Source organism: Rhinatrema bivittatum, chromosome 5, assembly GCF_901001135.1.
Source record: "Rhinatrema bivittatum chromosome 5, aRhiBiv1.1, whole genome shotgun sequence".
Classification (NCBI taxonomy): domain Eukaryota; kingdom Metazoa; phylum Chordata; class Amphibia; order Gymnophiona; family Rhinatrematidae; genus Rhinatrema; species Rhinatrema bivittatum.
In genome coordinates this window covers 177,853,789-177,997,967 of record NC_042619.1, presented here as the reverse complement: position 1 = coordinate 177,997,967, position 144,179 = coordinate 177,853,789, and the positions used below count along the sequence as shown (strand labels likewise).

General features: G+C 42.9%; 1 protein-coding gene across 1 annotated transcript; it reads left to right on the top strand.

Moving 5' to 3' along the window:
- The first annotated feature begins 82,126 nt into the window (after positions 1-82,126).
- EDNRB (endothelin receptor type B) lies at positions 82,127-143,300 on the top strand. Its single transcript, XM_029603043.1, has 8 exons — positions 82,127-82,351; positions 83,361-83,946; positions 113,961-114,073; positions 115,117-115,321; positions 136,774-136,923; positions 137,573-137,706; positions 137,944-138,052; positions 140,841-143,300. Exons 2-8 carry the CDS (start codon positions 83,470-83,472, stop codon positions 140,970-140,972), a joined length of 1,320 nt encoding a protein of 439 aa, XP_029458903.1. The 5' UTR covers positions 82,127-82,351; positions 83,361-83,469; the 3' UTR covers positions 140,973-143,300.
- Positions 143,301-144,179: the final 879 nt, after the last annotated feature.

Here is a 144,179-nt window from a genome sequence, read left to right as displayed (position 1 = left end):
TCCAGCTAGCCTCTGTCTCCTAGTGTGCTCTGCCTTATGGTGGCAGGCGCTCTCTGGGTCCGACCAGAGGGTCGTACCAATCCTGCACCAGGCCATGGGTCCACCTCCAGTGCAACAGATATTATAGGCAGGGATATTGCTGAGAAAAAAAATATTTATATATGTATTCCATAGGCAGATTATTAGGAATGTTCCAGTAGTTTTAAAACATAATTACAAATAAAAGATTCTGTTGGGTAGATGATGGGAATACAGTGATTGGCTAAAGGTCACCAAAAGCCAGCAGGGGATTCCTTTCTGTGTTACACAGTTTATGATATGAGTAGTCTATCATTCCACCACCCCTTCTCTTTTCACAATAAAAATATGAGAAAATAGGAAAATGCTCGATAAATGTATTTTCACCACATACATATGCACACACACACACACATATATATATATATTTTTTTTTTATTTTTTTTTTTGTGTCTATGACATTGCACCAGGATTAAAATTGCCCAGACTGGATGGGACATATGATTCTTATATGTATTCTTTGATTCCATGATTCTATGATATCAGCATAACCTTGGGGCAAAAAGCCCAAAACATCTCCTTATATTTCTTTTTTATTTGAATTGGGCAGTTTTCTCCTGCTCTCTTGTACTTCCAGCTCAGTTGTAGCCAGAGAAAGGATCTGGTGCCATGAGCCTTCATTCGCAAGTACCCAGAGATTTTTTGCCTGTTTAATATCCCCTTCACCCAACACACCTAGTCACGTCATTGCAGTGATGGTCCTAGACTGGGGGTGGGGGGGGGGGGTGTCATGCACCAAGGCTCCTCCAGCACCCTGCAATTATAGGTTCTGAATCTGACCACTAGGTGTAACCCTTAAACAATGACCATGACTCAAGAGACTATGAATGCTGCATCTGTAGCATCCGCAGCCCCAGCTGATCCAGGAGCAAACCTGACTCAGAAACTGAGTGGAAGCCTTCTGCATGGAGTACAAAGCACTTAACATCTGATCCATTAGGCCAGCCCTCCAGCCTACATTTCAATCCCAATATCACTTCATACATACAGTACACTCATTGAAATATATAACCGGGGGTACCAAGATGGTTGAAATCTGAGAAGCTGGGTTGAGCTCTCTCCATTTTCTGCTTTCCCTTTCTTTTCCTAAAATGCCACATACCAAGAGGAAAGCCAAATTGAGGGAATCTGTTCAGGCTTCTCCCTTGATCGGCTAACTTCAGCCTTGGATTGAGGGCTTCTTCACCCCAACATCTGTAATTACACTGGACATAGCCCTTATGGACGCTGAAGGGAAGTGAACGCCAACGTCATGGGCAGAAGAAATATCTTCGAGTCCCGGCACTCCTACCATGCTTTCTTCCCCCTTCACCAAGCCACCCGTGGAAGCAGAGCCGAAGCTGGAAAGCAACACACTCGATCGGGTGATTCCAGTGCCCCGAGGCACTGCTACAGTGGTAGCTGCAGACTTCAGTTTTGTGGCTTCATCAGAGGGGTTAGATGAAGGCGTTTTTTCCACCCCTGTTCAGGGAATCATACCCAATACTCCCTCTATGCAGACTTAACCATTGGTATTTGGAGGGGATTCGGCTGTTAACAACTTTTTATCAAGAGAAAGTGACATGGATACCAGGATATATTTGACTCCAAAAGCAACTTTAATTAAACTCCCAGTCATTACACTGGATGCTGTTTTGGAATGCTTCTTTAGAAGCTTCTATTGCATCTTTAACTAAAATTTCTTTGGACACCATCCAGCATGTGTCAGCTACTGATAAATTGGTCTCCTTACATGGGGGAAAAATTGATATTTTGGAGTCACGAGTGTCTGCAGTTCAGAAGGTACAAAATGGTTTGGTTCAGTCTGATTTAATCTACTGTAAGAAATTAGAGAACATTGAAAATGCCATGAGAAGTTTGAATTTGAGAGTTCTTAATTTTCCAGTTACTAAATTGGTTTCACCACTGGAATTTTTCAAGAACTATATTTCACAAGATCTTAAGATTTCCCAGGAGGCAATACCTGTTATTACCAAAGCGTATTATTTGCCACAGTAGGGTATTTGTCAAGAGCAAGAACAAGATTCTTCTTTGAACTTAATGGATTTTCTTGAATCATCATCACAAGAAACCCTTACATTTAAAAGGGGAATTTTATTGGTTTCTTTTGCTTTTTTGAATGCTAGAAATACGGTTCTCAGATTTTTCTTTCGTAACAGGTCATTGCAATTATATGGTTAGAAGATATGGATATATCCTGATATAACTAGAATAACCCAAGATCTCAGGAGGAAATCTCTCTCCATGTGATCTGAGGTTCTGTCATTAGGTGCACAGTTTACTTTGAGATATCCATGTAAAAGTTATGTGAGACATCTTAATGTTAATTATCTATATTTCGAACTTTCTCAACTGAGATTGTTCTTGGATTTGCATGCCCAAGAAGCTCTTTAAGATGGTATGGCAATTTAGAAATGTTGATGTTTTGGTATGCTTTTCCATTTCCTTTTACTCATTTCAAGTGTTACATATAAGAACATAAGAAATTGCCATACTGAGTCAGACCAAGGGTCCATCAAGCCCAGCAGCCTGTTTCCAATCACTCTTTTCTTCTCTTGGTCTCCCCCTTTTTCTTATAAACACCTTGAGAAATGTGTGGAAATATTTACTTTTGTTCTCTTTATGTCATATGTTGTTAATTATTATGATATGGCATATTTCTCTTTTTTTTTTTCTTGTACAAGTATTCTTGTGTTTAACATTGTAAAATGTATAAATCAACGGGGAAAGATCCTGTTACGGCTTTGGCTGCTGTGCAACCGCCTCACCACCAGGGGTCCCTCTAGTGCTGGCTCTCCTGACAGGCCCAGTCCATCTCCCTTCTCCTCTCTATGTTCTGGACTGTCCCTTATAACCCTGCCTGACAGTTCCCTCAGTGCTTCGGCATCAAGCTCGCCTGGGCTCCCTGCTCTAGCCTTCCTTGCTTGCTGTGCATTTGGTCCCTGGACCTTCCCTTGCCTTGCGCGGCCTTCGGGCCTTATTCCTTGCCTTGCCTTGCCTTGCGCGGCCTTCGGGCCTTATTCCTTGCCTTGCCTTGCGCGGCCTTCGGGCCTTATTCCTTGCCTTGCCTTGCGTGGCCTTTGGGCCTTATTCCTTGCCTTGTCTTGCCTTGCCTTGCGTGGCCTTCGGGCCTTATTCCTTGCCTTGCCTTGCCTTGCCTTGCCTTGCGTGGCCTTCGGGCCTTATTCCTTGCCTTGCCTTGCCTTGCGTGGCCTACAGGCCTTCTGTGTGTGTGTGGCCTACGGGCCTTCTGATCTGCCTTGCCCTGCTTACTGTGTGTGGCCTACGGGCCTTCTGTGTGTGTGTGGCCTACGGGCCTTCTGATCTGCCTTGCCCTGCTTACTGTGTGTGGCCTACGGGCCTTCTGTGTGTGTGTGGCCTACGGGCCTTCTGATCTGCCTTGCCCTGCTTACTGTGTGTGGCCTACGGGCCTTCTGTGTGTGTGTGGCCTACGGGCCTTCTGACCTGCCTTGCCCTGCTTACTGAGTGTGGTCTACGGGCCTTCTGTGTGTGTGTGGCCTACGGGCCTTCTGACCTGCCTTGCCCTGCTTACGGTGTGTGGCCTACGGGCCTTCTGTGTGTGTGTGTGGCCTACGGGCCTTCTGACCTGCCTTGCCCTGACCCAGCCTGGACCCAGACACTGCTACTTGCCGCCTGCCCTGACCCAGCCTGGACCCAGACACTGCTACTAGCCGCCTGCCCTGACCCAGCCTGGACCCAGACACTGTTACTTGCCGCCTGCCCTGACCCAGCCTGGACCCAGACACTGTTTATAGCCTTTCCTGTCTCTCTCCACCTGGAGCCACCCTGCTGGGTGGTGTTCACGACTCCTGACCGGAGCCCAAGCGTAACAGATCCAGCACTTACATACCAGACAAGTAATTTGTTATAGTCACAAAATGAAGTATTGTGGTTGCTATATTAGTCCACTTAGATATATAAAAATTAAAGTTAGGTAATACCATTTTATTGAACTAATGATACATTTGTGACTAATTGTTTTAGAGCTAAGATGCTTCAACGCAAAATGGGGTAAGTATAATGTTTCCTGAATATACAAGTAAATTAAATGTTGTATGTAATATTTAAATCTCTTTATTTTCAACAAAGGACATCAGAATTGTCATTTAAAGTTGCAGCCCTTGCTATACGCTAAAGAACCAACCTCAAATAAAATGATATTCTGTACACAAAACATTTTTTTCATCTTTTAAAATTTTCAAGCATTTATTCTTTAAAAAATGAAAGAAATTCTTATGAATAGTTCTGAAACTGGTGATTCTCAAGACAGTTAAAACTCTTATAAACAGAGATGTCTAGACATAGCTGCAGAGATTGTCCTGGGTTTTATAAGACCTGAACAAAATCATTTATGAGACCACTGCCAGCTCTCCAGGAGATAATGACCAATCTTTGACCCCTGACAATCAAAGCTCTTGTCATCCTACAGAGCAAAGGGTCAGTTTGGGCTTTAATTACATTGCAGACAAGAGCCTGCAATTAAACATCCAAGACCCAGAATCTATTAGTGACAGAGGATGTCAGAGAGTCATGAGACAATCCCCTGTTTGATGATTTTCACTAAAGAAATGAGACTTACAAAGCAAGCTTTATGTACTGGAAAGCATAGAGATGTTTACAAAGAGTGCATACAGAAGGTTAAATGATTAATACCGTTTTTTCAATAAGCAACAATTCAAAAACTACACATTGCATAGTTATGAGAAATAGGAGGGCAGCTTTGCGTAAGCGGTTGACATACTATATTAGTGTACTACCCTTTAGAAGGCTATAAACCTCAAACATTAGTCATTTTCACCATTCTACCCTATTCTCATAAACAATCTTGCGGGACTCATAAACAATCTTGCAGGACTGAAAGAAGACACAGACTTAAAGTTTCTCCTCTCTGTGAGGCCCCTAATCCCTGTTTTCTTTCAAAGGAAAAGAAGGGCCCCAGAGCCCTAAAACAAGCCAAATTTTTACTGAATCTCCTCTAAAAAAAATTATTCCACAATGCCTCAGGTGTCACTCTGTTCTACATGTCTCCTCTGGTAAAATATAAAGAGACTGATAAACAAGAATAACAAAAATGTTAACAAATAACGAATACTATGTACAGTTCTGGTGACTAGCCCTTCAAAAGGTTATAAACCATTTGGAGTTGATAAAGAGTGTAGCTACTAAAATGGTCAGTGGTCTTCATGCTAAAGCAGGGGTCAGGAACCTATGGCTCGGAAGCCAGATATGGCTCTTTTGATGGCTGCATCTGGCTCGCAGACAAATCTTTAATAAAAAAGTAAAAATCTAACAAAATCCCCCACCCTCCTGACCCCCCCAAGACCTGTCAAAAGTCCCTAGTGGTCCAGCGGGGGTCCAGGAGCGGTCCGGGAGTGATCTCCTGGATTTGGGCTGTCGGCTGCCAGTAGTCAAAATGGCGCTGACGGCCCTTTGCCCTCACTATGTCACTGGGGTCGACCAATGGCGGCGGTAGCCCCTGTGACATAGTAAGGGCAAAGAGCCGTCGGCTGCCAGTAATCAAAATGGCGGCGATGGCCCTTTGCCCTTACTATGTCACAGGGGCTACCGCCGCCATTGGTCGACCCCAGTGACATAGTGAGGGCAAAGGGCCGTCTGCGCCATTTTGACTACTGGCAGCCGACAGCCCAAGTCCAGAAGATCGCTCCCGGACCCCCACTGGACCACCAGGGACTTTTGGAAGGTCTTGGGGGGGTCAGGAGGGTGAGGATTGTAGTAAATTAATTTTGGAGGTCTTGGGGGCGTCAGGAGGGTGGGGGGTTTTGTTAGATTTTTACTTTTTTATTAAAGATTTGTCTGTGAGCCCTAGACCCCCGCTGGATCACCAGGGACTTTTGGCAGGTCTTGGGGGGGGGGGGGGGTAGGAGGATGGGGATTATAGTAAATTAATTTGGCAGGTCCTGGGAGTGTCAGGAGAGTAGGGGGTTGTAGTAAATTAATTTGGTAGGTCTTGGGGGAGTCAGGAGGGTGGGGGGTTGTAGTTAGTATGGCTCTCACGGAATTACATTTTAAAATATGTGGCGTTCATGGCTCTTTCAGCCAAAAAGGTTCCTGACCCCTGTGCTAAAGCATATGGTGATAGACTGAAAGAGCTAAACATGTATACCCTAAAGGAAAGGTGAGATAGGGGAGATATGATAAAGACATTTAAATATCTCCAAGGTTTCCATGGACTGGAGGCGAGGCTCAATTAACCTAAAGGAGGCTCTAGAACATGAGATTATGGGATGAGGGTGAAAGGGAGCAGACACTGGACTTAGGAAATATTTCTTTACAGAGAGGGTGGTGATTATATGTGGAACAGCCTCCCAGTGGAGGTGTTGGAGACAAAAACAGTATCTGAATTCAAGAAAGCATGGTATAAATACATGGGCATCTCTTAGGGAATGACTGGAATTCTAAAGCTAAATTAATTGGTTAGATGGGCAGACTAAATGGGCCTTATGATCTTTTTCTGCATTCATGTTTCTATGTTTCAAAAATTATTTGAGTAGTCTAATGCTGTTGGGTCCCTTCTTTCTTTCCTAGCAAAGTAGAGAGAGCGAGAGAGAGAGATGCTTTATTAATTTGTATCTAGTGTCTGCATGCTATAGACTATGGGGTAGATTTTCAAAGGATTACGTGCTTAGGTTACGTGCTTAACCCCCGAAAACCTACCCCAAAACCCCCTTGCACGTGCCGAGCCTATCTTGCATAGGCTGCCGGCGCGCAAAGCCCCAGGACGCGCATAAGTCCTGGGGCTTTCCTGGGGGAGCATGTCGGGGGCGAGTCGCGGCGGCGCAGCATCAGGGGCATTCCAGGGGCGTGGCTGTGGCCTCCGGACTGGACCATGGTGCGCCGGCAGCCGGCCCGGCACGCGCAAGTTATGTCTGCCTCGGTCAGGCGTAACTTGTTCAATAAAGGTAGGGGGGGTTTAGATAGGGCCGGGGGGATGGGTTAGGTTGGGGAAGGGAGGGGAAGGTGTGGGGGGGTGGAAGGAAAGTACCCTCCGAGTTTGGCTGCGAGGCTCGACACGCGCCGGCTGCCGATTTTGGGCAGCCTTACGCGTGCCGACCCCGGATTTCAGCGGCTACGCGCGTATCTATTGAAATCCGGTGTACTTTTGTTTGCGCCTGGTGTTTTGGAGTTCTAGACTTTGATTGAAGCCTATGGAAAAAACAATTTTTTATAATAATGCGTATTTTTATTTAGATGTGGAACATTTTCGTTTAAGCTGAATTCATCCAGGTTTGGGAATTAGCTAAAAACTCTGGCAGAAAGACATTCACTGATCGATTACAAAAAAATCCAAACCTGAATAAAAGAATTGAAGCATAGGTAGCGTGCATATCTCTGAAGAGCTGAATAGATCCCCTTTATGCATCCTTCTAGAGTTACCCCTGTGTACATGACTTTGCAATATGACTTTTTCCTCAATAATGACCTGCAAATCTAGAATAGAGAAGGAGGACCATGGACAATAAAATACTTACCCATACATCAACTCTCATATTCCCTTATATAGAAGATTTTTAAATGTTTTTCCAGTTGTGTAACTCCCCAGGATTTAATACCATTATTCACTAAAGATGTTTTGCAAAGGCACAAAATGTGAAAATGTCAGTTGTGAATAAGGGCCTAAGGACCCTATTTCTTAAACTATGTTTGCATGTTTGCACACAATAAACAGCATTTACCACACAGTACAACACACTACTGCAGGAATGTGGAACTTGCAGATTTTGCACATTATTTCTGTTCACTCAAACCCGGTGCAACACATGTATGCAAATGAGCTGCAAAACATGCCCCTCCAGAGCTATCTTTAAAAATGGCACTGAATCTGACATCATTTTGGAATATGGTGCTGGCAAGGTGGGGGTGATTTGAGTATTGAATCTGCCCCCATAAGACCTCCAGGGATTGAATAGTAAAATTAGAGGGATCCAGTGGGTAAGGGATGGGTTTGCTTATTGGGTACAGGGCTTTCCTAATGGGAGCAGAGCTTAATCAGAGGATAGTTATTTTCACTAAATGAAGGGCCCAAGTGAGGGTGCAGGGGACTTCTAGGCACCCAGGGATTTTTGGACAAAGGGTTTGGGGGTATTTTAGTTGGCCTTGTGATCCCATTAGAAGAAGGCAACCACAGGATCCTAGGATGGGAGGACTGCCATCCCACACCGTTGTGGCCAGGTATGCATGAAGTTCTCAATCATGGCAATGTGTGGAAAACTATGACAAGATGTGCTAAATTCCACAGTAGTTTTCCTATGGTACACATACTGCACTTTAGTAAATAGGCCCAAGTGAAAAATACATAAAATGCTTTTAAATTATAAATATACTGGAGATGCTAAATAAGAATATAAGAAAGGACCAAGGTCCATTAAGCCCAGAATCCTACCTCCAACAGTGGCCAGTCTGGGTCACAAATACCCAACAGATCTCAAATAGTTTATCTATTTCACTCCCAGGGATAAGCAATGGCTTTCCCATGTCTGGCTAATAACTGTTTATGGGCTTTTCTTTCAGGAACTTGTCCAATCTTCTTATGAACTCTGCTATGTTAGTTGCCTTGACCATGTCCTCTGGCAACAGGTTCTGTAATTTGATTGTGTATTCAGTTTAAAAAATACTTGTTACAATTTGTTTTAAATCTACCAGCCGCTAGTTTTATGGTGTGACCTCCAGTTCTAGTGTTGTTTGAAAAAGTAAATAACTGTTCTCTATTTTACCCATGCCACTGAACGCATGATTTTTTTAAAATCTCAATCATAATCCCTTTTCAGTTATCTCTTCTCCAAGCTAAAGAGCCCGAATCTATTTAGCCTCTCTCTATGAATACCACAAGGTACCTAAAGAGGAGCAAAGGACCTCAACAATAGCAGTATGAACACTACAAGGTACTTACAGGAGGGCAAAGGGCACCAAGAAGAGTGGCATGAAAACCCCCACTGAATATCCCCGAGTGAAGTTATCCAGTTAACCATTGCTGGATTACTTTAAAACTAACCAGCTATTTTTGAATATCACTGATCAGATGTAAAGCTATCTGGCTATAACTTTAGCCTTTACCAGCTATATTCAAAAGGATATAACTGATTTAGTGCTGAGATGCAGGGTGTAAAAAATATTGCAGGCCTGATGCCCTATCACAACTCCCTCCTCTCTCCACCCTCCCCCATAAAAAAAAAAGAACCAGTGCTGGAAGCCCACCTGCTTCCTCCCAGACCAAGCAAATTCTTGATAAAATGTAGCCTCCAGGATCCTCTCCCTCTTGCTTCCATTCCCCATCCCATCCCATCTCTAACCACCCCACCCTTTCGGGACCTTCAAGCACAAGGTTTTTCAGCTCAGATTACAGTAGAAGCACAATGTGACCCAAGCCTGACACTTTTGCCATTGTTAGGGGAAACCTGCTTCCAGTGTATTTCCCATAGTGTTGGCAAAGCACCAGTTAGATCAGCACTTAAATCGGTTACATTGCACTCTTCAGTTAGCTGAATAACTCCTCCAACTAACTCCAAATATCCAAATAACCCCACCCTCATCGCACCCCTTTCTTATTTGACTAAATCTTAGCTGGATGATGTCTTATCTAGCTAAGTTTTAGTTTAGCAAGGCAAATATTCCAAACTTGCCATTTAGACAGATAACTTGTGCGTTATCTATCTAACTGGCTTTGAAGATGGACTTCCTTGGGGTTTTGATGTTTCTGTGCCATAACCTGCATGCTCCCTCTTGGGGGGAGGAGTAGCCTAGTGGTTAGAGCAGCAGGCTATAGACCAAGCTTTAAATCCCACTGTCGCTCCTTGTGACCATAGGCAAGTCACTTTACCCTCCATTGTCTCAGGTACAAATTTAGGGGGTCATTTATCAAAATGTGCTAAGGTGTTTTTGCATGCGTTAAGGGCTTACCGCATGTGAAAACGTCTTTAATGCATGCGATAGCACCATATCCTATGGCGCGATGCAAATTTGAAAAAGAGGAGGAGTGGGCTGGGTTTGCAAAGTGCTATTGCACAGACTTAATGCTGATTTTAACTACACCTTTTTCAGTAGTGTTAAGCTGTATGATAGCTTGTGTTACAGGGCAGTAAGGTTTTAGTGCATTTTGCAATGTCTCCTGAAAGGCCTGTTTTAGTAGATTTGAAGCTCCTGCCTAGCCACCTTGGGGAGGGAGAGAGAGAGAGAGAGAGAGAGAGAGAGACCTAAACCTCACCTCGAGTTACTAGGTGGGCCACCCATAGGGATACAAATACCTATATAGGGAATCAATCTCTCTCTCTCTCCTTCCCTCCCTCCCAGAAATACAGCAGGCATGGCACTTATTGCAAAGTCTCAAAATGTTATTGCAATTTGTGCTAACTTAGCTCTTCACATAGGTAATTAGCACAAATTGCAATAAACTGTATATTAGCATAAAACACACCCTTTTTACTATCAAATGCGATACTTATTGCATTTTGATAAATCCAGGCCTTAGATTGTAAGCCCTCTAGGGATAGGAAAATACCTACAGTACCTGAATGTAATCCACTTTGAAGTGCTGAAAAAAAGTGTGAAAAGTGGAATATAAAATTCTAAAAAAATAAACTAAACTAGTGCACTATTTGCCATATCCATAATCTATGCCTTGGAGCTTTGATGTCATTCTGCTGTTTGCCATATCCACATCTACCTCTTGGGTGTTCATGCTACTCTTGCTGTTGCTTTCCCTCTTTCACTGTGCTTTGTGATGTTCACGCTATTGTTGCTGCTTCTTTTTTCTCTTTACATAACTTGTGATACTCATGTCAATATTGTTGGTGCCTTTGCCCCTCTGCAGGTGCTTTGTGATGTTCATGCCACAGTTATTGCTGCCCTATACTCCTCTTGAAGTGCTTTGTGATGTTCGTGACACTGCTGCTGCTGTTTCATCCCTCTCACTGTGCCATGGAGTATTCATGCAACTGCTGCTGCTGCTTTTCCTCTCTTATGGTGCTTTGGATTATTCGTACCACTGTTGTTGGTGCCCTTTGTGCCTCTTTGCAGCCTTGGGCTATTCTTAGTGCTGCTTTGCTGTTCTCACTGTGCCTGGGGCTGTTGCTGCCTCTTTGGGGGCTATTTTGTTCTGTCATGGTGCTTTGGTGCTATGTTGTTCCACTTTTGCAGGCCTATGTAATACCGACACGCTAAAAACGTGCAAACAAACTGGACGCACCTTTTTTTAACGCACGCAGAATCATCTCTCCCGGGCACTCAATCAATAGGCAAATGAGCAGATGCTCTCAAACATACCTGCTAGGGATAAATTGTCTGTCCCCAGCACATCCATTGCATCAGGCACCCAAAAGAAGTGGCTGTGAATGGGTTAAGAAAACAGACGCTTGAGAAACTGAGCATCCGTTTTCCTAACCTGACCACCAGCAAGGCATTTTTTTTTCATGTTGCTGCTTTCTGTGCTTTCTGTGGTTCCTCTGACTTAATATCGCCACAATATTAAGTTGGAGAAACCATAGAAAAGCAATATTTTCTGCTTCACTGTAAAGTTTTGGGGATCGTCAAACTTAACCCCAGCTCGAGGGCTGGTGTTCATTTTTGAGGGTAAAAATGTGCACGTCAGCACACATTTATTTTTTACATAAGGGGGTACTAGCTAATAGCCTCATCAACATGGCCTTGACGTGTAAATCTCCTTATTGCATAAGGGGTTATGGACGTGCGTCCAAAACACGCATCCAACCATGGGTTAACCTGTATGCTAGCCAGAGCTCACGGTATTGCATGGACCTGTTGGTGTCTTGGAGTACCTTTCTCTCAGCTGCTTGCAAGTTTCATTAAGTTTGAATAGATAACCCCAATTTTGGAGCTCAGAATGGTATGCATTGCTTGCCCCATTGACTTAAATGGGAAATGAATGAACAAATGACACAAATGAATTTTTTTGTTTGAAATTAACAAAACAAATTATGGAGGCATACAAAACAAATTAATGAGCCAAAATGACTTTTTTTTCCGTGTACTTCCTTATTAGACCAAACACAGATTAGAATGTAAATTACAGGAAAATAGAGACACAAAAGATTGGTGTTTAAGATATAAACTACCCACCATCATAAAAGAGAATAAACTAAAATTACTTATACAAATATGGGAAGTTGCCTGGTGGGTGCAAGTGAAAAAAGTGGGAGGACTTTTATTACCCAAAAATTGACTGTGATAAGAAAACAAGTAGATCAACATGTTTTTAAATCTGCCCAATGATAGCTTCTTCTTTCAGTGTGAATATTTGCCGTCCTTTCTCCACCTTTTTAGAAAAGCTTTCATCAGGGAAGATCAGGTGGGGAGATATTTGGGGGAAAAAAAGATAAAGCTAGTCATGCATAAAAGGGAGGCAATGGATATTAAATATTTGATTTGAAGTCTGTACAATATCTGAAGATGTGATGTATGTGATCCCAAAATACCATACTCATCATCAACTTTGAATATGCTTATGACACCCCAGTAAAAGGCATCACAGCCTGGCGACAAAAATTGCAATATTCTTCTTTGATATGCTATGTATTAGAGTAAATAGTTCCTGTGCAACATTAACTAACATGAACTTTCCTGATTGATTTCTGAAGCTCAGCACACACTTCAGGTAGCCATATTGCTTTGTCCTGTGACATAATAAATGTACTGTAATACCAACATACAGCATTCATTGTTCAAACAGCATGGGATCTACAGTTTGTTTCACTTTAAGTTCTATATTTATTTACGTTGAGAGATATTGTAAAGAGGATCTGGTTTCTAGTACAAGGTGATTGACCTTACAGAGGGATTTCTGGCTCAAACAGATACCCTTTGAAGATAATATCTTTGAAAATGTCCAGAACAAATGTTTATCTTTTGAAGATAAAATGTACATTATGTACAGAAGAGATGATGCAGTCTTTTTCCCTTTTAAAGTTTAGGACTTTCTACATGTAAGATGGCATTTTTTAAAGTTGACTTTATCCTGTATGTTAACAGTTGATTCTCTATATCTCATCTTAAAGTAGTAATAGCAACTCAAAAAATGTATTAAATATTTTGTATATGTTGTATGGCAGACAAAACAAAATCATTAAGATATACTTTTCTATTTAGTGTTTATTTAGCATTTAGTGTTCTATTTAGTGTTTATTTAGCGTAAAAATAAGCATTTTTTTTAAAGTTTCTCTTATTGCATTAAAAAGATTTTATACAGCAAACTTATAGGGGTGATATTGAAACAGCCCATATTGCTGCGAAGTCCACTTGTTCCACAGGCTAATTACTGGGCAGTCTCATAAGAAGCACATCACCCCACAGTTAATTAAACTTCACTGGTTGCCCTTGATGTATAGAGCCAATTTCAAGGTCACACTTGTTACAAGGCTTTGTTGTAAATACTAGGGGCCCAGTATTTAAAAGATGTTTTCTTGTCATATAACCCTATTCATGTACTGAGGTCCGCAGTCAAGAAGTTGCTAGTAGCTCCTTCTCCTGCTGATGTTCGTTTGTTTTCAACCAGGCAGCGAGCTTTTTCTGTAATCAGACCAATCTTGTGGAATGCTGTACCCATTGTGAAATTGATGATTACCATGCTTTTAGGAAGCAGCATTTAACATTTTATTTTACCCAAGCCTTTGGAGGTTGAAACAGATTTGTTTTTATAGTTTTATTTCAAGGTTATCAGTTTTAGTTTATGATTTATGTTTTTGTTTATGTGGCACACCACTAGTAATGTCTCTGTCCTTGGAGTGAACTCCATTTATCACTACCCTTTGTTGCCTCTCACTCAACCATTTTCCAGCCAGTTACTTCAAGGCCCATAACAAGGGTGCTCAATCTATTAGATAAATGAGGCTTGACCGATGTGCCGCAAATGCGCAGTTGAGAGAAGCTCTACTGCACATGTGCGGGCGAACACGTCGGTCAGAGCAGAGCGTCAGCTCTTTGAAAATATGGCAGCCACAGCGAGGAGCGGTAGCGGCGGCAAGGAGTGGTGGCGGTGGCGGCGGCAAGGAGCGGCGGCGACACGCGCGAGGGAAGGAGGGACCTCCCCCAGAGATCTTCCATTTGTGCCATCCGAAGGGGTTGTGAATGAGCTGAGAGAGGGGGAGTGACGGAGGGGGGAGTGACTGAGGGGAGGGAAGAGGGAGTGACTTAGGGGAGGGGGGAGAGACTGAGGGGGGGAGAGGGGAGGGAGTGACTGACGGGAGGAGGGAGGAGGGAGTGACTGAGGGGAGGGGGGAGGAGAGAGGGAGGGAGACTAGAGGGGGAGGTGGGAGGGAGGGGGAGGGGGAAGGAAATGGACCGAAAATTTTTTTTAATGTAGCCCGTTGTTACGGGCTTAACAGCTAGTTTATTTATGTCACCTATGTAGGACTGTGTCAAGGTCCTTACTGAAATCCAAATACACTACATAGCAGTCTCCTCTGATCCAACTCTCTGGCAATCCAATCAAAAAACAAACTATCAGATTCATCTGACAAGATTTATCTCTGGTAAAACCATGCTTTCTCAGATCTTTCAAGTCAGTGGATTCCAGAAACTACACTATCTTCTCTCTTACAGAGATTCCATTAATTTGCTCATGTAACCAGTCCTCAAGTTGGGTATGTTATCCCTCACTTTGGGTTGGTACAGGTCCAGGTTCAGTCTGGACAGGGAAGATAATCTCCCAGGGCCCTTGGCATGTTTATCCACTCTTTACTCTCAATGTCCGTACTAAAGGTTTGGCACCTCCAACAGGTGCCAAACTGTTCAGAGAAAGAGCATTGAAGGCAATAACCACAACAAAGCCAGAAAGATCAGGAAAAACACTCTCAGGAGTCCAAAAATGGTGTTCAAATAAAATAGTCTTTACTGCAACTTAAATAAAATAATCCAAACCACAATGTCAATAATACAGAGCAGCATCAAAAATATAATAGTAATGAAGTTGATTGTTAATTTGTCCATCTTAAATGTAACCTTCCTTCTCATTTCTCTTGTACCATTCTCCATGGAGAAAAACTGCTCCTCTTGCAATGTAGGAAAACTGGAATGGGGTTCCAGCAGGAAGTCAATCAGCAAGTAGAAGAAAATCCCCAAGCACAAAAACTGCAGGACAACTGTCCTCACATACAAAAACATCCAACTGAAATTGGTCTAAGTTTAACTTTTCTTCAAACTGGAAAAAACTGTGGGGTAGATTTTAAAACATTGCGTGCGCGCATCCATGTGCGCACATGACCTGGCGCGCACACATGGGCGTGCAATTTTATAACATGCATGCATTGGCGTGCGCATGTTATAAAATGCCGGGTCGGCGCTTGCAAAGGGGGGAAGATTTTTCCATTTTTGGGCGGCGACGCATCAGGGCCTTTCCCAGTTCCCTCCCAGTCCACTCCAATTAAGGAGTGGACTGGGAGGGAATTTCCCAACCACCTAGCCTGACCTCCCTTTCCCTTCCCCTATCCTGCCCTCCCCCTATCCCTATCCTAACCCCCCCCCCCCCAAATCATTAACTCACCTTTTGCGCCTGCTTCTGAGCCAGGTGCCTCTAGCCCCGTCTGCCTCTGTGCCAGGTGCCTCTAGCCCCTCCATGTCCCTGGACCACCCTGCTCCACCCCGCAGACCGCCCTTTTCACTAACCCCGGGACTTACATGCATCCTGGCGGTTTATGTGCATGGCCGGGCCTTTGAATATTGGCCTGGCATGAGTAAGGCCCATCTACGTGCGTAAAACCCTGGGTTTTACGCACGTAGGTGATTTAAAATCTGGCCCTGTATCACTAGCTCAATTGGATGAGGCCCTTTGAGTCCTTGTATCAAACATTTCTTACCCTTGCTTCTTCAGGTCACTCAAGGATTCAGACTCTTGTCACAGATCTCTGGGATATCGGGAGTATGCCTTTCCCTTTAAACTAGTCAAGACAAAAATCCAAAAATCCATTAATATAAAATCTTTCAGTTTTCAAATACAAGCATGATGAGCAAAGACCCAGCCATAAAGTACTCAACTATTTTCCTTCGAGACCCTGTAGAAAGTCCCAAACTCCTGAGTTCTCTTTATAGAGCCTGAAGAGATCCGCAATTCTCCAATATAGTTGAGATCCTAAATGGATCACCAGCTCTCCATTCTAGTTCTCCACTTCACTCTGTAGGAATCCCTGGCTTCCTCCTTCCCTCTGAAGTTCTGAACATGTTCCTGTCATACCCACAAAAAGGCAGGGTTATCACAGAGAGAGGAATCAAAAATATAAAACCCTTCCTACAACCACTAAATATCCAAATAAGGGAAATATTAGTGACAGCTTGGACTGCCCATCACACTTACCACAGAGGTCAGACTAATCAGTCTAATGCCCAGTTTCTTCCTTACTTCTACTTCTGTGAATAGGAGCCACATCCATCCATCTCCAGTCTTCTGGAACTACTCCCAACTCTAAAAAGGCATTGAAAAGGTCAGCCAGTGGAGCTTCCAGAACTTCTCTAAGTTCACTTAATACCCTTGGATGTATCCCATCCAGCCCCATTGCTTTATTGACTGTAAGTTTAGTTTATTCCTCATGAACACAGTTTTCTGAAAATCAGTTGAGGTTTATCTCACATCCAATCTTTTTTATATTTGTTTTATGTGATCTTCCTCCTGACCCTTTGACAGTTAATTCCAAACAGAAATATTTGTTAGGCAATTTCACATTTTCATCATCTGTCTCTACATATTCCTCCCTTTCACTTCTGAGTCTCACAATGCCAATTTTTAGGGATGTGCAATCGTTTCTGCCAAATTGGAACATTTCAAAGAAATAGTCCAATTTGGCATGGGTCGGAGGACTTGAAATTCGTTGTTTGGGTTAGCGTGAGGGGAGGGGCACATTTATTTAAAACAAAAACACAAACCCACCCCAACCCTTCAAATTTAGTTAATGTCAAAGATTTTTATTGGTTTTGAATATACATTACACCAAACTTGGGGCCAGAAGAGTTTGGACTCTGAACCTCCTCCAGCCCTCCTGTAATACATAATTTAATCAGCCAGAAATGCAACATACCCCTCCTTCCCCCCCTCCTTTCTCCCCCATTATATTCTCCCCTCCTACCTCTCCACCCCCTGCAAAACAACCCATCAAGAAACAAGATTAACCAACAAATCCATGCTGTGCATCGTAACGTAGACAGGACTCCCGTTCTGATCTCCGCATCCATGTATCACGAACAAACTCAGCAAGTGAATCGTTAAGAATTAAACTTCTGGATCGGTGCGGCAGAGCCTGAATATAAGAGTCCCAGACCACCAGAAACCGCCTTCTCCTCTGTGGTGCAGCACAGGACCCCAAATCCTCCATTCGCAGCATTTGATGCAGATGGTTCCGCCATGTCCAAAATGAGGGATGCTCTGTACTTCTCCAGTGCAACAAAATCACCTTCTTCCCCACCAAGCATGCCTTCAGGATAAAAAGACGGGGGCCTTCCCCTCTTAAGGGCAATTTTGGTAAACAACCAAATAGAAACGAGAGAGGGGTAACCGGGAACGTGAAGCCAAGCATTGCCATAAGATTGCGTGCTATGTGCCCCCAAAACTGTCTGATGGGCGGGCATGCCCAAAAAGAATGAGATATCGTGCTCGGGGTATGCCTACATCTATCGCAAGTTTCAGACACTGAAATACGAGATTGGTATGCGACCTGCACAGACACGTATTCTCTCCGCAAAAATTTGTACTGCATTTCTCGGTAGTACATACTCACTGTGAGGTGGGATACTCGCTGAAAGTATGCTCGGAGGATGGAAACATTCACCACAAACACGCCATCCTTGTTCCAATGATCCACCAATACCGAATAAGTCTCCTGCTTGGTGAGGTTCACTAGATTTTTATAATAGAGAGACATGGAAGGAGATTGATTGCCATCCAGCCTAAGTAGCTTATCCAATGAGTGGAAGACCATTGGGGTCAAGGTGTTCAAGGGCAGAGATCTGATATAATGCTGGATTTGTAGATATGTGAATACCTGGTTAGGACTCAAGTGGTATAAATTTTTTATCTCCGAGAAAGGCAACAACTGCCCCTCCCCATTAAGCAAGTGACATAATTGAGTTATTCCACTTCTTTTCCAATACCGGAATCCCTCTATCTGAGAACCTGGGTTAAAATCTAAATTCCCCTGTATCGGTAATAGGTATGCACATACCCGAGGGATTTTTAAGAGTTTAGTCACCGCTATACAAGTCTTTCTAATGGGCGCTATCGATGGGAATTGGACCAATAAGGATGGTAGGGAAGGCGAGGCTGCCTGCAAGATATAGTTTAGATCCAGTGGGGCCACCAGAGCCTGCTCGGCGGAAACCTTGACATAGGAGGATTGCTCTAAAAGCCAATCTCGTATGATACAAAGATTACCTGCCAAATTATATAACCCTAAGTCAGGTACCCCTAACCCTCCCTCACCCCAGCGGACTCTCAATGTAGCTAACGAAATGCGAGATTTACCACCTCGCCACAAAAAGGCCTGTAGTGCCTTATCTAGGTACAGCAAATCTTTATGCTTTAGAGATAAGGGAAAATTTGAAAGGACATAAAACCACTTTGGTAAAAGAATCATCTTAAACATGTTAACTCTTTAACTTAAAGAGAGCGGCAATCTCCGCCATGTACGTAATTTCTCCGTAGTGTAGGATACCAAGGGGGAATATTAATGTGATAGAGATTGCTAGGGGAGTGAGGCAGGAGTACCCCCAAGTACCGAACTGGCCCTGAAGCCCATTGCAAAGGAAAGGAGCCAGACCACCGCTCTTTAAGAGCATCTGGGAAGGCCAGCACCACAGACTTATTAGCGTTAAGCCTCAGCCCCTCAAAAACCCCAAAATCACCAATTAACTGTAAAAGCGTTGGGAGGGAACAGAAAATATCATCAGCAAAGGCTGCATGCTTGAAGATATCCATCTGCAGCCTAATCCCTCGCACCCTCATCGCTTGCTGAATCACCAGAAGTAGGGGTTCAAGTTGCAAAATGAACAAAAGGGGGGATAGAGGACACCCCTGCCTCATGCCATGGGCAACTGGGAACAACTCAGAATATGAACGATTTGCTATTATTAGTGCAGTGGGATCCTGATACAGCAAGAGTATGGCAATAAGGAACAAGCCATTGAACCCCATGTCCCATAGTATATGAAAGAGGTAACCCCATTCCATCCTATCGAATGTTTTTTCTGGTTCCATGTCCAAAATGAGGGGGTCAGGAGGCCCCCCCCAAGCTGGCCAAAAGTTCCGGTTGGGTCCAACGGGGGTCCGGGAGCGGAGGCGTGGAGGAGCACGTGACGTCCGCGTCACTCCGACGTGACGCCGACGTCACGTGCTCCTCGCAAAGGAATACAGGGATGGCTTCCTGACTCCCCGCTGGACCACCCGGGAGTTTTGGTAAGTCTTGGGGGGGGATTAAGGAGGGTGAGGGGTTTAAATTTTTATTTAGGGAACCGGTGAACGTATGGACAGACCCTCAACTTATGGAATTCTCCATATGTCCATATTGAACGAAATCGACCCTCAACTTCAACTTATCAACGCAAACTTTTTGTCTGCACATCCCTACCCCATCCACGTATATGACATGGCTAACAAACCAGATTTAAGCTTCCCAAAACCAGCATCCAATATCATGAAACATAAAAACATAGAAACATAGAAATGACGGCAGAAAAAGACCAAACGGCCCATCCAGTCTGTCCAGCAAGCTTCACACTTTTTTTTTCTCATACTTATACTTATCTGTTACTCTTGACTCTTAGAAACCTTTTGGTTCTATTTCTCTTCCACCCCCACCATTAATGTAGAAAACATTGTTGGAAATGCATCTAAATGAAATATTTAGCTTAATTAGTTAGGGGTAGTAACCGCTGTAATAAGCAAGCTACACCCATGCTTATTTGTTTACCCAGACTATGTAATTCAGTCCTTGTTGATTGTTGTCTGTATATAGATCCACTTTTCTTCATTCCCTCCTGCCGTTGAAGCAGAGAGTTATGCTGGATATGCATTGAAAGTGAAATATCAGACATTCTCCCCTGCCGTTGAAGCAGAGAGCTATGCTGGATATGCGTGAAGTATCAGACTTTCTCCCCTGCCATTGAAGCAGAGAGCTATGCTGGATATGCGTGAAGTATCAGTCTTTCTCCTCTGCCGTTGAAGCAGAGAGCTATGCTGGATATGCGTGAAGTATCAATCTTTCCCCCTGCCGTTAAAGCTGAGAGCTATTCTGGATATGCATTGAAAGTGAAGTATCAGGCTTATTTGGGGTAGTAACCGCCATAACAAGCAAGCTACTCCCCGCTTTTTGTGAATGCAAATCCTTTTTTCCACATTTCCTCTTGCCATTGAACCTTAGAGCAATGTTCGAGTCGCATTAACCGTGTGTATGTTTATTGAATAAGGGTATTATCTCCAGGTAGTAGCCGTCATTCCCGTGAGCCACCCACTCTTCATTCAAGTCCTCTAGACTTTATGGATCCACAGTGTTTATCCCATGCCCCTTTGAAGTCCTTCACAGTTCTGGTCTTCACCACTTCCTCCGGAAGGGCATTCCAGGCATCCACCACCCTCTCCGTGAAGAAATACTTCCTGACATTGGTTCTGAGTCTTCCTCCCTGGAGCTTCAAATCGTGACCCCTGGTTCTGTTGATTTTTTTCCGAAGGAAAAGGTTTGTCGTTGTCTTTGGATCATTAAAACCTTTCAAGTATCTGAAAGTCTGTATCATATCACCTCTGCTCCTCCTTTCCTCCAGGGTGTACATATTTAGATTCTTCAATCTCTCCTCATAAGTCATTCAATGAAGACCCTCCACCTTTTTGGTCGACCTTCTCTGGACCGCCTTCATCTTGTCTCTGTCTCTTTGGAGATACGGTCTCCAGAACTGAACACAGTACTCGAAGTGAGGCCTCACCAAGGACCTGTACAAGGGGATAATCACTTCCCTTTTCTTACTCGATATTCCTCTCTCTATGCAACCCAGAATTCTTCTGGCTTTAGCTATCTCCTTGTCACATTGTTTTGCCGACTTCAGATCATTAGACACTATCACCCCAAGGTCTCTCTCCTGCTCCGTGCACATCAGCCTTTCTCCCCGCATCGAATACAGTTCATTCGGATTTCCACTCCCCATATGCATGACTCTGCACTTCTTGGCATTGAATCTCAGCTGCCATATCTTCGACCACTTTTCCAGCTTCCTTAAATCCCATCTCATTCTCTCCACTCCTTCCGGTGTGTCCACTCTGTTGCAGATCTTAGTATCATCCTCAAAAAGACAAACCTTACCTTCTATCCCGTCCGCAATGCCGCTCACAAAGATATTGAACAGGACCGGTCCCAACACCGATCCTTGCGATACACCGCTTAAAACTGCTCTCTCTTCAGAGAGAGTTCCATTTACCATCACACATTGTCTTCTGTCCATCAACCAGTTTGCAATCCAGGCCACCACCTCGGCACTCACTCCTAAGCTTCTCATTTTATTCACCAGTCTCATGTGCGGGACCATATCAAAAACTTTGCTGAAATCCAAGTAGATGACATCAAGCGTTCTTCATTGATCCAATTCCTTGGTTACCCAGTCAAAAAAGTCAATCAGATTTGTCTGACAGGATCTTCCTCTGGTGAATCCATGCTGCCTCTGGTCCAGCAATTCTCCCAACTGTAGATAGTTCACTATTCTCTCTTTCAACAGTGACTCCATTACTTTTCCCACCACCGAAGTGAGGCTAACTGGTCTGTAGTTACCAGCCTCTTCTCTGTTCCCACTCTTGTGAAGCGGGACCACCACCGCTCTTCTCCAATCACTCGGCACCACTCCTGTTTCTAGGGATCTATTGAACAGGTCACACAGCAGACCCACCAGCACATCTCTGAGCTCCCTCAGTATCCTGGGGTGAACTTCATCAGGCCCCATGGCTTTGTCCACTTTCAGTTTCCCCAGCTCTTCCCATACATTCTCTACTGTAAATGGAGTTACATCTACTCCACTCCCCTCCACTTTCTTGTTAACTAGTGATGGTCCTTCTCCAGGGTCCTCTTTAGTGAACACAGAATTGAAGTATTCGTTTAATATTTCTGCCATTTCTTCGTCTCTCTCCACACATTGGTCCTTTCCACGTTTCAATTTCACTATACCACTTTGAACTTTTCTCTTTTCACTGATGTATCTGAAAAATGTTTTGTCACCTCTCTACCTCCTTGGCAATCCTTTCTTCCACTTGACTTTTTGATGTCTTGATTAATTTCTTCGTCTCCCTCAGTTCTACCAGATATTCTTCTTTGTGCTCCTCCCTTTGGATCTTTTATATTTCTTGAATGCTGTTCTTTTAGCCTTTATTTTGTCAGCCACCTCTTTTGAGAACCAGATAGGTTTCATTTTTCTTTTGCTTTTCTTTACTTTTCTAACATATAGATTAGTTGCCTTGGTAACTGCTCCTTTTAGATTGGTCCACTGTTGATCCACATCTCTCTTGTTCTCCCAGCCTTTTAGTTCTTCCTCCAGGTACTTCCCCATTTCATCAAAGTCCCTGTTTTTGAACTGGAAAGCTCGGGTCTTTGTGCTTCTTTTTCGTATCCTTTTTGTGATATTAAACCATACCGTTTGATGATCACTGGTGCTGAGGCGGGCGTCCACCTGGACATCAGAGATATTATCTCCATTAGTGAGCACTAAGTCAAGTATTGCTCCTTCTCTCGTGGGTTCCATTACCATTTGTTTGAACAAAGCTACTTGCAGGGCATCCACTATTTCTCTACTATTATTAGATTCTGCAGATGGGATTCTCCAGTCTACATCTGGCATATTAAAGTCTCCAACGATCACCACTTCTCCCTTCTTTCCTATCTTTTGGATGTCTTCAACCAGATCTCTGTCCAGCTCTTCCTTTTGGTTTGGAGGCCTGTAAATCACTCCAATAAAAATGGATGCCCCATCTTTTTTTAGGTTAGCCCATAGTGCTTCTTCATTGCCCCATCTTCCTGTAAACAGTACAATAGCCGGAACCAAATATGAGAATAAACTAGGGGAGCCACGGAATCACAAGTAAGGGCTCACCACTTCCCTTTTCTGCATAAAAAAAGAATTAGTCCTGCATTTTGAACTGGCAGTAGCCAACTTGTAAAACACAGTCCCAAGTTCAGGATAACACTTTCAGACCACAGATCAAAGAGTCGCCCATGCAGTCAACTCCGGCAGCTCAGCCCATAGCAGACCTGACCTTCTCCACACTGCTTGGGCTAGTAGAAAGCTGAGTATGTAGAAAAGTTTGAGCATCCTCCACGTCGGTAAACCACATGACTCCTTTCGTCATGACCTGTAGCCGTGCAGGATACACCAGAGTGGCTCTCAAACCCTCAGATATGAGTTTGTTGCAAATCAGGGCCATAAGGCAACGTTTAGCAGCTAGATTTGCCGAAAAGTCTTGAAATATTAATATTTTTTGATTCTCGTAACACAATGTTTTTCCGGCACGGGTTGCCTGTAAAATTTCATTTTTGTGGGCAAAGTTAAAGATTTTAGCCAGGACTACCCTGGGCCTCATATCTGTTGCTCTCCTGACTCCGAAGCGGTGTGCTCATTCAATATGGAGCGGGCCATGTGCTTTAGATATATTCAGCTCTTTGCTTAACCAGCCTTCCAGGAATGTGGACAGCCCCCTCTCATCCAGAGTCACCGGGAGCCCTAAAAAGTGAAGGTTGGACCTCCTGGAGTGATTCTCGAGGTCCTCGAGCCGTTCAGAATGCTTCTCCAGCAGGGCTTTGGGCGCCTTTATTTCAGCTTGGGCCGCATGTCCGCCATCTTGGATGGCGGACACACATTGCTCCATCTCCGGAAACCGAAATTCATAGCCCGCGACTGTGTCGGTCAGCTCAGTAATTTTCCCAGAGATATATTTTAATTCTGGCCCCATCAATTCAGAAATTGCAATTTTGATTTTTGAAATCGCTGCTTTAGATGGCGATACAGGGGGTTCCGGCGCCATACCTGTTGGCACTTCCGGGTATCGGGGCCACTCCTTCTCCTTATCGTTTTTGGCCAAACGAGATGTCATCACTGGACCTGGAGCGATATCCTAACTCAGGAGAGCCTGCAAAGACTAGAAAGCTCTAAAAAGGCCCTGTCACATGGTAGGAGCAAAGGATGGCCGGCGCCATCTTAGAAAATGGTGCAGGCCATCCACTGCTCCTTCCATGTGGCAGGGGCCAGTCAATGGCACCGGTAGCCCCTGTCACATGGTAAGGGCAAAGGGCCACTGGTGCCATTTTGTTTACTGGCAGCCGACGGCCTGAAAGCGTGAGATCGCTCCCAGGACCCCCACTGGACCACCAGGGACTTTAGGCAAGTTTTGGGGGAGGTTGGGAGGGTTGTAATTAACTAAAGGGGTCATTTATCAAACTTCTATATGGCGTTTTTGCATGCAAAAAATGCCTTTAATGTGATGCAAATTTAAAAAGGGGGAGGAGTTTGTGGCCAAGCTTTATGAAGCCTTATCACATGGCTTTAATGTGTATTTTAACTACACATTTTTCATTTGCATAAAGCCATGTAATAGGGCTTTATTAAGCTCCTGGAGAGCCAGCCTGGCTATCAGGGCCCTCCTACAACCACTGGGGGGGGGGGGGCGGGGAAGGAAGGAAGGAGAGAGAGGGTGAGAGAGAGAGAAGGGGAGAGAGACTAGCCATAATGCTCTCATACTAGGTAAATATTTATACCTCTATATGAGGCCCACCTAGTCACACGAGGTGAGGTTTAGGTTAGGGATGTGAATCGTTTTAGGACGATTAAAATTATCGTCCGATAATTTTAATATCGTCTTAAACCGTTATGGAACACAATACAATACAGATTCTAACGATTTATCGTTATAAATCGTTAGAATCGTGAGCCGGCACACTAAAACCCCCTAAAACTCACCCCCGACCCTTTAAATTAAATCCCCCACCCTCACGAACCCCCCCCCAAATAACTTAAATAACCTGCGGGTCCAGCGGCGGTCCGGAACGGCAGCGGTCCGGAACGGGCTCCTGCTCCTGAATCTTGTCGTCTTCAGCCGGCGCCATTTTCCAAAATGGCGCCGAAAAATGGCGGCGGCCATAGACGAAAAAGATTGGACAGCAGGAGGTCCTTCTGGACCCCCGCTGGACTTTTGGCAAGTCTCGTGGGGGTCAGGAGGCCCCCCACAAGCTGGCCAAAAGTTCCTGGAGGTCCAGCGGGGGTCAGGGAGCGATTTCCCGCCGCGAATCGTTTTCGTACGGAAAATAGCGCCGGCAGGAGATCGACTGCAGGAGGTCGTTCAGCGAGGGTTCCGGCGCCTCGCTGAACGACCTCCTGCAGTCGATCTCCTGCCGGCGCCATTTTCCGTACGAAAACGATTCGCGGCGGGAAATCGCTCCCTGACCCCCGCTGGACCTCCAGGAACTTTTGGCCAGCTTGTGGGGGGCCTCCTGACCCCCACGAGACTTGCCAAAAGTCCAGCGGGGGTCCGGAAGGACCTCCTGCCGTCCAATCTTTTTCGTCTATGGCCGCCGCCATTTTTCGGCGCCATTTTGGAAAATGGCGCCGGCTGAAGACGACAAGATTGAGGAGCAGGAGCCCGTTCCGGACCGCCGCTGGACCCGCAGGTTATTTAAGTTATTTGGGGGGGGGTTCGGGAGGGTGGGGGATTTAATTTAAAGGGTCGGGGGTGGGTTTTAGGGGGTTTTAGTGTGCCGGTTTTTTCGATTTTTCGATTTTTTCGATTTTTAACGATGTTCCGGCGAGGGATGGGGTTCGGGAGGGTGGGGGATTTAATTTAAAGGGTCGGGGGTGGGTTTTAGGGGGTTTTAATGTGCCGGTTTTTCGATTTTTCGATTTTTAACGCTTTTTAACGATTTTTCACGATATTTTACCCCCCCAAACGGCAACAATACGATTCCCTCCCCCTCCCAGCCGAAATCGATCGTTAAGACGATCGAGGACACGATTCACATCCCTAGTTTAGGTATTAGTGCAGGGGTTAGGGGCCACTTTGATATTCAAAGTGAGACATACGAACAGAACAGTGCTCTCTTGTGAAGATTTGATGACCTTCAGAGTGAGGAAACTCACACAAAGATGAGATTTGTGCAAGGTTCTCTCAACCTAGCTTGATGGAGATTTGTGCAAGGCTCTCTCAACCTAGCTTGATGGATTCTCTATCTGGGTAACATCAAGCTAGGTTGAGAGAACCTTGCACAAATCTCATCTTTGTGTGAGTTTCCTCACTCCGAAGATCATCAAATCTTCACAAGAGCACTGTTCTGTTCTGAATGAGTGAGAAGCCCTTTTATAGGGCTGGAAGAAGGAAGACACCCAGGGAGGAGTCCAGGTTGGACTGCTCCCTGCTGGCCCTTTAAATCTGGTGAGGAGACGTGGGCCCGCCCCTAGGAGGAAGCTGGGCAGGACCCTGGACAGCGGCCATGCTGCCTCTGTGGAGCAGGAGCTGAGCTGGACCGAAGGAAGGCCCTGGCACTGGCAGGCTGCTTCCAAGCTGCTGAAGAGGTAGTTGATGGCATCTCCATGCCGCAGGAAAGTCTGGGGGCTGCGGCCTCCAGGCTGCGGAGCGACAGGCGTCATTGGTGGCCTCCTGCCGTGTAGGTGAACCCCGGTGTGGCACCAGGCCTCCTGGCCTGCCGGGAGGTAGCAATGGTGGCGGTCCGGGCCGTGAAGCGGTGAGGGTGTCAGCTGCTCCCTACCGCAGGAAAAGCGAGGTGAGAAGCGGCTCATGGCGCCGGCCACGGGCCAGATCGTAACAATCTAGGTACATGTTCATGTACCTAGATAATATTAACTTTAAATGGATATATTCAAACATATCTGGTTAAGTGGCAGAATAAAGAAAAAAAAAAACTAGCAGATCCAATCCCATTACTCCCACCTCCTAAATAGCATATGAAATTAAAAAGTGACTGGATAGGCACTTGCAATTCTGCATCCTTTTCATGAAAACTTAGATCCCAGTGTACTAGGACAGAGGTGGCAAACTCTGGTGCTCAAGAGCCACAAACAGGTCTGAATTTCACGATATCTACAATAAATATGCATGAGATACATTTCCATACAATGAAGGAGGTGCGTACAAATTTCATTCCAGATATCCTGAAAACCAGGATTGTTTGTGGCTCTTGAGGACCAGAGTAAGCCTCCCCTGTACTAAGAAGTTCATAGTTTCAGGGAAAGTCATGATTTTATGGAGCGGATTTTAAAAGCCCTGCGCGCGTAAATTCTTTCGGATTTACGCGCGCAGGGCCCTCGCACGCCGGCGCACCAATTTTGCATAGGCCGCCGGCGCGTGTAAAGCCCCGGGATGCGCGTAAGTCCCGGGGCTTTCGAAAAGGGGTGGGAAGGGGTGTGTCCGGGGGCGTTTCCGAAATGACACTGTTTCGGGGGCGTGCCACGGCGTTTCGGGGGCAGGCCCGGGGGCTAAAATGACCTTGCTTAGTCCTCCCAAGGACTCCTCATCTCCAGCTCCTGCCTGGCATCTCTGATCTTCATCCATGGATCTTTTTGTATGCTCTGTTCCAGTCCTGATGTTCCGTTCCAGTCCTGATGTTCTGATGTCTCGTCCTGGTCCTGATGCTCCAGGTCCTGAACTACCCATGCCTCCTGAGGTTCCTTGCTTTTAATCCGAATCCAAGTTCCACGTTTTATCTGCTTCTGAATCCAGTCCTGACTCCGGAGGATCCAAGGGGTTGCTTCCCTCCTGTGCTATGAGACCTCCTGAGCCTGTCCCGCTCCCCATGTGATCCGCGACCAGCCATCGGGCTGTGTAGGGCACGTTGGGGACAGCATAGTCCACGACCAGCCTCTGGGCTGTGTAGGGCACCTGAGGGCCTTGCTCGCCCCCTCTGTGACTTATCCAAGTCTTGAAGGACTTTCCTCATCTGTTCCAAGTCTTCACGCCTGCTCCAAGTCGTGAAGGACTTTCCCTGCCTGTGCTAGCCTCCCAGACTTGGACTGGTTTCACCACAAGGGCACACACTCTCCTCATCCTGCGCTGGAGAGCTCCCAGTAGCACTCCATTCCATCGCAGCACAACATAGATAACTTTAAACTTCAAATATAGCCACATAGGTTTGAAAGGTATCTGGGTAACATTACCCGGATAACCTTAGGTGAGTATAGTGACTGAAACATTTATCCTACTGAATATCTTTGATAATGTCTGTGGCCAATTTTAGTCAGTTACTGTAAATCATTTTTTCGACACTTTTTTGCCCTTATAGTTGTTGGCTCTGGCACTTCTATCAGCAATGTCATTCTTATGTTTTTCTCCTCTACCACAATGTCTGGTTTTCTAACATCAAGTTTTTTATCAGTTAGAATTTTGCTGCCACAGCAAAATTCTAACTGAGAAAATTCTAATTCGTCATTCTTTGAAATTATGTCAGGGTCATGATCATAGTGATTTTTATTTTTATATAGTGATATTATAATATTTATACAGTTTCTAGTGGATGAGCCATGCTACTTTATTGTAATTTTCTGTAAACAAGCCATCTGACATCAGAACATCACATCTAGCAATGAGATGAGCAATCTTTTCCAGTTCTGTTTTACAAAATCTTCATTTGTCTGCTTTACTATTTTTTTATGTTGGCTGTGAAACATCTTGTTAAATTAAAAAAGAAAAAGAACATCAAATTGGCACCAGTCTTAGGGCTGACCAGCACCATTTTTAAAGGGAGTCCAGTGGGGCAGGAACAACTGGGATTCATTCCTGCCTCTTTCATCCTGCTAGACTCCACAGAAGCAGTAAGTGGGAGCTGGGGAGGTCACCAGCCCTGATGGATTTATGGAGGTAGAAATGGAATTAGAGAGGCCTGGGGAGATACTGGCTGGACTTAGATCAGCCTAGTCAGGTAGGCGCTGGTCCCAGCTTTTGTCAGGGGTGGGAAGTGGGGAGAATCGTAGTGAGAAGGATCAGAGAGGAGGTCCTAGGTGAATCCAGAAGTGGTGTTGGGGGCCCAAGGAGGCCATGCTTTGGGTTTTTTTGTTATTTTGGTTCAGCCAATGAACAAATCAAAATAAACATTAAAACAAATTGAAAAAATGCATAAACCTGCTGTCTCCATAATGAAAAAATGAATCAGAACTAAACTTTTGTGGCTGTACACCTCTAGATTTTTATGATTATTATTTTTTTTTTTTTTGCTTTTATTGGTATATTTACGTTATACAGAGAGTAAAAGATACTGAGCTTCAGCATGTTGTGGATGCTAGTAAACACTGAATAGCAACAACCAGTAAGAGAAAAATCTTTAGTCTTATTATAAGATATATTATAATAGAAACAGTGCTTACCAAACAATGAGAGTAAATACCGGCTTAGAATTCCCAAACTGTTCCATTCAGCTAATTATGTAACCACATCTAACTTATACACCAAAGAGTTTGTTTATATAACATTTTCCAAATTGGTTGGCATTATAATTTTTATCTCATATTTGCTAATAAGGCTGGATTCTTGTAAGTAGTATGATTTCTTGTAAAAAGAGCCCAGATGGCAGAAATAAAATTCACTGCTGACCGTTAACATACTTTTGAGCATTTCAGCGGCCTTGGTTATTCCTACAGATCTGATTAAGGCAATTTATTCTTATAAGCCTGATCAGTGCACTCTCATTGCTGTAATCTTTATTTTATCATCGCCACCAGACTAGTCTGACCACAGAAAAACATTTTCATATATGCACAAGATCCATAAATGTTGGCCTTTCATCCTATTGTGCACAACTATTTTATATAACAACCTTTAAAAACAAAAATATATGGACTGGGTTGATGGATCAGTGGCAGTGCTGTAGAGGAGCTGGGTTCAAGTCCTTGGGGCAAACCAGGACTGGGGGTATCGTGGAAGAAGCATTCATAGCCCCTGGGGGAAGAAATCTCAGTCATTTAGGGCCAATGATCACAGGGTTCTAGAAGGAATTTTGGTCTATGACCCTGGTCAAGATCTGTCACAGCAATAACTGGAGGGAATTAAAATAGAAGAAAACACTTCAAGTATTTGCAAATGAAACTTGATAATGTCCAGATCCCAGCCCCAGTTCCAATTGAACTGGAAAGCCAAAATGGATAGTAAGAAACTGTCAGCCCTTTTCCACTATTCATAGAATATAAATAAATATTGGAACATCCCTACCTGATCATCTCGTAGAATAGGCAAAATCTTTCACTTCAATACCCTTTTCTTCTTTCCATGTGCAGCTAGTCATCCCATTCTAAGAGTTGTTTTGAACATCTGGTCTTCATGAAGCTACTTTTATGTACTGAATAACATGCAATAAAATTGTCCTAAATATCTGAACTGTTTGTTTTTATCTTTTATGTATGCCATGAGCTTTTCCATTTTTATTTTAAATCATGCAGTCTGAAGCCAGTTGTCAGATGATGAAAGAGACTTCAGCTTCTAATTTCTCATTATTGCTAGCCTGCCCTCAAGCTACAGGTGATTGCTCAATATAGTGGTATTTTAGTTTCTTGTCTTGAGACATCCCTACCAGGAGAATAAATTCCTGCATCATATGAAAATTAAAACAGAGAGGAGAGGGAGAGAGAGAGAGAAAGAAACAATCTGACAATATATATCTCACACAGTAAGAGGGGCACTTTCAACTTAGAGTGGGTTTGGGGGGGAGGGTGGTGTTGTCTGCCTAGGACGCAAGGGTCTGTGGACCCTTGTAACACCCCCCCCCCCCCCGAAAGCCCACCCTGAATTGAAAGTGCCTCTCTTACAGTGGGAGATATATAGACTGTCAGATTGTCCTCTCTAACAGTGACAGGTACTCTTTCTCTCTCTTTCTCAATCAGTCACTTGTGCAAGCATGTTATGCAAGCATGTTATTAGCCTTTGCAGCTAATCCCTTAGCTGTCATCTGCTGTATTTGCCTGCCTCAATTACCACCGGAGGAAACCGCTACGGGACCTGCTTTCCATCAGCTCCGCCTCGTTTCCTGGCTAAACGCCGCGCTTGTTCCCTCCCCGAATCGTTGCTCCGCCCCTGAGGCGTTCCCACCAGAGCGCGGGGAGGCCATAAAGCGCAGGCCTGGGAACCCGGCGTTGTAGCCTTTGCAGCTAATCCCTTAGCTGTCATCTGCTGTGTTTGCCTGCCTCAATTATCACCGGAGGAAACCACTACGGGACCTGCTTTCCATCAGCTCCGCCTCGTTTCCTGGCTAAACGCCGCGCTTGTTCCCTCCCCGAATCGTTGCTCCGCCCCTGAGGTGTTCCCACCAGAGCGCGGGGAGGCCATAAAGCGCAGGCCCGGGAACCCGGCGTCGCGCGATGAAGGAGCGTGACAAAGGGGCACGCCCCTTTGCAAGCCCCTTCGCAGAGCCCCATCGCAGAATCGCAATTACTCTGCTTGCCTTGATTCGTAAGTTTTATCTGTTATACTTTTCAGTTGTCTTTTACGATAGCTACAACATGGCTGACAATAATCAATGTCAACAACCAATTCCGGTTCGTATTACCCAACGTCGGAGCACAAAGCCAAATAGGATGTCTTTTAAAGGATCTACTCATTGCCTAAGTCACAGGTTTGTACGAACACTATATAACATTCCACGAGAAAATAATCATCCTAATCTATCTAATCTTATTTTTCTTACATTCTTTTTGATTAATATACAAGCTATAAGTAAGAAGACTCCAATTATTATGGATTTATTAAACGAAAAAAACCCAGACTTTTTCGTTATCACTGAGACTTGGTTTAAAGCCACCGACAATGTCATCATTAATCAGATAGTTGATATTAAATATGATATTTTCTCAATTCCCAGAACTCATCGTAAAGGTGGCGGGATTATGCTGATCATTAAAAAATCTTTTAGAGCTAAAATTACACCATCTTCTATTGCTTATCCATATGAATTAACCTTATTTGATTCCGATTCTTTGCAGTTATGTGTTCTCTATTGTCCTCCTGGTTTACTAGCTCGCAATATATCTCCCCTTATTGAATGCTTAACATTAAACTTGAATCCAGACAAACCTTCTATAATTTTAGGAGACTTTAATGTACATGTTGATGATGCTATTCTTGATTCGCCTAGTATGATTTTATGTGATTCGTTAGCTGCGCTTGGTTATAACATTGCTTCTCGTGCCCCTACTCATAAGGCTGGTCATGCCTTAGATTTAGTCTTTGTGAATGATAAATTATGTATGGATATTGCTTTGAATGTATCACCTGTTCCGTGGTCTGACCACTTTTTAATTCAGGCAGAAGCCAAATTCAAAACTCTACCCTTATACCTATTACTTATCAACCTAAACCTAATATCGAAGACTTAACCATAGAATTTCAAAACATTAGTGTTAACTCTAAAATTCACGACTGTCCTACTTTAACCTCTACATGGTTAACAAATTGTTCTAATATCGCACAAAAAATATGTCCACAAAAAACTAAAGTAATTAAACCCAATCAAATCACGAATCCATGGTACAACAAGGAAATTAAAACCCAGAAGCAAAATTCAAAACTCTACCCTTATACCTATTACTTATCAACCTAAGCCTAATATCGAAGACTTAACCATAGAATTTCAAAACATTAGTGTTAACTCTAAAATTCACGACTGTCCTACTTTAACCTCTACATGGTTAACAAATTGTTCTAATATCGCACAAAAAATATGTCCACAAAAAACTAAAGTAATTAAACCCAATCAAATCACGAATCCATGGTACAACAAGGAAATTAAAACCCAGAAGCAAAATCTAAAAAAGTTTATGGATTATGGAGAAAGAAGAAATCAGTCCAGACCTTAGCAGTTTATAGATCCTCCCTCCATCGATACAAAAAGATTATCGAAAAAGCAAAAAAATATTTTTTTTAAAAAAAGTTGGAGGCTTCAATGCATAATCCCAGAGAATTGTTTAGTATTGTAAAAAATTTAACAAAATTACCCACTACTGTTGAAGGTATGTCCGAGAATAAATGCAACGAAGTTGCAACCTATTTTAAAGAAAAAATTGTACTGTTAATTCAGAACAACAATATCTGCTCTATTCAAGAAGTCTCCATGCCAACAAAACCAGATATCAATTGGTCCCAATCTGAACTTGTCTCTAGTCTCGAGATTGAATGTTACATCAAAAAACTAAATGTTGCAAAACATCCTTTGGACCCAATCCAAGTCTCTTACCTTAAATCAGTATCTGAAACCATAGCACCTATAGTTACCAATATTGTCAATTCATCATTAAATGAAGGCAATATTCCTGATATATTAAAAAATGCAATACTCAAACGCATATTAAAAAACCCAACACTAGATAACACACAACTAAACAATTATAGACACATTTCAAATTTATCTTTCTTAGCAAAAATCCTAGAAAAAGTTGCCCAAAAACAACTAGACTATTATTTAGAATCCAATCATTTTGTTTCCCAATCAATTCGGATTTCGTAAAAATTTTAATACTGAGACGTTGCTTATTGCTCTTATGGATACCGTACTGAGAGGTTTCGACACTGGAAAAAGTTACTTTTTAGTTTTATTAGATTTGTCGTCGGCATTCGATACTGTTGATCATAGCATTTTATTGAAACATCTATCTGAGATTGGTTTAAAGGACACTGTTTTTAAATGGTTTTCTTCTTTTCTTTTTAACCGTTCATATCAAGTGAAAATCAATCATATGGTCTCAGAAAAGGTGATTTTAACTACAGGTGTTCCACAGGGGTCAACATTGTCTGCTACACTTTTTAATATTTATGTTTTACCGATCTGCCACTTTTTAAACGGTTTAGGATTGAAATTTTATGTGTATGCAGATGATATCCAATTTTTAATACCTATTGAATCTTCTATTCCAGATACGCTAGCATTAATTAAAATATACATGTTATCTTTAAAAAAAACTACTTCATCACCTTCATCTTATTTTAAATACAAACAAAACAGAAATTCTGTTCCTTGAACGAAAATGTCACTTTACTAGTATTCCTGCGTTGTCCTTTTCTGATACTATAATGATAAATCCCTGTTTTAACACTCGTAACTAGGCATTATTATTGATACCGAGTTCTCTTTTAAAAAACACATTTCTTTGAAGTTAAGAGACGGTTATTTTAAATTACTTACACTACGGAGATTAAAACCGTTTTTAGAATTTAATGATTTTAGATCTGTTTTACAGTGTCTTATATTTGCAAATCTCGATTATTGCAATGCTTTACTTCTTGGACTGCCACAATCTAGTATTTGTCCTTTACAGGTGCTGCAGAATGCTGCAGCACATATTTTGACTGGACAGAGAAAATGTGACCACATCACACCAACTTTGATTAAACTGCACTGGCTTCCTGTCCAATACCGGATTCAGTATAAAGCAGCCTGCATAATCCATAATGTTATCTATGGCGAAAACACCGAGTGGCTGAACACCTCAATTCGTCTCCACGTACCTCAAAGAGACTTGTGATCGGCAGACAAAGGCCTCCTATCAATACCAACTATCAAATCAGCTAGATTATCCCATGTAAGGGATCGTATTATATCTATTGCAGGAACAAAACTATGGAATGCTTTACCAACAGCACTGAGATTAACAACTGAAAAAAAGCAATTTAAAGCTGATTTAAAAACTTGGCTGTTTAAATGCGCATTTGCAGAATATGAATTAGCTAACCAGCCTGACCAGAAATAAGCAAACCACCCGGATGAGCTATTCCTTGTATATTTTTAGCTTAATTTCTATTTTAATGTTTTATGATTATGCTATTTAATTAATCTATGATTTTATCTCTCTTAACAGCTAATTTATTCTTTTACCCTATATAGTTTTTTAGCTGTTACTATTTATAATCATTGAATTTCTAATCTTTTTATCATATGTAAACTGATGTGAAGGCTTGTCTGATGTGTCGGTATATAAAAAACCAATAAATTAAACTAAACTAAACTATTAAATATGCACATAAAGGCTGCACACATACATGGAGCAGGGATATTTTAAATGATATGCATGTACTTGCGTGCACAATATAAAAATAAGTGTATCTCTTCTCACATGCCAATACGCACGTTTATGGGTGCTCGTGCATTCCTTTTCAAGTTAGCCAGTAAGGGCCTCATATATACATTTTGTCAAACAATTACACATTCATTATCTGTTAGTGGGAATATATTTAATTTGCCCATTTCTTTTCATATATAGAGACATTCATATCAAAGTTCCATTTGTGCACTTTGTGGGCTATCCATATTTAACTATAATAACTTTTGTAAGACATGGCAGGTGATGTACCAAAATTATCATGTGATAAAAATGGCCACTTTTTGCCCTCCACACTAGGATAATTTATGCAAAAATGCACGCTAAATTTGTACAGGTGATTGTAATTACCATGTGAGATCATCAACAAATTATAGAACCCTCTTCCTCTACTCTGAACTCCCCCCAACAAAATTACAAAATATAAATCTTCACAACAACTCTTTGTAGTACTCCAAGAATGATAAGAAGAGACACTGGACTCAAGTGATAAGGATTAGTTTTGTCAGAGAGAGTTCTGAGAGTAGTGCCTACTTGTTTCTGTCAACTTTTTGTTTTCATTATTTGGCTTAATCTTTATCTGGTTGAGTACAAGAATTTGTGAAAGTTTCTGTTGGTTTGTTTTGCTTTGTCCATCTTCCTTGTCTTTTTTTTTTTTTGTCTGTGGCATCTGAGCGATGTGAATAATGTATGGAATGAATGGGGTCAGGCATCTGTACATGAGAATGGGCATGAAAAATGAATGTAGCAGTGGAGAAGGGAGTGCTGGAAGCAGTGGTGGAAGAACAGGAAAGAGGAAGCGGAGGAGACAGTGGAGGGAAAGGGACGAGAAAGTAGGAAATGAGGTAACCCCTTCACAATATAAACTTGCTGACATTAAAGTACTTCTGTGGAAGATCAGTGTTTTGACCCATCACAACCTAGGCCTAGAAGAAGGAACATCTGCTTTGTTCCCGAAGAAAACAAGCTCCTCCTATAGGAAGCCATAGAGTGCTATGAAGTCCATTTTGTCAAGATGTCCTGCTGTGTGTTGGACCCAAAAAACAACAAGGTAGGCGATCCAGTGAAGCCGTGAGGAAAATAACAAAATGGTGGATGCCACAAGAGAGTCTTTTTCAATTTTTAATCATGGAGACGTAAAATATCATGTACAAGTGCCCGACTCTGGCCGAGTTTCACCAGGTGATGGTTCGTCTCCTCTCATTGACAAGTAAAGGCCTTTACTTGTCAATGAGAGGAGACGAACCGTGTCAGTGCATAAGTAATAGATAGATATATACAGTGGATTTTATTCGGACCATCACCTGAACACTTTTCTTTGATTCATAAGCCCCTGAGGCAGCCACCATTGGTGGCAAAACTCGGCCAGAGTCGGGCACTTGTACATGATATTTTACGTCTCCATGATTAAAAATTGAAAAAGACTCTCTTGTGGCATCCACCATTTTGTTATTTCCTCACTGCTGTGTGTTGGGCCCTACCACACACTGCAGAAGGAGACTATTATAAGATGCAAAATTGAAATGTGCTGCGTAGCACATTTATTTAAACAGTTCAAGGTGAAGCCATTCCTATTTATTTATATATTTATTTACAATTTTTTTTTTTATATACTGCTTTTCAGGCCAAAACAAGCTACTTAAAACGACGTAAAATAATTAATAGCAATAAACATCAAAATTAATCAATACAAAAAAAAGATTAAAAAAAGAGCCTTAGATTATCTACAACACAAATTAAATCATAAATTAAGCTAAAACAAAATATAATAATTAAAGGAGCAGAAAACCAATATTACATAACTCCCAAGGAACTAAGGGTGACAGCCTCATCTGAGGCTAAAACATCCAACCTGCTATTTATATAGGGCCGGATTTTAAAAGCCCTGCATGCGCCGGCGTGCCTATTTTGCATAGGCCGCTGGTGCGTGCACAGCCCCGGGAAGCGCGTAAGTCCCGGGGCTTCGTAAAAGGGGCAGGGGAGGGGGCGTGTCCGGGGTCAGGGGGCAGTTCGGGGCGGGACCGGGGGCATGGCGCCGGCCCAGGGGCGTGGTCGATGCCTCCGGACCAGCCCCTGGGTCGGGTGATGGCGCGCCAGCAGCCCGCTGGCGGGCGCAGATTTACACCTGCTTTCGGCAGACGTAAATATGCCAACAAAGGTAGGGGGGTTTAGATAGGGCCGGGGGGGTGGGTTAGGTAGGGGAAAGGAGGGGAAGGTGCGGGGGGGGGGTGGAATGAAAGTTCCCTCTGAGGCCACTCCAATTTCGGAGCGGACTCGGAGGGAACAGGCAGCGCGCACTGGGCTCGGCGCACGCAAGTTGCACAAATGTGCACCCCCTTGCGCGCGCTGACCCCGGATTTTATAAGATACGCGTGGCTACGCGCGTATCTTATAAAATCCAGCGTACTTTTGTTCGTGCCTAGTGCGCGAACAAAAGTACGCGCTCGTGTAAATGTATAAAATCTACCCGATAGTGATAATACTATCTTTTCATTAAGTATAATGCTTAGCATACAGTCCAAGGAAACATCTACGGTATTTTAAGAAAAATTGTATCCTGCACTATCTACTGTTTTAGGAGCCTAACTATCTCATTCATTAATAAACATAGACATTAGCTTATGAACACAATTCAAAACACACAAACAATCATAATATCTGAATAGTGGCAGAGCAATTAATTGGCTGTTCCAAGGTTATAGGTCTCAGCATCTTTGGCACCTTTGTTTTACAGTTCTTGCCTTGGCTAAGTTTCCATCCAGTCATTTCTGGCTTTCCAAGGCTACAGCCAACAAAAGTCATCTTCTCTCTTCACTGCATCTAGTAAGCTTTCTATACATAAAACCTTCTTCTGTAGGGCCATGTCCTCAACCTCTCAGGCTATCTTTTAAATCTCTTTAATTAAGCACTGTACGTGGCTACTGGAGACTCATTCTTTTTTCCTGAAATTTATTTCAAGAACCCAAAAATACACACATAGAAACATAGAAATGATGGCAGAAAAGGACAAAATGGCCCATCCAGTCTGCCCAGCAAGCATATGATAGTATCTGGTGCACCGTGCAGATTACCCCCATGCTTATCAGTTTTCCAGACAATAAAATTCAGGGCCCTTGTTGTTTGCAGTTTGAATCCAATTCCCCTGTTGCACTCACCGGCCTCATCACGCGTCCCGACGCGGCTCCACCAGCCTTGCTGCCTCCCAGGTCTTTGCCGACATGCAGTCAGCCGACTCTCCTCCACCCTGGCCCTCCTCCGGTGTGCTAGACGCCGAGCTTAGCCTCAGAAGGCTGGCCCCTTCCTTACACGCACATGCATCTGGCCCCGCTTCTTAAAGGGCCAGCAGCAGGAACTTCTGGGACCTCCCTTGATGACATCATTAGCTCAGGCCTATTTAGGCCTGCTTCTTCGACCCTTCTATGACTTGGCAACAAGTCTGCTTCGCTCTGTGGAGTTCCTTCAGCTGCGTTTGGTACCTTCTTCCTGTTCCTGCCATCCGAGTCCTGTTCTCGCTCCAGTTCCCCTCCTTCAGTTCCTGAGGACGGATCTTCTGGCTTCTGACCTCAGACTGGCTTTCAGTGATTCCTCTGGCTTCAACTCTAGATGGGCTATCGGCAACTCTCTGGCTTCTGACTCTGGACTGGCTATCGGCGACCCTCTGACTTCTGACTCTGGACTGGCTATCGGCGACCCTCTGGCGTCTGATTTTGAACTGAATTTGGATGACTCTTCCGGCTGCGACTCTACCATCTTCACAGGGGTCCACCTAAAACCAGCCGGCCCCCACACCCAAGTGCTCAACCTGTGGAGAACGGGCCCTTCCTTACACGCACATGCATCTGGCCCCGCTTCTTAAAGGGCCAGCAGCAGGAACTTCTGGGACCTCCCTTGATGACATCATTAGCTCAGGTCTATTTAGGCCTGCTTCTTCGACCCTTCTATGACTTGGCAACAAGTCTGCTTCGCTCTGTGGAGTTTCTTCAGCTGCGTTTGGTACCTTCTTCCTGTTCCTGCCATCCGAGTCCTGTTCTCGCTCCAGTTCCCCTCCTTCAGTTCCTGAGGACGGATCTTCTGGCTTCTGACCTCAGACTGGCTTTCAGTGATTCCTCTGGCTTCGACTCTAGATGGGCTATCGGCAACTCTTTGGCTTCTGACTCTGGACTGGCTATCGGCGACCCTCTGGCGTCTGATTTTGAACTGAATTTGGATGACTCTTCCGGCTGCGACTCTACCGTCTTCACAGGGGTCCACCTAAAACCAGCCGGCCCCCGCACCCAAGGGCTCAACCTGTGGAGAACGGGGTTGGTATTGGTGAAGCTCCAGCCAGCCCCTGTAACAGCCCAGCCTCAACTTACAATGATGGGGACCCGTTAGGGTTCGCCCTCTCAGGTTGCACCAACTCCACCTAGGGCAAGGGGTCCACATTCTTGTCCATCTTCGCAACAGTTTACTAAGTCCATGGACCCGGTAGAGGCTTCTGCTCAACAGGCCATACCTGGAACAGCACAGCCTCCTTGAGTTCCTTGCTTTGGCGGTGGACCACATCAGCCATCATCTGGACTCTACAGTACAAGTCTGGGCTTCCTCTTCCCCAGCTGGGGCTCTCGCTCCTCCTGAGCCTGCCGCATGACCTGCCTTACCGCTTCCGGCCCCCTCACACTTTGCCAGGGAGCCCCAGCTGTGTCACTGCTTTATTAATCAGTACCACATGCACTTTTGTTTGCAGTCTGCCCTCTTTCCCACCAACATCACCAAGACGACTTATATCCTCTCCCTTTTGGACGGGAAGGCTCTGGCTTGAGCCTCACTGCTGTGGGAATGGGCAGATCCAGTCCTGCAGGATCTCCCAGCATTTTTGTTGTTATTTCATACTGTCTTTGTCGATCCCAGGCGACAGGCGATCTCCCGTTCCACCTTGCTTCACTTGCGACAGGGAGCCCGATGACCTCTGACAGACTATGTAATCCAATTTCGTACCTTGGCCTCCAAGCTTCATTTGGGCGAGGACTGCTTACTAGAGATGTGAATCAGAACCGGAATCAGTTCTGATTCCGGTTCCGATTCACATCGTGTTTTTTTTTTCGTCCGGCCCGATCGCGGTTTTGTTTGGCCGCCGCCTTCGTAAAGATGGCCGCCGCCGTATTTAAAGATGGCCGCCGCCATCGTAAAGATGGCCACCACCATCTTTAAAGATGGCGCCGGCCATCCAGTGCTCCAACCATGTGACAGGAGCCGGCCAATGGCACGGATACCCTGTCATATGGTAAGGGCAAAGGGCCATCGGCGCCATCTTTATGAGTGGCAGCCGACGGCCTGAGAACGGGAGATCGCTCCCGGGACCACCACTAGACCACCAGGTATGTTTTGGGGGGCTCGAGAGGGTGGGGGAAGCTAAGGGGTCATTTTTAAAAGGTCGGGTGGGTTTTTTTTTTATCGGGCCATCGGCGCCATTTTTGAGTGGCAGCCAAAATAGCACCGATGGCCCGAGAGCGGGAGATCGGTCCCCGCGCCCCCACTGGGCCACCAGGTAATCGTAAAATGTTTTGGGGGGGTTCGGGAGGGTGGGGGAAGGTAAGGGGTTAATTTTAAAGGGTCGGGCCTCACTACAAAAAAAATAACGATGTGAATCAGAACCAATTCCGATTCACATCACCCACATCACCTACGATCAGATTTTCCCCCCCTCTAGCCGAACCCGATCGTTAAGATGATCGGGCACACGATTCACATCTCTATTACCTAATTTTAACTATGATACCATCTGTTAAAGAACCCTAATGTTACTTTGTCCTCATATTTTTTTCATGTAAACCGTTGTGATGGCAAAACCGAATGACGGTATACAAAACATGTTAAATAAAAAAATAAAAATAAATAAATAAATAGTCAGCCTCCAGAAGCCACATTTATTTGCTTGGACATTTGATTAATACAGTCATACAATACATCTGTCAATTTCCAATTCAGGTAACACACATAGTCCTAGTCCACAAGGGTAGGAATGAAGAGAAAGAAGAAAATTAAAGATTTGTTAGTTTAACATCAGTGGTAGGTAAGGTAATATAAGCACTCCTGAAGGACAGAATAATGCAGTAGGTTCATAGGCAAGATAGATTCACAAGAGAAAATCTTGCCAAACAAACTTGAAGTATTTAATAACGTGACCAGAGATCTGGGCATAGGAGCCAACTATTCTAACTGAATGGAGGTGCTAAACCCAACACACATAATTCTTCCCTGGGCACAGTGAAGGCATTTGCTCAAAATTGGAGGTACTCAAGCACACACTGCAGCCACAGAGCTGGCAGCTATGGATCAGGGGAGGGAAATCCAGAAGATGTAGCCCATCTGAATTTCAGTAAAGTCATTTACACTGTCATACATGGAAGGGTGAGGAGCAGGCAAGCCAATCTACAAAACTGAAGAAAAATTATAAATGGATTAAAAGTTGGTTAACCAACTGAAATCAGAGAGTAGTAGTCAATGGCTTAGGCTCCATCTTCTGCAAAAGACCGAGAATGCTAAACTCAACACAAATTAAAACTTTCCAGTCACAGTGAAGGAAGTTTTTCAATATTAAGTAATCAGTGAGGTATCGCAGTGATCAGTCCTATTCCCAGTCCTATTCAATGTTTTTATAAATGACATTGGGGAGGGTTAAAAGGGAAAGTATACCTATTTGCAGATGGTATGAAAATTTGTGACAGAAAAGACATGTCAGAGGGAATAGATGAGATGAAAAATGAATTTAAAAGCTTGGAAAAATGATCAAGAGTAACATGCTTTAATAAAAGCAAAATTATGCATTTCGGATGCATAAATCAAAAGGCCACATACATTATTTGGAAGTAAAAACTAACAGTCACCAAACAGGAAAAAGATCTGATGGTCATCATCTCTGATGACCTCAGGGTAGCCAGTCAATGTGATAAAGCAGTTAGAAAAGATAATAATATACTTGAGTATGTAAAGAGAGTAGAAAGAGGGGAGTAATATTACCTCAATACAGATCTCTGCTTAGTTCTTGAAACCACATAAATAAAAGGATATTGACCTGGTAAATGCAATTCAAAATGATGCATGTGTGTGTCTGTGTGACAGCCTGTGTGTGTGTGACTGAACAACAGCCTGTGTGAATGTGTATATGTGTGTGCCTGAGAAAGCCCCTTTTAACTGGCCCAACACTTCTGAGTGTATCGGGGGTTACGCGCGTGACTGGGCCTTTTCAAAAATGCATGCGGCGTGCACAGACCCTAGCCACGCGCAAACCCCCCAAATTTTATGCATGCAGGGCTTTTATAATTCGGGTGTTTGAGAATAGCCACTGTTATTACTGGCATCAGTAGCATTAGATCTACTTAGTGTTTGGGTACTTGCCAGGTTCTTATGGCCTGGATTGGCCACTGTTGGAAACAGGATGCTGGGCTTGATGGACCCTTGGTCTGACCCAGTATGGCATGTTCTTATGTTCTTATGTCCTATACTGTGAGTCATACATAGAGAACCTGGAAGAGCCTTGTATGTATTCTCTAGATCAGCGGTTCTCAACCGGTGCGTCGCGACACACCAGTGTGTCGCCAAGCACCGGCAGGTGTGTCGCGTGGCTCCCGGTCCCTCCCGCTGCTCTTTCTTCCCTGCTGCCGTTGCCGCCGGGCTATCAGCACGTTCAAGCCCAGCGGGAACGGCAGCGGTGCAAAAAACAACTGTGGCATCCGCAGCTGGCATTTTCTTCTTCCCGCGCCTGCATTCCACCCCCCGACCCGGAACAGGAAGTGATACGCGGTGCGCGGGAAGAAGAAAGGCCGTGCCGCGGGAATTCTTCCTTCTTGGCCGCCGGCGGCCGAAGAGTGAAGAGGACTGTGCGCCGCCGCCGGCGACCGAAGAGTGGAGAGGCCCGTGCGCTGCCGCCGAAGAATGGAGAGACCCGTGCACCGCCGGCGGGACTGAAGTCAAGAACGAAGAGACCTGTGCGCCGCTGCTGGAGGCTAAGCCGGAGGGACTGAAGAGCGGAGATTCCCTGCGCACCCCCGGAAGTCAGGTCAGCGGCAGCTGATAAGCGGAGGCCAGGCTTATTGGGGAAAACAATGAGAAGAAACTCCGTGTGTGGTAGAATGTGTGCCTGGGTGCAACTTTGTGTGTGTGTGGTAGAATGGGGGTGTGTGTGTGTGTGGTAGAATGGGGGTTGTGAGTGCAGCTTTGTGTGTGTGTGTGGTAGAATGGGGGTGTGAGTGCAGCTTTGTGTGTGTGTGTGTGTGGTAGAATGGGTGCCTGAGTGGCAGCTTTGTGTGTGTGTATGGTAGAATGGGTGCCTGGGTGCATGAGTGAGAGCTTGTGTGTGTGTGGTACAATGGGTGCATGAGTGGCAGCTTTGTGGGTTGTGGTAGAATGGGTGCCAGGGTGCGTGAGTGGCAGTGCTTTGTGGGTTGTGGTAGAATGGGTGCCAGGGTGCATGAGTGGCAGCTTTTTGTGTGTGTGGTAGAATGGGTGCCTGGGTGCGTGAGTGGCAGTTTTTTGTGTGTGAGGTAGAATTGGTGCCTGGGTGCGTGAGTGGCAGCTTTGTGGGTTGTGGTAGAATGGGAGCAAGAACATTTGTATGTGATTGAGAGAGAGACTGGTCAGAGGTGGTGTGTTTCTATGAGAGAGAGACAGACTGGTCAGGAAGATGACTGGTGTGTGTGTGTGTGAGAGAGAGAGAGACAGACTGGTCAGTGAGGTGACTGGTGTGAGTGTGAGGAAGAGATACTAGTTAGGGAGATACTGGTCTATGTGAGACAGAGACTGGTTGTGACTGGTTGTGGGCCCTAAGGAAGAGGACTGTGAGGACAGAGCTTCAGCAGCCCTTGCTGCTTCTGGTGAGTGCTATTGGTCTGCAAGGGAAAGGAGTAGGAGAGTTGCTGGAGAGGGTAAGTAAAGGCGGCTTTTTAAGTTTATTTTTCTTGATTGACTGCCATTTTAATTATTGGGTATTATGTGATGTGTCTGCTGTTTTGAAATATTTTATTGATATTTGGACAATTTTTAATAATTTTTATGAGTTTTTAATTGTTGGATGTTATTCTGTTCATCAGTTGTTTTGTAACATTTATTAGTATAGTTTTACAATTATTTCTAAGTAGGTATCTATCTATAGCAGCTTGGCTTACTCTGTTTTCCTAATAGGAGGTGTATTAGTGTTTAGGGCCTGGTTAAATATTTGTAGTGGTAAATTACTGTCTTTTCATAAGGAGGGGTATTGTGCCTGCCAGTAAAGAGAGTTTGTTTTGCTTTTACTGAGATGTCATCAGAACCAGAATATATTTTTTTGTATGGCGAGTTGTACAGGGTAATGCCCTAGATCTGCTTTGCACCCATTTTTGGGGGTGGAGGGGATTCCTGAGGATGCAGAATGTATATTTACATTTTGCCCCTTGACGGTCACATGTTCAGTGTGTCACGCATATGAGAACCATCTGTCAGGTGTGTCCCGGCCGAAAAAAGGTTGAGAACCACTGCTCTAGATAAAAGAAAGGAAAAGGGAGATATGGTAGGAACATTCAAATACAGAATCATTCAGGCTTCAATAAAGTACCGTAATCAGAAGGTAGCATTTCTCCATAGAATGAAAAGTCCAAGGACAAGGCATTATCATATGAAGCTAAATGGAGGAAAGCTCAAAAGAATGTGAAAAAATACTTTCACTGAGAGAGTAGTAGAATCCCAAAACAGACTTCCAATGAGATTGGAGGAGTCAAAGCAGTGACATAATTCAAGCATGCATAGGATAGGCACAAAGGGACTATACTGACAGAGGGAGAGAGAAAACCACAGATCAAGTAAGCTTGTGTCAGCACAGCTGGATGACCAATTTGTTGGGGTTTTTTTTTTATATATTTAACTCATGCCTTTTCATTGGTAGCTCAAGATGAGTTGCATACAGGTACAATAGGTATGTCCCTGTCCCCAGATAGCTTACAATCTAAAGAGTACATTATCAAAAAGCTTTCATGCATAAAAATAGCATATACATTCATAAGTAGCATGCACTCATGAATATGCTATTTTATAAACATTGAAAGTACGCATATATTTTCCATTTCAAGTTCACATGTGTAAGATTTGCGGAACCTTGTTGCTGTGGTGAGGTTGGCACAATCTACAGGGAAGGCCCTGTAAGCCCCCACTGACAGCCGGTGGACCTAGGCTAGGAAGAGACGGATCTGGAGCTTCACCTATACCAACCCCTTTCCCTTTGGGTTGAGCCCTCAGGTTCTGGGGGCCAGCAGGTCTTAGGCAAAAGTCTCAGGAGATAGAGGGAGCATAGTTCCTGAGTCAGGCCTGGATCAGTGACAGGCAGCAGACAAGAATGATCAACGTCCAGGCTAGGGTTGTATCCAGAAGTCGGTCCGAGGGCAGATGAAAGGAACATGAAGAAGGACTGATATGGCAGGGCAGGAAGGAAGGCCAGGGCTGGATAAGATGAGGCAGACTGGGCTGGAGAGACAGGGCAACCTGAGCTGGAGAAACAAGGCACAGGAGAGGCAGCAAATCACACTACACAGGAAGCTAAGCAACCCAGAGCTGAAGCAAAGTAAGGAGCTCTGAGAAGCCCTATATGGGGCTGGAGTCCTTATGTCTCTGGGAGGTGCAACAGGCAAGTTCCCACTGTGGGCTCTTTAAATGTGGCAGCGTCCAGCAACGTGCAAATAGAGGAACAGAGGAAGGGAGTGACAGTTGCCCCAACCTCTGACCATCTGCTTTCCACCACTGGGGATGGAGAGCGGCGGCCAGTCAGTGGCATCAGGTGAGTGCAGTGGCTCGTGGGTAGACCCCCGTGAGCCATGAAACATAACAACATTTTATCGCAGAAAAAAGGGGCAGGCTAGAGGCATTCCAGGGAAGGGTTCAGAAGTTCACATGGTAATTGGTATTTTGTAAGAGATATATGCATATACATTACCCAGCGTATTCATACACTTTTACATCTTCTAATTGACTCATCCAAGTGAAATCAGATTTGTCCAGTTTTTGAGTGGGAAGTCTGGATGAACTGGTGGGAGTTTCAGGGTGAAGATATTGAGGGTCTGGATAATGTTACGATTCCTCCCATAGCTGGAGCTATGGAAGTCCTCTCACCTTTCTCTGGAGGCCGCTACGAAGCCAGGGCCTCGCCTGATCTGGTTGCCCAGGTTTTGCACCATGGCCTGGGAGGCCTTCGACGTCCTCAGGGCCTGCCTGAGGCCTGCTTCAGTCTTCGCCTGGACTTCCTGGTTTGGGCCACGCCTTTCTCCCTAGGGGTTGGCCCGCAGCTCTTCTCTCCAGTTATAGGGCCAGCCAGGTGTGGCCCATCTGAACTCCTCCCAGGGAGTTGCTTGTTCCTGTCCTATAAAGGGACTTCCTCTTCACTCAGTCCTTGCTTCGGCAATGGGGCTAGTCTCCCTAGGCTGTGTCTCCCTTGGACTTCCTGATGTTCCAGTCCTGATGTTCCTGCTTGCTCCTGATGTTCTAGTCCTGATGCTCCAGGATGTGGAACCCATGCCTCCGAGAGTTCCTGCTTCTGTTCCGAGTTCCTAGACTCTTGCTTCTGATTCCTAGTTCCAACTCTGGAGGACCCGAGGGGTTTCCATTACCCTGTGCTGAGTGACTTCCCAAGCTTCTCCCGCTCTTCTTGTGGCCCGCAACCAGCCTCCTGACTGTGTAGGATGCGAAAGAGACAGTGTAGTCCGCGACCGTTCATTAGGGCCGCCCATTGGCAATGGATTGGTAGGGTGCCTGAGTGTCCTGCTCATCCCTCTTGTTCCTGTCTTCATCCTGAACTCCTCTGTGCTTTGCTCCAAGTTCCAAGGCCTTGCTTTCTCCGCTTCAGTCCTGTGCCAACCTGATCTCCGTCCAGCCTGCCGCCTCTGCTGCTCCCTGCGGCAGGTCCAAAAGGGCTGGGAATGGTCGGAGGACTGTTCAGAGACCACCATAATAGTATGGTCTCCCGGGGCATGTAGGTCGGCGGAGTGGCCGGGACTTGGACCGTCTTCACCACTGCAAGGGCACACCTCACTTCTCTTCCACCTAGTGAGCCTTAGTATGCCAAGCCTCTAGTGCTTGCTCGAGACTGATGCTAGCCATAACAGATAAACAGTATATTTTGTTTTTAATTCACAGAAAAGGTGATTTTGACCCAAGCTGAAGACAGCATTCTGCTGTGGAAACACTGGCCGTGTTGGGCATAAGATACCAGGTTGTAATGAAGGGTGCAAGGCACTGGCTATAAGTTAAGTACAATTTATAGTAGTTTTCCACCTAGTAGCTAGTACTTAAAGAGAACCATTTCTTGGTTCGGTATATGACGTGACTACTGAGTGCTAGTGTCTGACAACTGTTTGAGGTCTTTTGAGGGCAAGAGACAGTAGATTACACTGTTTCAGCACACATTAATATCTGCTACTGTTCCTTAATACAATAAAAAAAATGTTTGTATAGTGATAATTTTCATTTGACACTTGTCCAGATTATTTTTCTAGAATAAACTTTAAAATGTCAGTCTACAAAATATAATTGGTTTGGAACCACTGCATCACTACTTATGACAAATTTGAAATGCATGTTAACTTACGTACATGGGGGCCGATGCAATAATTTTCACAGAAAGCGGGGGCTGACTTTTCAGCGCCCGCTTTCTTAATGCACGCATGGCGCCCGCAAGGGGGGCGCCATGCAATATCCAAATCAGGGGGTCACGCTAGGAAGGAGGCGCTAGGGTCACTTGCGCAACTTTAGCGCCTCCTTGCTAATGCGACCCCCGCGGCGGCTGCCGGTTATGAAGACTGACGCCGGTAAACTCGGCATCGGTGTTCATAACCGGCCGTCTGCCAGGAATGAAAACGGACGCCTGCTCCACGTCAGGCACGCGTTCAATAGGCGCTAATCCCCCTATTGCATTAGGAGGTGGATTAGCGCCTATTTAACCCGCGTCCGACTGCAGGTTATACAGGGCGCTCGGCTGAGTGCAGTGTACTGCATCGGCCCCATGGTGATAATTTAGTTTAATTCTTACTTTAAAGAAAGTATTTAGCAGGTGAGGCTTGTATTCAGCCTGCTTCTTGCAAGTAGCTGTTAGTTTAATAAATGGTTTAACATTTTATAGTGTGTCTTCTTGTCTGCAAATCACATTTACTGAATGAAATGTCTAAACTATAAATCAATGGTGTGTAATAATGCTCATCATATAATGCTTATTCTTCAAGGGATGTTTTGACCTGTGTGGTTGGCCTCTGTTAGTGAGAGATCTTCAGTGTCCCTTCAGGGCTCAGAACTATTTCTGACTGTTTAATACTGCTGGTTCTTTGAGTCATCTGATTGTAGTTATAATGAGTAACATTCCTAGGCTACAAGAAACTGTGCTCTGAGGACTCACGTAGAGAAAGGGAAATAAACATTACTTCTATTGCCAAGCAGGATCTTTTGGAAAATATACAGTTTTAACCTACAAAAACCTTAAGTGGAAATCTTCCACTATTACGTTTTCCTCTTTAAGTTACTTTGCAAAGGATATGCCATTTAGAGATATAGAACTTGTGCCAAAGATATAGATGTCAAACAAAAAAAAATCACTTTTGAAAAAAAAAACAACTCACCAGGCAGTAATAATTTAGGGGTCAGTCCATCTACACTGAAGCCAGAAAGGAAGTGAATAGTTATTTAGGAAGATCAGCAATTAAAAATATTTGCTATTCACAACCTGAGTAAAGGTTGAGCAAATATGTTTCTGGCCAGGTATTTAAGGTCAGAAAAGGAAGGTGTTTTATGTGTACCCTCCAAAAGAGAGTATTAGTTGGCCAAAGCTCCTGCTCAGGCTTTCTGGCTCTCTGGCACTCCTTGCTGAAGGAATTGAGATGAAAAAAAACAATATTTGAAGTTCAAATAGCACTTTAAAGCACATTTGTTTTAGCTGGCTTAATCTTAATTGACAGTGATGGGTTTTGTTTTGTCATGGAAAAGAAGGTTCAACTGAAGCACAACTTAAAGGGAGAAAAATAGCATTTTCACTGTTTTATTTATTTTATTGTTTTATGAGTTACCATTTTGTACGCCAGATGTATTGTTCTAAGAACTGGAAGTTTATTCTAAATTGTTAGATTAATTGCTCATTGCCTGGAGCAATAGAACAAGTGATTAAGAAATACAGTTACAGTAAATAAGTAAATAAATACCAGATAAGAATGAATAGGGCAAAAATGAGTTTTAAATTAAGTATTTTTACCCATCCCAGCTCCAAGCTATGGAATGCATTAGCTGTTTTATTTTCCTGTGCATTTATGCCATTATCCTTTTTGGACAGACAAAGTCATGCTAGTGATGTCAGTCCCCAAAAGAAAAAGTCATGAAAACCACACGGTGATGTCAATGTGATCTAATATCAAGAAGTAAAAAATTATGACCCACACCCCAATACCTATACAGTCTTATCTGCAAACTCTCTGAAACACATTAACCCCAGTTTCATCTGATTCAAGAGAGAAAACTCCACCACTCACACAAATGAAAAATGAAACACTTGGTAAAATTCAATTTTTCAATTTAGTTTTCCAAATGGAGAAAGGTCATCAGTGGAATGCCACAGGAATCAGTAATGGGACCTGTGCTGTTTAACGTATTCATGAATGATCTGGAAAAAGGAATGATGAGTGAAGTGATCATATCTGCAGCTAACGCAAACTTATTCAAAGTTGTTAAAATAGTGGGGGATTGTGAGAAACTGAGAAGGACCTTGTGAGACTAGGAGACTGGGTATCTGGATAACAGATGAAATTTAATGTGGAAAAGTGCAAAGGGATGCTCAAATGGAAAAATAATCCCAAATACAAGAACACAATGCTGGTTTCTGTATTGGGAGTCACCATCCTGGTAAAGGACCTTGGAGTCCTTGTGATAGTACATTAAAATCCTCTGCTCAATGTGTGTCAGAGGTCAAAAAAGAAAATAGACTGTCAGGAATAAGCTTTTTACCAGTTATCAATCCACAGTAAAACATCACCTCTTATCCCATTACTTTTTAGTTTCCTGAAGAGTATCTCATGAGGGACTTTATCAAACACCTTCTGAAAATCCAAATACACTAGCTCAATCATCTCACCTTTTTTCCAAGTGTTTATTAATACCTTCAAATAATTCTAATAGGTTATTAAGGCATGACCTCGCATTTCTAAATCCTTTCTGACTCTTCTCCAGTAAGCCATATTTATCCCTATGACCATTAATTTTGTTCTTAACAATAGCTTCCACCCTTTTACCCAATGCTGATATCAGGCTCACTGGTCTGCAGTTTTTTAGTCACCCTGGAGCAATTTTTGAAAAGTGGATTTACATGTGCTAGTTTGCTCAGGAATAGAGGCAGATTTGAATAATAGCTTACAGATTAACTGTAGCAGGTCTGAAATTTCTTGTTGAGTACCTTTAGAACTCTGGGGTGAATATGATCAGGTGCCAGTGATTTGCTACTATTTATTCTATCAATTTGCTCTAGCGCCTCTTCCACATTTACACTGATTTGATAAACTTCCTCTGAAACATCACCTACAAAGAATGATTTAGATGTAGGTATCTCCTCATTCTCCTCAGTTAAGACCAAAGCACAGAATTCATTTAGTTTTCTACTATGGCCTTAACCTAGGATCATTGGAGATGGGTGAACAAATCCCTAAGGTAAGTGAAAGTCCTCAGGTAATTAAAATATTAAGCACTAGCATGGAAATGGGAAAAAGGGCAACATCTGTAAAGCTATATACACAAATCCTCATAGTTCAGAAAATAACATCACAGATTTAGAGGCAGTCATGGAAGATGCTGAATTGAATGCAGTGACTGTCATGGAGATGTGGAACATAGAAAACCATGATTGGGATATAGTTATTAGGGATGTGAATCGTTTTTTGACGATTTAAAATATCGTCCGATATATTTTAAATCGTCAAAAATCGTTAGGGCCACGATACAATACCAATTCCCCCGATTTATCGTTAAAAATCGTAAATCGGGGGAAGGGGGAGGGCAGGAAAACCGGCACACTAAACCCCCTAAAACCCACCCCCGACCCTTTAAATTAAATCCCCCACCCTCCCGAACCCCCCCCCCCCCCAAATGCTTTAAATAACCTGGGAATCCAGCGGTGGTCCAGAACGGTGGTGGTCCGGAACGGCCCCCTCAATTGAATCCTGTTGTCTTCAGCCGGCGCCATTTTGCAAAATGGCCGCCGCAAAATGGCGGCGGCCATAGACAAAAACGATTCGACGCAGGAGGTCGTTCCGGACCCCCGCTGGACTTTTGGCAAGTCTTGTGGGGGTCAGGAGGCCCCCCCAAGCTGGCCAAAAGTTCCTGGGAGTCCAGCGGGGTTCAGGAAGCGATTTCTTGCCGCGAATCGTTTTCCGTACGGAAAATGGCGCCGGCAGGAGATCGACTGCAGGAGGTCATTCAGCGGCGGTCCGGAACCCCCGCTGAACGACCTCCTGCAGTCGATCTCCTGCCGGCGCCATTTTCCGTACGGAAAACGATTTGCGGCAAGAAATCGCTTCCTGAACACCGCTGGACTCCCAGGAACTTTTGGCCAGCTTGGGGGGGCCTCCTGACCCCCCCAAGACTTGCCAAAAGTCCAGCGGGGGTCCAGAACGACCTCCTGTGTCGAATCGTTTTTGTCTATGGCCACCGCCATTTTGCGGCGGCCATTTTGCAAAATGGCGCCGGCTGAAGACAACAGGATTCAATTGAGGGGGCCGTTCCGGACCGCCGCCGTTCTGGACCACCGCTGGATCCCCAGGTTATTTAAAGCATTTGGGGGGGGTTCGGGAGGGTGGGGGATTTAATTTAAAGGGTCGGGGGTGGGTTTTAGGGGGTTTTAGTGTGTCGGCTCACGATTTTAACGATTTTCACGATAGTTTACACACCCAAACGGCAACAATACGATTCCCTCCCCCTCCCAGCCGAAATCGATCGTTAAGACGATCGAGGACACGATTCACATCTCTAATAGTTATTCTGGGCTACAATCTATTCAGGAAGGATCAGGTAGAAAGAAAGGGAGAAGGAGTGGCATTATATGTAAAAAAAATAATAGGAATGTGAAGAGGCAACATTTTTGTTTCAGTTTACTTATTTGTTTCGTAGGTCCCCTCCATTTGTTTCATTAGTTTCAAATGAAAAAAAAATTAATTTCTTCATTTCATTTGTTTTTGCATTTCCCATTAAAGACAATGGGGGAAGCAACACAGCCTATTTTGAGCTTCATAATTGGAATTTTTCTAGTCAATTCTAATATAATTTATGGGTCGGCAACATCAGAAGGGGGAAGAGAACTCCAATGTATCTAGACTGTGGCAAAGAGGTATCAAATGGGCATGATTAGCCTTAGGCACCATAAAAGGGCAAAAAAGTACCAGCAGTGGCAGGAATTCTCCACGGCATCATCAAGAACATCCTACAACTTCAAAAGAGAGCTCCAATAACAGTGGCATGAAGCCCCAAAGGCAACACAAGAGGGGAAAATTGGCACCAAGAATGGCATGAATATCCAAAGACACCAGGAAGGGGAAACAAAGCAGAAAAGGTGGAAGAAATAAAACTCAAGCACTGATAGAGGAACAACGCAGCACTATGAATGGTATGAAGACTCCAAAACACTATGAGATGTGCAAAGCAGCCACCCACAGTGACAACGACACCCCAAAGTGAAGAGTCTAGAGTATGGAAGCACAGTAGAGTGGCAGCAAGACTCAGATTTTAAAACTTATGCGCGGGCGTAGATTTGTTCGTGCAACCCGGCGCGAACAAATCTACGCCCGATTTTATAACATGCCATGAGCTGCAGCGCACATGTTATAAAATCCGGGCTTGGCACGCGCAAGGGGGTGCGCACATGTGCACCTTGCGTGTGCCGAGCCTGAGGGGAGCCCCAATGACTGTCCCCGTTTCCTCCAAGGTCGCTCCAAAATCGGAACGGCCTTGGAGGGAACTTTTTTCCGGCCACCCCCACCCTCCCCTCCCTTCTCCTATCTAACCCACCCCCCAGCCCTACCTATATCCCCCCCCTACCTTATTTTATTTCTTTGCACGCGCCGGCAGGCTGCCGGCCCGTGAACCTCCGACAAAGCCGAAACGGAGGAGGGCTCAGGATATGCCCCCGGACCACCGTCACACTCCCAGACCTGCCCCTGGACCACCCCATGACCCAGGACATGCCCCCAGACCACCATCATGCCTCCAGGCCCGCCCCTGGACCGCCCACTTTTGAAAGCCCCGGGACTTACGCACGTCCCAGGGCTTGCACACGCCGCCGAGCCTATGCAAAATAGGCTCGGCGCGCGCAGGGGCATATTTTCTCAGGTTATGCGCATATGTTACACGTGTAGCCTTTGAAAATCTGCCCCTAAATGTTCTTGCTATCTTGTAGAAATGTATATAGTTGCGTGGCCTGTAGATATGTGTGCTGTTTGACATCCTATTAGTTAAAATTTGTATCCTATCATTAAAATCATCCCTTGTACCTGAAGACTGAAGGGTCGCCAATCAAACTCCAATATTTAAAAAGGGATCCACGGCCGATCCGGGAAACTATAGACCAGTGAGCCAGAATTCAGTGCCGTGAAAAATAGTGGAAACTATTCTAAAGATCAAAATCACAGAGCATATAGAAAGGCTTGGTTTAGTGGAACACAGTCAACATGGATTTACCCAAGGGAAGTCTTGCCTCACAAATATGATTCATTTTTTTGAAGAGGTTAATAAACTTGAGGATAAAGGTGAACTGGTAGATGTAGTGTATTTGGATTTTCAGAAGGTATTTGTTGCGTTTGTGCCTGCTTTCGCCCTCACTCCGCCCTCTCTACCTGTGTGGCAACTCCCTCCATGCCTGATGGACGGCTTGATGCCATGGCGTCTCCATGCCGCTTCTCCCCGGCGTCCCCGGGCCGGCTCGACGCTGCGGATCCGCCATGTTCCTGATGACGTAGGGTGCGCACGCTCGCTCTGAAGTATGTACCAGCAAGGGCACGAACCTCAGGGGCGTCCCCCTGTATTGACATCATCCATGTGCAGTTTTTAACACAGTTCCTATCAATTTCTCTCTCTCCTAGCACTTCACTACCTTTCTCCTTCCCGCAACTTCTGCGCTTGCTGTCACCTGGCCCCCATCCTCTCCTTTTTCCTTTCCTGCTCCACCTCCCCCCTCCCTGTTATTTGTAATTTCCTCTTCCGCCTTTCCAATGTTGATTGTGAACCGGCATGATATGTCCTATGAATGTCGGTATATTTTAAAAGCATTTAAATAAATAAATAAAATAAATAAATGTCCAACATAAAAGGTCTTTACTTTTGCTAACAGATTGAGTTAGCAAGGACTCCGTTTGGACTAGCTTCGGCTGTCCAAGACTACTTGCACCCAAAGGATTGCTTGCGGGATTTCCTTCGGACCCACTTCACTCTTGCAACATTGCCTCTCCGGACCTACCAGAAGTACCCGCTGCTCGGGGGCCTCATTCTCTTTCTCTATTTCAGATTACAGAAAGGAACTGGTACTTGCTCCTCGAGGGCCCATGTTCCTAAACTCTCTGAAGACTCTCCATTGCCTGGAAGCGATCGCAAGAGATGGACATTGTGAGTTATTTTTTCAGACTACCAATAGGAACCGGTACTCACTCCTCGAGGGCCTATATTCCTGAATGCTCTGAAGATTCTCCTTGCCCAGAAGCTATCGCAGGTACAGTCATTTGTGAGTTACTGTTTCTTTTTTTTTTTTTTTATTATTCATTTTCATCTACATTTAAGTAATCACTCTTACTTCCAACAAAAATTAGAGATACATAAGCATATGTTAAAGCACAGTTGCAACACAAGAAATCTTCAACAATATCCACAAGGAAATAGCCTAATAATAATCTTTAAGCATATAATCTATATTAATCATATACTCATCACCCCCACAATAAAGGAAATAAGGAAACAGATGGAGGGGGGGTGAAGAAATCCTGGGAGTATAATAAAGAAAATATAATAGAAACAGGCTGTGTATCCAACACTATATAACATGTACTTTCAGGGACTAGATTGTTACTAAGGATTGGGTAGTTATGGTCCTAGCGTTTATAAAGGATTTCAGTTGTTCTGGAATAAAGAAAATGAAGGACTCATCATTCACTTTTACGAGACATTTACAGGGATATCTTAATGTAAAATTATAACCAAGAGCTGTTACTTGGGATTTTAAGGCCAGAAATTCACGGCGCCTCTCCTGTGTGACACGAGTAAGGTCAGGATAAATTCTGACCTGCTGTGCTGAGTAAAGAAACTAGTTGACAAATTTTTAAAATATCTTTGCATTATTTGACTTAAATCAGCCTCGTTAAAGAAAGTCACTATCAGGGTTCCCCGTTCATATACTTCTTCCACAGAACTTTCCAAGAACTGCGTTAAATTCTCTAGTATCTCAGGCTGTTTTTGGTTATTTCTTACACTAGGAGTTATTGGTACAAAAGACAGCTTATTCACTACAGGTAAATATTGTTCTTCAAATCTTAACACATCCACCATAAACTTTTTCAAAGTTATAAGCAAATCTTGGCCTAAAATTCTAGCAAAATTCAAAAAACGTAGGTTTAATCTTCTATTAAAATTTTCCAGTTGTTCTAATCTCCTGTTATGATAGTTTATATCCTTGATTAATTTAACCACACAGTCTGAGTTCTTAGAGGTTAATAATTCTGCTTTTCCAATCTGTTCTTTAAATCCAGAAGTCTGCTCCTCCATTTTCCCTTCCAGCACTTCCATCTTTTTCTTTACACGCCTCAATTCTGACCCTTGTTCCTTGTGACACTGGCCTAAAGTGGCCATTAAATCCCATAACGCTTCCAGCGTTACAACCTCAGGTTTAGGTGGAATATGGCAAGACTCACCCATATCTTCCAGATGGGTTGAGTCATTTTCCTCCCTTGCTGTCCCGGGCATTCCTGTCGCTCCAGCCGAGGTTCCAGATTCTCTGTCCGGCGTTGAGGTCAGAAAACACGCCCCAGCTCCAACGCTATTCAGGTCCTCTGACCGCGACTGTGCTAAGCTCTGCCCAGGTGAGACCGCTCTCAAGCTCCCACCATCTGGAGTCACACATTCGACGTCATCCAACGGTGCCCCGGGCTTGGGAGAGGAGCCAGACAATCTCGGGACCTGAGGAGGTTGAAGGTACGGAGGGCTCAGAGTCACCTCCCCTGGTGGTTCCCTCGCTCCCTCGAGGTTACTCACAGCGAGGAATTCACCCTCCTTCTCGATGGTTGGAGTGGAACGGAAAGATGTTATCAGTCTCTGTGAAGAGGGCATAGCAGCTTCGGTGGGATACAAGCGGACTTTGCCCTTTCTTTTATGAGGCATCTTAAGAAGAAACATAAGCACACAGAGAGAGCGTTCCTCCGATCCAGCTTACACAGCCGCCATCTTGCCTGTGGTCAGTGCCACAGCAGCGATATGAACTTTTCACAATCGCGCATTCCGAGAGAGGAAGAAGCACTTTGACCCAGAAAATCTGCATTGCTACAATTTCAGCATAAGCACAACATTCAAATGAAAGAAGCAGATTTGCTATCATTTATTGAGTGTATTTTCACAGCTAAGACATATGGATACCGTCCATGCTTAAAAGTCACTCCCTGATGAAGAGAACTCACTCGAAACATTGCAGTGTCGGGATTAAAAGACTTATTGCATGAAGCTTTGAATATAGCATCTTTGCGTCAGAACTGTGAGTTGTAAGTGGTATAACATCAGTTTGTTGTATACCACCAAAGTTACACTGGACTGCTGGAGTTATCCAATGATTATAACCTTTTTCCAACAACCACTATATTGGAGTTGGATTAAGTAGCCACAGAGGCATTTTCATATAGCCCATTATTGGCACTTTATGAGGTTTCTCCAGTAAAACACATACAATCATCTTATTCTCTAGCTGGACTTTTCTATAATTTGGTATATAGGAGCCGGCATTCGCTCCTTGAGGGCCTATGTTCCTAAACACTCTGAAGATTCTCTATTGACTAGAAGCTATTCCAGATACAGATTATTGTGAGTGACCACCGCTTTCACAGAGCTTTCTCTGGAACCGGGTACTCGCTCCTCGAGGGCCTAACCCTTTCCAGCTACTGAGCCATCTCAAGACCTTATGTGAGTTATCATCTAATACTGGCTATGTATATCTGCATACAGTCTATTCACTATCTACAGTCTCTTTGCAGCTCAGCAACCTTGGAATCACAGTTCCAGTATCTGAGGGACTTCAGCCCTGCCGGGCATACCAGCTCACTACTGCCACCTCTGGTGGTTATACTACCTATCTAATAAAAAGAACTATCTGTGGCTGTCTCCATACTCCAGCCTAGCTGGTGGTCCTCTAAGGACTCCCTCCTGGGGGCGCTGTCATCTGCCATCGGCCCAAGGATTCACCTATCTACTTTCCGTCCAGCTGAGCACCATTTCTATTACTCCGCTGGTACAGATTGCCAACTCTGCAGTCTACATCATAACATATTGCCATTCCTTAATAGACCCATAGGAGGCAGTTCACTACAGATTGCTATTTCTCCCCTTTGGGGAGGGGATTCTATCAGACTGCTATTCTCATCTGCTGGCTCCTCCCATCCACATAGCAAATCCCAACAGATTGCTAACCCGCTAGCAGATCCCACAACAAATTGCTATCTACTCCCTTCCGCAGGAGCCAAAGCTCAACAGATTGCTAACTCCTCCCTTCTTGAGGAGTAGAGCACAACAGTATTTGACAAAGTCCCTCATGAGAGGCTTCTAAGAAAACTAAAAAGTCATGGGATAGGAGGCAATATCCTTTCATGGTTTACAAACTGGTTAAAAGACAGGAAACAGAGAGTAGGATTAAATGGTCAATTTTGTCAGTGGAAAAGGGTAAACAGTGGAATGCCTCAGGGATCTGTATTTTGACCGGTGATTTTCAAAATATTCATAAATGATCTGGAAAGGAATACAACGAATGAGGTTACCAAATTTGCAGATGATACAAAATGATTCAGAGTAGTTATTTCACAAGCGGATTATGATAAATTGCAGAAGAACCTTGCGAGACTGGAAGATTTGGCATCCAAATGGCAGATAAAATTTAATGTGGACAAGTGCAAGGTGTTGCATATAGGAAAAAATAATCGATGCTGTAGTTACACAATGTTAGGTTACATATTAGGAGTTACCACCCAGGAAAAAGATCCAGCCAGCTCAGTGGATAATACATTGAAATCATCAGCTCAGTGTGCTGCGGCAGTCAATAAAGCAAACAGAATGTTAGGAATTATTAGTAAGGGAATGGTGAATAAAACGGAAAATGTCATAATGCCTCTGTATCACTCCATGGTGAGACCACACCTTGAGTACTGTGTAGATTTCTGGTCACCGCATCTCAAAAAAGATATAGTTGCACTGGAGAAGATACATAGAAGGGTGACAAAAATGATAAAGGGGATGGAACAGCTCCCCTATGTGGAAAGGCTAAAGAGGTTAAGGCTGTTCAGCTTTGAGAAGAGACGGCTGAGGGGGGATATGATAGAGGTCTTTAAAATCATGAGAGATCTAGAATGGATAGATGTGAATCGGTTATTTACTCTTTCAGATAATAGAAGGACTACGGGGGCACTCCATGAAATTAGCAAGTAGTACACTTAAAACTAATCTGAGAAAATTATTTTTCACTCAACGCACAATTAAGCTCTGGAATTTGTTGCCAGAGTATGTGGTTAGTGCAGTTAGTGTAGCTGGGTTTAAAAAAGGTTTGGATACGTTCTTGGAGAAGTCCATTAACTGCTATTAATCAAGTTGACTTAGGGAATAGCCTCTGCCATTACTGGCATCAGTAGCATGGGATCTTCTTAGTGTTTGGGTACTTTCCAGGTAATTATAGTCTGGTTTGGCCACTGTTGGAAACAGGATGCTGGGCTTGATGGACCCTTGGTCTGGCCCAGTATGGCAATTTCTCAAGTTCTTATGTTCTTATGTAGAAATATATATACTTATATAGTCTAATAAACCTGAATATATTTGTATGTACTGCCAGCCTTGTTCACAGTCCCATTTGTTTTCTTGGGGTGGAGGGAAATCCCACTCACTAACACCTTCTTCCCCAGGTAGAGGCACCAAGTGCCAAGGATGTGAGGACCGACAGAGTCTACCATGGGGGGGGGGGGGGGGTCCCAACTGGTTCACCTGATTCACCCAGGAATGCAAGGTAAGCAGTCAAGCGAGCATTACATAAGGCTTAGGGATAACTACAGAAAACAGCAGTTTCTATCCTTAAGAGAAACATGGGGTAACCTGCTTGGTGCAGTGAATACTCTCATGGGAGGCTTGCTGGGCAAAATGGATGGACCATTTTGGTACTTTTCTGCAGTCATTTCTATGTTTCTATATGTTTCTATGTTTCACTACCTTTTCCATGGTGAAAATATTTCTTCACAGAAGAGGTAACAGATGTATGAAATGGTCTCCCAGCGGAGGTGGTGGATAATACAGTAATGAAATACAAGAAAGCATAGGATAAGCACAAAGGATTAGCTGTGAAGAAGAGAGGTAAAAGCCAGAGATCAGCTGGGTTCTATGGCATTGCACCAGGATTAAAACTGGGCAGGCTAGATGGACCTAACGGGTGTTATATGCTGGTTACATTCTGTGGCAGTAATAGGAACAGGATTAGGAGGTTGCAGTACTAAAACACTCCCCACTACCACCCTCCCTTTCCTCAGAAGCAGAAGGAGAAATGTGATAAGGCCCAAACAAAGGGAGGAGAAAGGAAGCAGAATCGAGTGATACTGAAGGCCATGGCATAGCAAGGCTGATACCAGCAGGCTGTATCACCTCAGAAACCAACTGGGCAGGATCACATTAAGCTTCACTAAGTTCCTGCACCCAATTAATTGGAACTGTCTTAGTATGTCAGAGGAAGAGTGTAAAACAGAACTTAAGTCTTTGCATATTATTCTAAATAGAAAATTTCAGTATGATACTAAATATGGCATTTTGTGTGTGTGTGTGTGTGTGTGTGTGTGTAGGAATATTGATATGCTTGCTGGTTTTCTTTCTTTTTTTTTTTTTTAATTTATTTTTGGTGCGGGAGGTAGTTCAAACAATACAACCGTGGGTGTAAGCAGGAGCTGATATAAATACAGTATTAACGTCATCCGATTTCCCTTGACTGCCACATTAGTATCTCCAGGGAAATAAAAACTCTTGTTAGCTGCTAACTGGAATTCCTGTAATTGTGCTTTGGAAATCATTTGCTCAAGCTCTAAATGCAAGACAGAAAAGACAAATGCCTGAGGTTATCATTCTTAGGCTCGCTAGCACTAGCACAGAGTTCAAATTAATGGCTTTTTTAAAGAACTTTTACTAAACCATGCTATACAGATTGACTATCAGTGGAAATCCCCATAGAAAATGAGTGCATCTTTTTTGAGAATTCCCCAAAAACTTGTAGTAAACATAGACACACATATATTTTGATAACTGCAATTGCTTCTTATACCTTTGAAGAAGTGCCAAATTCATCTCCTCATTTCTGCATTGATAAAGCTGATGAGGACAAAATCATTGAACTAAATTAATTAATCTTTCCACCAAGCAGATGCCAACAGCGGCTTAAGTGTTTCATTTTACTACAGCCGAAGCAGTCCATGCAAAGAGGCGAGTAACTGATATATGGCAATACAGAATTTTTTTTCCCATCTAATTACTGTACAGCCAGCCATTCATGTTTTTGTCCACAAAGCACAATTTGCAGTAGGATCATTGTTAAGTCACACAGTGGCATACAACATAGAGTGCTGCCTCTGCTCTGAAATATGGAATTTCACCCTTAAGCGAGGTAATCAGTCTGGGAAAGAAAATTAGTGAAAAGATTTTGCTGCATGAAATTTTATTGTTTAAACCAAGATGTTTTACATGCTTTTCAAAAGACTCCATTATCTACTACCCATGTATTTATTTATCACTCTGGCCATAAGACTTGTTGACCATTCACTTTCAAGTTATAAAAACATTTCTATTAAGTATAAGAACATAAGAAAATGCCATACTGGGTCAGATCAAGGGTCCATCAAGCCCAGCATCCTGCTTCCAACAGTGGCCAATCCAGGCCATAAGAACCTGGCAAGTACCCAAAAACTAAGTCTATTCCATGCTACCATTGCTAATGGCAGTGGCTATTCTCTAGGTGAACTTAATAGCAGGTAATGGACTTCTCCTCCAAGAACTTATCCAATCCTTTTTTAAACACAGCCATACTAACTGCACTAACCACATCCTCTGGCAACAAATTCCAGAGTTTAATTGTGCGTTGAGTTAAAAAGAACTTTCTCCGATTAGTTTTAAATGTGCCCCATGCTAACTTCATGGAGTGCTCCCTAGTCTTTCTACTATCCAAAAGAGTAAATAACCAATTCACATCTACCCATTCTAGACCTCTCATGATTTTAAACACCTCTATCATATCCCCCCTCAGTCGTCTCTTCTCCTGCGATATCACCCAGTTCCACGTCATGGCCTCATCTTTCATTGCCCTTGGGGATGCCTCCTGTAGTGCTCAGAATGCTAGCTGGGTTTATGTCTGAGTCTTGCGCTTCATTAAAGATTTTAATTTAAAGAGACTAAGGGCCTGATTTACTAAGCTATTTTTTTCCTTAGACACAGAAAGGGGGGTAGGGGGAAATCTTTGCAAATCCAGCCTTAAGAGGTAGAGCCTACAAACTTTGAGTTCATGTTTCTGAAAGTTTGAACAAGTTATGTATATACATAGATTTGGAGCATGTCTCAACTTTAACCACTTTGAAAATTACCTCACCCTTATTAGATCAAGGTTATTTTCAATAGGGAAATTGTTCCACTCTTCCATATTTGATTCTTCTCAGTCCAAGGGAATAGGATTTAAAATGCTTCTGTATGGATGGATAACCTAATTTAACTAGAGCAGAAGGCCCCATACTATGGCCTGCAGGCTAGATCCAGCCCACAGTCATTGGTTTTCCAGCTCGCTATGCTTTTTATTTCATTGGCCAGATCTGGCCCACAGAAGAAGGTATTTGTTTCTTCACCTTCATCTTTAGATATGGTGGCAGCAGTAACAGAAAAGCTGACAGTGATTCCCAAGCCCCACCAGCAGTAGGACTGCCAGACCATAACCATTAAAACAGCTGCTGATGGAGAAGCCAAGCCCTACCAGTGGTGGAAGGATTGCCAGACTGTAGCGTTTGAAGAACCACTGATAGGGAGGCCAGGCCCTTCCAGCAGTAGAAGAAGAGCCCCCAAGACCTTGGCATTTGAAAGGGCTGCAGGCAGGGAGCACAGGCCCTGTCAGTGGAAGATCAAGAGGGTGGGAAGGGGAAGTGTGAAAGAGAAGGAAGGGAGATGGTGAATGAGAGACAGGGAAGAGGTGAGGGTGAAGGGAAGGAGAGCAGAAGAAGGGTGTGAGAGAGAGAGGAGGAAAGGGAAAGGAAGGGGTATTGAAAAACAAGAGGATGAAAGCAATAGTGAAGGGAGGAGAAGAAGGTATGTGTGAAAGAGGTGAGTAGAAGGAGGATTTCTAGTAGGAAAGGCACACTGGAATAAAACACAGAGTCCAATGGTGGTGTTCAACTGAAAAAAGTTGACTGTAATTTAAAAAGGATACACCAGGATAAGGTAGCAAAAAGCATAAATAACAAGATGAAAATCATAACAACAAATCTCTGGTTTCTTCTCCATGGAGCCATATCTTTTCTCTCTCTCTCAAAACATCCTTCCCTTTGAGGGGTAGAATATCTCTTATAAGTTTCAGCATTAACCAGGGTGCGGATGATAGGGAAAAAATCCTTTGCTCTCCTCTGTTGTTTTCTCTCCTATGTTGTTTTCTGGGCATAAAGACAAGAAAACCTCAAGAACTCAGCTCTTCAAGAGTGTGTGTTGGGGGTGGGGGGAGGGTGAGGGGAGTGCCCTTCTCTCAGGAACTGATCCAAAGTCCAACAATAGCAACACCTCTTCACTTCTCCAAAATCTTCCAGTTTTCTTCATGATCTTCAAAATCCTCCTAACATACTCTAGAAATATCCCAGCACTCACCTCTTGTTGTTAACTGGGTGAAAGGGTGAAAGTCAGGAATTCAGCCCTTCAAGATTAGAGGATTTGCCCTTCTTTCAGGAACTGATCAAAAGTCCAAACAGCAGAATCTCTCAAAACTCCAAAAAAAACGAACTCCTCTTGAGATCCAGTGATGATCTCTGGCTCCTCCAAACATAAGAACATAAGAACATAAGAAATTGCCATGCTGGGACAGACCAAGGGTCCATCAAGCCCAGCATCCTGTTTCCAACAGAGGCCAAAAACCAGGCCACAAGAACCTGGCAATTACCCAAACACTAAGAAGAACTCATGCTACTGATGCAATTAATAGCAGTGACTATTCCCTAAGTATAATTGATTAATAGGCATTAATGGACTTCTCCTCCAAGAACTTATCCAAACCTTTTTTAAACCCAGCTACACTAACTGCACTAACTACCTTCTCTGGCAACAAATTCCAGAGCTTTATTGTGCGTTGAGTGAAAAAGAATTTTCTCCGATTAGTCTTAAATGTGTTACTTGCTAACTTCATGGAATACCCCCTTGTCCTTCTATTATTCGAAAGTGTAAATAACCGAGTCACATCTACTCGTTCAAGACCTCTAATGATCTTAGAGACCTCTATCATATCCCCCCTCAGCCGTCTCTTCTCCAAGCTGAACAGCCCTAACCTCTTCAGCCTTTCCTCATAGGGGAGCTGTTCTCCTCCCTTTGCGATCCACGGTTGATCTCAACTCCTCTAAAAGTCCTCCACTTTTGGATCACTCTGCCAAGGTTGCAGAAAGACCCTCACTTTGCAGTATTGCCTGCCCTCTGGCTCTGATCATGCTCATGAGGCAATTTATTCCCCTAAGCCACAACCCATTAAAAAGATGGGGATGAAGCAGGGGGAGGACCCCAAGAACGCAAAACTGCTGGAAAACAGGGAAAGATATTAGCTGTGGGTAAAGCCTGGCCACAGTAGTAAAAAATTAAGTTAAGCACTACAAAAATTAGAACAGTACAGGAAAAAAAATGTCTTCACATAGTATTCTCAGTCAGCAAAAAGAGGAAAAAAAGAATCAAATCACAAGGAGAAAAATTCTCAGGTGCTTGAGCAACAAATGCAAGAATTAGGACTTCTCCCTCTGTTTTTCTATGGGCTTCTTGTCACTTAGGATCCTAAAAGAAACATGAAATCTTCTTCCTCCGCTTTTTGGAGGCCTCATAGTCCTTTTGGTATACGCTGCAGCAAAGACAAGTTTCTGTCTCTAAGTCCTGGGGATATTATTCATTCACCTAGGCACTGCTCTCAAAATCCATCCTAGAATTCACTCCAACAGGTTAAAAGAGAGAAACACACTGTCCAAGCTGAAAGAAAAGGCAAACCACCCTTCCAGGAGCCCTGGAGATCCACAGCCACTTACTTGTCTTTCCCTTACTTCTCTGGTCAATGACTCCCCCTAGTGCAGGGGTGGGCAAACATTTTTCATGTGCTGGGGCCACATTATACTTTGGGGGCTGGGAGTCCCCCAGTCTCTCACATACACACACATTGAGGGCTGGGGGCAGTGGTGGTGTCTCCCCTTGCAGTTCATCATTAAAAAAAAATATCAGAAGTACAATTAAATAGCAATAATCATAATAATCATATGAGCGACATTGGCAAAAAAGTTATCTATTTATAGGAAGAGATTCTTCAAGTTGAATACCCAGAACCTGATGAAAATATTTTTTCGAGGTAACCATCGGGAGTTCACCCAATATTTTAGGGAAATTCAAAATTCTGAGGTTCAACCGATGAGAAGAATTTTCCATCAGTTCAAGCCTGCGAGAAAAAGCTCTGATATCATGGATAGAAGTAGATTGGACCACCTGAATTTTCATGATATCTTGTTGAAGAGTTGCAAGTTGCCTGGAATGATCTTGAATAGAGCTTTCATGCTGTACCACCATAGGATACAATTTGGAAATAACCAAGTCCACTTTAGATACCGAAATGGACAAAATCCGAGCAAAGTTCTCCATCAATTCCCACAATTAATCCAAAGTTATAACCGCCAACTTGGAAGGCACCTGAAGAGGATCCTGCATAGGTGGAGCCACTGAAGAACCAGAAGAAGAAGAAAGGAAAACCTGCCCACATGGAAATCCAGTAAAGTCAGATGAAGATGGAGGAAAAAGGGTCCAGAAGCTGGAGAGTCCTCAGAGGCCGTTTGAGGTATGACAATGGACACAGTGACTTCATTAGCTCCCACTCACACAGAAACCGGGAGAGAAACCTTTGCATCATCGGAAGGTGCATGTCTTTCAGCCAGCGGGAGAGCCTGTTCTCAGGGGCTAAGGGAAGCCTCATCCCCGGGAAGCACTGGTGCTCCATCGCCAAATGCCGCAACAGGGAACACTCAGCCGATATTACTTTGGGGTTCCGCAGTAGACGCATAGGTGGTGAAAGACTACTGACCAGGAGGTAAGGGAGGAGGGGCAGTGGGAAAGACCCTACTTTCCTTTCCTCTTTGGCAACATGGCAGTTGAAGTTCACAGAGCAGAAAGCAAAGGAAAAACCCTCAGCAGAAACAATTTCTAGCGTCTCGCACCATCATGTCCCCCTAGCGCTTGCTATATTATTTTATTTTCGAAATATTGGTGTTATTGAATGTTAAATTCTAACTGCACATCATTTGTGATGCTTTAAACTTTCCTAAATGATCTGGCAGGTGAAAAGTTGAAAGAAAGAAAGAAAAGAATAAAGAAAAGGCACACTAGATCTTTCTTATTTCTAGAGGAACTGAATGGTTGAAGGGAATTAGCACAAGGCTGCAGAATGACTCAATTCTGGCTCAGTAGTGACAAAATTGTTACTCTCTGAAGCTGTTGATGACTTTTGTGAAATGAGTTGATGGCCCCAAAACAGTTTCCTGCATTGCTTGTGTTTAAATAACTAAATACAATTATCACAATTCGCCAGCAATTGGCACCATTGTTGGCAGTGTCCACAGCGACAAAGGTTTGCCCAGGCATGAAGATGAACTTCTTACATCCTACAGGTAATTCCTGCACAGCGGAGTTGATGCGCTTTGACAGGGCAGCATAGAGAAACTTACTCTGCTGCTGCCCCATGTTGTATCTGTTTTGTTGCTAAAGTAAAAGCTTCAGTTTCTGAGTCATTAGCCCCAGGCACTTTTTTTTTTATAACTAACCTTTCTAATTCATTCTCCTTGTTGTAGCAAGCCCCATGCCAAGAGTTACCATTATGTAATTGAATAAAATAAAGCTGCTGTTATATGTTTAAGAATTATAGAAAGAAACTATCCCAAACAAAGGAAGCCTCTAACTCTACAAAGGAAGGATGTCTTATTTTAGTTTAGTTTAGTTTAGTTTTGAACCAGCTGGGAGATGTGGAAAAAGTGTCCTGTGGTTGGTAAGGTAAAAGAGTCAAGAGCAATGTACTCAGTGTTTATATGATAGTGATATTCTTCCAAAGTCAAGCAAGGACTACTGTTTGAATGTATTTTTTTTTCTGAAATAGTTCAGAAGAACGTTTGCAATCAAGTGTCAAGCGCCTGCTGTCTTCTGCTTGTTATTTCAGAGTCCTACTGTACCACAGTCCATCCACTCACCACTTTAAAACTGGAAACAAAATATCTTCGAAAACTTTCTATGACGTTAAGAGTACAAATATTTAGTCCATGTTACATAGTAACACAGTAAATAACAGCAGACAAAAACCAAAATGGTCCATCCAGTTGGCCTATAGCATGTCCTTCCCTTTTCTTCTGTCCACTGTGCTTTTTTTTTTTTTTTACTGTTGATAAGTGAACAAATTGTGCTTTTTGAAACATTTCTCTCTTTTATTTGTGGCTGGTGCAAAGGATGATGTTAATGACATCCATCCTAGAGTGTTGCGGGTTTGTTCATGTCCAAGCAAACCTCTTTATACTGGTTTGCAGTCTACCTCTGAATGTTTAGTCTATGGGATATATCTTAAAATGTAAAAGTAATATTTTATTTTAATAATACATATTGTTTTATTCTATATTCAATCCAGAGATGCCTTTGTGGTCTGGTATGAGCTGGAGTTTATTCAGCTGTTGGGATTAGTCAAATACTTCCTTCCCTTTTGTTTCTGTAATTCATAAATGTACAATGATTTTTCTTTATTAAATTGTAGCCCTATCAGATAGCTAGGAGCTGACATAGCATACACTTGTTCTGGGCGCCAAAGGGAGTCATGGTCTGTGCCTCTTGGACAAGGATCATTGCTTTGATGGCCAGGCAAGAGGAGTAGAGAGTGGGAGAAATAATGGGGGGGAGTGGAATCTCAGTAGCTGTGAATTATGGCATATGGCGCCTGTTTCAGTGTAAAGACTGTTTGTGCTTAAATTCCAGTAATGAGCAGCAGTTTCTACTGTAGAGCAGTAAAAAGAATAAGTAAATAAAATCAGTTTACTGATGCACACTATTTCAGTAGAGAATAAAATCAGTCTGAATGGTTAAAAAGCGAGGATGCCCAGTTTTGCATGTTAGGCAAAAGCAATATTAAAATAACAGATTTGCCAGTGTCTCAGAGTGTGACATCCCAAAGGCTTCCTTAATGTTCAAATATTTTCTAGAAGTGGGTGATATCTAGAGACTTCTGCCAGTCTGACTAGTGTAGGGGTGCTCAGTCTATTCCTACAGGCCCTCTCCTCCCCAAGTATTTTTTTTAGAGTGCATAAGCTTAACTCATTGTTGTGATTTTACATCACTTTATAGTGTAAAATGGTGCATTTGAACGTTTAAGAATGGCAGCTTTGCAATGGAATAAACAGGAATAGCAATCTAATTAGATATACTTACTGTTGAAGCAGCATTCAAATATGTGCAGGTAGTGCAACTGAGCACTCTAAACCAGTGGTTCTCAACCTTTTTCCCATCGTGACACACCTAACAGACCACACTCACATGTGTGACACACTGCTCATTACAATTTAAGGCAGAAATAAAAAATAAAGGTCCAGTATTATTTTTATTGTTAAGAATGACAGAAGGAAAAGATACATATTCTGTCTGAACTGAAATTGCATAAACGGTAAACATCCCACACCAAAACAGCACCAATTTCCAACACTTAACAGTAATCACCTTACCTAAGAAAAGGCAACACTGAAAATATTACACCAGGCCTTAAGACACCAATACATCTCCTATTAGGAAAACGGACCAAGTCAGGCTGCTATAGAGCCCTACACAGAAACTACACGCCAGCAGAGAACCTCACCTGAATCACATGTGCTGACCCTCACCGAACAAAGAATAAAAAGACCAAAACGCATAACTAGAAGCATGCAGACAAAAACTGAATTGGAAACCGCAACAAGCCAGAGTTTCTGTATGCAGTGCAACAAAGGAAAAAAAGAATCATCACCCATCCTTATAAAACAAATCAAGAAATATAAAATCAGAAGCAGTAAAACCATACTAACAAAAAGAACAGTTTATTTCAAAACAGCAGATGAATGGAATATCCAATAATCAAAAACTCATATAAAACATTTCTAGATACCAATAAAATATTTCAAAATCGCAGACACAAAGACCCAGTATTGAAAAATAATAAGGATACAAAAAATGTTTTGCTCTGCATACCTGGGAACGTTTGATATCCAGGTGCCCTGAGATTGTTTTGAATTAGCAGGAGGAGGGGTGGTTTGCTTGGAACTTTCTCCTCTCTCTCTCTCTCTCTCTCTATCTCACACTGGCTCACAATCACTCACAAATACACATGTGGTTTCTCTCTCACTTATATAGGCTCTTAATTACACACTTACACATATGCTGTCTATCTTTTCAGGCTTACACACACAGGCTTTCAATCACACCCATACATGCTGTCCTTTTCTCTCACACACAGACTCTCATTCACATGCTTACAAACATGCTCTCTCTTTCTCTCATTTACACACAGGCTCTCAATCACATACTCAAATGCTCCCTCACCTAAACCAGCTCTCAATCACACACAGACACACATGCTCTCTCTCTTTCTCTCACTTTCACACAGGCTCTCAATCACATACTCACATGCTCTCTCACCTAAACCAGCTCTCAATCACACAAAGACACATATGCTGTCTTTCTCTCACTTTCACATGCTCACATGCTCCCTCACCTAAACCAGCTCTCAATCACACACAGACACACATGCTCTCTCTCTTTCTCTCATTTACACACAGGCTCTCAATCACAAACTCACATGCTCTCTCACCTAAACTAGCTCTCAATCACACAAGGACACATATGCTGTCTTTCTCTCACTTTCACATGCTCAGATGCTCCCTCACCTAAACCAGCTCTCCATAACACACAGACACACATGCTCTCTCTCTTTCTCTCATTTACACACAGGTTCTCAATCACATAATCACATGCTCCCTCACCTAAACCAGCTCTCAATCACACACACACACACACACACACATGCTCTCTTTCTCTCATTTACACACAGGATCTCAATCACATACTCACATGCTCCCACACCTAAACCAGCTCTCAATCACACACAGACACACATGCTCTCTTTCTCTCATTTACACACAGGGTCTCAATCACATACTCACATTCTCCCTCGCCTAAACCAGCTCTCAATCACTCACGTACTCTCTTTCACATGTGCAAGCTCTCAATCATTCACATACTTGCTATCTCACTCACACACATTACACACACAGGATCTCAAACACACATGCTTGCTCATTCACTCAATCTCCCCCCTCCCCCGAACTAGCAGCAGTAGCAGCCTCCTTCACTTCTAACCCTAAAGGCAGCAGCAACCTACTTAATTTTCAGCCCTCGCGGAGCAATGAGTCCCATCGGCCGCGGGGGTAGACGTTGTTCTTCGTTTTTCTCCGAGCCGCACTGCTCATTCCTCAGGCTGCGCCTCTCTTCTCTTCTTCAGGCTGACGCTGCCTGCACTAACATGGTCTCTTCTTCCTGCGCATGCACCCGCTGATCACTACTTCCTCTTCCGGGCTGCTGGGGGGGCGGAGCAGGAAGAAGAGAGCATGCCGGTGCCGCTGACTCCAGCTCTCCTGCCACGTTCCGCCCGGGCTTTCAGTGTTTTAAGCCCGCATGGAGGACCTATCTTGCTCGGGCAGGGGGAGCAGCTGGGTCAGCAGGGGACCGGGAAGTGTGGCGACACACCTGCGTGTGCTTGACGACACACTGGTGTGTCGCGACACACCGGTCGAGAAACACTGCTCTAAACATAAGAACATAAGCTATGCCATGCTGGGTCAGGCCAAGGTCTATCAAGCCCAGCATCCTGTTTCTGACAGTGGTCATTTAATGTCACAAGTACCAAGATAATCCCAAAAAGTAGATTTATTTCTTAATGCTCTCTGTCCATGATAAGTGATGGTGAAAATATGATGAAAATATTTATTCTTTATCAATGCTTTGCATCTAAATTGCAAGTACGGTACTTATTTTATTAAGTTATTAAGTCAAATATGATAGCGTTGTGATCACTATTGTCAAGTGGCTGCAACACTGTTACCTCTCACACCAAATCCTGTGTTCCACTAAGGTTTAGGTCTAAAATAGTTTCTCCTTTTTTTGGTTCTTGTAACAGCTGCTTCACGAAGCATTAATTTCATCTAGGAACTTTACTTCTCTAGAATGTCCTGATGTAACATTCACCCAGTCAATACTGGGTAATTGAAATCACCTATTATTACTGTGCTGCTGATTTTGTTAGCTATTCTATTTTATTTATTTTTTTTAGCATTTCATTGTCTGTTGGTTTATTCTGACAAGGTGGATGGCAATACACCCCCACTATTATTTTATTCCCTATTCACCTGGAATTTCTATCCATAAAGATTCAACATGGAATTTTATTTCCTGCAGAACTTTTATCCATTTGACTCAATCCCTTCTTTAATATATATGCCACCCCTCTACCAATTTGATCCATCCTATCATTTCGATATAATTTGTACCCTGGTATCACAGTGTCTCATTGGTTATCCTCCTTCCACCAGATCTGTGAGATGCCAATTACATATATTTACCTCTTCATTCAGAGTTATACACTAACTCTCCCATCTTATTTTTCAGACTTCTAGCATTTGTATACAGACATTTCAAAGTATATGTTTTGTTTGTATTAACAACCTGGTTATTTATTTATTTATTTATTTAAAATTTTTATATACCGACGTTCATCCGGGATATCACATCGGTTTACAGTGTAACTGAAACAGGCGCCTGGGATGGCGGTTTACATCGAACAGATATAACGAATTAACATATGAACAAATGAGGAGGGGGGAACAAAGGAGGGAACTAATCAAACAAAACTTATGAGCAAAATTTACAAATATATATAGAGTATCACTATGTACAAAGTTATCAGTTGACAAACTTATCAGTTGACAGGGGTAATTTGGAATCTTTCTGCTTTGTCTGCTCTTTAATTAAAGGCACCTTGTCCTCTTTGGCATTTATTGCAATTTTTCTTCCAGAATGCCCTAATTTCCCTGTTCTGTTAGTATGCTTCAAAGATACATCATTCCAAACCATGAGCTTCTGAGCGACTGTCAGCCTTCTCCATCATCATCACTGTGCGCTCTTCAGCAGAATGGAAGAAGCACAACAAGGAAATATAAATGCTATTTTAATACTGAACTTATTAAACTGTCCCCCTTTAACAGTCCATCCCACACCCCACCCCAGCAGATATCTCATTGACTTCAGTGATTACTTTAGTGGTGAGTCTCATGGAAATCCCGGTTAAGTGATTTTGTGAGAATAGAATACTCATGATGTTTTGCTTGCCTGGTATGAATATCAACTGTAATATCCCAGTGGTATTTGATGGTGATGTTCTTTGCCTCAGATTTGTGCACATAGTTATGAGCAGTAGCTGCTTGAATGTTGCAATTTACTTGTGTTTGATCTGGTGATAAACTATACCTACTCCATTGGAGCAGACGTGCTCTCATACATGTCATTTCTCTCAGACATGCTGACAAAGCCACATGCTTGGCTCCAATCAGGTTGGGTATAATTGCTGTCTGCTTTGTGCTTCTCCAGAGAAGAGGTGTATCTGGTGGTATGTGTACATGTCTCAGAATATTGAAACCCAATGCAGTAAATAGTTCTCCTATTCATTGGTACATGATGCCGATGTCCCTGGTGGCCTTGACATACTATAGCACTCTCTTCACATCATCCTAGTACTTTTGTATAAAGCTGGTGCAGTAATGAGTTCATGGTAATGGACCTTATAGCACTAGATCTCACCTCTGTTGTCTAGAAACTTGATCAAGTTTCAATCAGCATCATAGATTCCATAGTGAAGTCTAAAATGTTCCAGGGGGTGGTTGATGTAGGCTTCCTATATCAGATCAGTCAAATTTCACACCTAGAAATGATACCAGTCTGGCACATTAACTTTTATTTATTATTTTATTTATTTATTTATACACACAAAAAAGGGGAGATGCAAAGTAGGTATACAGTCCAAAAAACTTGGTTAATAATAAAGTAATTCGTTCTTTATTTTTCTATAAGTTCAATACGGCTTACCCAAAGCTCATTACAATGTGAAACAGTCGTCAGCAAGGGACTGGCCAAAAATCTGCGCCTCTGGTTCCCCATTGGGTCAGTTGTGCACACACTGAAATGGATTTGAAGTTTCTGGTAATTGACACTGAACCCCCTGCTGCACGAGGGGGTAATTTTTCTGAAATATTAACATGAAGGGAGCAGAAATGGATTTTTAAATTGAACTGTTTAACTCCTGGGGGCCTTAATAACGAAATAGAATGGCATCATTTTATTTAACAGGGTTTCAGTATATGTTTTGATGCTGTCCGTCTATGATTGGTGGATGCGTTTTGTGCTGGTGTTGTCTGATTGGTGCAGCTTTTTGTGCCAAAAATCATCTCTTTAAATTCCTGCTCTAGTCGGTACTGACCGCTCTCCCTCGTCTCAGATATGGACTATAAGCTAAGGTATGTGTCCCAGCGTTATGAAGAATCTTGCCCTAATTTACAGTCTGTATGTAATTATAAATTTCATTTCTGTTTTAATTTTAGTGGTTGAAATTATACACATCACTAGTCCCTCCCGACGCAGCTTTAGGCGAAACACGGGTCCGTGTCGGGGGACCTTATTGACGACTGTTTCACATTGTGATGAGCTTTGGATGAGCCGTATTGAACTTATAGAAAAATAAAGAACAAATTATTTTATTATTAACCAAGTTTTTTGGACTGTATAGTGTATACCTACTTTGCATCTCCCCTTTTATGTGTGGATAAATTTTGGAGTGCTGGATTTGTCTCCCATATGCTTGTTAGATTTATTTATTTATTTATAAACATTTTATATCACTGGTATACAAATTTTTAGAAGTCATCTGCTTCAGCGATAAAATGTGCCATTTATTATTGATGTTCATGTGCCGAAGTCAAATATGACAATTAAGCCAGATGATTGCGTATATAGTGCGTAGATAGTAGAATTTAAATCATTAATTGTAAACTTAGGTCTTTTTGTGTATTTATGGTTGCATAATATTTTACCTCTCAGGTTTATATAACACTTTAAAAATTGAATAAGCAAAAGGATTCAACTACTGGTGAAGATTTGTTACACAAGTGTTGCAGCATGTGCAACACCCAGCTCTTGTTCTGATCTCCAGCTTTGCAGTCAAAATACAGCTGGTAGGATTTCTTAACCACAGCAGTTATACTGTGCTTCTGTGATGCCAAAGTCACTTCATCACAAACATAGCAGAAGTTGTCTGCATTGTTCACACAAGTACAAGTCATCTCTGATCTTGTTCAGACAGAAATCAAAATTAAACACAGAATAATCTTGTATGAGTTCTAGAGCTGATCTAGGGCAATTTGTTCAGCAGAGTTATGTAAACTGAATTGTGATTGCATCCATGACTTCTAGGAATAACATAATTCAATTATGCAATATGAGCTTTAGACTGCATCATTCATTGTTGTGCCCAAAAAGCAAGAACTGTCCAAACCCAGTCATAGATTTATTCATAAATTCAGTCAAAGATGTATATTAGTTATTTCTGATTTAATTTGAGATCTTTTCGCTTCTTAACTACTTATCCTCCATAATTGCCAAGTCAAAGGTTGCATATACTGACCCAGTAGCATATCTTTAGAATAAAGCCAATCAACAATTTTAAGCATCATTTTCATTCTCAGTGATCCAGATTTAGTAAAGTTTGACTGCATTCATTTAAGAAGCATTTTGGCTATAGACCAAATTTGATCCCAATGTGAATTACAATCAAATTTAAATTGTAGTTACCGTTGCATCATAAGTTACAATTTACAATCAAATCATGGGTACTGATCACAGAAAGCAGAAATAGCCAGAGACTTGATATGTTAGCAAGTAGGCTAGAGACAGATAAAGATGCATATGCCTAATCATAAGGAAAGAAGAACTTAAGATTTGCTATACTGTATCAAACCTAAGGTCCATCCCCAGCATCCTATTTCTAAAAGTAGCCAATCCAGACTCCAAGTACCATGTAGGATCCCAAAGGGTTGACAGATTCCATGCTATTTATCCAAGGGATTTCAGCAACTGTACCTTAATAATAGTTAATGGACTTTTCCTCCAGAAACTTGTCCAAACCTTTTTTAAACACAGCTACACTAACTGCTTTCACCACATCCTCTGGCAATGAATTCCAGATCTTAATTATAAATGTTTTTCTCTTATTAGTTTTAAACATACAACTCAATAACTTCATTGTGTGTCTGTTAATTTTTGTACGTTGTGAAAGAGTAAATAACTGATTCATGTGTGTACTCGTTCCAATCCATTCATTATTTTATAGACCTTTATCATATCTCCCTTCAGCTCTCTCTTCTCCAAGATGAAGATTCCTAACCTTTTAAGCCTTTTCTCATAGGGAAATCATTCCATCCCCTTTAAAGCCTTAATAAATGAAACCCTAAGGGGTGGATTTTCAAAGGGTTAGGCACGTATATCACGTGCGTAACCTCAAAAACCTGCTCCTGCGCGTGCCGAGTCTATTTTGCATAGGCCCGGCGATGCGCGCAAGCCCCGGGACGCGCGTATGTCCCAGGGCTTGAGAAAATGGGCGGGGAGTGGGCGGACTGGGAGTGGGGCGGGACCAAGGCCTCCGGCACAGCAGTTGTGCCAGGGGCTTGCGCGCCGGCACTTGGCGGGCACGTGAAACCTACGCCTGCCCGGAGGTAGGCGCAACTTTGCCAACAAAGATCAGGGGGGGTTTAGATAGGGCTGGGGGCGGGTTAGGCAGGGGAAGGGAGAGGAAGCTGGGGGGGGGGGGGTGGAAGGAAAGTTCCCTCCGAGGCCACTTCGATTTCAGAGTGGCCTTGGAGGAAACAGGGAAAGCCATCGGGGCTCCCCTAGGGCTTGGTGCACGCAAGGTGCACAAGTGTGCACCCCCTTGCGAGCGCCAACCCTGGATTTTATAACATGTGCAGCGTCAAGACCGGAACAGGAGGAGTCGGGGCTGCACCAGGGTGGACGCCGCGAAGACATGGCGCACAGCGAAAAGATAAGAACCCTTTTCGCTGCCTATTTCGTGTCCAATAGCGCCACCTTTTATGATGGCGCTATTGGGTGTGAAAGCTTTCACAGGCCCGACCCCCACTTTGCCCCCCCGCTCCCCTGTACCGCGCGATTCACGAAGCCGTGGTAGGTTAGAAAATCTAGGCCTCAGTTTTTGCCTGCAGTAACTCCTGTAAGTTAATATCGTTCATCGCGAGATTAGCCTACTGGAGGTGCCACCAGCAAGCTTTGAACATGCTGGCTGGTGGCATAAAATGAGAGAAGTGGCGGAGACAGCAGCACAGGCCAGCAGATATTGGGGCAGTCTAAGAGCAGCAATAGACTAGAGATAGCAACAGCAGTAAGGTAAAGGAGAAAAGAGAAACTGAAGGGGCTGGGGAGAAGGAAGAAGCAGAGAAACAGATGGGGATGGTGTGAGGGAGGGAAAAGAGAAATATTACCATATTCTGCTGCCTCCTCTCAGCCAAAAGCAGCATATGGTGACCAAGGAGGAAGAAAGCTGGATCAAGGATTTTGAGACAAAAGTATTATGTTGTGGCTGCTGAGCATCTTGTCAGTCTTCTTTTATTTGTGTTTGTGTGTATGAAAGGGTTAATACTATGTTGGGGCTGCTGAGTTCCTGTTTTCATTTTTGTGGGAGGTAGGTACTATAATAGGGCCCAAAATGTCCAGAAAACAGAAGTAGAAAAAAAGCACTTTATTTCAGTTTAGTCATTGGAAGATGTTAGCTTTGGGAATAGGTATCTCCTCTATCTTTGTTTATTGTTCAATAGAGGAGGAAACACATTTAAAACAAATCTGAGTAAAACATTTTTCATTCAATGCACAATTAAGCTCTGGAATTCATTGCTGGAGGATGAGGTAAAGACAGCTAGCATAGCTGGGTTTAAAAATAGTTTGGACAAGTTCCTGGAGAAGTCCATAAACTGTCATTAACCAGATAGACTTAGAGAAAGCCAATATTTATCACTGGGCTTTAGCAACGTTCTCTGTCTACTGTTTGGGATCCAGTCAGGTACTTGTGACCTGGATTAGCCATTGTTGTAAATAGGATACTGAGTTTGATGGACCCTTAGTTTGACCCAGTATGGCAATTCTTAAACTTTAGCTGGATAACATAGAGGTATTCCAGGGGCATTTCAGGGAGGAGTTAGGCTAACCAGATAAGATAGCCATCTCTATTCAATACTGCAGCTGCACCACTGAATATCCCACCAAAGTTAGCAGAATAAGTTTACCTGGCTAATTTTGCAATCTGGCCAGTTACTGAATATGGACTTCATTGTGGATAACACTTTGAAATTTTCAGCAAAATGTGCAGTGGAAATCAAAAAAGTAAGTAGAAATTTAGGTAATAGGTATTATTAGGAAAGAAATGAAAAATAAAACAGAGGATATCACAATACCTCTGTATCAATTCATGGTGCGACTGCACCTTGAGAACTGTGCAGAATTCTGGCTGCCACATCTCAGAAAAGTATAGCAGAACTAGGAAAGGTGGAGAGCAACCAAAATGGTAAGGAAAATACCTACCGATTAGAAGAGGCTAAACAGATTGGGGCTCTTCAGACTGAGAGAAGATACGATTGAGATCTGCAAAATCTTGATAGGGTGGAATAGGTAAACAGGGAATACGTATTTATCTTTATAATAGTACTTGAACTAGGGAACATGCCTTGAAATGAATAAGTAGTAGGGATGTGCAATCGGTTTTTGATGATTAGGAAATTCTACGATTTTCCTAAATCGTCATAGATCGGGAAACCGATAAAACGATTGCACTTTCCCCGAATTTTCGTAAAAATCATTTTTAGCTTAGTGCACGTTAATGGGAGTTAGCACGCACTAACAAAAAAAACATTAGTTTTTGTTACTTTTGGTTAGTTTTTGTTAGTGCATGCTAATGGGAGTTAGCATGCACTAAGCCAAAAAATGATTTTTCATGAAAAAAAAAATGCCGATCCATGGGAATACAAGATTTTCCCATGGCCACATGAATCCGAAAGCGGAAACGATTGGGCACCCGATGCACATCTCTAATAAGTAGTATGTTTTAACATATTGGAGAGAATATTTCTATTCCGTGCACAATTTAACTGTGAAATCTGTTACCTATAGAATGTGGTAAAAGCAGTTAGCATAGCTAGGTTTCAAAAGGATGTATGCAAAGTCTTGGAGGAAAAGTCCGTAAACTATTATTAGCCATGTAGACTTGGGGAAAACCATCACTTATCCCTGGTTATGAGGAAGAGGGATTGGATCTATTGTTTGGGAATACTTGTGACTTGGTTTGGTCACTGTCAGAGACAGGATGCTGAACTTGATAGACCTTTAGTCTGATTCACAGTGGCATTTCTTATGTTTGTATGTATCATATTGCTATATACTGTCAACAATCTACAAAAATCTTTTTACCTTAATCCCCATCTGCTACCTTTGATCCTTAGTCTTAAAGCAAACATACCTAGTTATCTCTAAGTTAGCTCTTCCTTATTTACATGTATCACTTAAATAGAATCAACTGCACCTCTAAAATTTTATGTTTCTATTTTACTAAGGTACCTGGCCACCTTGATGTGTGTCAGCTAATACAATATGTGGTGTAGACGTGCGAGTTTCAAAAAATAATCCACTAGTATTCTCCTTGCTGCTAGTTCTGAAAAACAACAATTTAGTCTTAACACAAAAAATAATTTTCAGACCAACCAAAATGCCTACATAGGAACAAGTTCAAATTTATCTATAGTTACAACCTAAAATAGCTGTATATATTCACAGCACTTTGTAGGCTCACTTACTCACCAAATACATATCTATAGTCATCTTCAAAATAGATACTTATAGATACTTTCAAAAACCAAATATTTCATATTATCTGGAAGCAATATGGAATATGTGTGTTTTGGAAGTATCTGCAAATGCTCATTAGGGTGCAACACTTTGTTCAGATTTGGGAACTGGAGTTGGATGGCACAATTTTATCATTTTCAGAATTCAAAAAGAATTCAAAATAGCATGAAAGGATAAGTAGCCAGAAATATAAGGGGAAACATAAAAACATAACAATTGGCATACTGGGTCAGACCAAGGGTCCATTAAGCCCAGCATCCTGTTTCCAACAGTGGCCAATCCAGGAGTACCTGGCAAGTACCCAAACATTAAGTAGATCCCATGTTACTGATGCCAGTAATAGCAGAGGCTATTCCCTAAATCAACTAGAATAATAGCAGTTAATTGACTTTTCCAAGAACTTATCCAAACCTTTTTTAAACCCAGCTACATTCACTGCACTTACCACATCCTCTGGCAACAAATTCCAGAGCTTAATTGTGTTTTGAGTGAAAATAATTCTCTCCGATTAGTTTTAAATGTGCTTCTTGCTAACTTCATGAAGTGCCCCCTTGTCCTTCTATTATCCAAAAAAGTAAATAACTGATTCACATTTACCCATTCTAGACCTCTCATGATTTTAAACATCTCTATCATATCCTCCCTAAGCCATCTCTTGTCCAAGCTGAATAGCCCTAACCTCTTTAGCCTTTCCTCATAGGGGAGTTGTTCCATCCCCTTTATTATTTTGGTCACCCTTCTCTGCACCTTCTCCGGTGCAACTATATCTTTTTTTAGATGTGGTGACCAGAATTGTTCACAGTACTCAAGGTGTGGAGTGTTTGTCTTCTTTACATCCACTTGTCTTCTCCAATTCCATGGTTTTCCAGTTCAATCTGAACCTATCCCAAAAGGGATAACAGCATCATGAGCATTCACTCATGGTTACTTGGTGGGGAGGGGGTTATAATACCAGTTAGGGATGTGCATTCACTTCATACGTTTCATATTACATGCTTGTATAGGAAATGGATGAAACGGATGAAACAAATGCACATCCCTAATACCAGTTGCCTTTTCCATCTGCCTAGCCTAATGGCAATCTACTGGCTGAGAATCACAAATTGAAGCACCCTCTAGAGCCCAGTACAAGTGTGTTTTCTCAGTAGATATGGCTGTTGAGCAATAATTGGGACTTTTCTCCCCTGAGATGCAAATGCTTTCTCTGAAGCATTTCCATACCTAACCAGCTGTTAATGAGTTTGCTTTATTTATTTATTTATTTATTTATTTATTTATTTAGTTAACATTTTTATATACCGGGATTCATGCGAATTAGCATATCGTCTCGGTTTACATTGTAACTGAAAAAAACAAGCATGTAAGAATGCTAATTACATAGAACAGGAAATAAAACTTGGTACAGTATACATTAAAACAAGGAACATAATAGAAAAAAGGGAAACAAAAACGTAACTTAATCTTATTATAAAATGTGATATTATAAGCTTGGTTTAAGAGTCTTTATTTATTGAGCTTTAGTGAGGTTACATCACCAAATGCTTGATTTTTCATGATTCTAAAGAATGTGTTTGGTAACACTGATAACAGGACCGGTGCGGCCATTTATAAAGGAAAGAAGAGAGAAGAGGAGTGAGTGGGCCTTGTTCCTGTCCTTTCTAACCTGACTGCCAATGAACCTTCATGGAAGGATAAGTGGGGGCCAGGGAGGCTCCCGGCACTGGCCATTTTAGAAGGGGATGCAGGGGGGGCTAGAGGAGCCTGGCTAAGTCAGGTAGGCATGGGCCTCAATCAATTTTGCTGGCAGGTGGAGACTTGGAGGGGCCCAGGGAAGCCATGGATTGGCTCAGCCTCAGCCCTGAGGCTTCTTTTAGGGCAGGCAGGAGGCAGAGAGGGAGCAGGAGGGACATTTTGATATTGTTTTTTGGTTTGTTTTCTGGGGGGAGGGTTAATGTTTGTCTTTGGTTTGGTAAATGAACTGAACTGGAAAAAAAAACATTAAATGAACCGGGGGAAAAAAAAAAGAAAAAGAAAATCTATTGCAGCACTGATCAGTGGACTACTAACGAGATGGTTCACAAACAGCATAGAAAAAATGGTAAAACAGAAAAATGCAGATTCTGAAGAGCAAAGCTGGAAATGGTTACACATCTCATTGGAAGGTATGACATGCTGATGTCAGAAGGCCTGCATACAGAAAGGCACGATAAGGTAGCATGAAGTGTCGCCTGGAAACTGCGTAAAAACTATGACATTGCTGTACCAGAAAAAAACTGGGATGGTGAATCTGACAGAAATTCAGAGAATGAAGTTGTGATAACCAGGGACATTCTCACTCCATCTGATAAAAATGTTCCATGCTAGAAAACAAGGCATATTGGTAAAGGGGAAAACACTAGAATGGCTTTGGTAACAGATGTGTTAGTTCCTATTTTGTACAAAATATGGACAGAGAGAAAAGATCCTCATGTACCTAGAGATACAATCAGAGACCAAGAAAATGCTGCAGATAGATACTGAAATAGTCCCAATTGTACTGGGCACTTATTAACTCCAGGAGGTTGCTCCCTTCGGCACAATGCAAGTAAATTTAGCAGTACAATTGAGATGTTGAGATGGTATCCAGCATACTCTGGCTTATGAGTGAGGTTCATTCTTGTCAAGGTTTGCACAAAATACTATATTGCTTTTGATCACATTTTGTTTGATGCACTGACAGATAAAAAAATCATTTTTGAACCTAGATTTATGATTATATTGAAAATAAGACTCTTCAGATTAAATGGATTGGGCTATTAGGCATGATCCAGGCATGAGATCTGTGTGGTTCCTTCCGGCAAATTAATTAAATAACATATAAGTACATTTATTTTAATTATGGATTGACTTGGAAAGAGTTGCATTTATGTTGTGTCTCTCTCTGCTTTTGAACTGGTGGTAGGCGTATAGGCAAAATAAACTATCCCTAAGTAAATGTCCAAGAGGAATGGTTGAATATCACCTGAACAGGCCAAAATATATCTTTTGTGCAGTACAGGAAAAACTTTTTATGTGTCAAAAATCAGGGATAAATAGCCATGTGAGAGTCAGGAATTTTACAGATTATTCATTGTAACATGTAAGCTAGCAATTTTTCAATCTCCTAACATTTAAAAGTGTTTTATTAGCCCAGGTTTTTGATAAGGAAAGATACAATTGGGTATGTTACTCTAATCTGAATAGCTCAGCAAAGTTTTTCAAAAAGGGAAAACACTCATCAAGTCAGCCTTCTAAAGATCCCCTTAAGTAGCAGATTCAAGAGATCCCCTTAAGTAGCAGATTGTGATCAGTCTCCGCATTATCAGATGATGCTGCCCAGGCAGCTGGATGAGAGGGGAAAAGGCTTCTATTCTGCAGGAAAGAGCAGGCGGAGTTTGCTGCTGACTGATGGAGAAGTACTTCACTAAGCCGCAGGATTCAAACCCTGCCAGGCACACACACACACACGCCACAAGCAAGGTCTGGCTGGTTCCTCACTAACATCCTCTGACTCATTCAAGAGGAGCAAACCCGGCTGAAGTATCATAGCACGTTTCAAGGGTCACTCACTAGCAGCTGGCTGTGCTTTGGTTACTTGCATCTTACAAGCAGCGCCTGAGAATTACTGCTCCAGAAGGAATAAAAAGAGCATTTTGCAGTTTCCAAGGTAAATCATTTATGTATTTATCTCCATGTGATATATTGCATTTGCCTAGGAAATGCACAGTACCTATGTCTGGTGGGGGGACAGAGGACATAAGAACTCCAAACTTGGAATTAATAATGTAAAAATAATTTATAATATTCATCATGGTATTTAGAAAGAAATGCATTTTACTAGACAATCGCATTATAAATATTACAAAAAAAAAAATCAGCCAGAAGAATGGATTTGTAACTAAATTCTGGGTGTTGTGAAAAAGCATAGGGAGATTTATTATTTGCTCTCTACATTTTTTGTACCAGCTATTAGTTTTTCTGTAGGTCCGACTTATTTTATGCCAGTTTGAAAAGTTGCCCAATGACTTTTTAATGGGCCAATTTACCTCTACACCCACCAAGTACTGCTATTCTGGGTTTCATAACCCCAAATCACTGAATCTCCTCTCTGATTATTTCTATCTAATATACTGCATTATTCACAACAATCTTACATTATAGGACTCTTATACTAAAGGGCTCTGTGTCACACTTGTTAGGGTATAGTGATGCATGTTGTGTTTATTTCTCCCCATATATAAGTACAGAATGATCTCCTACTAATCTAAAAATTCACCAGGCAACATTCTTAACTGGATACATTACTTTGTAATTCAGTGTTCACATTTATTCTGTATCTTTAAGCATAAAATAACCCATAATTAAAACTTGACATATTTTAATTGGCATAAACATAACTCTGTACAGTCTGTAATGAAAAAAAAAAAGTAAAGCTATCTATTCTCTTCTTAAATATTGCAGTGCAATTTGATTTAATGTTTTTTCATAGCAAGTTATGTCTTCTGCTAGTATTTTACTCTTTTTTTTCTTAGCACTATGCAATATGTTACAGCCATCTTTTATCATAGATAACAGAGGAAGGCATCGCAGTTTTATTGGACATGACGTTTCCAGCAGTGTACATTGAACACTTCAGTCTGCTAATATTTTACATCTATTTCTCTTTTTTTTTTTAGGTTCAGGCTGGATAGCGGCACCACAGAAGCAGATTTATCTCTGTTTTTTTTTTTGTTTGTCAAAAATTTGCTTGTATCACCCTTGTGCAGAAAAAAAGAAGGACTTTTTATGATGGAGAAAGTGAGACTCGGTTTTGCTCTAGCATTTTTATTTTGCATTGCTCTGGTTCTTGGGCAGGAGGAGAGTGATCCCCACATCAGATCAATCTCCAATAAAAACACCACATTCATGGGAATTACAACAATGAGGTCAGCAGAGGCTAAAAACAGCAGCCTCAATGTGTCTAACCCCTCCATACCCCAAAATGATCCTACAACTGATCTGACAAGTTTTAAATCCAAAAGACCCAGATCCCCACCTTTTACAATGTGCACAAAACCGACTGAAATCAAAGAAACTTTCAAATACATCAATACAGTGGTGTCCTGCCTGGTCTTCGTGGTGGGTATTGTTGGCAACACAACCTTGCTGAGGATCATCTACAAAAATAAATTCATGAGAAATGGACCTAACATACTGATTGCCAGCCTTGCCTTAGGAGATCTGCTTCATATTGTCACTGGCATTCCTGTCAACGTCTACAGGGTAAGTGTCCAGGTATCCCTGGGTGTTAATGCTAAGCACCTCCTCAATCTATGTAGCATTTGAAAATGACATACTACGGCTCAACAGTTAGCCTTGAACAGCAAATATTCATGCATTCAGACGTAGCTATGGTTATCCAAAAGAAGGTTTTTCCATTCTCAATAAAATAAACTGAATATAAACATATATTTTTATTTGTTAAAAAAAAGGTGAAAAATAGTTAACTGTGATGTTATAGTATCATTTTCCAAAGGAAGAAACAAATCTGTCTACAGAAAAACTATCAAGGTTTGCTTGCCTATGACCAAAATAAATGAGCCTTGGCAGAGTCAGAACCTCTAAATATAATTACTAATTACAGCAATATTTTACTTTACTTTTAAAATGTCATCTAGGGCTGCTACATACCCCATCTTACTGTACTTTTAGTCAGGTCTATTAGTCACTTAACTGTTTCTGATTCACTGAATCTTTGATTGCCCCCAAGTTGCTTTTTAACCTGGGTGGTTGCTAAAGGCAGGGCTTATAGTGGTCAGACAAGGAAGGCCCTGGCAATGAATTGTTTTGCAACCATTATTTGCCGACTCGAGCTTCCTCTTTTTAAACCTCTGCTCCCCCTACTTAGAACAGAAGTTGAAAAGCACTCCGTGAAGATCTTAAAGGAATTAACCTTCGTCCGTGCTGTGTCTGCCCTTACCCTTTGCCCCTAGGGCTGTGAACACTGCTTTCTTGTCTCCTGTATAGTTATAGTATGACACCACTGGACCTTCATGATAGCTGCTTCCATCTTATTAAAGATGCCTTTTTACTGGAGACAAGATTTCTTATGTCACTACTGATCTTAGCAAGTGTGTTACATAAAGTTATATAAATATTCACTTGTGTCATACTGGAGCCATAATCTCTGCTCACAACTCTTAAATAAATAGGGATTCATGTATACATGGCAAAATCTGCAATGCAGGGTAAGGATGTCAAAAATTAATAAAATAACTCAAATATAGTCCCAGTCTTAATTGTAGTAGAACATTTGCTTTCTCTTCTCAAAGGTATCTGAGCTTTTCCCCATTTTTTACACCTAGTGAAGAAGAAACATTCTAACTCCAAAGCATGACTATTCTTTAATTTGACTGATTTTTCAACACCCTAAAATTTAGAATAAAGAATATTCCCTCATTGTCACCTGATATGGCAATTTTCAAAACTTCCCTCTTTGATGCAAAGTCGATGAGTGCCCTTCTCCTGCGGACTCTGCACCAGTTTTCAAAGGGGCAGCAGGAGCAATACTTTCTCTTTCAATTATGCCATGGGAAAAAGTACCTGCAGGGATTTGCACCTGCCTTCTCTTCAAGTACTTCTTCTTTTGAAAATAATTGAAAATGTAATCCTGCACATTGCGTCCCTCCCCTGACATAAATAAAAGCTACTGGGCCCACTTACTTTTTTTCTTAACTGGCTAAAAATGCACTGATTGTGGATTCTCAGAGATAGTGTGAGCCAGGGAAAGGCTGGGCAATTTTCAGACAGCCAGGTTTAGGCAGATAGATCTGTATTTACTCATGTAACTGGCTTCTAAAAATTACCCTTAGAATGCTTAGTCTGATTCCAAATTAATACAGAGGGACTATAGTAAAGTCTGCAAGGCATGAAATGCTGTATATTCCAAGGCAGACAAGCAGGGGACAATAGTCTAAATCCACTTCCTCCTATTTTATTGTGCTTCTCATATGTTCCATACAGTCTAATGCATTAATCTCAAACAAATAGTCAACGCACATAAATCACAAAATCCAAACATAAAATGTGTTGCATGTTTCCAAAGACAGAGTAAGTTCAGAAAATGTTGAACTGCTCAATACTTATAAAACTCTAGCTCCATCTATATCAGGGACAAGTAAGGAGTCAAATAGTTCTGGAAATACCTTGTCTATAATTTTTATTAATATAAAGTCCAGACTGATCTTTCTTCTCAGCTGAAACAGTGATCCTTTTGCAATCCATAAAGGAAAAAAAATAAAGAAATGTTTTGGAGGTTATTCAACCAGTTCGAGGCTGGGGCAAGCAGCTATTTAGGAAGGCCAACAAATTAAAAATGCAGTATTCTCAACTTGAGCAGAAAATGTGCAGGAGGCTGAAATGTAGGTTATTGGACAATCCTGAGTATAATGACACACTCGGGACCTGCCCATTTATGAATTATGGAATGCTTTATCAGCCTCATTACAGCATACATGAGCCTCGTTAACACTTTGATCCCCTATTTAAAAAGGCAGGGAAACCACATTGAGCATGGGCTCTGACGTCAATGGGTACTAATGGCAAGAATCCAAAAACACCTACCCGTACATCAGTCTCCACACCACCTCGTTTGTGTAGTCCCTGAAACATTTATTTGTAGTAATGTGGAAAACCCCAGTATTCACATATACAAAAATTGCTAAATACGGTTAGAAAAGGAAGCTCTAATTATAACTTCTATGTTAACTTCCAACCACCACCTGCCAGCCTACGTCCTCCTGATCCTCCAGGGCTAGTAACTGGAATAAGGAGGACTAGCCCTGGCGAGTGCCCCTGGCAACCCTGGTGAGTCTGCTATGTCTTGTTTCCTATCTTTCTGTATAAGAAGGGTATGGTCCGCACATTGTTGATTCACCCAATGTGTGATTCAGACTTTGTCTAGACTAATACTTTACTTTGCACCTATTGGACCCAGTTCATTGAGAAGGGTCTTCTTTTTTGATGTTTTTCAGAGCAAATGTGGAACCGATGCGGCTTCTGCTTCTGGTCCAGCGGTCAGAGCAGAACATTGCATCCTGGACACAAGATTTGCCCCACTGGAGGGGGACAAGAGGGCCTTGTTGTTTTTCCATAGAGGATCCTTAGGGGTACACGACCCTGGAGGATCAGGATCAGATATGGATGGTTGAAAACATCCACCCAGTGAATATCTCCCTGAATATGTTTGTCATACAGCATGGCTTCTTGTCTGTTGGTCTGCAAGTATCTTTGTCTGGCATGCTGATGCTTTTTTTTTCTTTCTTTATGCATTTCATCGGGTTCAAAATTTCCACAATTCATTTGCCCTCTTTCTGTTTCTGATATTGTGATGTGTGCGCACTGTGGCATTGACTTCTTTCTGTGCGTTGAGTGTGACATTTTGTTGTATGCACAAGATTTTTTTGTGTTTCTTGACTAAAGTCTATAGTGTTGCTTGTCTTTGTCTTTCTTTTTCACATTGCATGTCTGCTAGGGGTGTGCATTCGGATTGACCGCATTAGTAAAACGCAACTCATATTTTTTTTTTACTTAAAAAATTGATTCGACATAAACGATCGGATTTCCCACATATCGAACATAGATATGTTCGATATGTGGGAAATCGCGATTGTTGAGCCAAAATAAAAATATAAACCCCCTCCCCCTCCTTAATCCCCCCCCCCCCCCGACTTACCACAACTCCCTGGTGATGGAGCGAGGAGTGAGGACGCCATTTCTGCAATCCTTGGCGAGAAGCATGTGACGTCGGCGGCACGTCGAGTGACGCCGGCGTCACGTGATTCCCGGCTCATTCGCGCCGGACGGCTCGTTCGGCCCAAAAAGAACTTTTGGCCAGCTTGGGGGGGCCTCCTGACCCCCCCAAGCTGGCCAAAAGTTCTTTTTGGGCCGAACGAGCCGTCCGGCGCGAACGAGCCGGGAATCACGTGGCGCCGCGTCACTCAGACGCGACGTCACGTGATTCCCGGCAAGTTCGCGCCGGACGGCTCGTTCGGCGCGAACAAGCCGGGAATCACGTGACGCCGACGTCACGTGATTCCCGGCAAGTTCGCGCCGGATGGCTCGTTCGGCCCAAAAAGAACTTTTGGCCAGCTTGAGGGGGTCAGGAGGCCCCCCCAAGCTGGCCAAAAGTTCTTTTTGGGCCGAACGAGCCGTCCGGCGCGAACTTGCCGGGAATCACGTGACGTCGCGTCTGAGTGACGCGGCGCCACGTGATTCCCGGCTCGTTCGCGCCGGACGGCTCGTTCGGCCCAAAAAGAACTTTTGGCCAGCTTGGGGGGGTCAGGAGGCCCCCCCAAGCTGGCCAAAAGTTCTTTTTGGGCCGAACGAGCCGTCCGGCGCGAACGAGCCGGGAATCACGTGACGCCGCGTCACTCGACGTGCCACCGACGTCACATGCTTCTCGCCAAGGATTGCAGAAATGACGTCCTCACTCCTCGCTCGATCACCAGGGAGTTGTGGTAAGTCTGGGGGGGGGATTAAGGAGGGTGAGGGGGTTTAATTTTTTTTTTTGCACATATGTACATATACCCAACTCATTGGATTTTTTTTATGTCCATATTGGCCGCAAGTGGGACCCCCTTTCGGACATAAAAAATATGAACATAAAATTTTGCTCTGCACATCCCTAATGTCTGCTGTCCTACCTCTGTGTCTCCTGCCTTTCCATTTTTTTTTCTGGTTCATAGGTATTACTGTAGCCCACCCCTTGTAGCTGTTTCTTCCCATTTCCTCTCTTTTTCCTGCACTACTCAAAACATGTAACCACCTCGCCAGGTGTTCATGCAGTTCTAGATATTCCACCCACAGATGCATGCAAAATTGTATTCCCTGGGGCTTACTGTGGAGGTGAAGAAATGTCCCCCATTTACTTCTTTCCTTTTTTGCACCTGTTTCTTCATGTGTTATCCATGAGATATTCTAAGTAGGGCTTCTAGTTTTCTATTAAAACCAAAAATACCTGATAAAACATGGGGTTTTTCAGTTTAAACCTAGAAAAAGATACCTGCAAATAGGCCTACCCTGGAGGTGCTCTGATAATGTTACCCGGCTGCTGAAAGGCATAATGACCCATGCAAGCAGCGGCCAGATGACATCATCAGAGTGTGCTGGCTGGGACTCCAAGCCCTGCCAGCACAGGAAGAGGCACCGTGGGAGGAGCGGCCAGTGGGGAGCCCAAGTCCTGCTGGCCTAAGAAGATGCACCACTGGAGAAATAAGTTGGAGGAAAGTACAAGTCCTGTTGGCCAAAGAAGTGAGTGGAGAGCAGAGAGAGATAAGGGGAAAGAGAGAGGGGGGAGGGGGAGGGAAGAGAGTGAAGAGTGGAAGGAAGAGGAAGAGTGCAACAGGGAGAGGAAATGGGATGGGTAAATATACATTTCACATAAATGATTCGGTATGAACAATTTGTGAAGTAAATTTTTGCAAGTTTGACTTTGAAATAATGATGGTATCAACAGCCCGCCTGTGAATTTTGAACATTCCTGTGGTGCCATCACAGAGCAATGGAAAGCAGCAACAGAGGCTCTCGCCACTCAGTTGATCTAAGAAATGAAGAAGAGACACCTAGGGCAGATGCTGAGAGAGGGATGGGAGGAGAAGAAGCATTGGGGGTGCAGATGTTGAGGGAAGGAAGGAGAAAGTGGAAGGAGACAGAGATTGGTGCAGGGGAGTGACAAGTGACAGATGCTGGGGAAGGGGGGGGGAGAGAGAGAGAGTGGCAGGTAGGAATCATACTGCGGATGTGGATAGAAAAAGAGGGATGGATGCTTAGAAAGAAAGCAAATGGAGAAAAGAACACAGGGGATAGATGCTCTGGAGAGGGAAGAAGCAAGTGGGTAGAAGGATGGAAGTTGGCAAGAGTGAACTGAGAAAGAGAGAGGGGGGTTGTTTGGTCAGAGCCACCACCCAATGAAAGAGCGCTCAACCAGAGCCAGTGCCCCCCTCTCTCTCTCTGCAGGGGGCCCTGAAACAAAGCCTGACATGTGCTTCGGGTAAAAATTTTGTGTCAGGCTTTGTTTCAGGGCCCCTGCAGGAATTCCATTTTTCCCGCGGTTCGGGGGGGGGGTTTTCAGGGGGCCCTGATTTTTGGGTTAGCGTACCCTAACTCCCGGAAAAAATTCAATCGGTTTTTGGTTTTTCCGAACCATTCCGAATTAGGCAATTTTGTTGAAATTGCCTAATTCGGGAAAAACGATTACACATCCCTAATATATAATATGTTTGTTATTTGTATGTTTTTGACCATTTTAAGTGAGAATGCAGATGTGTGCCAATCCATGAGTTGTGAACAAGCTTGCATTGCTGGCACAGAGTAGGCAGTATGATGGGGCACAGTGGCAGATTTTCCCACTGTTCCAGCTGTTTGCAACCCCATCTCTTCAGCTATGGAGATCAGCCAGGCAACTGCCCTGCTAAGCTTCCTCCTTTGACTCTTTGGGTGACAGGGCCTGACAGCTCCTCCTGCAATTCTTTATCTGGCAGCCTCAGTGCATTATTTTAGCCACCCCCACAAAATATTGGCACCCTAGGCATATGAATAGTTCATCTAATGGTAGAGCCAGCCCCTGGTAACAACTATTGCCTTTACCAATGTATGGATGTTAATAAATCACTTTCTCTCTGCATATAAAAGAACATATGGATATATAGCCAAAGAGCAAGAGAACATGATGTAAAAGTCATAAATTGGGAAATCAAAAGCTGTTTCTATAACAAAGATTTTTCCCATATACTTGTTCTATGTGCATTTATTAAAGGTTTTCATTTTTACAATGTAGCTTAAGGTTTCTAAGTCATACACTCCAAAACTTCCTAAAAAGAGTAAAAAGCAGTGGCATTAAAGTAAGCTAAAAGAGAGACTATATTAAGTGAATTAGCTATCCAGAGCAGCAGCACCTCCTCATATAATGTGTGCTTTATTCAAAGGAGCTATAGAAATATGGATTGTGGCCCTTTAGGTGAGTAGTGAGGAGGGAAGGGAGGCATGCTCCCAATACAACGTCTTCCAAATTTGCTGAATAAATTCATAGCTCAGGTCACACAGACTGTTCAGAGAAGCAAATTTCATTTCTGAAAGAAGTCACAAGCGAATCCAGTAGATTCCCAAGCCTGATGAAAGCTCAACATTTTGGACTCAGAAATGGTACTCTTTAATGTTCTACAGACAGAGAGCTATTTATTATTTATGTATGTATTTATTTATTTAAAGGGTTTTTTTTATATACCAATAACCGTAGTAGGCAACATCTACTAAAGGCAACATGTTGCTACATAGATAAGACCAAATTCAGCAACCAAATAATGTTTTTAAAGGCAATGGTCACCCAAAACATTTTCCCACAAAATGAGAACCTTACAGTGTTCTTTAATTTCTGAACAGATACAAAAAGAATATGTGTCTGTCTAGCACATTTGTGATAAAACCCTGAAATGTTATGGAGGCTCATTCAGTGGGCTGACCAGATCTGTAAACAGGCAGGCAGACAGAGAAAGGTAATAGTAATCTCCCAATACTGCATTAAACTATCTGGTGTGCCTCATTCTCATTCAGTAGCACAAGATATTTTGGATGGAGAAAACCTCAGGGTTTGTCATTGTTTGAAATGTTACTGAAAATGCTGAATGTTTTTAATCTGCATTCCATATCTGTGATATGGGATCCATGGGATGTGTTTTCTGGGATATGGTAGGACAACAGGGATTAAGAGATTTTGATGAGATTGTGCTTGTATTAGTGAGAAGACATGACTGGTGGGGACATGGTCTGCAAAGGTATACATTCTGGGTCAGATTGGCAGAAGTTGTCCTTTCTAGTTTAGAGTTTTGGAAGAGAGGATGTAGAGTCCTGGAGTAGCCAGGCCGTAGGCTGGTGGGGCCCGGGGCCACCTTCAGTTATGGAGTGGGCCCTCCAGGGGGTTTCACTCCAAGGGAAAAACCCTGAGGCTGAAGAGTGGAGAGCAGGCAAATCGTCCCCTTGAATAAGAAAAGCCTGAAGGAGATGAAGAGGTGACCAACAAGGAGGAGGAGAGCCCATGAAGGACCAGAGTGTGGAAGAAACTGGTGAGGCCTTGCACATTGCCAGAGTGAGAGGCCCAAGATGGTAGGAGACAGGTGCCTGAGGAAGAGAGGTTGTGAATAGCTCATGGGGTTAGGTGTGAGTGGCCTCAGAAGGTAACTTGGGATTTGAGATCTATGTTCCCCAAAGAGAGAAATAGAAACTTTGAGAATGGAAAGGTAGGGGGAAGTGGGGGGGGGGGGGGGGGGGGGGGGTGATTGAAGGATCCAAATTCTGTTCAAGTGTGGACTGGGGGTATGATACTCCAAACCTTGGAGATACCAGATAGCTTGATATAGTGTATGTTTTACTCCGTATATCCCATAAACTCTGGGAATTCAGTACAGACTGTTTATCCTCTTCTGAAATGTACATACTTGTGGCAGAAAAATCCAGAAAAATAAAACTAGGGCTTGTTTGAAGTCTGTGAGCGGTGTGAATTTGTCTTTGAAACTTTATTTATGCCAGCGCTAATTGTGAAATAGGGGGACCAGGTTCATGGCTGGAAGGATAGAAGGACACGCTCTCCCTGTACCAGCCAGGAAAAGGTGTTCTGCCCTACTGCTTCTAACAAGGTCCACTCCTCCAACTGCACGACCCAAATCATTGTACTCACAAACTAAATTAGACTGACCCTCCTCATATGGGGACCGAGCCTCTCAACCTTTTCTGTGCCTGGTTGGAGGGGCTACACGCAGTAGATTTTTTATTTTTTTTGCTTAGAGTTCACTTGAGCCATTTTTAGATGAACTCTTTGTTTTAACTTAACCTCCAGCTTCCTTTTGAAACTCACTTATTTTTTTGTATCTGTTGCTCTTTCTTTTTATTTAAGAAGGCCAGATTGTTCCTCCACTTCTGGAGGAAAGTGAGATATAAACTGAAAGGTGTCCATTCTTAGAGTTTTCAAAGTGAAAGAGACACAAAAATCAAGATGTTAATTGAGATACAGCTGTAACCTGTAAGGACCCTAAACCATTGCAATTACTAAATCATCTTAGGACCTTTTTCAAGAAAGACTCTTTCTTTTTTCTTTTTTTTTGTAGGCTCAGAGTCAGAAAACGTCCTTTTTGAGTAAGGCCATGTTTTTTAAACATTTTTGGCTGGTTCAGTTAAAAAATGTTATTAAAAACAGTAAGGCTGGGAAAAATCCCACTGTGTTATTTGTGCATCTTATAGCTTCTCCAATTTTTCTACATACATTTAGACAGCAGCCAACTTTATAAGATGTGCAAAACATGCTATTTCAAATTAGTGCAAGCTATACATTTGGCAGTATATTTACAGATATTTAAGCAATTTTCTAATGCATAAGCCCTTAAGGACTGATGTGTTAACCTTCTGTATTTTCCATGGTATTTCCAGATTTTGTGATGGTTTGTTATAGATGCTAATGAGCTCAGAGCAAACTTTCACAAGAAATATTTTGCACATTGCCACAGCCAGGAACTTTGTACATTTCCAGTCATGGTAGCACGTGATGCTGTCCAGGGATCAGTTGAGCCACCGCTGTGTGACCCATCTGAAACCCTCTCCTCTCAGTGTTTACAAAACATTTTGGTGAAAGTTACAATTTGGTGCCACACCAAAGCTCCCCACCTCCAAATGGCATGGTCTTCTGGGAGTAGGAGTGATTCCACAAACTCCTGTTTCACAGTGCAATGTTGGAAAATGGTGCCAGCTGACTCCTGAGCACATGGAATCACCTGGCACCATTTTCCAAGATGCTGCCAGCAGGGCAGACGTGAGTACAGATTGCTCCTGACCCCAGAAGACCACCCCATGTATGAGGTGAGCTTTATAGAGGGACAACTGGGGTGAGGGGTTTCCAATTTGGAGCTATAACTCGGTTTTTTTGGGACAAGAGGGTGTGGCTTTGAGGAACATATTTTACACTTATGGCCTACGAGGGATTTGTGGTTGATAGTGGGTGGCTCCACGTGGACAAACAGGGATTTCTGAAATGGGTGAGGGGGACTTCAAGCAGGCCACATGGACTCTATAACACTGTGTGCTGGAGTGCATAAAGCACTGCTAAACTGGGCCAGCTGCAAGGTAACTACACGTCACTGAGGTGTAGTTATTTTGTGTGTGTGTGTGTGTGTGTGTGTGTGTGTGTGTGTGGAAAAAGGCCAGCAAACTTTTTTTTTGAGTGCCTGATTTTCAAATTGATGTATTAATGAGCTGCTTTGTATGATTTTTGCATCACAGCAGTTCATTATTCTGGAATTAAAGTTTTGCACATAGCAGACTACGTGTGAAAGTTTACTACTGCAAAACCCTCTTTTGCAAAGCTTATTCACAAAATGGGGCCTTGGGTGAAAAACAGCACAAAATTTCCAGAAATGCTAACATTTTGGAATTTTGTGCTATTTTTACACAAAGCTTGCTTTTGTGAAAAAATTTCACAGCTTAGGACATCAGCCTCTTAAGAGGTGTTAGTGTGTTTTGGATGAACCTTAAGAAATGTATAAATGCACAATTCATTGTGCACACAAAAATGCAAATTTGTATGGTTTATTTTTTATTTCTTTTGATTATTTTTATAACCCATCCTTAAATCTGGCCCTCACTTCCCCAGTGAAAAAACTGACATATCTAAAGCACTATTTGAGTTTCAAAGCTTAACAATTATAAGAAGGAGATGAAGTGTTTATTCTTTGACTCCTATGCATTCACAATTGTAAGGAACCTTAGACGTGTTTTTCCTTGTGCTTTAATAATTCTAAAACAGGCTTTCCCCTGGTGATAAAACAATAGCCTCTTCCTATTTGTTGTATTATTAAGATTATTATTATTGACTCATCTTCCTTCATACCTGAGCTTCCAGCCCGGGCAGAACATGCCCCAGCTCTGCTCTCTGGCATTTATGATGAGGGGTTCAAACCTGAGAGCTTCATTAATGTCCACAAGCTTTACATTCCCCTGAGTAGGCCCCGGCTTCCTCCCTCTGTAACCCAGTCACCACAGCAAGTCCTCGGAAAGGGGGGGCCAAAGACAGTGACCTCGTATTCCTGCACGCTGAATCCTGAAGCATCACAGTCATGCGATGGCTGGAAATTCCCTCACGTCTGGGAATTATGAGCACTACCCCTGCAACATCCTCAGTTCCTGCCATTCTGATGTACAGAAGTCAGATTCAGGAATCCAGTCCTGGCCGACTGTAGCCCAAGTCTCTAATTTTTTCTGAGACTAATACAGCAATTGAAATTATTTATCATAATCCAACTAAGGCCTGGATTCTCTAAGGTCGCAGACCTTAGAGAATCCAGCGGTAACGGGGGGGGCAGGGGGTGAAGCAGGGGGCGGTCCTGCGATAGCCGGCAGCGATGGCACCTCCGTGGTGCCATCGCTGCCGGCTTTCGTGCCGAATAATTACACCATAAAAGGTGTAGTTATTCGGCGCAAAACTGGAGGCGATAAAGAATCTTACCTTTTGCCGCCAGCGATGTGCCGCAAAGACAGCCCTGGGGCTGCCCCAACTCCTCCTCTTCCGGGGCCGACTCCGCCCCAACTCCAACCCGAGCTATCTAATGAACACGAAAAGTCCCTTTTCACGTGCGATAGCGTTAGAGAATGACCCCCCTAAAGTCTAAGTAAAGTGTTGAAGGAGGAATGTTTTCTTTCTACTCCAGCTCCATGGTATAGAAACAGAACATATGAGCAACTGAAGATTAAATTAAATGGAGAAAACGTAAATACAGATACTTTAAATACTAGTTTTCAGGCAAACTTTAGCTGAGAGTGACCCCACTTAGGATTTCACAATTATAGACATTTCACATGCAACAAATGAGAAGCACACAATTGAATGATTGCTCTCTGAATCAACCAAAAAAAAAAAAAGATCAAAACATTAACCATAAATTAAAATCCAAAACCAACATATTAATTGCACTTTTTACTGTGCAAAATATCAGATTTTTAGAACAGGGTATGATCATTTGAAGTGTGGTATTGTATGTAATTCCCATTTTTATATGCAAAACGCGACTACTAAAAATGTACCATCAACCGTATAAAGCTCTCATGCTCCTCCTTTTTTGATGTATAAAGTCCAATGTTTCCCCTTTTATAGACTTGCCAATTGCAGATTACGAATTTTCCATTGTCTGTTTCACATCTGTAACACAAAAACACAGTGTAATGCAATTGATTGATAACCGATTCAAAACCATTGCCTTCAGCCTGCAGAATTGGGTTTACTGTACCCAGGTTTTCTGTTTTATCTATACATCACCCTATGAATTAATGACTACTTCTTGTACTACATTTAATTACTTCTAATGTTACTGGAATAGAAAGGTTACAATTATTTTTCTTATTCATGACTCTCAATACTATTTTGAATTCTACCCAATGATTTTCTAAGTGAGCAAACTCTTTAAGTGAGCTCTAATTACTTAACGAGATTATTTCCTCCTTCCTTTCTAAATCTCCTGCCTTTAATTCTTTTCAGTTATTCTAAGCATTGCAGAAAGGTTAGCCCATGTTTATGGACTTTTTTTTATATTGCAGATATTTTATTAATTATAGTCCCCCCTCCTGAGTTGCTTTAATGGTAAGGTTGAAAATCAAATTAGAGTAAATAATAAATCTGGGAATTTTTTTTTCAACCTGTAAAAACAGTTAATTTGAAAGCAGACAGTGACTTCCTATTAGACCAGCACTAAAAAAGAAAAAATAGATCATCAGAGTTCTTTCTGCCCTACTGAAGATTAGATACGTTTTTGGTCTACACACACACTCTAGTTGGCTACTTACTCACCAGGAAGCTGCAATCCACTTTCAATGTAAAAGTTTAACCTTTTTAGCAAATTAAAAAGTAAGAAAGCCTCAGAGCAAGATTAGTTGCTACCAGAGTACTAATGGATGTGAAGTAAGGAAGGAGAGGTCCTATTACCTACTGCAAAAACTGGAAGGAGTACTCGCTATAACAGGGGTGGGGGGTGTTTTGTTAATTCCTTTTCTAGTAAAGGGACCTGTAGTTTCCTCTTTCTCTGTTCACCTTCTAGCTCAATCACAATCATCCTCTGTGGGACTACAATACCAGGAGTCTTTGCCAACCTGAAGATAGGATATTTGATATTCCTCTCCCTCACACACATAGCTCAGGCCCTGCACTGACAGTCCCTGGCTGGGGACACACACCAGAACCCTGCAGTCCTGGGCCCTCAATTTGGGGTGCTTTGTTGGACTCTCAGAAGGACTTCAAAGATACAAAGATAAGTCTTAATTGCATTTTAATATATGTATAAATGATCTGGAAAGGGATGAGTGAGGTGATCCAGTTTGCGGATGACACAAAATTATGCATAGTAGTTAAATCTCAAGCAGATTGTGATGAATTGCAGGAGGACATTGTGAGACTGGAAGCTTGGGCTTCTAAATGGCAGATGACATTTAATGTGGACAAATGCAAGGTGATGCATATAGAGAAAAATAACCCTTGCAGTAGTTACACAATGTTAGGAATAATTACCACCCAGGAAAGTGATCTAGGTATCATACATTGAAATCATCTGCTCAGTGTGCTGTGGCGATCAAAAAAGCAAATAGAATGTTAGGAATTATTAAGAAGGGAATGGAAAATAAAATGGAGGATGTCATAAAGCTTCTGTATCACTCCATGGTGAGACCACATCTTGAATACTGTGCAGTTCTGGTCACCGCATCTCAAAAAGGATATAGCTGCACTGGAGAAAGTGCAGAGAAGGGCAACCAAAATGATAAGAGGCATGGAACAGCTGCCCTATGAGGAAAGGCTAAAGAAGTTAGGGCTGTTCAGTTTGGAGAGGAGATGACTGAGGGGGGATATGATAGAAGTCTACAAAATCATGAAAGGCCTTGAACAAGTTAATGTAAATCAGTTATTTACTCTCTCAGATAATAGAAGGACCAGGGGGCACTCCAAGAAGTTAAAAAGTAGCTCCTTTAAAACAAATCGAAGAAAATTCTTTTTCACTCAGCGCATAGTTAAGCTCTAGAATTAATTGCCAGAGGATGTGGTTACAGCAGTTAGTCTAACTGGGTTTAAAAAAGGTTTGGATAAGTTCCTAGAGGAAAAATCTATGCTATTACGGTAATTAATAAGCAATAGTAGCTTGTGATTTATCTAATGTTTGGGTACTTGCCAGGTTAGTTGTGACTTGGACTGGCCACTGTTGGAGACAGAATGCTAGGCTTGATGGACCCTAGGTCTGACCCAGTATGGCACATCTTATGTTCTTATGTTCTTTCAAAATACTGCTACATCTAAGCTAATGATTAATTGTAAGGCAAAGAAGACATGATTTGCTGGTAATGCCTATTATGACTGGCTTTTAGCACACTTGGGGGCCGATGCAAAAAAAATGTGCCAAAAGTGGGCGCTGCTTTCATAACACATGCCTAGGCACCTCTCCTGGGGGCGTCATGCAATATTTAAATGAGGGGTCACGCTGCCAAGGAGGAGCTAGGATCAATTGCACATCCCTAGCGCATCTTTGGCAGCGAGAGCCCAGGAGAGGTCGGCTGTCCAAAACGCAAGTCCAGCCACGGGTTAAACAGTGCTCTCATCTGAGCACACTATTTTGTATTGCCCCCCTAATGTGACTGATTTTGAGAGGAGGGTTTTCTTTTGATTATAGCCCTCAATTTAGCCTCTCCCCTCTGCAAAATCCCCAGCCCCGGCCAGCCTACGGAATGAAACAGCTGACCCAGAAACTGAACCCAAAATAATTCTGATCCAGAACAATTATGTTTTTTTCAAAGCTTGCAAACAAGTTGATCTGTCATATAGTGACGTTAACCTCATCAGATATTTCATTTATTGAGGGGTAAGATAAGCCTGAGAATCCTTTGTGTGTTTGTTTCATTTATATTTTGTAAAGACTGGAGAATGTGGAATTTCTCCTTCTTTAGCATTTCATTCATTTCATGTATTATACAGTATCTATATCATATTGTTCTGAGAGCTCAAAGTGGAAAAATAGTCAAAAATACAGTCACCAATCAATGTCCTAACATAAAAATACCATGTAATATAGACAGCATTATCAGAAGTGCAAAAACAAATATAGCATCCCCTTCTATATTTTTGGGGGGAAGGGATCAAGGGAATTTGTATTATATATTTTTGTCTTCCTTTTTTTTAGGACAGATATTTAATTATGTTCCTTTAGAACCATTCCTTGCTGTTGAGGATTTACAAGTGAAAGAAAAATATGTCAAGAGAGTTTTACTCAGGGGAAGATTTTAAAAACCCTGCGCGCGTAAATCCATCTGGATTTACGCTCGCAGCGGGGTTACGTGCGCCGAGCCTATTTTGCATAGGCCCGGTGACGTGCGCAAGCCCTGAGATGCGCGTATGTCCCGGGGCTTTGAAAAAGGGGCGGGAAGGGGGCGGGGCGTGGGTGGGGGCGCCAGTCCGGAGGCAGTCCGGGGTCGGGACCGAGGCCTCCGGCACAGCGGCCATGCCGAGGGATCACGCGCCGGCAGCCGGCCAGCGTGCGCAAGTTACGCCTGCCAGAGGCAGGCGTAGATTACACAATAAAGGTAGGGGGGGATTTAGGTAGGGCTGGGGGGTGAGTTAGAGAGTGGAACGGAGGGGAAGGTAGGGGGGAGCGGAAGGAAAGTTCCCTCCGAGGCCGCTCCGATTTCAGAGCAGCCTCGGAGGGAATGGGGAAAGCCATCGGGGCTCCCCTAGGGCTCGGCGTGCGCAAGGGGCACAAATATGCAACCCCTTGCGCGTGCCGACCCCGGATTTTATAACATGTGCGCAGCTGCGCGAGCATGTTATAAAATTGGGCGTAGATTTGTGCGCGCCAGGTTGCATGTACAAATCTAAGCCCGCGCATAGCTATTAAAATCCATCCCTCAGTTTATTAACTCTTAGTAACATTCAAGCATCTGTTGCTATGATGTATTTAATGCTATTTGTTTCTTTCTTTCTTCTTTCCGTACATATTGAAAAATTAGATTAATTTTATTTGCAATTTGTGATTTATTCAAATTTGAAATAAATAATTTTTAAAAAATAAATAAATGAATGGACCCAAATTCATTTCCTCCCCATAGCAGCGAACGCAGCAGCACTGTGGCTAAGCCACTACAACACCTTTTTTTCAGAGGTTTTGTATCTGTTTTGGACTTATCTTCCCAGTTGTTTATTTTTTTTTAGTGAAATGCACACCTTGCCTCTTTTTCTGTCTTGGGAATTGTCTCTCGACATGTTTGGTTTTGCCCTTTGTGCTTGCTTTTGCACATGAAAGCTACAGTTTACAAAGCAACTTCCGAAAAAGAGAGGGTGTGAAGACCTTGCAGCTCCCTGATAATGTGCAGATGTGTCAGTCTTAACTGGTGATTTGCAACAAGTGAACATGACAAGGGCAAACTCCACTGAGAGCAATGCACTCTACAAGTTTATGCATTCTAGTACAACTTTTTACAATAAACTGAAGCAGTTTGGATAAAGATTCTTATTTCTAATACTGCTTATCTTAAATGAATTCAATTTGCTTCAATTTTTAAAATGCAGTCTTTAAAATTCCTTGGAGTAACCCTGTATACTTTTTAACCAAAAGTCTTTATTTGAAAAAGACAAGCAAACCCATGAGGTGTTTTCTTTAGTTCTTAGTGGCAATGTAACTTTTTTGTCTTCTAGCTACCCTCGAATTAAAAGTGAAGAGAGAATGGCCTAAATAGGTTAATGTATAGTGAAGAATACATTAGCAGTGCAGTAAGAGTTTGCTTTGTAGTAACAATACTGATCTCAATCCTTTGACAGGACGGGATTCCCACAGAACTAAAGAGGTCAGCAGTATGTGAAATTCTTTTACATTCCCTTTCACTGAATAGTTTATGAGAATTCGGATAATTTATGAAAATTTGCCTCCTCTATTCATTTTAAAACCTATTGTTGAGCAGTAGGTGATATAACAGGGCAATATTATCTCATAGGGGATCTCATTACCTTGTGACAGTAATTCAAAATTTTGTTTGATCCAAGCAGGAGCCTTGGTGGTGGTGGGTGGAGGAGATAGTGGGGAGTTAATCCACCTTCCTATTGATCCTATTTTCTCTCTAATGCAATCAGCTTTTCCAGTCCCTAAAACCAGCTGCCACTGTGAGAAATACATACCTACCCTGTGGTTCAAAGGGAATGCAGATGTCTCTGAGATTCTAATGCTGCTCCAAATCCAGATGTCTGTAGCTCTGAAGGAATGACACAACATGAAAGCCATCTCCCAGAGACAACAGACTTATCTGTAGCATTACCAGACCTGATGGATCCTGAGGAGCTGAGACAGGATGAGAACTTAAAAAGTTTCATAAACATGGCATTTGAAACAATTCATGGATGAATCATTCTTTACAAATATGCACTTTTTATAGTTGTAAAGATACTAATAATATGGAATTGTGTAAATAGGAGAAAGAAGGAATGAGAAAATCTCGGTTAACCTTCTAAATATGCTAACATAGTAATGACGGCAGATAAAGACCAAATGGTCCAAAACAGTCTGCCCGGCAATTTGCTTATGGTAATAACTACCACTCCGTGCATGCTACCCCCATGTGTAACTGCCGCTCTGTGCAGATTACCCCATGCTTTCTGTTAGGGTAGTAACTGCCGCTGTGTACAGGTTACCCCCATATGTTCTTTTAAGGGTAGTAACTACCACTCCATGCATGTTACCACATGCTTTCTGTTAAGGGTAGTAACTGCCGCTCTGTGCAGATTACCCCATGCTTTCTGTTAGGGTAGTAACTGCCGCTCTGTGCAGATTACCCCATGCTTTCTGTTAGGGTAGTAAATGCCGCTCTGTGCAGATTACCCCATGCTTTCTGTTAGGGTAGTAACTGCCACTCCATGCATGTTATCGCATGCTTTCTGTTAAGGGTAGGAACTGCTATTCCATGCAGGTTAATCTTATCCATTCTGTTAAGGTAGAAACTGCCGCTCTGTGCATGCTACACCATTGCAGAAATGTTACACCATCCCTTACAATTCTTTAGGGATCCACAGGGTTTATCCTATGCCCTTTTGAATTTCATTAATTGTTCTCGTCTTCACCAAAGCCTCTGCAAGGGCATTCCAGGCATCCACCATTCTCTCTGTGAAGAAATATTTCCTGACATTGCTTCTGAGTATTCCTCCCTGGAGTTTCATATCATGACCCCTAGTTCTACTGTTTCCTTTCCAACAGAAAAGGTTTGACGTTTGTGCATTGTTAATACCAGTCAGGTAAGGTGTTCTGTAAGATTTCAAAACAATATGTTCTTTAACTGAAATTAAAACTGCTTGAGAACATTTTGAGTCACAGTCCACATAATGCTTTCATATTTGTTACATTTTTTGATTCTTAATAAATGACATTTTTTTTGGTTTGGATATTTAAAAGATCACATTTATGCAAGGCCAATAGTCAATTGACTGAGCACAGTTGTCCTACACTTGTCAGCAAAAAGCTTAGAATTATAAAGTAATTGGAAGATCTCCAAATGAGCACAACATTATTTCAATGCAGCAAATAATAAACTTAGGAGTGAATTATAAAAAGGTTATGTGTGAAAAAATGGAACACATATACACATATGTGAAGCATCTGCGTGCAATCCGTATTTTAGGAATGGGTGTGTTAGGGGTGTGTTGGGGCGTGGTTTGCCAGTAATTCATTTTTTTAAAAGCGACTTACATGCAAATGTCATCAATACTGCATGTGTAGATTTACTACTGCTTTTTTATGCACCAACTTCAAATATTTATGATATTTTTTGACTTGGTGTTTGGCAGGCTGGCTTCTTTGGGTGAGTGGACATGGCAGCAGGCTAGGGGCAATGTGAGTGAGTGTACCTGGACAGATTGGGTCCTACTAGGTGGTAACTGGGATAGACTTGGCTCTGGGGGGTAAATGGGACAGACTGGGCCATACCGGTGGCAAACTGGGATAGACTAGGCCATACTGGGAAGTGGGAGTCAGAGTACTTGGAACAGACTGGGCCCTAATGGGAACTAAGGGACATTCTGGGCCATACTGGGGGGTGGGAGTCAGTATACCTGGGACAGACTAGGCCATACTAGGGGCCAAGAGTTGGTGGTGCAGAATGTCTTTTCGAAATGACTCATAGATTTATAGATACTCATGGCACAATGGTTAAAGATGGAGAGAGAGAGAGAGTATACAGGACTAGGCACAGCTTTTGGACCTGTCTGAGAAGCAAATTATGCACCAGTTTAGATTTAATAAGGAAACTATACTGTACTTATGCTAGTATTTAGAGCATGATCTGTGCCCTTTCACTCACAAGGGCTATGCCTTGCCAATTAGAGATGTGGTTTGTTTATCACGAATTAGGCAATTTCAACGAAATTGCCTAATTTGTCTTGGGTCGGGGGCCCCGAACCCCGAAACTGATTTTCCCCGAACTACGAGGAAAATTAGTTTTTCGGGTTTGTATGGGGGGGAGGGGCACATTTTATTTTTTTAAATAAAAAATCACCCCAAGCATTAAAATTTACTGTGATACAACAGCCCCCCACAATCCCGATCCCTCCCCAAGACTTACTAACATCCCTGGTGGTCCAGCGGGGTCCCGCAAGGGATTTCTCCTTCCATGCCGTCGGGCTGTCTGGCCTGCCTCAATCAAAATGGTGCCAATAGCCTTTGACCTACTATGTCACAGGGGCTACCGGTGCCATTGGTCAGCCCCTGCCACATTTTTTGAGTTGGACGCTTCGGGGTAAAGTTTGTTTTTCCTCGGTTAGTTTTTTGGAAAAATGAACAAAAACTAAACGGGGAAAAACAAAATGGGCCCAAAAAACGACGCGGGAAAACGAAGCTTAAAAAAACCCACCCCAAGCATTAAAATTTACTATAATATACTGAATACAACCCCCCCCCCCCCCCACCATCCCAATCCCTTCCTAAGACTTACTAACATCCCTGGTGGTCCAGCGGGGTCCTGAGAGGGATTTCTCCCTCCATGCCGTCGGGCTGTCTGGCCTGCCTCGATCAAAATGGTGCCGATAGCCTTTGACCTACTATGTCACAGGGGCTACCGGTGCCATTGGTCAGCCCCTGCCACATGGCCATTGACGCCATCTTGTGCTCCTACCATGTGACAGGGGCTGACCAATGGCACCGGTAGCCCCTGTGACATAGTAAGGGTAAAGGCTATCGGCACCATTTTGATTACTGGCAGCCGACGGTCCGAGTGCAAGAGGTTGCTCCCGGACCCCCACTGGACCTTTGGCAAGTCTTGTGGGGGTCAGAAGGGTCCCCCAAGACTTGCCAAAAGTCCCTGGTGGGCCAGCGGGGGTCCGGGAGCAACCTCTTGCACTCGGACCGTCGGCTGCCAGTAATCAAAATGGCACCGATAGTCTTTGCCCTTACTATGTCACGGGGGTTACCGGTGCCATTGGTCAGCCCCTGTCACATGGTAGGAGCACAAGATGGTGCCAATGGCCATGTGACAGGGGATGACCAATGGCACCGGTAGCCCCTGTGACATAGTAGGTCAAAGGCTATCGGCACCATTTTGATCGAGGCAGGCCAGACATCCCGACGGCATGGAGGGAGAAATCCCTCTCAGGACCCCGCTGGACCACCAGGGATGTTAGTAAGTCTTAGGAAGGGATTGGGATGGTGGGGGGGGGGTTGTATTCAGTATATTATAGTAAATTTTAATGCTTGGGGTGGGTTTTTTTAAGCTTCGTTTTCCCGTGTCGTTTTTTGGGCCCATTTCGTTTTTACCCGTTTAGTTTTTGTTCGTTTTTCCAAAAAACTAACCGAGGAAAAACAAACTTTACCCCGAAGCATCCAACTCAAAAAATGACCCGGTAGAAAAAAAACAAAGCTCTTCTCTATTGCCAATACACATCAAGGTCACCACCTACCTGACATTTTTGGTTACTGAATCCTTCTAGACACCCCTAGGGTGTTGCAGATAGCAACAATAACAACTATTGATTGATTTCTACAACATTGCACACTTCCTTTCTGTCTTGAGGGCTATCTATTGTACTCACATTGCTAAAAAGACATTAAGAAACAATGAGGCTACTTACCACAACTGCAAGGGCTTCTACTCTACCTCAATATGCAAGTGGTCTGCAATTCCAAGGGGATTATCATCAATGTCATAGCCAGGTTTCCAGGATCCAGTCACACCTACATCTTCTCATGGTCAGAAATTCATGACATTTCCAGGAAGGGCACATCATCAGGCCTGGCATCTAGGTAGGAATGCACTTCTCACTACTACCACATAGCAACTAACCTCTTATTTTTGTCTTCCTCATATCTATGTGGATTGACAGTATTTGCCCAGGAGGACCACTCCAGTCGTATCCAATGAACTACCTCCCTGCCCAACACTAAGTGTTATCTAACTTTGCTCTTTTCTATGTTCTCCCCTACAGGTGATAGAGAATATCCACTCATAACCTGGCTCATGATCCTACTCACTAACCCACAGATCACTACAGATGTTCACTACAACAGGACCCAACAGAAGAGCAGGGGATTAATAGAGAGAATGTTTGGCATACACAAAACACATTTTCACTGCCTGGATAGATCTGGGAGCTGACTTCTCTTCAACTCCACTAAGATCTTTGAGACCTTTCTAGCATGCTGCATATCCTAGTCAAAACCAGAGGCCTGCCTCCTCTAGAGGGTCTAGAAGATAATCTGGATAAAGAAAAGGTGGAGGAGGGATGCAACCTGAGTTAGGAGGATTTGCAGGAGATAAGCTCATCAGCAGGCTGGACAGGGAAGGAACACTCTGATACAAAGACATTTCAGAAGGGGAACGTGTATTTATTTACATGATATGCCCAATATATTGAATACTATATGCAATCAATGCTTCCTTGGCTACCATCTTTTTCTGGGTGGAACTCAGCTGCCTTTGCCTGTCCCAGTTTTGTACTCCTCCATGGTGGTATGTAATTGCAACTGGCGCTGCCTCAGGGGGCCTAGAAACTGGGGGCTTTGGCATAGGTTCATAGCAGTTGGAGGGGCCTGGAGGGCTCTGAGGCTGCAGAGAAGATGGCCTGTAAGTAGTTGTGGGTATCTTTTCTTCATCCAGTGAGGTGCCATCCCAACTGTACCCACGGAGAGGGGGGAGAATCTCTCTGTGGTGGTGCCTGTGAAGCTGGAGGCAGCACTGGTACAGGTGGTATTGGCATGCAAGAAGACAGAACAATCATAGGCAGTGGTGGAGCAAGAGGAAGAAGTGGCAATGGGGCAGGTGGAACTCCTGCCTGGGGAGTCATCCAGAGTTTTGGTGCAGCAAAGGTTGGTGGGGGCTGTATCCAGGGAGCAGTGGCTAGCAAGGAGTGTTCCATGCTGGTGGTGGCTGGCAGGGTGGCATCATCTGGGGCAACTCCTTCCACATTGCAGTTTGGGCCTGCTTTTCATTCCACATGCCCCTCACCTCCTGCACATGCCCTGCATCTCCTCCTGCATGACATTCCTCAGATCTTGGATGCCATGCCTGAGGCCTGCTATCTCCTCCACCACTCTAGCGTTGACTTGCAGCTTGCACGCCTCCCCTGGCATGGACTGCACCTCCTCTTCTTTTGCAGAGACAAGGTCTTCCTTTGCTGGGCTGCTCTTCCCATTGCCAGTTGCATGCCACCAGATATCTAGTGTGAAGGACTGAGTGTGAGATGGCTGGGTCTCCTCCTCTTCTTGCTCCTGCTTTCCCATGATTGAGAAATTTATCACATAGCACTTGTAAAGCACCAGCAGGCATGGACAGAGAGAGTACACTCACAAATTGGCATGGCTTTTGACTGCTGGCCCTATTAACCTTGAGAACCATTTCATATTTCCAATAAAAACATATCTATATGTAAGGTGGTGGCCTTTTTCTGACCCATGGAGAATTTCACAGGCTTTTACAAACATGCTATATGTGACTTTAGGTGGTCTGAGTGTCCTCAGTATGACAGAGGTCTCATGAAACCTAGCCTGTCTGATGTCAGCATTATGTCAGTGTGCAATGGAGGAGCAGCAGCACTCCCCATTAGAAAAAAAAAAAAGGTGAGTACTGAGTGGCAGTACAGGATTGCTATCTCTACAGATGAGAAAAATTGAGAAGGGTTATAGCAGGGCTTCCCAAACCTGTCCTGGGGACCCCACAGCCAGTTGGGTTTTCAGGATATCCACAATTAGTATGCATGAGATAAATTTGCATACCATGGATACTCAATATATCCAAATTTATCTCATGCATATTCATTGTGGATATTCCTGAAAACAAAACTGTCTATGGGCTCCCCAGGATAGGTTTGGGAAGCCTTGAGTTATAAAATAGGAGTTCTGGAAGTTTAGAAGAATGCAGAGAAAAAGAGGGTCCAACAAGTTGTGAACTTATGTACAAGGACGTGTAAGAGGGAGGGCATCCTTCCAGGGAATGGTCACCAAAGTCTAAGTCTGATTCTGCTACAAGCAGTTCTAGCCTGTAAGGAGAGAGAATAAAACCCAGGAGGAAAAGTTTTAGATAAACTTACGTCTATAGGGATGGGCCAAGGTAGAAGTGGTACCTGTTCTAAAGACCTGATCTATTTTTGGGTCAGGAGGTGAAAAGAAATAATGTTATTGTGTAACGTACATTAGAGGTACTGCAGGAACACTTTACAGAAATGATTCATGTTTTCAGATTAATTCCCCAACCATTAATCAGTGAAGCATTTTATTTACTACAGCAGCACAGTGTCATTTTAGAGAGATCGATTAGTGAGCAGGAAAGGTCTGTGATTAAAATAACATTATGGCCATGAAATTACTCTGCTTTTCCCCCCTGTGCAGGAACCCTTGGAGGTCATGAGACCATGCATGGTTCAAGCCCTCCATATGTGCCCATATGCCCACAACTTTAACTAGATGCAGGGCCGGTGGAAGCACTAGGCGAACTAGGCGATCGCCTAGGGCGCTGAGCATTAGGGGGCGCCGAGCCGCTGACGGCCAATGGCCGCCGGTGGACGTCATCCCAATAGCGGCTGAGCAGTGAACTACTGCTATGCTGTGTGCCGGATACACACAGCAAGAAGATCGGCGGGGCCGTGGTGGAGCTCAAGTCACCACGGCCGGAAGAAAACAATCGCGTCTAAACATACTGGTGCTCCAGCTCCTTCCTGCCCGCGCGGCCCCGGAAGAAAAATGTTGCCGGAGCCGCGCGGGCAGGAAGGAGGAGGAGCATCAGCCAATGCAGGAGCTTCTCCTCCTTCCTGCCCGCGCGGCCCCGGAAGAAAAATGTAGCCGGAACCGCGCGGGCAGGAAGGAGGAGGAGCATCAGCCAATGCAGGAGCTTCTCCTCCTTCCTGCCCGCGCGGCCCTGGAAGAAAAATGTTGCCGGAGCCGCGCGTGCAGGAAAGAGGAGGAGCATCAGCCGCGTACAGAAGAGGAGCAGCGCGGCTCGAGAAGTCCGGGGCCGCTGCAGAGCCCATCCTGCAGCGGCCCGTGAAGAGGAGGCCCAGAGGTGAGAGAAAGACTGAGGGTTTGTACAGTGTGTATGTGTGCGTGTATGAGATGAGTTGAGAGACTGTGTGTGGGAGTGAGGACCTGAATGTTTGCAGAGACAGCATGTGAGAGCCTCTGTGTGTGTGAGAGAGACAGCATGTGACAGTGAGAGCCTGTGCTTGAGCAAGACAGCATGTGGGAGTGAGAGAAAGCCTGTGTGCCAGAGTCAGACAGCATGTGCCAGTGAGAGACTGTGTGTATGAATGATTGTATGAGAGAGAGCATGTGACAATGAGAGCCTGTGCTTGAGCAAGACAGCATGTGGGAGTGAGAGTTAGACAGCATGTGCAAGAGAGAGACTGTGTATACATGATTGTATGAGAGAGAGCATGTGAGAGTGAGTGCCTGTGTATGTGTGTGTGTGTGAGAGAGAGAGAAAGCATGTGAGAATGAGAACCTGACTGTGTGTTTGAGGGAAGAAGACAGATGGAGAGAAAAGAAATATGTTATAAAAGGAATTGGCAAAAAAATAAGAAAGGGAAGGTGGAAAAAAAAAAGCCTGTGACCAACTAATTAGAAAACTAAGATCAGACAGCAAATGTAAAAAAAAATAAATTATTTTTTACTGATTGGAATATGTAATCTTTGGGAATGTGCAGGAGTAGCACTTTCTCTATGCAGATCTCACAATGTACGAGATCAGCATAGAGGAACTAGAAGTCCATGGGGCCTGCACAGAGGAGGCAGCAGAATGGGCTTCAGTGCCAATAGCAGCAATCCGCACCTCCGCAATAGCCATACAGCAACAGTGACAGTGGCAGCAGAGGAATGAGAGAGGCTCTGAGGTTGCTGGCAAAAGAAAGAGAGGGGGTCTCTGCCTTTAGTGTGTGCATGTGTATGAATGGGAGTTTGCCTGGCGGTGTATGTGTGTGAATGCATGGGTGCCTGCCTGAGGGTGTGTCTGTGTATGAGAATGAATGGGTGTCTTCCTGGGGTTTGTATGTGTGAGAATAGATGCCTGCCTGTTTGTGCTGTATGTGTGTGTGTGTGTGTGTGTGTGTGTGTGTGTGAGAATAAATTTGTGCCTGCCTGGGGGTCTGGGTGTGAGAATGAATGTGTGCATGCCTGGGGGATGGGGAGGGAGTGGTGTGAAAATGAATGGGAGCCCGCCTGGGGGTCAGTGTGAGAATGACTGGGAGCTTGCCTGTGTGTGTGTGTGTGTGTGTTTGTGTGAGAACGATTGGAAGCTTGCCTGGGAGTGTGTGTTTGTGTGTATGTGAGGGAGCCAGTGAGAGCATGAGTGTGTATGAGAAAATCCAGGGGAGTAAGAGTTTGTGTGGGGGGGGGGGGTGTGGAGGGGGAGAGAGTGCCTTAGAGCCTGAGTGTGTCAGTGTCTGTGACAGCGAGAAGTTATGGTTGGGTATAAGAGCATGAATGTGTATGTATGTGACAGTGTATGTGTGAGAGAGAATGGACATGTGAGTATGTGTGAGAGAGAGAGGATAACCTCAATCAAGAGCTCCCATGTATGGACAGCAGGGGCTTTTTAAAATCCTTATTAGTTTTAATTATTGTGTGTTATTTGATATATGTGCTGTTTTGAAATATTTTATTGGCTTTAGGAAATTGTAAAAAATGTATATGATTTTAATTAATAGAAATTCTATTTATCAGTAGTTTTAAAATATTATTTTATTAGTATGGTTTTACTATTATAACTGATGCTTTATGTTTCTTTTTTTTTTTTTGTTTTATAAGGAATGGTGGTTCTGTTTTTCCATTGTTAATACACAGAGTTTGGCTTCTTGGGGTTTCCATTTTAGTTTTTTCTAATTTGTGCTCCTTTATTTTGTATTCTGTATTTGGTGAGGGTCTGTCTCTGCTCTGTGTGTGTGACCATGATGAGAGATTCTGCTATATAGTGTCTGTATAGAGATCTATAGCAATCGGGTTTGTTTTGTTTCCTCAGTAGGTGGAGTATTGGTATTCTAGGACCCAGTGTAATATTTACCCTTGCTTATTCACAGGTAGGGTTATTGTTGTTTGAGTCCTTGGTGTTATTACTGTTATGTTATGATGGGACTGCAGTATAGATTTTGAGTGTCTTTTTTGTGGTGTTTTGTGTTAGTTCACAATGTGTCTGGTAGTGGAAGGTGTTTGTGCTGCTGTTACTGTGAAGTGACACCAGAATTTGAAAATATCTTTCAGTATGATGAGCTCTAAGGGAAACATCCAAGCTCCATTGTTTGGGGGAATTTCAGTGGATGCACAGAGTTACAGAACTGGAGGTGCAGGATTTATATTGACAGTCTGTCCTTTCCTATAAATTCCAGACTTCACTCTCATAGCCATATAGAATTAGTTGACTGAGGCTATCAACATAATTTTATAGTGTGAAACTGGCCAGCTTTTTAAAATAACGCAGAGGACCCTTTGGACTTTTTTATTAACACTTTTTTTTAATAACCAATTTTAAAGCAGGATCCATGCTATAGAGGTGGGTGAGATGAAGAAATGTCATTTTGGCTCCCCCCCCCCCCCCCCCCCCCCCAATTCTTCTGTCTGGAGACACCACTGATTTTCTGTGACCTTAAGCATTAGTACAAGAAGGATTAAGGGGGGATGCTGGAGAGGCACACAAATGCATTGGCCCCCGGGCACCGGAGACCCTTGGTGCGCCACAGGGTGCGAGCCATATGGGGCCGCAAGTGGTGGCAAAGAGGAGTGGAGTTTGGCAGGCCGCAAGCAGTGCCCAACCTGCTCGCGACTCAGAAAACCCCAGTCAGCGGGCGTGATCGAGAATGAGGTAAGGGTCGGGGCCGAGACCGGGGGGGGGGGGGGGGGGGGGGGGCGCAAGGGAGAAGGCTCACCTAGGGCGCCAAATCCCCTTGCACCGGCCCTGACTAGATGGGGACTACCTATATAAATGCATAGTACTTTATATTATTATAGCTAATACCTACAAGCAATTTATATGCCTTTCTTGTATAAACTGCTCACCTTGATTGACTTAAGGGCATGAGGTATCCACATCTCCCACACCTCTCACAGCTGCCTCCAAAATGGTGCTGAGTAGAATCTGTTCTGCTGCAGAGAAGGTGATGTGGCTTGCAGGACCCTCGATTCTCATCTTGGCCTGCCTCTGCTTCACCAGACCTTGGAAGTCTCATGACTTGTTGCTCAGGTCTTTTACACTGTGGCTATCGTGAAAGACCACATTTTAAGCCTTTGATGGATCTTCTCCCATGTCCTCTGTTTTCTGCATAAGCCAATTTTCCTGGACTCCGGCCCATACAGGATATTCTGGGCCTTCATTATGTTATGAACAAGAAGGTCTATCTCCCGTAGCTAGAAGTTGGGCTTCATAAGCAGAGCTCCCCTCCCTCCAGACATGGTGCAATTAGAATACAAGCACTGAGAACAAGCCTTTTAGTCATTTATTCACATAAAGGGGCAGGATTTGGGCAAGTAATATTTACACATATATATATTTTTAAATTGATAGCAAATGTATGTGTAATTTTTATATTTTGCATATATTGGTTTGATACTGCAACTCCTCTTTCTATCATTAAATCTATATTGTTTGACTATATAACAACAGCCATGGTAAGTCTAACTGAGGAAAAGGCTTTTCCCTACATGTTCACTGTGGTTGAGGAAGAGGGGTTACCACAGCCTGCATTCACCTACCTGCATTGTGATGCTGGGTAAGGGTTTCCATATTGGGTGAAATGGTGGTGAGATCTACACAAGCTATGCAGTGTGCTTTCCCTACATTAAAGGCTTTGCAATATCCATTGCTGGGTTGTAGAGTCCCCTACTCCAGGAACATACAGTGTTCCTGTATTGGGGCCAGGGGGTGTAGAATCACTTCTTCTAGTCTATGTAATTGCTCTATGTAATTGTTCTATGTAATTGCTCCAGGGCAAGTATTCTGTTTGTTTCACTGTAAACCGGTTTGATTTGTATCCAATGCAAGAAGATCGGTATATAAAAGCCAAAAATAAATAAATCTGTGCCTTTCTGTTTCTATGACATCATCCTATCTTTTGATGTTTTCTTTCAAAACTGAATAACATTTTCCCACCATGCTCACTCACAATTAACACTTGTGAGCCTTCTTGATCATGTTGAGGTATCACAGCAGGGAACTCGCTTGATCTGGATCCTTCTCAAATTATTACACTTGCCATTATAATTGGGCCTCCTGGATTTCTCATCGTTCTTCTTGTTGCCTTTCTTATCCCCTTCCCCTTCTGTTTCTTCACCCTCTTATTCTTTTAACAAGAGTGAGAATATATCAATGAATTTCTACTTCCATATTTTTATCTCTAATTTTATGAGCAGATGAAATTTTCAGGAATTAACGGTACAGGAATTTTCTACTCTGACCTTTGAATTTACCAGTTTTCTTTCTCTCTTCTCATTTCCTTGTTCATGATCAAGAGATCCTTGTTAGCTTGGGTCTTTTGCTTGCCCAGATCTTTTGAAGGCACTATTCTTTTTTTCACCCCTCTATACTAAAGTGCACCAAATTTTGCAAAGTGCATTTCATGTGAAAAAATGGCAACTTGCATGCCTAAATTGGACTTAGGTGTACAAGTTTCTTTTTTTAAGCTCAAATAAGACTTTGCAATTTTTTTTCCATGTAATACACATATAAGTTTACTCTTGAAAATTTTAATGCAAACTCAAAGTTAATGAGCAGCTGCTAAAATATACATGAAAAGGCCTTTACAGGCTGGTTCTCTTGAAGTTGTCCATAAGAAACTTGTATGCATAAGTATTCTACTGGCTTATTTACATACAAATCCTGGCATAAAACTTAGGGATGGAAAATTAAAGGACATTGCTTTTTTCATTTTACAATCTTTGCTATCTTGGGCTTTTATGTCTTACCAGCTAAATGCATCCTTCTCTTTGTTCTGCCTCCTCAGTATATGCGCTGTATGGACTCATGTATAACTCAAAAAAATGTGGTTCATAAATCGATTCTTAAATTTGCAGTCGCCGTATCCACAGGTCAATCCATATTAATAAATTCAAGATACAAGATTGAAATGTTCACACACTCCCCCTCCCGATTCCTTAACTCACCCACTACAATCAGCAAGATGACTTGCAGTTGCTAAGGCACATCCTCCCTCTTCCCCTGCAGTATCCCAGTGTGGCATTCAGACAGCTTCTTCCATGCACCCCTCCCAATCCCCTAACTTACCTGCTCGCTGCTATCAGAATAACGACAGGACTTGAGGTTGCTCAGGCACGTCCTCCCTCCTCCCAAGCCAGGGTCTGATTAGCACCATTGGGTTCAAAGCGTGCCACTGGAACCCCATTAACACCTTCATCTTTTTGTGACCTTAGAAATCACTTTATCTTCTTTTTTTCCTCTTTTATCCAAATGTAATTGTGTAATAGTGGCATTGCTTCTCCTCTCCTCTCCCATTTGAAAGGTTTCACAAGGTGGCTACATGTATGTTTCTGGAGTATTAAAAATCATAAAGCAATTTGCAACTATATAAAGACAAACTCTAATCATAAATTATTTCCCCTTACTAATTAAAACAGAAGGGGCTGTTTATCAACCATTGGTGATTAAAAAAAAAAAAGAAAATTGAAAATTATACTTATTGAAACCTTTTCAAAAGGAAAGGATGCCTCTGATTCACATTTCAGGTCAATAGATCTTACCAAAACCCATTTTAACATGATTTTATTTTTTCTCTTAAGCTCCTAGCAATGGATTGGCACTTTGGAGTGGTAATGTGTAAACTGGCACCCTTTGTTCAAAAGATATCTGTAGGAATCATTGTGCTGAGCCTGTGCGCCCTTAGCATTGACAGGTAAGAATTAGGGATTATTAATTATTACATTGAATGCAAGAAATAGCATGCTTGGTTTATTACCTGAAAGACATTAACTTCCATTCCACTATCAGGCTCCTAGACCATAAGGAGAACATTTTTTAATCACCCACATAGATTCAAACCCGCTGTCAGCGGGTTTGACAGCCAACACTCAATTTTGCCGGCGTCCGTTCTCGAGCCCGCTGACAGCCACGGGTTTGGAAACTGGATGCTGGCAAAATTGAGCATCCGGTTTTCAACTTGTGAGCCGCGGGCCTATTTCAAATTTTTTTTTTTTTTTTACTTTTACTTTTTACTTTTTTTTAATTTTCGGGACCTCCAACTTAATATCGCTATGATATTAAGTCGGAGGGTGCCAAGAGAAATTAGCGCCTACCTTTGGATAGGAGCTAATTTCTTAAAGTAAAATGTAAAATGTGCAGCTCTACTGAATTGTGCAGGAATACCTAATAGGGCCATCAACATGCATTTGCATGTTGTGGGTGCTATTAGGTTTGGGGGGGTTGGATGTGTGTTTTTACCCCTTACTGAATAAAGGGTAAAGCTAGTGTGTTGAAAACACATGTCCAATTGTGGGTGCACTGGACTGTAAGTTTGTACCTGAGGCAATGGAGGGTAAAGTGACTTGCCCAAGGTCACAAGCAGGACTTGAACCCTTGTTTCCTTGTTTGTAGTCTACTGTTCTAACCACTAGGCCATTCCTCCTCCCTTTTAAGCCTATTGCCCTCATGCTTTGGACACCTACAATTTAGTATTAACTTCTACATGGGTGTCTTACATGTTGGGTCCATTCAGACCAAATAATAATGCAGATGGCACATCAGTGGATATGGAAAACTTACTTGTTAACAATTTTCAACTTCATCTTAGATGCTTTGTTCAGATGGTGGTATTTAAAAAAAAAATAAAAAAGCTTGTCCTATAACCCTCAACCCCATTATGTATTAATGAATTATAAAATTGAGTTTGATTTCTCTCTTTAAACAGTTTTTTCATTAGCATTCATCTTTGGCATTTAGGTACCGTGCTGTTGCTTCCTGGAGTCGTGTTAAAGGAATTGGAGTGCCAAAATGGACTGCAGTAGAAATTGTACTGATATGGGTTATCTCTGTCATTGTGGCAGTTCCTGAAATGATAGGCTTTGATATGATTGCTATGGTCTATAAAGGAAAGCAACTTAGAGTCTGCATGCTTCACCCAAACCAAAAATACCCTTTCATGCAGGTAAGAAATCATCTATCTATCTATAATACTGCATTTTTTAACATTTTATAAAAAGCTGCTTCAGGATATATATAAAGCAACCAATTTAATACTGTAAAAACTTGCATTCTTATCAACAAAACAGGAATTTAGAATGTTACTTCATTCTTCCATATATTTGACTAGTTTTTATGAGCCAGATTTTCAAAAGCATTTATTTAGATTTATTTATTTAGAATTTTATATTCTGCTTTTTGGACTTTCGGCACTTCAAAGGAGATTACAGTCAGGTACTGTAGGAATTTCTACATTCCCAGAGGGCTTACAGTCTAGGGGTCATTAATCAAATCGCGTTAGGGCCCTAACTCCCACAATAACATAATGCATGCGATAAATAATGCATCGTGAGATGCGTAATTGTGTATGCAACTTTTAAAAATGTAGTCAAAAGAGAGGAGTTTAGGTGGAGTTTATGAAAATGAGGGGTGTTTAACATTGCATGCGATAGTGTATTGCACATTATAATGCTGGAAATAACTACGTCTTTTTTTCTGACATTATCCTGTGCGATATGCCCAAAACTGGATTTGCAATAAACAAGTATTGCAAATCCTGTTTCAGGTAGGAGAGGGAGAGTGGAGAAGGGAGAGGGAGAGAAGTGGAGTAGAGATAGAGAGAGAGAGCCTCTGGGGTGGCACACTATTTATATCATTGTAGGAGGGTCAACTAGTAACTCAAGGTGAGGTTTTGGTGGCGGTCTAGGGTTTGGGGGCAGTTTTACATGCACAATCGGAGATATGAACAGCACAGAACACATCAGAGAAGATTTGATGTGATTTGGAATAAGGAAAGGTACACAAAGATGAGATCTGTACATTGTACTCTCGACCTAGTTTGATGCACTCTCTACCTAGCTGCTATCAAGTTGCATTAAACGCATGTAAGTGGGCTTTTGAAAATTGCTATAATATATGTCATTGAATTGTCTATAGGATTTACTTGCATAAATGCACTTACAAGTGAATTTTCAAAAGGATTTACATGTGTAAATGTAACTACTATCATAGCAATTTTCAAAAGCCATTTATGTGTGTACAGTGCACTTACATGAGCAAATTCTATGGACAATTCAATGACATATATTATAGCAGTTTTCAAAAGCCCACTTACTCGAGTAAAGTGCATTTACTCTCTTAAAACCTGGTTTTATGTGAGTAAATGCTTTTTAAAATCAGGCATTTAGGGGCGGATTTTCAGAGCCCTGCTCGCCTAAATCCGCCCAAATCCGGGCGGATTTAGGCGAGCAGGGCCCTGCGCGCCGGTGAGCCTATTTTACATAGGCCTACCGGCGCGCGCAGAGCCCCGGGACTCGCGCAAGCCCCGGGGTTCTCCGAGGGGGGCGTGTCGGGGGCGTGTCGGGGGTGGGCCCGGTCATCGCTGCGTTTAGGGGGCGTGTCGGCAGCGTTTTGGGGGCGGGTACGGGGGCGTGGCTACGGCCCGGGGCGGTCCGGGGGCGTGGCCGCACCCTCCGTACCCGCCCCCAGGTCGCGTCCCAGCGCGCAAGAGGGAGGGAGGCGTAAATCCCCCGACAAAGGTAAGGGGGGGCTTAGACAGGGCCGGGTGGGTGGGTTAGGTAGGGGAAGGGAGGGGAAGGTGAGGGGAGGGCAAAAGGAAGTTCCCTCCGAGGCCGCTCCGATTTCGGAGCGGCCTCGGAGGGAACGGGAGTAGGCTGCGCGGCTCGGCGCGCGCCGGCTATACAAAATCAATAGCCTTGCGCGTGCCGATCCAGGTTTTTAGCAGATACGCACGGCTCCGCGCGTATCTACTAAAATCCAGCTTACTTTTGCTGGCGCCTGATGCGCCAGCAAAAGTAGGCCAATTTGCGCTATTTGAAAATCTACCCCTTAATGCGGATAAATGGCTTTTGAAAATTGCTACGCTAGTATGTTACATTTAACATACATAGGGGGTCATTTTCAAAGGAGTTACGCATGTAAATGTGACATACTATCGTAGCAATTTTCAAAAGCTATTTACTCGAGTACAGTGCACTTACTTGAGTAAATCCTATGGACAATTCAATGGCATATATTGTAGCAATTTTGAAAAGCCCACTTACTTGAGTAAAGTGTATTTACTCGAGCAAAAACCAGTTTTGCTCGAGTAAATGCTTTTTAAAATCTACCCCATAATTCCTATGAACATTCACCTGTATGTCATTAAGGGCCTGATTTTCAAAAGTATTTGCATGCTTAATATTGGGTTTTTCATATGTAAATGCATGTTACCTGTGTAAGTGGGCTTTGGAAAATTGCTACACTATCTGATTCAAAAGCATACATCTCTGCAATCTGCTAAATATATTTATATATTTTTCCTCTCTATCTTAGGCCTAGATTGATCAAAATGCTATAATTTTCACATGGGTAATACCCACGATAAGAAAAAGGGGTGTGGCTATGATAATTTTAGAATTGCCACAACATGTGCTATGTTAGCACTTTGCATAGGTAGTTTATTGTAGGGATGTGAATCGTTTTTTGACGATTTAAAATATCGTCCGATATATTTTAAATCGTCAAAAATCGTTAGGGCCACGATACAATACCAATTCCCCCGATTTATCGTCAAAAAATCGTAAATCGGGGGAAGGGGGAGGGCAGGAAAACCGGCACACTAAAATCCCCTAAAACCCACCCCCGACCCTTTAAATTAAATCCCCCACCCTCCCGAACCCCCCCCCCAAATGCATTAAATTACCTGGGAGTCCTCCGTAGCGGCGGTCCGTGGCTAAATCGGGGGAAGGGGGAGAGCACGAAAACCGGCACACTAGATCGTGAGGTCTTCAGCCGGCGCCATTTTTCAAAATGGCCGCCGCAAAATGGCGGCGGCCATAGACGAAAACGATTCGACGCAAGAGGTCATTCCGGACCCCCGCTGGACTTTTGGCAAGTCTTGTGGGGGTCAGGAGGCCCCCCCAAGCTGGCCAAAAGTTCCTGGGGGTCCAGCGGGGGTCAAGGAGCGATTTCCTGCCGCGAATCGTTTTCCGTACGGAAAATGGCGCCGGCAGGAGATCGACTGCAGGAGGTCGTTCAGCGAGGTCTGGAAATCTCGCGAGGGTTCCGGACCTCGCTGAACGACCTCCTGCAGTCGATCTCCTGCCGGCGCCATTTTCCGTACGGAAAACGATTCGCGGCAGGAAATCGCTCCTTGACCCCCGCTGGACCCCCAGGAACTTTTGGCCAGCTTGGGGGGGCCTCCTGACCCCCACAAGACTTGCCAAAAGTCCAGCGGGGATCCGGAACGACCTCTTGCATCGAATCATTTTCGTCTATGGCCGCCGCCATTTTGCGGCGGCCATTTTGAAAAATGGCGCCGGCTGAAGACCTCACGATCTAGTGTGCCGGTTTTCGTGCTCTCCCCCTTCCCCCGATTTAGCCACGGACCGCTGCTACGGAGGACTCCCAGGTAATTTAATGCATTTGGGAGGGGGGGTTCGGGAGGGTGGGGGATTTAATTTAAAGGGTCGGGGGTGGGTTTTAGGGGGTTTTAGTGTGCCGCTGGACCACCAGGTAATTTAAGGCATTGGGGGGGGGGTTCGGGAGGGGGGGATTTAATTTAAAGGGTCGGGGGTGGGTTTTAGGGGGTTTTAGTGTGCCGGCTCACGATTTTAACGATTATGACGATACTTTACACACACAAACGGCAACAATACGATTCCCTCCCCCTCCCAGCCGAAATCGATCGTTAAGACGATCGAGGACACGATTCACATCTCTAGTTTATTGTGATGTGTGTTAAAGTTGAGAGAGATTTTGGGGACAGTTTTACATGCAGAGTGAGACGTAGGAACAGCACAGTATACCTCAGAAAAGATTTGACGTCATTTGGAGTGAGGAAAGTCAGAGTAAGATCAGATTACTTCAGTGTTTTTTCACCCTAGCTTGGTAGTACCCTGGTAGAGAGTCCATCAAGCTAGGGTGAGAGAACATTGTATAAATCTCATCTTTGTGTGACTTTCCTCACTCCAAATGACGTCAAATCTTTACTGAGGTGTACTGTTCTGCTCGTACTTCTCACGCTGCATGTAAAACTGGCCTCCAAATCCTTCACCACCACCAAAACCTCACCTCAAGTTACTAGCTGGACCTCCTATAGCAGTATAAATAGTTGACTACTATGCATGCCACCCTAGAGGCTGACTCTCTCTCTCTCTCTCTCTCTCTCTCTCTCTCTCTCTCTGCCATGCCCATAACAGAATTTGCAATATTTATTGCAAATTGCATTACGGCTGTTTTGGGCACACCATACAGCTTAACGCCTGCAAAAATGTTGTAGTTATTTTCAGTGTGCATTACGCTATTGCACAGCGTGATAATGATCCTCATTTTCATTAATCTCACCCCTTTGAAAAAATTTGCATTTGCTCCACATGCCGCGATAAAAATTGCATGCGTTATTACGGGCATTAATGTCATAATGCAGTTTGATGAATGACCCTGTTAGTGTGCACTTTAGAAGTTTTTATTTCTGCTGTTAAATTCTTTTCTCCTGCATAGAGTTTAATATATTTTCCTCTCTTAAGAAGGTGGTTTTTTTATGATGTTAAATGCTTTAACCTTTCTATTAAATATAAGTTGGGCTATCCTATCTATATAGTTTCAAAGTGAACTTGCTTATAGGCCAAAACTTTCCAGCTGATCTTTTTTAATATCAATCTGTGCTAAATTGTTTGAAATAGGCATTGACAATGGAAACAATTATTTTATATAGCTTAAAAAAGCTTATTTTTTTAGCTAATATTTATATCACATTTCCTTTTTTAAAAGAGAGATATTAAGAGCTTCTACCTATGTTACCTGAAACCCAGGAAAAATGGATTACAGTGTGCTCTGGTAGAACAAGACCTGTGACCCAGAGACTCCCAGTCTCCTCAACTGAGAAACATTCAGGATATCTGCTCCCACTCCCACAGAGAAGTCAAATATCCACGAGTAAATGGATTACAATGGGCTCTAGTGGAATAAGGCCTGTGGTGGAGACATCCTCTGTCCGCATTGATACCTTACATAATGCCTTTTCTGCATTGGAAGTTGAAGCTGCTCCTCCATCAAACAATGTGAAATTATGTAAAAGAAAAAGCCGCCCAATGCAAGCAAAAACCCTTTAACATTATCAAACCTCTTAAAAGATAGCTCATTTTGCTAGGAGATTCAATCATTAGAGGAACTAATTTGGGATCTCAATTCAAAGGTAACAGAATAATTAAATGCCTTCCAGGATCTTCAGCTGGTAGAAATTCAAGCCAGGTAGTCGATGCAATTATAGAAGAAAATAAACATTCAAAAGATATTTAGATAGATAACTTAATAGTTAACCATCTAAATGGCTTACCCAGCTATATTTAGCCCTTATCCACTTAAATTCTAGCCTGGTAACTAGTTCCCCCGCCTAGCGTTTAGATGGATAAGATGGGGACATTCCTGGGGTAAGAGGTAGACGTTCCAGGGAGGAGTGGAGTTAGCTGGTTAACTTATCCAGCTAACTTTAAGATAGCCAGGTATATTAAGTAGCACTGCAGTACTGCTGAATATTATTAGCTCCAGTTAAAGTAGCTTGTTTTCATTGTCCATGTAGAGGTAAATCATGGCACTCAGCAGATTTAAAGAAACAGAAGCACAGTTTGAGAAGGATAGAAAAGAAAGGGAGGAGGAATAACAGCCAGGAAGATTTAAATGGTTGATATTGTCAGTACTTGGATATGTATAAAAAGTGTTGAATGGAGTGAAAGAGAAATTTGTTTCTAACAAGAACAGAAAAATCTTTGTCCAAACTGCTGAGTTATTTCAAACAGTACGTCAGTTAATCTCGAAACCAAACCATGCTAGTTATCATAGTCCCAGTTGTGAAGCACTAGCTCAATTTTTTTGATGAAAAGGTAGCACAGATCCAGATCCAGACCAGTGCAAAAAGATTTGGCCCTTAACCCTGAGGTGATCTCAAATTGTTGACCAGTCTCCAATATCCTTACCCTTAGTAAAATAATTGAAAAATTTGTGCTTGTTCAAATAGAAGAATATTTAGAAACAAATAAAATAATTGATGACCAACAGTTTGGATTTAGAAAATATCACAGGACAGAAATCTTACTGCTATCTTTAACAGATTTTCTTCATTGTGAGCTGGATCAGGGAAGAGCAGGAATGTTAATCGAATTGGATTTCAAGGCGGCATTTGATACTGTACATCATAGTTTATTATTGAAACGTATGATTGACATAGGCCTCACTGTACTATCGTGGTTTACTTCCTTTTTGCAAGACAGACAGTATAGGGTTCAATTGGCAACTCCTATTCTAGTTGGAAAAAGATGTTTCTAGGCATTCCACAGAGCTCTTGTTATATTCTGTTATTTTTAATATTTACATGGCAACGATCTGCACAATTTTCTGTTCAATAGGGGTAGTTTTCTACATCTATGCAGATGATATCCAGTAGGGATGTGAATCGTTTTTTGACGATTTAAAATATCGTCCGATATATTTTAAATCGTCAAAAATCGTTAGAGCCGCGATACAATAACAATTCCCCCGATTTATCGTCAAAAAATCGTAAATCGGGGGAAGGGGGAGGGCGGGAAAACCGGCACACTAAAACAACCCTAAAACCCACCCCGACCCTTTAAAATAAATCCCCCACCCTCCCGAACCCCCCCAAAATGCCTTAAATTACCTGGGGTCCAGAGGAAGGGTCCCGGTGTGATCTTTTACTCTCGGACCTCCGGTGCTTGTAGAAATGGCACCGGCGCTACCTTTGGTTTTTCCGTACGGAAAAATGATTCGCGGCAGGAGATCACTCCTGGACCCCCGCTGGACCCCCAGGGACTTTTGGCCAGCTTGGGGGGGCCTCCTGACCCCCACAAGACTTGCCAAAAGTCCAGCGGGGGTCCGGAACGACCTCCTGCAGTCAAATTGTGTTGTCTACGGCCGGCGCCATTTTGCGCAAAATGGCGCTGGACTTTTGGCAAGTCTTGTGGAGGTCAGGAGGCCCCCCCAAGCTGGCCAAAAGTCCCTGGGGGTCCAGCGGGGGTCCGGGAGCGATCTCCTGCCGCGAATCATTTTTCCGTACGGAAAAACGATTCGCATGCAGGAAGTCGTTCCCAGACCCCCGCTGGACTTTTGGCAAGTCTTGTGGGGATCAGGAGGTCCCCCCAAGCTGGCCAAAAGTCCCTGGGGGTCCAGCGGGGGTCCGGGAGCGATCTCCTACGCTCCTGACCTCGGGGGACAAAAAACAAAATGGCGCCGGCGCTACCTTTGACCTGTCATATGACAAGGCAAAGGTAGCGCTGGCGCCATTTCTACAAGCACCGGAGGTCCGAGAGTAAAAGATCACACCGGGACCCTTCCTCTGGACCCCAGGTAATTTAAGGCATTTTGGGGGGGTTCGGGAGGGTGGGGGATTTATTTTAAAGGGTCGGGGTGGGTTTTAGGGTTGTTTTAGTGTGCCGGTTTTCCCGCCCTCCCCCCACTGGACCCCAGGTAATTTAAGGCATTTTGGGGGGGTTCGGGAGGGTGGGGGATTTATTTTAAAGGGTCGGGGTGGGTTTTAGGGATGTTTTAGTGTGCCAGTTTTCGATTTTCACGATTTTCACGATATTTAAAAAACCCAAACGGCGACGATCCGATTCCCTCCCCCTCCCAGCCGAAATCGATCGTTAAGACGATCGATCACACGATTCACATCTCTAATATCCAGTTCAATATCCCCTGCATGTATGAGAAGGTTCCAGTGGAAACATTCCAATGCTATATGAAAGATATTGATCAATGGATACAAAATAATTATCTGTCCCTGAATGTTCAAAAGACATCCATGTTGTGGAAATGGAAATCTGGACTGCTGACGATCTGGTATGCTGGAATTACTCGAAATCTATGTACCAGTGCACACAATTTGGAGTTTATAATTGACTCCAAATTGATTTTTTTGCCCCAGTTAAAATAAATAGTGTGAAAGGCCAATTACAAATTAAAAGTACTAATGCCATTAAGGTTGCTGTTAACAGCGAGCCTGTTTCACACAATATTTCAGACCTTTTTATTCGGGCAAATAAATTATTGCAACAGCCTGTATACTGGACTGCCTAAAAAGCATGTGCAGTTCAGCTTGTACAACATGCTGCTGCATGAATATTAAGTGGTGTCAGTAGAAAAGATCACATTACCCCTGTGTTGGCAGGACTCCATTGGCTTCCTGTAGCCCAAAATGTACAATTTAAAAATAGTGGTACCTATACAAAAATTGATATATGGGAAAAATCTCTAAATCTTAGCAAATACTCTGCAAAAATATATTCCTACATGAGTCCTGAGATCACAGGATGCTAACCTGCTTGCGTTACACTATTGCAGAATTATAAATTAAAGTTGACACAAGCAAGAGCCAGCAGATTTATGGAGAATAAGAGATATTAAACTATTCAGGAAGCAAGTGACAGCATTTCATTTTAATATTGTTGATATTTTATTATTATATTGCTGTTTTTAATGTCTATGTTGTGCTGGGAGTGGACCCTTGGCCTGGTGAAGGATTGGTATGGTCCTCCGGTCGGACCCAGAGAGCGCCTGCCTCCAGGAGGCGGACACAAGAGGAGACAGAGGCTAGCTGGAGCTTCGCCAATAGCAACCCGGGATTCCCTCAGGTTGAGCCCTTGGTTACCCGGGCCGCCTGGTCTTAGGTGGGCCTCGCAGGGACTCCTTGAGAGAAAGTTCAAGGGACTGCCCACCACGAACAAGGGTGCGCGGTCGGTGTCCAAACAGGGAAGACCAGAGGTCGCAGGAGGCCAGAAGAGAATGTCCGAGTGTATAGCGAGGATCAAGGCCAGAGTATCAGTCCACAGTAGTTATCCAAAGCAAGGTCGGTAACCGTGGTCAATCCGGGTGTGGTCAGGTCAGGCAAAGGTCAAGTTCCAGGCAGTGATCAAGAGTAGTTGGAGTTCAGGCAGAGGTCAGGTCAGGCAGCAATCAAGAATAGTCGGAGAACAGGCAGAGGTCAGTACCGTGAGATCAGTCAGAAGTGTACTACCAGGAATGGAGAGACGAAGACACAGGAAACACAGGAGATGCTGGAACAGGAGACACAGGAGCAAGACACTGGAATGCAGAAGGCAAACTAGAGACATCGGAGTGTACGACCCGATTTGCAAGGCACCATTCAGGGGAACAGGCTTGGCCTTATATACATGGGAGCTGTGATGTCATCGGAGAGCAACGGGTCAGGGTTTCCCGTGCTGGTGCCTTTAAATACTGTGAGGTAGGCTGCGCACATGCCTAGGGTGGGGCCGAGGAGCAGGATGACACAGAGCCCCTACGGGAGCTCCGCTGTGAGGCCGACTTCGGAGGCGGTGAGTGGGGGAGCCGGGGATGCCACGAACTTGCTGCAGTGGCAGAGGGAGTGAGCCCGGAGCTGGTAGACTGACGGGAGAGGTGAGCAGGACCAGCCGCAGAGCGGACGCGGCTGGGAAGCGCAACAGTCTATTGTTTTAATTGTTCATGTAAACAATAATGTCCTCCACATCAATCTTGTTTGGAGATAGCAGGTTACAAAATATGTTAAATAAAATAAATAAATAAGTGTTGCCTTTTCTGGAATATTACCTGTTCACAGAAAATGAAAGAATAAACCATATAGAAAATTTCAATATATGACTCAAAACATGGTGTAAAGAAAATGGATTTGGATATATTGGAGGCTGGAGTCATATATGGAGCAGTAAAAGACTATACAATAAGGATGGCCTACATTTGACAGTGGAGGGAAAGAAGATCCTATGCAAGAAATTCCAGTCATACATCATCATGTATTTAAACTACAGGATGGGGGTGGCAGAAAGAAGTCAATGAAATTGGAATATCACCACCAAGCAATACAGGAAGCAAGAGCAGATAATAAAATCAATCAGCTCGATATTCCATACTTAAGCAAAAGAGCAGAAAAGGTGACTATGAAGATCAGCAAACCAATAGAGGAAAGCTGGAAAGTTATGATCACAAATGCTCATAGCCTGGGCAACAAATCCCAGATCTGCAGGCCTAACAGTAGAGGTGGACTTGGACATTGTTGGCATTATGGAGACATATTTCACAAGTCTCATGATTGGGTTATGGCCATCCCAGGCAATAACTTGTTAAGGAAGGACAGAGAGGACAGAAAAGGGGGCGATGTAGCACTTTATGTGAAAAATAATATAAATGTAACAGGAATGCAAGGGACGTGGGGTAGGAAAGAAGCATTATGGGCTATCCTGAAACAAGTCAATGGTTCTTCCATTTACACTGGCATGGTCTACAGGCTTCCAACACAAACTGAAGACCCTGGACTGAGATCTGGTGAAAGACATTCAAAAGATGGGAAAGAAGGGAGAAAGGTTGATCATTGGAGATTTTAATCTGCCAGATGTGGATTGGAGTATCCTGTCTCCAGAATCTGCAAGAAGTAGAGAAATAGTCAATGCCCTTCAAGGTGCTCAGCTCAAAGAAATGGTAGTGGAACCCACAAACAAGGGGGTGATACTCGACTAGTACTCACTATTGGGGATAATGTGTCTAATGTTTGGATAGGTGCCTACCTGAGCACCAGTGATCAGCAGATGGTATGGTTTGATATCGAAATAAGATACAGAGAACTCGCAAGCAGACCCGAGTTTTGAATTTCAAAAATATGGACTTTAACAAAATAGGGATATACTTGGGGGAAGAACTAGAAGATTTGGAGAAAATGGGTGAGGTAGAACAGCAGTGGGCCAAATTAAAAGGAATAATTACAAAGGCAACAAATCTATATGTTAGAAAAGTAAACTAAAGTACAAGGAAAAAGAAACCACTTTGGTTCTCTAAGGAGGTGGCTGACAAAATAAAGACAAAAAGAACAGCATTTAGAATGTGTAAAGGATCCCAAAAAAAGGAACACAGGGAAGAATACCTAAGGGAGATGAAGAAATAACTCAGAAAAGCAAAAGGGCAAGCAGAAGAAAGGATTGCCAAAGAGGTAAAGAAAGATGACAAAACATTTTTCAGATATATCAGAGAAAGGAGGAAGGCTTGAAGTGGGACAGTGAGATTGAAAGGTAACAAAGAGCAATGTGTAGAGACTGATGAAGAAATGGTAGAAACTTTAAAAAAATACTTCAGTGGGTGCCCCTAAAGAAGACCCTTGAGAAGGACTGTTGCTAGTTCACAAGACTGTAGATGGGAATAGGGTAGACACAAAACCTTTTACAGAAGAGAATATATGGGAAGAGCTAGGAAAACTGAAAGTGGACAAGTGTATGGGGCCGGATGAGGTATATGCCAGGATACTACATGAACTCAAAGATGTACAGGCGAGTCCACAGAAAGATCTGTTCAATAGAACCCTGGAAATGGAAGTGGTGCCTTGAGATAGAAGAATACCGGTTGTGGTCCCACTTCACAAGAGTGGTCGCAGAGACAAGGCTGGAAACTACAGGCTGGCTAGCTTCACCTCTGTGGTGGGAAAATTAATGGAGGCTCTGCTGAAAGGAAGGATAGTGAACTATCTACAATCCGGTAAGTTGCTGGATCCAAGATAGCATGGATTTATCAGGGGAAAGTGTTACGATTCTGTTCGTGGCTAGGCTCGCGAGAAGCCTCTCACCTTTACCGCCAGCCTGCCTGCTCTCCCGACGCTGTTCTTGTGGCCTGGAGCCGCCGTCATTCTGCCTTTGCGACCCAGAGGCCGCCCACGTCCTTCTCCTGCACGGTGAGCCTTGCCGCTCTGCTTCCATGTGGCCCGGAGGAAGCCGACATCTCCGCCGTGGTTCCTTCTGCAGCATAGAGCCACTCTCACCGGGACCTGCTATGTGGTGTATAGCCACCCCAGCCTTCTCTCCTGTGGCAGGAAGCCACCTCTAATGCTGGGCCCTGCTTCACAGTCTAGTGCTGCTTCTGTTCCTTCCTTGTGGCAGGAACACTGCTCTCCAGAGTCCTGCTTCCTTAGGCGCATGGCGTACCTCCTTCAGATTCTTAAAGGGCCAGTGGTGGAGGAGCCCCACGGCCACTCCTGATGATGTCATCAAGGAGTTTCTTCTTCAGCCCTATAAAAGGGCTCTGCCTTCAGTTCATCTTTGTCTTCACAAGGAGCTGCCTGCTCCTGGACTCTTCGTTATTCCACCTCTTCAGTCCAGGAGGCTCTGAAGTCCTTCTTCACTTCTGTAAGACACTCTGTTCTTCGTGGGGATCCCTTGTCTTTCGTCTATGGTTCCTGGTCTCTTGTCAGATCCTGTATCTCCATCTACAGATGTTTCCATCTACAGATGTCTCTGTCTCCAGTTCTCCCTGTTCACAGATGTCTTCGTCTGTAGAAGTGCTCGTCACTAGATGTCCAGTTGTTCTGTCCCTCGGTGCCTTCTTAATGCTCTTGATTGAGTGCCCTGCAGGTCCGAAGTCCAGAAGTCCTGGAGTTCAGATGTTCTGTCTTCTAGTGCCTCCTTGTTGCTCTTGATTGAGTGCCTTGGGGGCTCGAAGTTCTGATGTCCTTGTCTTGGATGCCCCAGATGAATCTGCCTTCAGATGTCTTCGTTTTTAGTTGTCTCCAATGTCCTTGTCTCCAGATGATCTTGATGTCTAGTTTTCAGATGTTCCGCCTCCAGGCGTTCACCATTTCCAGCCCCTCTTCTGGAAGCCTTGACCTCGGATGTCCTGGTTCCAGATTTGACTCCTAGCGACCTTCTGGTGTGTTTTCCACGCTGGGGATGTGTCAATCAAGCTGGGTCACTGAAGTCCTTAGTCCAGATCGGAGGTACCTTTGAGTGCTGCCCGGATTCCTCTTCATGCTGAGTTTTAACCTTGCTGTCTTCTGTTCACTCATCAAGTATCCTCTTCGATGTTCCTGATATGCCTTGCTTCAGCCTTGTCTCAGTTTTGTCTCAGCCTCACCTCAGTCTTGCCTCAGCCCTGTCTAATGTCTTTGCCAACCTTGTCTTCAAGTACCTTCATCTCAACTATGTCTGCAAGTGTCTTCATCTCAACCATGTCTGCAAGTGTCATTATCTTGTCTCAAGAAACATCGCCTGTCCTCGACCTCTGTCCATCCTGACACTTCTGCTGTTCCCAGGCAGCAGGACCGAAAGGGCTATCGAGTGACCAGCATTGCATTTTTGTGTCTCTTCTGTGCATTCAGGTTTGGCAGAGATCAGTGCTCCTGGTTGTCATTCCACCCACCTGAGCTTGGACATGTCTTGCCTGCCTCGGCGCTTCCATGGAGCTCCTCTCTGTAGTCGTGCCATGGTCCAAGAGCACACTAACCCCTCCGGAATTGGGACCTCTCCTTAGCGCTCCCACAACAAAAAGTCCTATCAGACAAATCTGATTGATTTTTTTGATTGGGTAACTAGAGAACTGGATCACAGAAGATCTCAATGTGATTTACTTGGATTTCAGCGAAACATTTGATATGGTCCTGCATAGGAGGCTTGTGAATAAAATGAGAAGCTTAGGAGTGGGCACCAAGGTGGTGGAGTTGATTACAAACTGGTTGACTGAAAGAAGACAGCATGTAATGGTAAATTAAACCTACTTTGAAGAGAGAATGGTTTTAAGTGGAGTGCCACAAGGATTGATTTTGGGATTGATTCTGTTCAAAATCTTTGTAAGCGACATTGAGGAAAGGGATAGAAGGTAAATTTAGTCTATTTGAGGATGATATTAAGATCTGCAACAGAATGGACATGCCTGAAGGAGAAGAGAGAATGAAAAGTGATTTAAGAAAGTTTGAAGAGTGGTTGAAGATTTGGCAGCTGGGATTCAATGCCAAGAAGTACAGAATCATGCATCTAAGCAACAGTAATCCAAAACAGCTGTATGTGATGGGGGGTGGAATATTGATGTGCACAGACTGGGGTGATAGTGTCTGGCAATCTGAAGGCATCAAAGCAATGTGACAAGCGATAGCTAAAGCCAGAAGAATGCTGGCTTGCATGGAAAGAGAAATAACCAGCACGAAAAAAGGAGGTGATAATGTCCTTGTACAGGTCCTTGGTGAAGCCTCACCTGGAGTACCAATTCTGGAGCCCATATCTCAAAAAGTACAGAGACAGGACAGAGACGGTCCAGAGAAGAGTGACCAAAATGATAGGGTGGTCTGTATTGGAAGACTTATGAGGAGAGGCTGAAGGATTTAAACATATATACTCTGGAAGAGAGGAAATGAAGGGGAGATTTCATTCAGACCTTCAGATACCTGAAAGGTTTTAATTATGTATGAATTTCAAACCTTTTCCATGGAAACAAAACTGTACGACTAGGGGGTCACGAAATGGAACTCCAGGGAGGATGACTCAGATCCAACATCAGGAAATATTTCTTCATGGTGATGGATGCCTGGAATGCCCTTCCAGAAGAGGTGGTGAGGACAAAAACAGTAAACAAATTCAAAAGGGCATGGGATAAACATTGCAGATCCCTAAAGGCTAGAGCTTCAAAATGAAGGCTGCATGGGGGTAACCTGCATGAAGCAGCAGTTACTACCCTTAACAGAAACATGGGAGCAACCTGCACGGAGTGGCAGTTACTTCCCTTAGCAGAAACATGGGGGTGGCCTGAATGAAATGGAAGTTCTTCCATGGGAAATTTGCTGGGCAGACTGAATGTACTACTTGGTCTTTTTCTGCCATTATTACTATGTTACTATGTATATGACATTGTCTTGTCAATAGGTTTAACCTGCATTAAGTGCACTTGATGGGGGTAAATGGCTTTAAAAATTTGCTATGACAGTATTTGTATTTGTATTTGTATGCATAACTGTATGAGGGGCATATGAGAGAGAGAGAGAAAGAGAAAGAGACAGAGGGAAGATTTATGTGAGAGAGAGAGAGAGAGGGAGCCTTTATGAGGAATGTATATGTGAGTGTGAGATAGATAGAAGGAGTTTGTATAAGGGTCTGTGTGTGTGGGTGAGAAGGATTGTGTGTGTACGAGAGAGTGATGGTGTTAGTAAGAGGGAAGAAGCCTGTGTAAGGGTACATGTGTGAGAGAAGGCACCTGTCTGAGTGAATAAGGACATGTGTATGTGAAGGAGAGAGGGTGTGAAAGCAAAAGAGCATGTGTGTGTGTGTGTGTGTGTGCCTAGTAGAGTGTGCATGTTTATGTATTTGAGAGAAAGTTTGTTCCCAACAACCACTACTCCCCACCTCATCAGCTAATCCATGACAATCACAGGGCATCCAGAAATCAAACATTCCCAGGTAGTTTTAATCAGTGGGCATTAATATTTGATGTGTGTGCTGTTCTTCAATTTTTGTTTTGGAACTGGAACTTTTTTTTTTGAGTTTTCAATTATTGGATGTGACTCTCTTTGTCTGCTGTTTTGAAATATTCCTTTTACAAGTATGGTTTTATTATTATTATTATTATTATTAATGTTTTATATTTCTTCATTTTATTGCTGCACAATGTTTACTTGTGGGTTTGAGTCGAGGAGGTCCGCACCAAGGCCTGGACCTGGGGAGGGGCGCAAGGCAGAAGGTTCACCTAGGGCGCCTAATACCCTTGTACCAGCCCTGCTCCTCAATCTTCTCATTTCCCTTCCTCTTTTTCCCAGTCTTCTCTTGCTCTCCTCCCCATCCCCAGTCCTCTTTCCTTCTCACACTCCTCCCTATCCCCAGTAATTCTTACATTTTCCTCTCCCCATCCCTGGTCCCCCCATTCTTCTCTTCTTCTCCTCTCCTCATGCCTGAGATCTCTACTGATGTTTGAGATCCTTTCCTCAACCAATAAAAAAAAATGATACACAAGCAAGGTTAGAAAATTACTTTCAATGTATAATATAAAAGATGGAAATGTTTTCCAAAATGCGTCAGAATCTACCCCTGAACTGCCTCAAGAAACTGTGAGGCTGTGCCTTAGTCCTTCTGCTGAGGGGGGCAGGTGGGAGAGAATGGCAACAGCACTAGCAGTGCCTAGGGGTGATAAAATCATAAATCCGTCATTGGGCCTATTTATTAACATATGTTAGACATGCATTACTGATGCAAGTTTAATGTGCTCTACAATTAAGGCTTAATATCCTTGGATTAACAGTAACATAGAAATATAGCATAAGAAGCTACTTGATAAAGTGCTACAGTGAATTAAAAACATTCGTCACTGTGCACTTTTAATGCCAAATTAATGAAAAAGTTAATGTTAACACAAAATAATTAATACGTTAACACAGCTTTATCATACATTAAGTAGTAATGCAGGCATTTAATGTATGCTAATGCCTGTGTTAACATTAATGCAGTATAGTAAATAGACCCCTAAGATATACTGTATATGAAAAGAGATCAGTTATCCTACTGAATTGTAATATAAGTTTCTATAGTATAGTGGTTATCACGGTTACTTAATACGTGCAAGGTCCCCTGTCCAAAACTGGGCAGAAACAGTGTGTGATCGTTATGAGTTGGAAAGGGATACAAAGAGTGAGATAATCAAATTTGCAGATGATACAAAATTATTCAGAGTACTTAAATCACAGGCAGATTGTGATAAATTGCAGGAGGACCATAAGAGACTGGAAGATTGGGCATCCAAATAGCAGGTGAATTTTAATGTGGATAAGTGCAAGGTGATGTATAGTGGGGAAAAATAATTCATGGTGTAGTTATATGATAAGTTCCATGTTTGGAGCTACCACCCAAGAAAGGATCTAGGTGTCATAGTAGATAATACATTGAAATTGTTGGGTCAATGTGCTGCTGCTGCTGCTGCTGCTGCTGCTGCTGAGTCAAAAAAGCAAACAGAATATTAGGAATTTATTAGGAAGGGAATGGTGAATAAAACAGGAAACGTCATAATGCCTCTGTATCGCTCCATGGTAAGACCACAACTTGAGTACTGTGAACAATTCTGGTCACTGCATCTGAAAAAAAATATAGTTGCACTGGAGAATGTACAGAGAAGGTTGGCCAAAATGATAAAGGGGATGGAGTGGCTCCCCTATGAGGAAAGGCTAAAGAGGTTAGGGCTGTTCAGCTTGGAGAAGAGACAGCTGAGGGGGGATATGATAGAGGTCTGTAAAATCATGAGAGGTCTAGAATGGATAAATCTGAATTGGTTATTTACTCTTTCAGATAACAGAAGAACTAGGGGGCAATCCATGAAGTTAGCAAGTAGCACATTTAAAACAAATGGGAGAACATTCTTTTTCACTCAACACATAATTAATCTCTGGAATTTGTTGGCAGAGAATCTGGTTAGGACAGATGTAGTTGGGTTTAAAAAGGGTTTTGATAAGTTCTTGGAGGAGAAGTCCATTAACTGCTATTAATCAAGTTGACTTAGGGAATAGCCACTGTTATTACTGGCACTAGTAACATGGGATATATTTAGGGGTAGATTTTCAAAAACCGCGAATAGGCGTACTTTTGTTGGCGCTCCAGGCGCAAACAAAAGTATGCTGGATTTCAGTAGATATGCGCGTATCCGCTGAAATCCGGGATCGGCGCGTGCAAGGCTATCGATTTTGTATAGCCAGCGCGCGCTGAGCCGCACAGCCTACCCCCGTTCCCTCCGAGGCCGCTCCGAAATCGGAGCGGCTTCGGAGGGAACTTTCTTTTGCCCTCCCCTCACCTTCCCCTCCCTTCCCCTACCTAACCCACCCGCCCGGCCCTGTCTAAACCCCCCCCTTACCTTTGTTGGGGGATTTACGCCTCCCGGAGGGAGAAGTAAATCCCCGCGCGCCAGCGGGCCGCTAGCGCGCCGGGACGCGATCTGGGGGCGGGTCTGGAGGGTGCGGCCACGCCCCCGGGCCGCCCCGGGCCGTAGCCACGCCCCAGGCCTGCCCCCGGAACGCTCCCGACACGCCCCGAAAACGCCGCGCGGTTCGGGCCCGCCCCCCGACACGCCCCCTCCGAAAACCCCGGGACTTACGCGAGTCCCGGGGCTCTGCGCGCGCCGGTAGGCCTATGTAAAATAGGCTTACCGGCACGCAGGGCCCTGCTCGCCTAAATCCGCCCGGATTTGGGCGGATTTAGGCGAGCAGGGCTCTGAAAATCCGCCCCTTAATGTTTGGTACTTGCCAGGTACTTGTAACCTGGATTGGCCATTGTTGGAAACATGATGCTGGGCTTGATGGACCCTTGGTCTGACCCAGCATGGCAACATTTTATATTCTTATGATCTTATGTTCAATATCAAAATGTCAGGGAGCATATCAATCAGAATTTCAATCTAAGAGGGTAAGTCAGTAAGTAAGTCACAAATCTCTCTACTAAGGTAATAAAACATATAACTGTAATGACATATTCCATAGATGGCAGCACCTTAGAAGTGCTTATGTACATAGTTATTTAAACTGTGCATGCGCAGGGGCTGTATACACAAGGAAAATGGCTGCCGTGTTGACAGATTGTACGGTCGAAGAACAACGTGCTGTTGTCCAATTTTTATGGGCTAAGGGCTTAGTGGCAAAAGACATTCATAAAGAAATGTATCCAGTATATGGAGAGAAATGTCTCTCACATAAAGCAATTTATAACTGGACCGATAAATTAGCACAAGGACGTGCCAACGTGAACGACGAAACCAGACCTGGTCGACCTGTAGAGATTGCGACAGAGGCAACTGTGAAGCAGGTTGAAGAGATGGTTCGCGCTAACCGGAGGGTAACAGTTGACGAAGTTGCCAAAGAAATTGGGTGTTCTCATGGATTAGCATATTCCTTAGTGCACGATGCATTGAACTTTCGCAAAGTCTGTGCAAGATGGGTTCCTAAACAGCTGACTGAAGACAATAAGAACAACCAGATGGGTATCTGTTTGGAAAATCTCTGCCATTATGCAAACGAAGGTGAATCAACAATGGCACGTATTGTTATTGGTGACGAGTCATGGGTGCACCACTATCAACCAGAAGCAAAACGCGATTCCATGCAGTGGAAGCATCCACTATCACCGACACCGAGAAAGTTCAAGCTTGTGCCTTCTGCAGGAAAGGTGATGTTGACTGTGTTTTGGGACCGAGATGGGATACTCTTAACCAGTTTTCAGAAGCATGGTGAATCTGTTAATTCGGCTTCCTACTATGCTACTCTATTAAAGCTTAAAGGAGCTATTCATAGAAAATGCCCAGATCTGGAAAAAAGAGGAGTGCTGATTCTTCACAATAATGCCAGACCACACACTTCAAATGAGACTCGTCAGACAATTGCTAACCTGCACTGGGAAGTTCTTGAACATCCACCATACAGTCCAGATTTGGCACCCAGCGATTTTCACTTGTTTGGCAAACTGAAAAGCCATCTCGGTGGTAAACATTTCACCAGTGATGAAGAAGTGGAACAAGAGGTGAAGCGCTAGTTACGATGCCAGCCAAAAGACTTTTACGCAAAAGGTTTTGACGGACTTTTCAAACGCTGGGACAAATGTATAACTGTTCGCGGCAATTACATTAAAAAGTAGTTGGTTTTTCCAGAAAAACTGTTTGTGACTATATTCTGTATATTTCACAGTAAATAATTCATCTTTTGCATTTAAATGAATTTCATGAATATTAATCCCATGTATGTTTGTGACTTACTTACTGACTCACCCTCATACATATCTTCCAAAATGTAATTTTTATTCTAATGTCTAAAACTGCATATATAAAAAGAAATTCCCCATATATGCAAAATATTTGACAAATATTTACATTTTTTTAAAAGGTATCATATCAGATCTTAATCAATATCCATTAAATTAAAATCATCTACCTCCCCAAATTAATTTTGCAAAGAAGGTCAATAATTGTTAAAATAAAAGCGAACTCAATTTTAAACCATCCAAAAATACACCACCATCCATAATATCAAACCTACAATGTGAAGTATGTAATAGAGATGTGCAGCAGGGACGGATTCTTCCCATTCGGTATTCGTATTCGTCGGGACGCAAATCCGTTGCATCCATTCTTGGGGGACCCCGATCCGTTCATTAGTTACATATGTATTTGTTTCCCAAAAAAACCCCATCCCAACCCTTTAAATTTAATTAACTACAACCCCCCCTCCTGACACCCCCCCCCAAGACTTGCCAAAAGTCCCTGGTGGTCCAGCGATCTCCTGCACTCGGGCTGTCGGCTGCCGACATTCAAAATGGCGCCAATAGCCTTTGCCCTTACTATGTCACAGGGGCTACCGGTGCCATTGGTCGGCCCCTGTGACATAGTAAGGGCAAAGGCTATCGGTGCCATTTTGAATACTGGCAGCCGACAGCCCGAGTGAAGGAGATCACTCCAGGTGCTCCAGCAGAGGTCCTGGAGCGATCTCTTGCAATCGGGCCATCGGTTGCCGGTATTCAAAATGGCGCCGATAGCCTTTGCCCTTACTATGTCACAGCAGCTATCGGTGCCATTTTGAATACCAGCAACCGACAGCAATCGCTCCAGGACCCCCGCTGGACTACCAGGGACTTTTGGCAAGTCTTGGGGGGGGTCAGAAGGGTGGGGGTTTATTCATTAGTGATACATTGTATTCGTGGGGATTCGCCATACGTTTCGTGACCCCCACGAATACAATGAATATGGCATATATGTTGCAGATTGCCAATATGTTGCAAACGAATGCACACCCCTAATATGTAAGATGAAAAGTAAAATCCCCAAAATATTGTGTATAGTAAAGGAGATCAAAGGTCATCACCTGACATCAGCCACTGTTTTGGCATATATATGCCTGCCTTGGGAATTCATCTACTGTTCAATAAAATGTAGAAACATTCCATGCGAGTAGCTTTTTATTGCCAAATGTTTTCACAAGAAAAAAGATTAGTTTAAAATTATGGCTAGTTATTTTTTTTATTAATATCAACAGATTTTGTCTCTCGAATTAATTTACATCTTGGGATTTTTTTTTATGCAAGCACAATACACTTTCTTTCAGCTTTGATGGTGTATTTTTTGCCTCCTTAAAGTGATTATAATTTCAAGTGCCAATATATTTTTTCAATTCCTTTGTGATAAAAAAAAACATTTTTCAAGGATAGTTGATTACAGATCATTTATTTATTTAAAACCAGTTTTATCCTACCTATCAATAGACTTAAGCAGGTTCTATAAACATACATAATCAGGATAAAAACAGAAAGCAAGGAACAAGAGACCAGACAAAATATTGATACAAGCCAGACACTAGACTGAGATCACAAGGGTTTACAGTTTGACAGCTATTGATTAAGATATTGCTACAATGATCTGATACGCTCTCAAAATGTTTTCTAACATTTTGTATATATCATAAGGAAAGATGAAATGAATTGATTTGCTTGAATTTTTTATTTGTATGTTTCCCTATACGTTAATGAAGGTTTTTATGCATCACCAGTGACATGCGAGTTGATGAATTAAAAATAGCAGATTGCCCCATTACTATAAAACATTCACTTTAAAAAGTGATATTTTCTCTGAACTTCTCAATTTTTATTTCTTTTCCAGCTGTACAAAGAAGTAAAAGACTGGTGGCTGTTCAGCTTTTATTTTTGTTTGCCTCTGGCTGTTACTGGACTTTTCTATTCTCTTATGACATGTAAGATGCTAAAGAAGAAAAGCGGAATGCAGATTGTTCTAAATGACCATCTAAAACAGGTAAAAAGAAACCCCAAACACTAAGGAGTCCTACCCAGAATTAAAGGAGTCTACTTTCTGGGACACACGCATGTACAAGTCCATGGTCCACCCTTTTGCATGGATCCAAAACATCCCTACCCCTGTCAGAATTCTCATGTACCCCTGCCATATCCTGGAATTATGATGTGGATGGAACACCAAACCAAACTATAGTACACACACACATATACATACACATATACACACTCAAACATATAGCGACCTCATAAACCTTATTTTCCTTCAGAAAGCAGAGCAAAAAAAAAGGGGGGGAGGGAGGAGCAGCTCCAGAATCAGTTATGCACATGATGAGATGATTGTCATAGGACACATTATTATTGATCTATAAATTGCTTTGGCATTTTACATTAATTAGGGAGATTGTGATGATGTCTTTGGACAGTACAATGTATCCAAATAGAGCTAGTGTTATTGATAGTTTTCTTCGGTGAAGAAAACTGCAAAGGCCTCTGGAGGTTTCTGTTGTTATGTTATTTTATGAAAACAGATCACCCTCATTTTCATAATCTAGGTATGGAGTTTAAACAATTCCAGAGTCTGGACGGCTTTCTCACTTTGTAGAGTAAATGCATTTCTAATCTGACAGACTTTCAATCTATTCTTTCAGAGACGAGAAGTGGCTAAGATAGTCTACTGTCTTGTGTTGGTATTTGCTCTCTGTTGGCTTCCCCTCCATCTTAGCAGGATTTTGAAACTCACCATTTATGATGAAAAAGACCCCAACAGATGTGACCTTTTAAGGTAAGAATGCCATTGAATTATTGTATATTCTTGTTTGGCAAATATTGCATGTAGTAACTTATGGCCTGATTCCTATGAAAACAGACCTTGATTAACCCTTAGAAGTAAATATCTATTTCTCAAAGTGATTTTTTTTCCCTAGCATGTTAGCCTGTTTTAAATAGTTAATATTTCAATATATTTTGAAATATTTTTTAAATGTTGATATATTTGTTATGTTATTTCCTCTGCATTTAGTTTTTTTCTTATCATGGATTACATTGGTATCAATATGGCTTCTCTGAATTCCTGCATTAACCCAATAGCATTGTACTTGGTGAGCACAAGATTCAAAAACTGTTTTAAGGTAAGAAACCATTGAAATCTATATTGTATTTAAGCAATTTAGTAATCCATTATGAAATTGTCCCATATCCCAAGAAAGCAAGTTCAGTAATCGATTTCCCTATAGTTGTCATTTGTTTTTTTTGCTATTACCATATACATGTAATGCATTTTAAATACTATGAGGTCAATATTCAAAGAACTGGAAAACAGAAAACGTATCTGGCTAAAATTAGCCGGATGAGTTATCAGGGATATTCAGTGCACTAAATGTCTCACTGAATAGCCATAATAAAGTTGTCTGGCTATACATAGCTGGATAAGCTTGAAACCTAACCAGCTATATTTGAATATCACTGGATAGGTTTTAAAGTTATCCAGGAATGTGTTACTGGATAACTTTAACTTCCTTGGGTATATTCAAAAGCATATAGCTGGTTAAATGTCCCCATCCCCTCCTGCACACACACACACACACAAAGATAATCTGAGTAGGCCGGATACCCAATTCCCTGCACACACAAATGATGCTAAGGTAGAATCCCCCCCCCCCCCCCCCCCCAAAGCTTCCCCACGAATGAAAAAAAGCTGGACAGCCTTTCAGGCCAATACTGCCCCTCCCTTCTGCCCCCCCCCCCCCCAGTTCTTCCAAAATACTCCATCCATCCTCCTCCACCCACCCCCATCCCTGTCACCACCACCCTAACCATCCCACCCCAGCCAGACTTCCCATAGCCCTTACCATGACTAGGAGCGCAGAACATGCATTTGACTGCTGGTCTTTCCAGCACTGGGAGCTGGATTCATGATATGAACTCCTGGTCATGGTAAGGGTTTGGGGTTTTCCGGCCAGGATGGCAGGATTAGGGTTGGGGTGATGGGGTTAGGGCAGGAGGGGAGGTGAAGGAGACCAGTTGGAGTATTTTGATACAACCGGGGGTGGGGGGAGAGTGATACCAGTCAATTAGAAAGGCCATACAGGAGGTTGGGGGGGAAAGGGGATTGGGCTATTGGACCTAAAACTTGGCAACCTTTCTGTGAGGGGAGGGGGGACTGAGTACCATGCCCGCTCAACTTATCTTTTTTGTGGGGGGAGAGGATGGGCCACTTAATCAGCTATATGCCTTTGAATATCACTGGTTAAGTTAAAGTTATCCAGGAACACATTCCTGTAAAACTTTAATCCTGCTCCTGCACATGTTTATAAATTGACAAAAAAAACTTATTTGGCTAGCTCCAAATATCAGACCCATAGATTCATCATTCTGCTATGTTGAGCCACGAAAAAAGGGGCGGGGGGATAGTGAGCAGATGGCCGCATCGCAGCAGTGCATTTTCACCCGCCATGGTTTCAACCGTACTACACACTATCACCCCCATAGCGCCAATAAAATAGCTGTAGTTATTTCCTGCTCTACAGAGGGCAATAATGCGTGATACATTATCGCCCGCAATGCTACAGGCCCCTAATTTTATAAACCCGGCCCAAACTCCTCCCCTTTCCCTAATTTATATTTTCAAATTGCGATTGGCCATTATCGTGTGCATTAGGGCATTATTGTGTGCGATAACGCCCTAATGCAGGCGATAACGGTCAATCGTAATTTGATGAATGATCCCCAGAGTTAGCTAAATAAATTGGTTGGCAATCTCATTTTCTCCCTTGATCATCCCTGAAATACCTAGCACTCTATATTTCATCTAGATAATGACGTATCCGGATAAAATTTAGCTCGATAAGTGCCAGTATATTCAAAAGTCTGTATTTAATCCGATAACTCATAAGTTATCTGGCTATATGCCTTTGCATATTGACTTCTGTGTAATTACTACTAGAGAATTAGCATTTTAGCTTGGTCCATGTCTAAAAGTAAATGTCATCTCTGGAACTGTTTAACATGTTTATTATCAAATATTGTTATATTATTGAAAATATTATTAATGAAATCTGAAGATCCAGCACATGGAGCTAGGAGCTAATAGTATAAGTATGCCCATTTTCAAGCTAAGAAGTACCTTTCTTACTGCCATATCATAAATTATCCTTTGAGAAATAGATGTGATATAGTGGCAAAGATGTAACTATGAATAAGGAGACAGCCTGCAATATGAGTTGAGGCATCCTTCTGGCAATGACAAGTAGTATGACCATGGACAAGTAACTTTATCACCTGGTACCTCACCGTACCCAGCCATAATTAGGTAGTAATAGGATCCATTTTCCCTTCCCCTCTAGTTGTTACTGGGGCAGGAGAAGCCTCTGATGTCCTTGTTGCAGAAGGCCAAGGAGGGAGCTGCTACTATTGCTTCTTCAGGAGGCCCAGGCCCCAGCCTGACCCCTGAAAAGGAGAGGATTGGAAAGGGAAAGAGGGGACCCATAATAGGCTAGTAAGAGTGGAAGAGGAAAGTGAAAGTAGAGAGAAAGAAGAAAAAAATAATAGATACATTTATTTAAAAAAAAAACTAAAGAAATAAAAGAAATATGAGCCTAAGCAATAATAAAGGTTCCAAGATAAAACTAATTTTGGCTCTAGCTCCTAAATTTTTGGTTGATACTCAAGTTTTCAAAATTATTTTTTACCCCATGAATAATGCATATGATATACCCTTATAATATAAAATCCTCCAATTCCAATTTTCAATTGGTATGGTCAAAAAATCCCCTTTATTTTGCTCTATATTATATGAATATGGAAAAGTTTACTTACTATACTTTAATGCTCATGGTTTTTGACATTTCTTCCTATGTAAATCTCTAAAAGTTCAGACCCATGTCATGATTATTCTTTTTTTATATTTATTTATAATAGTCATGTCTGTGCTGCTGGTGCCAGTCCAAAGGTATGTTATCCTTGGAAGAAAGGCAGTCCTGCCTAAATTTCAAAGCTAAGGATCCCAGCTATGACAATTTCCACTCCAGTAACAAAGACAGCTCATCATAGAAGAGATGGAAAATGGTTTCTTTTCAAGTTCATTTCAACTTTTTTTTTTTTTAACTTTAATCTACCTAACTGCTCTCCTAAACCAAGGCAATGAGACTTCTTCCAAGACACCTATATTGGAGACGATGTCTTAAATAAAAAGGGCCTGCTTGAAGTCCTCCCGCTGTAACATTTCTGTGGGCGTTGTCCTTATCGATGTACAAAATGATGATAAACCACTGAAGAAGTAAAGTTAATAGAAGTCAAAAATGCATCATTAAAGCACTTAAAGGAGTCCAAACTTCTAGTTATCTTAAGTTCCTTCACCTCAGCCAGTCAATCATAACCTGCAAGAGCTGCCTTGAAGAGCAAGAGTTCTGCAAATTGGTCTCCATGAATGAGGAGCGATGACTTTATATTGCTAGAAAGTCAAGAATGTGTATAAAATGTATTGGATTACCATGGAAAGCTTTTGTTACATTTTCAAAATAGCAAATCTTTTTTTTATAGCAGCTGTTTAAAGAAAACAATTGTTCTGAATCCTCAAATCAGGATGTTAGTCTATTGCGCAGGCATGGGATTAATTAAAGGGATTACTGTAGCTCTAGTGAGCACAGTTTTAGAAACATTTTTTTCTGCTCTTTCACAAGAGATTAATGGAAAAAATTCACTTTACCTTTTAAAATAAAAAAAACGTAAAGGGATATAATTTGAACATTGCCTTGCAAAACAAGAGACTTCAAATATGGTTAAAAAAAATAAAGTGTAGCAGAGGGAAAAACTGAGAGATAGGCAAGGAAATGAAATATATGTGAAAGGGCTTTTTATAGGATCAACAACAAGAACAAAAGTGTTGTACTACATGATTTTCCAAAGCTATATAAGTCCCTTCTTCAGAATCAGTCTTGTGTGCCACGTCATCTTGTTTCTTGGTCCTCTAAAAGGCATCACCTCCTACTGTTCTCTGATTTTCTCCTGGACCAATATGGCTATTAGAAATGCATTATGGGCTCTTCTAAACAGGTGACCCATTTCTGCCAAAAAGAGCCACAGTCTACACAATTGTTTCTTGCCATAATCAGACAGCTAATTGTTTTTATCCCTGGTCTTCTTTCTATAGTTTAATTTTTTTTTTTTTAATTTCTAAATGCATACTTGACTACGTATACGCCTTAACGATATGGGATTACAAACAGATTGTAGAGATGAGGGCAGGACCCTCTCTTATGTCTCTGGGACAACAGAGGATGGTGAAATGTATTGCCTGGAGCACTACACACTTTTCTGCAGACATGGTAAATTAAAGCTTCACATAGAGCAATTTAAGCCAAAATTCTGCTGCTATTCTATTGAGCTAAAAATTAAACCTGGTATTAAAATACTCTCTTAGACTCTGGAATCCCAAATAGGTTTTGGGATATCCTTGACAATAAGCTAAGTAACACCATGACATTTGAGAAGCTTTCCTTATTAGTAGACTATCTTTTTTTTCTTCATGGTTACCCAAAGTTTATATAAAGGGTTAGGTTTACATAATTATTAGCAATTAAGATCATCATACAGTTATATTTGTGTATGTACGGTATTGTAACATTGTGTGTGTCTTTTACATGAAAGAAAAAATCTATGTCCTCAGCACACTAACAGGGTCATTTATCATTTTGTTATAAGGGCTTAATGTACAGGCTCTAACACTGGAAATTATACCTTTTTTGACCAGCGGAGAGAGAGAGGGGAGGGAGGGAGAGAGTGTCTCAGCATAGAAGAATGGATCCGTTTACTATTTATATCAGTGTAACGAGGGGACTTTCAACTCAGAGTAGGGGGTGGGGAAGGCTTGTGGGGGCAGTTTAAGATGCACCGTTATAGGTACGTACACTACAGTACACACCTGTGAAGATTGGGTGTCATTAGGAGGGCTGAAAGTTGATTATAAAAGTAGATTTGTTGACTGTACTCTCTACCTAGCCTGTCTTATATCAACTTTCAGCCCTCCTAATGACACCTAATCTTCACAGGTGTATACTGTGCTGTACGTACCTGTAACAGTGCATCTTAAACTGCCCCCCCCCCCCAAGCCTTCCCCACCCCTTGTTTAAACTCCCCCCTGTTTTACTGATATACCTCATCATTCATCCAAAAGTGTTAATAATGCATGTGATAAGGAAAAGGGGTGTGTTTATTGAAATTTTTTAGTTACTGCATGGTGTGGTAAGTTTATTGTATACTAATCCCTTTTTTTTTAATTTATTTTTGCATCCTGCACTGAAAGAGAGAGAGACTATTTTACAAGTGCTCTATAGTAGTTAAGTATTTATATCTCTATAGGAGGGCTACCAAATAGGTCGAGGTGAGATGTTAGTGGTGGTTTAGGGTTTAGGGGTCAGTTTTGCATGTAGAGTGAGACGTACGAACAGCACAGTATACCTTGGTGAAGATTTGATGTCATTTGGAGTGAGGAAAGTCTCAAAAACATGAAATTTCTGCTATGTTTTCTCATCCTAACTTGATAGATTCGATAACAGGATATCATCAAGCTAGAGTGAGATAACAGTACAAAATTTCATCTTTGTGAGACTTTCCTCATTGGAAATGACATCAAATCTTCACCAAGGTGTACTGTGCTGTTCATACGCCTCACTCTACATGCGAAACTGGCCCCTAAACCCTAAACCACTACTAACACCTCACCTTGACCTATTAGGTGGCCCTCCTATAGAGCTATAAATACTATTAACACCATACCATGTTTTGATGAATGATGCCGATAAATAGTAAATTGACTCCTTCTCCTATATTGAGACTGTCTCTCATTGCAAATTGCAATTCACAGTAAATATCTATAGATGGGAAATTTGCCTAGCCATGCCCCCTTTATTTTAACATGGGCACTATGCTTGCTATAAATATAGCAAAATGGTAAATCTAGGTCTAAGACAGTAACTTTTAAATAGACACTCAGATGCACATGTGCACGTGTTCATTGGCCCATGCCCAGGGACATGGCCATTTTAAAACATACACAGAAATATGCCTGCAATTTTAAGTAGGCGCATGCCTATATACGCAAATGCCACTTCTACCACATAAGCTGGGAAATTTTAAAAAACACATGCTGAAGCCATAATCAGTTTTACTAGTTCATTCCCAGTGTTTCCAGGTAAGGAACAGGACTTTCAAACCCTTCTAGCTTAATAGCCTCCCTTCTCCCCTATTAGCCCTAACCCT

Bases quoted from the DNA above. Each gene is read 5' to 3' on its own strand.
- EDNRB (XM_029603043.1), top strand. From the start codon at position 83,470: ATGATGGAGAAAGTGAGACTCGGTTTTGCTCTAGCATTTTTATTTTGC. The intron at 114,074-115,116 runs GTAAGAATTAGG...TTTGGCATTTAG, and splicing joins TGCGCCCTTAGCATTGACAG to GTACCGTGCTGTTGCTTCCT. The intron at 115,322-136,773 runs GTAAGAAATCAT...TTTCTTTTCCAG, and splicing joins AAAAATACCCTTTCATGCAG to CTGTACAAAGAAGTAAAAGA.